Genomic DNA, 131494 nt, shown 5'->3' on the forward strand with positions numbered 1-131494 from the left:
TGGATGGAGAAAGTGAATCCACATAGATTCCTAGGTCTTTCTCATGCATTACTTCATCTAGATCTGTACCTCCCATAGTGTAATTATAGTGGACATTTTTGTTTTACTGCATGTATTACCTTGCACTTGTCCACATTGAATTTCATTTGCCAGGTGTCAGCCCACAACTGAATTTATCTAAGTTCCTCTGAATAGCATGTGCTGCCAAGATTGTATGTGCTAAGCCACCTATTTTAGTATCATCTGCAAATTTGACAAGGTTGCTAAGTATCCCAGAGTCCAGATCATTAATATAGATTAGAAAAAGCAAAGGCCCTAGTACTGATCCCTGTGGAACTCCACTAACAACCTCACTCCAGTTAGAAGTGACTCCTCTAATCTGTTTCCTATACATCAACCAGTTCATAATCCATCTACTTACATGACCCTGAATGCCTACAGCTTCCAATTTGAGGATCAGTCTTTGGTGTGGAACCTTATCAAAAGCTTTTTGGAAATCTAAGTATATCATATCATATGCTTTCACGTGATCTACAGCTGCAGTTGCATGTTCAAAAAAATGTATTAAGTTAGTAAGACATGATCTGCCTCGTCTAAACCCATGTTGACTATCTCCAAGAATATGGTTTTCATTGAGATGCTCCTCTATTTTCTGTCTAATCATTTTTTCCAACATTTTACAGGTGATGCAGGTGAGACTGATTGGTCTGTAATTTCCTGGCTCAGTTTTGTCCCCTTTCTTGTGGATTGGTATGAAATTTGCTGTCTTCCAGTCAGTGGGAACATCCCCTGTTCTAAGTGTCATTTGAAATAATCGAGTTAACGGCCTATACATAATTTCCCTCATTTCTTTAAGTACTGTTGGAAATATCCCATCTGGCCCAGGTGATTTGTTTGATTTTAATTCTGCTAGTCCCTTTAGTACCTCCTCCTCATTTATCCTGATCTCTCTTAGGGTTTGACTGGATTGATTGTCAACCTGTGGCATGTCATCTGTTTTTTCTTTTGTAAAAACCTCTGTGAAATACTCATTTAGAATATTTGCCACATCTTGTTCGTTTTCCAAGATACCTCCATTTTTGCCCTTTATCTGTTTCACCTCCTCCTTAATTGACCGCTTGCTGTTGTAATTTTGAAAAAAGCTCATTGCATTGGTTGTAGCTCCAAGAGCTATGTTTCTTTCTATTTCCCTCTTTGCTTTCCTGATCCCTTTCTTAAGATCTCTTTGCAGCTCAACATATTCTATGTATTTTGTTTCATCACCATCCCTTTTGTATGTGCTATACAACATTTTCTTCCTCTTTATATTTTTTTGCATGCCTCTGGTTTGTATGTATGTATGTATGTATGTATGTATGTATGTGTGGAAGGAAAGTTAGAAATTCTTTTCTCACAACTGTTTTTCTCTCTTGTATACTTAAGAAAGATAAGGTCAAGCTAGAAGGTCAGGAGGCCATAAGGTAGTTTGATTTCTCTTTGTTATTTACAATGAGAACCTTGGAGACAATGTCAAACAGAATGACCTACGTGCCTGTTCACTAATACCATGTATAGACCTATGAACTCTGTTCGATAATGATATATGTTCTGCTTAGTTAGCCTTTAAGATAACATAGTAATGACTTTCTAGCATGTATGTATGCATGTATATATATATATATATATATATATATATATATGTATGAATGTATGTATGTCCAATTGCTTTTGACAATACAAATGAATTGAGAGGGAGAGAGAGAGAGAGAGAGACAGACAGACAGACTGACAAACAGAAAAACAGACACACACACAAACACACACACACACAGAGCCAGCCAGCCCGCCAGCCAGCCAGCCAGCCAGCCAGCTCAGCGATGACATCACGAGCCTCTCTCAGCTGACTGCTATGACATCACAGAGCACGTACATTCCGTTGCTTGCCGTCTGTCAACCACTCAGTCACTGCCAGCCAGACTGGCTGGCTGGCTGGATGTGGGGGCTGCTTGCTGCTGCTGCGTACCTTAGCAAGCTTATTTGCTTGACCGGCCTTCCTACTCCTCTGCCCACATGCCCACCTATGCCTCTACTCCAAGATACTTATACAATAGAAAAACTATGGTAATAATAATATAGCCCAAGACAAAAAATATTAATCTTTCTAGACTGTATTAAAGTTCAGCACTTCGGAAAAATAGAATTATTTTGTATTTCAATAAAACAAAAATTATTACTGGTATCCACACACCCAACCAATGTAAATGTCACGGACGGTGTTAATTAGCTCCTTAATCACCATTACTTATTATATTTATATTTCACTTCACTTTATGCAATATGGCTTGTGTATTTTGTTTGGTTCTATATTGCCATTATTTTGTGTGTTGATTATCTTTCACTTTATTGTTTAATTTGTTATTCACTTAGTATTATTTTGATTGTTTGCACGCGTGCCTTATTATTTTTGTTTCTTCTTTCTTTCACAACTCACCTGGGTCCACCTGCACTCTTCACACGCGTCCCCACTTAATCACCCTGCCCTGGGAGAGGAGAGGATTATCTGCTGTAGTCCACTTTCCAATGTGGGAGGTCTCTGCGGCTCATATCTCATTCAATTATTTATTCATTTATCCTACATCAAGTTTATTTATTTTCCCACGTTTCATTCAATCACCATCAGAAGCTCTCTGTGCTAAAAGTGGCAGCACATTTGTCTCACACACATCAAACTCACCTTTTCCTGCTTCCCAAGCCTTATCAACTTACTCAGACCCTCGTCAACTTACTCAAACCCTCTTCAACTTTGGTTAACATTGCTCTGCATTCTAACAGCTATTCTTTCTCCTATTCTTAATTTCTTACAAGAAATGTATTCAGGTTTTTTTATCAATATGTTTTATTTATATTTATACAGATGTCACTCCATTATTCGTTTATTGAAGTCATATATGTACCTAACAAAATATTAGCCAATAGGCCATTGATCTCAATAATGATTCCCATAATCCTAGGACACCTTCTCTTTTACTCTTCCTTTCCATTCTTACTTTTCTCCTGTAAAGCATTTTATATTACTTGAGCTTACTTATTCTATAGTTGTAATCTTATACTTCTGCGGTATCTTACCCTTTTCCTACATCACTCATCTTAAAACCATGGTCTACTTTGACTTTCATTTCAGGTATTATATGCTAGGCACCAATAACCAAACATTTTCTGAAAGACTGTAACATGTCACCAGACTGTTTACATTCTCCTGCTTTCACAGGCTGTCAGGGCTGCACCAGGCTCTCTTCTAGCCTTTCGTTTCCTTGAATTTGACTTTTGACAGAGCTTGTCCATAACATGATGTTTAACAAACAAATTCTGGTTCTTCTTGTGGAGACACCATGACTATTTATGTATTACTATTATTATCCATCTGTTTATTCAATGTATATTTTGGATTACTTTTCTTATAATAGTCTTTCTTTCTGATTTCTGATGCTTGAGGCACTCTGTATAGAGCCAAAGATCCTCATGAATATGATAAATCTGTTGTTACATTTTTAAATATAATTCTAAAATGATTGCCAAAACATAGACATTTACCTTATATCACCTTCAAACTATACATATTCATAAACACACAAAGCACATACACATTGATATCTAAAGATAATTCAGATATCCGATCTGTGGCATGTTTTATTGACCCTGCAGTGTCTCAAACAGCCCTTATAACTTATTATTTAAGCTTATGATTATTTAGAATAAAATGTCAAATAATCCCACTCGATTATTTCATTATTTCACTATCTCAGTTTTCTTGATCCATTGTGAAAAAGTTCTGTTATTTCCTCCTCATCTGTAGAGGCTACATTAGCCCACTCCCCGGTCTGATATTCTCGTAGTAACTGTATCCAAATGTTGGGCGGACATTTAGCCTTCACGATGATGTGTACATCGTGCGGGTGAAGGAGGTGAATAACCATCTTTTCATCTAGAATATCCCAAAAAGTTGTGTTACCCTGGTTTGGTTTTAATTTTGGGAGGGACACCCATATCATTTCTTTTTCTCCTGGGGAGAAGGGGACATGGGTTTTAGTCGTATAGACTATTGATTGACCTTCCTCTTTACTCTGTCTAGTTTTGACTTGCATGGGTGCAGCTGGGACCGTTTTCAGAGCGGTCAGATCTGGATACAATGTATTATTATAACCAAAATCAGTGATTGATTTATATTCCGGATTATATGGGGGAGGAGCGCTAGCAAAACCTCCTTTTTCATATTCCCATGCTTTGCGATCTAAATCATCCCAATCGGGCCTGTCGTCCTCGGAGTGATCTGTGTCACGACGCGCTGCTAACACGGCAGCACATCGCGCACCTACACCTTCACCTTTTCTGACCACTTTTCTTGCCCTTCTAATTTGCCTTGTAGTTCTATTAATTCTATCGTATTTTTCACAACTTCTGCTCTCAATTCACATTACTGTTTATGATGATCTTCCATTTCTGTTATTTTCTTTTCTTGATTCTCACCAACCTGACACAATATCACAATTCCTTTCTCTGTCTTATCTGGTTGTTGTTGCTTCCACCAGTCCCGGTGCTCCTTCGGAGACCAGTCTTTCTCCCAACTTCCTTCCAACATTTTCTTCTCTACATTCTGTTTTTTTATTTCTCAAAAAACCAATAATGCTGGTGTCACTCACTGTGACGATTTATCTGAAATATTACATTATTATATATTATTTTATGTATATATATTATAATAAAAACAAACACTCCAGTAAGGTACGGACACCCGTACATGACACTGGCTAAGGTAAGGGAACCCATAAACAACCATAAGCACCCCCGGACCTAGGACAGACTGTAACTTGCTAACTTGCTAACTTGCTAACTGTTTTGTTTGCTTCACATCGTTTGCTGCTAGTTGCATGCCAAACGAGTTCGTTCTGTCCAAAATATAAGCTTTTTTCTTCTAATAAACTCAATAAAAATACAGTGCACTAGCAACTATTTCCCTTTCAAAAGTTGTAGTCCCGTTTCAGTTAAAACAAAATGTGTTCTTCAAACAAAGAAAATACTTGTGTTTCTTTTCCCTCTTTACCTGCTCTTATCACAAAGCTTCTCAACACAATCTCAGGTGCAGGTGCACTCTGCACTATCCTTTGCCCGAGCTTTGTCCAGGAAAACTCACTGTAGCCATCTTAGTTCAACACGGGCTCTCCTTACCTGCGAGTCACACGGGTCCAGTTCACTTTGCAAGTGAACAGTCTCTTCTCAGAAACAATAAGGAAACTTGGAAAGAAACACAATCCCAGGTCGGTGTTAAAAAAAAGTTCTTTGTTTTCATATTAAAAGAAAACATTTGTATTTTCTCTGCACACTTCACAGCTCCAATTAGCACACTCAACTAATCCCTGCCCCCCTCAGAACCGTCACTAAAGAAAGGTACTCACAGTCATTTTAAATATGACATCCTGTAGTGTTTCATTTCAAAATATGATCTTATTATCACTTGAACCAAATAAATCCTTTGACCCACTAATACCAAATTACAGTTATGGGGGCCACAGATGTGATTTGAAAATACGATCTTCCATGTCTTTCTGTTGTGTTTTGACCTGGGGATCTGTAATTGTCCAAGTGGCTACTGCACATGTACTTATTTAATATTAAATGTGTTATTTAATTAGGCTTGGTTCTGGTGAGCATGTACAAGACGTCAGCTTTTTAAATAACTGTGTGTATTGGATCATACACATTTTAGAAATACTCTCTCAAACTTCCCGCATTGGTACCTCACCAGGGAGGTAGAAAACAGCAATAGCATTGAAAAAGTGTGATTGTAGTTCTGCTCTTCTGCAATATATTTCTACAATATCTTTAACATCTTCTTTAACATTGTTTTAAAGGCTGGGACCAATATGGTGGAATATCTCCAACACACGGACATTGAGAGACTCGACCCCTTTGTGCTGCTGCTCAGAGACCAACTCTCAGTTGTCTCTGAGTAGGCTATGGATCAACTTCCTTTCCTAATATGAAGGAGACCATGGATACAAAACCTATGAAAAACAGGTGATTATTGTTATTCTTCTCATTATAAACTACTTAATACATCTCTCCCATAAAGTACAACAGGATAGTGGTGACGTCATTCAGGATTGGATTGCCATTGGTCAAAAGCCCTCTGAGAGAAATTGTGTGGCGACACTCCACACTCTTAGAAGAAATTGTTCTGCACAGAACCATAAAGGGTTCCTCGAGTAATCGCTCTGGTGGATCCCTTTATGGTTCTATGTAGAACCCCTTCAAAGGGGTTACATGAAGAACCCCCAAACATAGCGTTCTACACAGAACCATTCGTTTTAAAATGTTATATATAGAACCCATTCAAAAGGGGGACACGTGCTATACCTGAATTTGTTTTCCAAATACAATCTTTAAAAAATGTATGAGTTCATATATACAAACACACATACACAACGTAGAAATCGCACTACTAGTGAAGTAACTTCATTTACATTATATGCCACAACTCCTCAATTTGGAACGCAAAAACAAGACATCTGATGTAAAAGTGTAAACTAATTACGAACAGCACTTTTGATTTTTATCTTCAATTCAGGGGCTACTTATTCGAACAGTAAACTGTATTCTCTCTTCAGAGTGACTGGAATGTTTTTGCCTACATTCAACTTAAATATGAAAGTTTCCAAAAACGGCATAGTTTTCTTTAAGGCTATTCAATGCCAAACACAAAATTCTCTCTGCTTTCAGTGCTTGTCCTTCAGCACAATTACACAGGTTCATGATGTTCTCATTTCAATACATTGTTTTCTTATTTAAACTATTTGACTTTGAGCTTACATTGAGAATAAAATCACTTTTGCAAGTAAAACCTGGCCAAGAAAGGAAGCAGCACTACAATAAAACAATACACAGAATACAAAGCAGTTCCTTCAAAAGTGAAAGTGATAAAGAGTGATGTCTGTCAGTAAATTACGTTGAGATACATATTGGTTATTTTGAATTAGGAGTCCAACTTCAATAACTTCTATTAACAAGCCAAAATACAGATCAGAATTACGGGTAATTGAAAATAATATGTAGCGCCTAGGTAAGCTTGGATGTGTTCAGAGAAACACTAAAAACGGACCTTCCTCACACCCGTCTTGTTGAGGTGGACGTGGTCATACAGGTGATGTGGCTGGATGTCTCAGTGGTGTGCCAGGTGGACGTTGGGGAGGAGGGCACATCTTCGGGATACTTCTGCGTTGATGGCCTGGATGATGTGCAGGGGCACGTCTGTGCGGGGCAGCAGTGTGGAGATGGTGATTTTGGCAGTTTGGAATTCCTCTGTGGCTTTCTTTGCCACCTGTCTCAGGGCTGAGGCCACATCGCCCCTGCGGGCACTCAGGTCGTTAGTGCCAGTGTGGATGAGGATGTATTTGACCTGGCACAGCCTCCTCTTGGAGAGCAGCTCCAGGGCTCTCTGTGCTGTCGGGCACCAAAGCTTTTTCACTTTTCGCCCAGGGAAGAGGCGCCTCTCATCCAGGAACTTCCCATTGGAGTCGCTCAGAATGACCACCTCTGTGTTGACCTGCCACTCCGGGTTTTGCGTCGGGAGTGGTGGGGGCAGCGGGTGTGTTTTAGGGGAGTGGCGTTTCAGGGGTTTGTGTATTAGTGGCAGGTCTGGTGATAGTGGGGGTGTCAGGAGTGGTGGGGAGTGTGGGTGGATCAGTGGGTGCGTCAGTGGGTGCGTCAGGGGTTGTAGGTGTTGTGGGGTCAGTGCAGTGCAGTCTCTGTGCTCCTCTCTTAGCTTCTCCAGCTGGCTCTGCAGGCTCCTCAGCTGGCTGTGCTGGGGTGTCCTGGTCAGCTCCTCCCTCGCTCTGTGCAGCTCCGTCCTCAGGGTTTGGCTCTGCTCCTCCTGGTCTCTTACTGCTGCTCTCAGCTTATGGATCTCAGCCTTGTGGTGCATCGTTAGTCCCTGAACTCCGCAAACTTCAGCTCCAGCACTGATAGGCATTCCTTTAGTGTTTTAATGTTGCTGGAGAGTTTTGGGGAGACAGGGGGGCAGTCTGTGGGAGATGGGGCACTGTCTGGCTCCGTGTGGCTGGGGGCAGACTGCAGGGTGGCCGGCTCTGGCTCGTGTTTCTCTACCTCAGTCTGCTGCTTTGAGGTGTGGAAGCCGAGAGATAATTGGTCCAGGCTGCTCTCGCTGTCCTGCACCATGATGGTCCCGTTGTGGTATACATTAAAAGTGAGCATCACACTGTCTGTGTCTTTCTCTACCAGCACTGAGATCTGCCTGCCTCTGCTAATGCCCCTCTTGTTGTTATTGGGGTATGTCTGGCACAGGGTTTTGTGAAAGGCGGTGTAGAACAGTAGATTGTTCTTGACCCTGTTTTCTCCTTTACCGGTGTAGTCTAGGATGAGGGTCTCAGGAGATGCTCTCATCACAGCTTGTTTGTAGTCCTTCTTAGCCTGTGCAGAGCGAATGTCTTCAGGGTATCGGATTTCAAAAGGCAGCTCTGCAGTCAGACTGCTGTTCGATAGATTTCTGTCAGTCTCAGTGGCAGTTGGGCTCTCTCCTACTGTCACTCTATTCAAATTGGAGCTCTGCATTTTCATTGGCTGAGTCAACTACTGAGAATGCTTATTTATTTTATTAATACATATTTTTTTGTTTAATTATTTGTCTCTATAGGTGAAAGGTCTTACCTCCAATTCTTGTCTTCAGCTTTTCTTTTCTGACTTTTCTTCCTGAACTGTCTCTCTGCTTTCTTCTTTTTGTGTTTCTCTTAAAATTATTATTTTTTGAATACTTTTTCTTCTGAATTTCTATTCCATGTCTTCTGTGTATGTTTATAGTGCTATATATTCATTTGTAAATGACAAATTAAATCCGCTTATGTATAAAAACAAATGTTTTTTAGGAGCTCATATTCCTCTCTCTCTCTCTCTCTCTCTCTCTTTCTCTCTCTCCCTCTCAATTCAATTCATTTGTATTGTCAAAGCAATTGGACATACATACATATACATACATACATACATACATACATACATCTACACGGAAAATAAATAATAGAATTATGAATCACAATAAGATGTAATGAAGTACAGAAAATGAAAATGTAAAAAAATGTGATCTTTAATACATACAAATAAAGAAAATAGGTTTACTATTTCCAGATTCCTTTTTTGAAATACAATGACATGCATAACAAACAAGTATTTACATTATATTTACAGCCGGTGCTCGTGTGTCACTGTGTTCCTCAGGCTGTGGTAGGCGCTGACATATTGGGCAGCCAGGGTGGCTGTGTGTCCCTCCCCCAGGAGGACTGGCGTTTTTCTTTTTTCTCAGTTTTGTCACAGGTTGGGTGGGCATCCATTATGTTGTTACAGAATTTGTCCCTTATTTTGGGCTAAAGCTTTCCGTGGAGGGGAACGTGGATCAGTTTGTACCATTTTTGGGAGAATCTGCCTTGTTGGGGCGGAGCTGTGACCAGGTGAACAGCAGATCGGGCATAGGTGGGCATGTGGGCAGAGGAGTTGGAAGGCCGGTCAAGCAAATAAGCTTGCTAAGGTACGCAGCAGCAGCAAGCATCCCCCACATCCAGCCAGCCAGCCAGTCTGGCTGGCGGTGACTGAGTGGTTGTCAGACGGCAAGCAACGGAATGTACGTGCTCTGTGATGTCATAGCAGTCAGCTGAGAGAGGCTCGTGATGTCATCGCTGAGCTGGCTGGCTGGCTGGCTCTGTGTGTGTGTGTGTGTATGTCTGTGTGTGTGTGTGTGTGTCTGTTTGTCTGTTTTTCAGTCTGTCTGTCTCTCTCTCTCTCTCTCTCTCTCTCTCTCTCTCCCTCTCAATTCAATTCATTTGTATTGTCAAAGCAATTGGACATACATACATTCATACATACATATATATATATATATATATATACATACATACATGCATACATGCTAGAAAGTCATTACTATGTTATCTTAAAGGCTAACTAAGCAGAACATATATCATTATAGAACAGAGTCCATAGGTCTACACATGGTTTTAGGGAACAGGCACGTAGGTCATACCGTTTGACATTGTTTCCAAGGTTCTCATCGTAAATAACAAACAGAAATCAAACTAGCTTCTGGCCTGACCTTCTAGCTTGACTCTATCTTTCCGCCTTATATACTTGGTGAATAATTGAGGAAGTAGCACCAAGTGACCACATTAGGCTGCCTGAGGGTTTCTGGGGAGTGTAGTTGTCTAGGGTCGGTTTTCTTCCCTAGAGTGCAGACCTTGCAGCAGACCTGGCCTGACATGTCTGCCATGTATGACCCTGCCCCTTGGTTTGTCCCACATCCTCCCCCCCAGCTGCGACCCCATAGGTCGAGCGACAGCCGCAAAAAAGCATGCACCCGGGACAGCCCATCAACATTCCCCATGGCCTTCCCTGGCCTGTGCTGCAGGGTGAAATGAAAATGTTGGAGACTCAAAAACCACCTCATCACACGGGCATTCCTGTCTTTCGAACGATGCATCCAAGTGAGGGGGGCATGGTCAGTGATCAGGGTGAAGTGCCTGCCCAACAAATAGTATCGAAGACTGTCCAAAGCCCACTTCACTGCCAAACATTCTTCTTCAACTACCAAATAATTTATTTCATTGGATTCCAACTTTCTGCTAAGGAACAACACCGGGTGTTCGTGATCACCCATTCTTTGGGACAAAACCACTCCGATCCCCACCTCAGAGGCGTCCGTCTGGACTATAAATTCTTTCTGAAAGTCAGGTACCATTAAAACGGGGTTGCGGCAGAGCGCCTCCTGTAGGCTCCGGAAAGCCCGGTTTGCTGTATCACCCCATCTAACCATATTGGGTTCTGTAGCCTTAGTCATATCAGTCAGAGGGGCCGCTAAGGTAGCATAGTTGGGAATAAACCTCCGGTAATACCCAGTTAACCCTAAAAATGCCCTAACCTGCTTTTTATTGACAGGCCTAGGCCAAGAGTTTATGGCTTCAACCTTGGATATTTGGGGTTTCACCATACCCCTCCCTACTGTATAGCCCAAGTATTTGGCCTCTTCCAACCCCAAATTGCATTTGGTTGGATTAGCCATCAGGCCTGCTGCATGTATTGAATCCAATACCGCTTGGAGCTGAGACAAATGTGATTCCCAATCTGGACTGTGAATGACCACATCATCTAAATATGCTGCCGCATACGTCCTGTGTGGTCTAAGTATGTGGTCCATCAACCTTTGAAAGGTGGCAGGAGCACCATGCAGGCCAAAGGGCATCACTGTGTAGTGAAACAGACCATCTGGGGTTGCAAAGGCTGTTTTTTCTTTGGCACCCGGGGTCAAGGGAATCTGCCAGTAGCCCTTGGCTAAGTCAATAGTTGAAATATAGCGAGCATTCCCAATATTCTCTAACAATTCATCTACTCGGGGCATTGGGTATGCATCAAACTTTGAAATTTCATTAACCTTTCTAAAATCATTACAGAATCTCCAGGAGCCATCAGGTTTGGAAACCATGACTATAGGGCTGGACCACTCACTGTGGGATTCTTCAATAACCCCTGCCTCCAGCATTTCCTTAACCTCATTTCTAATAGTGTTCCTGCGAGCTTCTGGTACCGTGTAAGGCCTCATATTTACCTTCTTTCCTGGGAGAGACACAATGTTGTGAGAGACTAAATGGGTACGCCCCGGTATGCCTGAGAAAACTTCCCTATTACGTATTATCAAGTCGTTCACCTCCTTCAACTGGTCAGGTGACAAGGCAGCTGCAATATTCACCTTCGGTGTCCCTAGTGGCTGAGGGGGGTAAGTCAACATCAACACTTCCCTGTCCTTCCAGGCTTTTATTAAGTTGACATGATATATTTGTTCTGGGGGTCGGCGGCCGGGTTGCTGAACCTTATAGTTCACTTCCCGTATTCGCTCTATAATCTCATAAGGTCCCATCCACGTAGCCAGAAATTTACATTCTACAGTGGGAACCAACACCAACACCCTATCACCAGGCTGGAACACCCTCAGTGTAGCCTGACGATTATAGGCGAATTGTTGGTGTTCCTGTGCCTGCCTTAGGTGCTCTCTCACAATGGGAGTGACTGTGGCTATTCTCTCTTGCATAGCATTGATGTGCTCGACTACACTCCGGAAAGGAGTGGACTCGTGTTCCCACGTTTCACGGGCTATGTCTAATATCCCCCTGGGGTGCCTCCCATATAACAGTTCAAAAGGCGAAAAGCCCAGGGAAGCCTGTGGGACTTCCCTAATGGCAGACATCAAGTAGGGCAGCATGAATTCCCAATTTTTCCCATCCTTATCGATTACCTTTCTTAGCATGGACTTCAGGGTCCTATTAAATCTCTCAACCAACCCATCTGTTTGTGGGTGGTAGACTGATGTTCTCAACTGCTTAACCTGCAACAATTTACACAGATCGGTCATAACCTTAGACATAAAGGGTGTGCCCTGATCTGTTAATATCTCCCTCGGTATCCCCACCCTACTACACATCAACATTAGCTCTTTTGCAATACCTTTTGAAGCCATGGTCCGCAGTGGAATGGCTTCTGGGTACCTGGTGGCATAATCCAAAATAACCAGTATATACTGATGCCCTCTGGCTGATTTCGGGAGAGGTCCCACCACATCCATAGCTATCCTAGCAAAGGGGGTCTCTATGATGGGCAAAGGGACCAGTGGGCTTCTGAAGGCTGGTTTAGGAGCATGTAGTTGACATTCAGGACATGAGCTACAATGTTCTGTCACGTCTGCATGTACGCCTGGCCAGTAAAACCTCAGGAGTCTATCCTTGGTTTTGTCCATCCCCAGATGTCCCCCCAGGATATGCCCATGTGCCAGATTGAGAACTGTTCGTCTGAATGGGGTGGGAACTAGCAATTGCTCCACAATGTCCACCCCTATCTTATTTACACGGTACAATAGGTCATTTTTTACCATAAAATAAGGATAAGCTGTTGGCGGGTCTGCAGTAGTCATAGGGGTCCCATTTACTACCTTCACATTTTCTTTAGCATAGTGTAGAGTGAGATCTCGCACCTGTGCGCTGCCAAAATCAGTGGGGAGTCCCTCTAACACTGACACTTCTACATTGTCAGCTTCAGGGGTCTCTATGAATGGATTCTCACCCACCCTGCTAGTGCTGGGTTCCTCACCCTCCATAGGGTCATCTACGTCACTACATTCCACCCCTATGTTTTCAGTTTAATTTTCCCCAACCAAAACCTTCACTGTCGACTCAACTGGAACCAGGTCTACTTTTAGCTCTAGTTGTGGGATCGAGGCAACTTCTGGCTTACAGTTTTCAGTGTGCATTTCCAATTTACTATGTTTTCTATCTAGTTTTCCAAAATTAGGAAAATATCGTCCCAGTATCACATCATATGGCATGTTGGGTACCACACCGACTTCGTAATCTAGTTTCCCGGCCTCTGTCTGTATGTTTACAAGGGCTGTGGGATAGGGGCGTGTGTCACCATGTGTGCATGTGATACTGAGCTCCTGATGTCTATCCAGCTTGTTGGTCGCTACTAATTTTTCTGTGACCAGTGTAACCATACTGCCAGAGTCGAGTAGAGCAGCCACTTCTTTCTCATCGACTATCACTGTACACATGTGTTTTGGATTAGGTACTCCGCCTATGAAAACATCCGTCCCAACAGGGCAGGCATAAAATACCGGTTTCTCTTTCCCCATATCACACACATTACATTGCATTGGTTCCTCTCTACCTGGGCAGTGGGCCGCAATATGTCCTACTTTGTCACAATTGTAGCAGACAATTGGTTGTGATGGTGACCCCCTATAACCCTTAGTCTCGGCTTTAGGCCCCACCTTTGCCCCCCCCAGTCTTGCTCTTTTCTTCCAACCCAGCGCGTCATGTTTCCCAGAGAACTTTGGAACCATCTTACCCGGTCCGCTGGTTCGTCATGGCCTGGGGAACGAGTTTTTAACCTCCGGTACATGCTCTGCTGCTCCGGCTGTATAGAACCGCTCTACAATGGCCACCAAGGTGTCAGCGGACAGCACCTCATTCTGGCCAACCCAGCGTCGAACGTCCTTGGGCAAACAGCGTTGGTAGTTGTCAAGGACTATGGCCTCCACCACCTCGGCTGATGAATGGACCTCTGGCTGTAGCCATTTCCTGGCCAGATGGATCAGATCAAACATCTGCGTTCAGATTGGTTGTCCTGGTTGGTAGGCCCACTGCTGAAACCGATGTGCCCTCACTGCGGTGGTCACGCCCAATCGGGTCATTATCTCCGCTTTCAATTTATCATAGTCCTGGGCGTCCTTCAGCTCCAGATCAAAGTACGCTTTCTGTGCATCCCCTGCCAGATAAGGTGCCACAAGCCCTGCCCAGGAATCTTTTGGCCATCCCTCTCTCCGCTGTCCTCTCAAAGGTCATAAGGAAGGCCTCAACATCGTCCTGTTTTGTCATTTTCTGCAGAAAGTGATTGGTGCGGGGAGTGGAATGGGTTGCAGCCCCCTGTGGCCCAATCCTGGTTGCAAGTGCTTCATCACTCTCTTTCAGCTCTTTAGTCACCTTTTCCTGCTCTTCTCTAAACATTTTATTTGTATCATGCTGGACCTGCAGTGCTTCCTGATGCATCCGCATAGCATCCTGGTGAGCCACCTGCTGCACCCTGGTCGCTTCCTGTTGGGCTATTACAGCCTGTAGTTTTTTTTTTTTGGATAAAAAAATTCACTCAGCCAGTCTGGGTTTCATGAGGTGCTGCCCGCATTCTACACCAAATGTGACAAAACGCCTTGGCTGTACACATGTGCGGGTCTTCTCTGTGATCTTCTTAGGAGTAAAAACCAGTCATGACCCAGGGAGGAGGTTGCAAATACAGGGCTGTGCCTGTATGTTTACTTCAAACAAAACAAATCTGAAAACAAAACCTAACTCACACTGGAGTTGTAACTAATCTTACATAATCATTCTATTTTAAACAAAGTCTGGAATAAATAAGTCTTGGCTTTCTCCTTATGAGCTACCTCTGTTTTCCAGATAACTCACCCTATTGTCTCTCACTTCTCTCTCTCTCAGGCCCGCCTTATATACCTGGTGAATAATTGAGGAAGTAACACCAAGTGACCACATTAGGTGCTAGAATGGCTGCCTGAGGGTTTCTGGGGAGTGTAGTTGCCTAGGGTCGGTATTCTACCCTAGAGTACACACCTTGCAGCAGACCTGGCCTGACATATCTGCCATGTATGACCCTGCCCCTTGGTTTGTCACAATACATACATACATACATATACACGGAAAATAAATAATAGAATTATGAATCACAATAAGATGTAATGAAGTACAGAAAAAGAAAATGTAATAAAATGTGATCTTTAATACATACAAATAAAGAAAATAGGTATACCATTTCCAGATTCCTTTTTTGAAATACAATGACATGCATTACAAACGAGTATTTACATTATATTTACAGCCGGTGCTCGTGTGTCACTGTGTCCCTCAGGCTGTGGTTGGCGCTGACATATTGGGCAGAATGTGTCCCTTATTTTGGGCTAAAGCTTTCTGTGGAGGGGAACGTGGATCAGTTTGTACCATTTTTGGGAGGATCTGCCTTGTTGGGGCGGAGCTGTGATCCAGGTGAACAGCAGATCGGGCATAGGTGGGCATGTGGGCAGAGGAGTAGGAAGGCCGGTCAAGCAAATAAGCTTGCTAAGGTACACAGCAGCAGCAAGCAGCCCCCCCATCCAGCCAGCCAGCCAGTCTGGCTGGCAGTGACTGAGTGGTTGACAGACGGCAAGCAACGGAATGTTCATGCTCTGTGATGTCATAGCAGTCAGCTGAGAGAGGCTTGTGATGTCATCGCTGAGCTGGCTGGCTGGCTGTGTGTGTGTCTGTGTGTGTGTGTGTGTGTGTGTGTGTGTGTGTGTCTGTTTGTGTTTGTCAGTCTGTCTGTCTCTCTCTCTCTCTCTCTCTCTCTCTCTCCCTCTCAATTCAATTCATTGTCAAAGCAATTGGACATACATACATACATACATACATGCTAGAAAATCATTACTATGTTATCTTAAAGGCTAACTAAGCAGAACATATTTCATTATAGAACAGAGTTCATAGATCTACACATGGTTTTAAGGAACAGGCACGTAGGTCATACCGTTTGACATTGTCTCCAAGGTTCTCATCGTAAATAACAAACAGAAATCAAACTACCTTATGGCCTCCTGACCTTCTAGCTTGACCTTATCTTTCTTAAGTATACAAGAGAGAAAAACAGGTTTGAGAAAATCATTTCTAACTTTCCTTCCATACAATAATACATACATACATACATACGGAAAATAAATAATAGAATTATGAATCTCAATATAATGTAATGAAGTACAGAAAAAGAAAATGTAATAAAATGTGATCTTTAATACATTCAAATAAAGAAAATAGGTTTACTATTTCCAGATTCCTTTTTGAAATACAATGACATGCATTACAAACGAGGCTTAGGTGGGCATTTGGGCATAGGAGTAGGAAGGCCGGTCAGGCAAATTAGCTTGCTAAGATACGCAGCAGCAGCAAGCAGCCCCCCCATCCAGCCAGCCAGCCAGTCTGGCTGGCAGTGACTGAGTGGTTGACAGACGGCAAGCAATGGAATGTACGTGCTCTGTGATGTCATAGCAGTCAGCTGAGAGAGGCTCGTGATGTCATGGCTGAGCTGGCTGGCTGTCTGGCTGGCTGGCTCTGTGTGTGTGTGTGTGTGTGTGTGTGTGTGTGTGTGTGTGTGTGTGTGTGTGTGTGTGTGCGTGTGTCTGTCTGTCTGTCAATTCATTTCAATTCAATTCAAAGGTGCTTTATTGGCATGATCTATCACAATATTGCCAAAGCAGATACAAATGTTCTATCAATCAAGACAAAACATTGCAATACAAGATTCAGTGGAACAAATATAGTACACATTGAAATAAAATTAAGTAGGATATAAACCATATTTGTTGTTTGTATCAAAATTTGTGTCATGACATCAGAAAAATCACTGTTTTTATTTTGTTTTGCAAATGGAGTGCCACAGGCTGGTGTCTACACACTGTCTCGCAGGCTGTGGCAGGTGGATACATATTGCGCTGCTAAGAAGGCAGTGCGCTCCTCCTCTCCCAGCAGGACGGGGAGTTTGCAGCAATCGGGGATCATGCTGAACTCAGGGATATGCATTTTTAATATTTTAAAGTATGTCTCCCTGATTTTTGTGTATTTAGGGCAGGACAGCAGGAAATGCGCCTGTGTTTCGACCTCCCCTAGGTCACACTGGCTGCACAGCCGCTCTTCTCTGGCAACCCAGAATTTTCTGTAGCGGCCTTTTTCAATGGCGAGGCTGTGGTCACTGAGCCTGTATTTAGTTAGATTTTGTCTCTCTTTTATATTTTGGATTTTTAAGTATTCAGCCAATGTAATGTTTCTATTCAGGGCCCGGTAGCATTCCAATTTGTTTTGTAATTCTAATTCGTGTCTCTAATCTTTTGTGTATTTGCTTTTCAGGTACATGTCAATTTTCCCAATTGTTGTTGTTTTGGTCATTGTGTGTTCGGGCTCTGTGAGCCTCAGAGCCGTGGGGGCGTTTCTGTGTACGTGTAAGATGTTTTTATTAAATTCTAGGTGGAATATTTCCATGGGGCTTTTGTCCCAATTGTTGTTATTGAGGTTCATGAGGGGACCCCACACTTCGCTCCCATATAGCAGGATTGGTTGGATGATGGAGTTTAATATTTTAATCCAAATAGTTATTGGTATTGTTGTTTTCCCAAATTGTGTCTTTATGGCATAAAATGCCCGGCGTGCCTTGTCTTTTAATGCGTTTATAGCCAGGCTGAAGCTCCCTGACGCACTGATGGTCAGGCCAAGGTAGTTGTATCTGGTGCAGTGCTCTAATCCAGTGCTGCCCAGAGTGAAGCGGTACCTGTTTCCCTGAGATGGGGCTTTTTTCTGGAAAACCATAACTCTGGTCTTGTCCAGATTGACTGCCAGGGCCCATTTCTGACAGTACTGCTCTAGCAGCGCCAGGTTCTGCTGAAGCCCCTGCTCTGTGGGCGACAGCAGCACCAGGTCGTCTGCATAGAGCAGGAACTTGATCTCTGTGTCATGGAGAGTTAGGCTGCGGGCGTCAGACTGCTCCAACACTGTGGCCAACTCGATGATGTAGATGTTGAACAGTGTTGGACTCAGACTGCAGCCCTGTCTCACTCCCCGCCCCTGAGTGAAGAACTCTGTTCTTGAGTTGCCAATTTGAACTCCGCATTTGTTTTCAGAATACATTGATTTAATGATGTCATAAACTTTACCCCCTACACCACTCTGTAGAAGTTTATAAAATAATCCCTTGTGCCAGATTGAGTCAAATGCCTTTCTAAAGTCTACAAAACAGGCAAATATTTTTCCTTTATTGTTTTGGGTATATTTATTTATGAGGGTGTGTAGAGTGTAAATATGATCGGTTGTGCGGTGTTTTGGTAGGAAGCCAATCTGACTCTTATTCAGGACACTGTGCTTGGTAAGGAAGGCCAGTATCTGGGCGTTGATGATACTGCAGAACACCTTCCCCAGGTTACTGCTCACACAGCTGCCCCAGTAGTTATTGGGGTCTAATTTGTCTCCACTTTTAAAAATCGGGGTGATCAATCCTTGATTCCCGACCTCAGGGAAACACCCGGCTCTCAGCACCAGGTTAAAGAGTTTGAGCAGAGCCTCCTGCAGCTGCGGGCTGCTGTGCTTCAGCATCTCAGGGCTGATGCTGTCGGGGCCGCTGGCTTTCCTGGGTTTGAGGATTTTGAGTTGATGTTTTAGTTCCTATATTGTAAATGGGTTATCTAAGGGATTTTGGTTATTCTTAATGATTTCTTCCAATTTATTTAGGTTTTTTAATATTTTAACCTGTTCTGGCTTTGGATTGTTTTCAACATTTTGGTAAAGTTTTTCAAAGTGTGTTTTCCAGATTTCTCCATTTTGAATTGGTATTTCATTTTTTGTTTTTGGGGTATTTATTCTGCCCATATAGTGGTCTTTTTTCTTACTGAGGAGTTGCTTGTAGTGCCGCAGGGCCTGGCAGTAGCTGAGGCGAGCCTCCTGGTTGTCGGGCTCTCTGTGTTTAGTGTTGGAGAGATGTCTCAGGTGTTTCCTAGAAGTTTCACACTCCTGGTCACACCACTGTTCTTTTTTTCTTTTAGACGATTTCATATTTTGGTTTTTAATTGTTTTAATGTTTGATTTTAAAGCCAGTCTCTCAAATATTTCATTCAGTGTTTTGGTGGCTGAGTTTATTCCGTTTTGGTTTATTTGATAGTGTGAGGATTGATATCTGTCTAACATGTTTTCAATCTCATCACTATTCAGGGCTCTTGTGTAGTTCTCTGTGCTGGGCTCTGACCATCTCTAACTGGGTGGCAGGGAGACCAGTTTTGTGGGAAGTTTGGCTCTGACTTGTGGCTGCGCTGATCTTTTTAGGTAAAGTGTTATTTGGCTGTGGTCTGATAGTGGAGATTGTTGTCTGACTATAAACGCATTGTTGGCTTGTGGGTCCAGGTCAGTTATGGCGTAGTCCACCACACTGCTGCCCAGAGCCGAGCAGTATGTGAATCTCCCCAGAGAGTACCCCCTGGTCCTGCCATTGATGATATATAGACCCAGGCTTTTACATAGGCGCACTACCTGCTTCCTGCTCTTGTTTACCACGCTGTCGTGGCTGTGTCAGTGTGGAGGTGTGTGTGTCAGCGGGGAGTCTCCGAACAGGTGTGTGTTCCCCTCTGTATTGATGTAGTCCATCTCTCTGCCAGTCCTGGCATTGAGATCGCCACACAGCAGTACAGAGCCCAGGGTCTGGAAGTGGCAGATTTCGTTTTGAAGCTCATGAAAGCCTTCCTCATTATAGTAGGGGGAGTCTGCGGGTGGCATATAAATTGCACATAGGTATATATCTGTGTTATTTTGTAGGGTGTCTTTTCTGATTTTCATCCACAGGTGTGTGTCTCCTCTCTGTACTGGGCATAGGGCTGCTCGGAGCTCCTCCCTGTACCACACGATAATCCCCCACGAGGCCCTGCCACACCTGACTTTGGGTTTTATATAGGAGGGCACAATCAGCTCCCTATATCCATTGTATCCATCCAGTGTATAGACATATCTGCACAGCACCAAGTCTCTACAAGAATGAAAACATCTGAACTATTTACAGTGTTGATCAGTTCAGGGCCTGTGCTCTTCATTCCAAAAGTTGAGGAGCGTAAACCCTGCATATTCCAACTGCTTATTTTAAAGGACATGTTAATATATTTTATTATACTTGTCTCTTCTACATAAGAAAGTTTAATTTGTGGTCTACAACTGATATTATATTACTATTAATAATTATATATGGATATACATAATAATCACTCAAAGATTTTATGTTTGCATCAAAATATCAGAATAATTAAATCACATTTTTTCTTACTCTCCATCTCCACAACCATATATATGTGTGTTGAGGCTCAGTTAACTCAGCAGTGTGGAACAGATGACACTGAGGAGTTGCCTTATCTGGGCCAGCTGGGCAGCATCGGGCCTCCAGGCTCTGGAAGCCGCTGCTGCGTGGCTGTGTGGCTGTGCTGGTCCCCGGCTGTCCGCTCTGCTGTGCTGGACGGGCCCTCTGGGGATGGGGGGGTGGGGAATGGGGCCGCGGGGTCTCAGGGGCTGGGGCTGGGGTGGAGCCGGTGGCTGGGGATGTGGCCGGGGGCTGGGGGGTTTGCTCCTGGTCTCGAGGTGGGGGTGTGTGGGGTTTCGGCCCAGGGTTGTGTCCTTGAGGACCTTTGAGATGATCCTCACACCCGTCTTGTTGAGGTGGACGTGGTCATACAGGTGATGTGGCTGGATGTCTCAGTGGTGTGCCAGGTGGACGTTGGGGAGGAGGGCACATCTTCGGGACACTTCTGCGTTGATGGCCTGGATGATGTGCAGGGGCACGTCTGTGCGGGGCAGCAGTGTGGAGATGGAAATTTTGGCAGTTGGGAATTCCTCTGTGGCTTTCGTTGCTACCTGTCTCAGGGCTGAGGCCACATCACCCCTGCGGGCACTCAGGTCGTTAGTGCCGGTGTGGATGAGGATGTGTTTGACTTGGCAAAGCCTCCTCTTGGAGAGCAGCTCCAGGGCTCTCTGTGCTGTGGAGCACCAAAGCTTTTTCACTTTTCGCCCAGGGAAGAGGCGCCTCTCAACCAGGAACTTCCCATTGGATTCGCTCAGAATGACCACCTCTGCATTGACCTGCCACTCCGGGTTTGCGTCGGGAGTGGTGGGGGCAGCGGGTGTGTTTTGGGGGAGTGGCGTTTCAGGGGGTTGTGTATTAGTGGCAGGTCTGGTGATAGTGGGTGTGTCAGGAGTGGTGGGGAGTGTGGGTGGATCAGTGGGTGCGTCAGGGGTTGGAGGTGTTGTGGGGTCAGTGCAGTGCAGTCTCTGTGCTCCAGTGATGTGTAGCTCCTCTCTTAGCTCCTCCAGCTGGCTCTGCAGGCTCCTCAGCTAGCTGTGCTGGGGTGTCCAGGTCAGCTCCTCCCTCGCTCTGCGCAGCTCCGTCCTCAGGGTTTGGCTCTGCTCCTCCAGGTCTCTCACTGCTGCTCTCAGCTCATGGATCTCAGCCTTGTGCTGCATCTTTAGTCTGTGCATCTCATCCCGGAGCTGATCACACAAGGAGGTCTGGGCCAGGGTGCTCAAGGTCTGCTCCCTGAACTCCGCAAACTCCAGCTCCAGCACTGATAGGCATTCCTTTAGTGTTTTAATGTTGCTGGAGAGTTTTGGGGAGACAGGGGGGCAGTCTGTGGGAGATGGGGCACTGTCTGGCTCCGTGTGGCTGGGGGCAGACTGCAGGGTGGCCGGCTCTGGCTCTTGTTTCTCTACCTCAGTCTGCTGCTTTGAGGTGTGGAAGCCGAGAGCTAATTGGTCCAGGCTGCTCTCGCTGCCCTGCACCATGATGGTCCCGTTGTGGTATACATTAAAAGTGAGCATCACACTGTCTGTGTCTTTCTCTACCAGCACTGAGATCTGCCTGCCTCTGCTAATGCCCCTCTTGTTGTTATTGGGGGGTATGTCTGGCACAGGGTTTTGTGAAAGGCGGTGTAGAACAGTAGATTGTTCTTGACCCTGTTTTCTCCTTTACCGGTGTAGTCTAGGATGAGGGTCTCAGGAGATGCTCTCATCACAGCTTGTTTGTAGTCCTTCTTAGCCTGTGCAGAGCGAATGTCTTCAGGGTATCGGATTTCAAAAGGCAGCTCTGCAGTCAGACTGCTGTTCGATAGATTTCTATCAGTCTCAGTGGCAGTTGGGCTCTCTCCTACTGTCACTCTATTCAAATCGGAGCTCTGCATTTTCATTGGCTGAGTCAACTACTGAGAATGCTTATTTATTTTATTAATACATATTTTTTTGTTTAATTATTTGTCTCTTACCTCCAATTCTTGTCTTCAGCTTTTCTTTTCTGACTTTTCTTCCTGAACTGTCTCTCTGCTTTCTTCTTTTTGTGTTTCTCTTAAAATTATTATTTTTTGAATACTTTTTCTTCTGAATTTCTATTCCATGTCTTCTGTGTATGTTTATAGTGCTATATATTCATTTGTAAATCACAAATTAAATCCGCTTATGTATAAAAACAAATGTTTTTTAGGAGCTCATATTCCTCTCTCTCTCTCTCTCTCTCTCTCTCTCTCTCTCTCTCTCTCTCTCTCTCTCTCTCTCTCTCAATTCATTTCATTTGTATTGTCAAAGCAATTGGACATACATACACATACATACATATACACTCACCTAAAGGATTATTAGGAACACCTGTTCAATTTCTCATTAATGCAATTATCTAATCAACCAATCACATGGCAGTTGCTTCAATGCATTTAGGGGTGTGGTCCTGGTCAAGACAATCTCCTGAACTCCAAACTGAATGTCTGAATGGGAATGAAAGGTGATTTAAGCAATTTTGAGCGTGGCATGGTTGTTGGTGCCAGACGGGCCGGTCTGAGTATTTCACAATCTGCTCAGTTACTGGGATTTTCACGCACAACCATTTCTAGGGTTTACAAAGAATGGTGTGAAAAGGGAAAAACATCCAGTATGCGGCAGTCCTGTGGGCGAAAATGCCTTGTTGATGCAAGAGGTCAGAGGAGAATGGGCCGACTGATTCAAGCTGATAGAAGAGCAACTTTGACTGAAATAACCACTAGTTACAAACGAGGTATGCAGCAAAGCATTTGTGAAGCCACAACACGTACAACCTTGAGGCGGATGGGCTACAACAGCAGAAGACCCCACCGGGTACCACTCATCTCCACTACAAATAGGAAAAAGAGGTGAGACATTCAGATGGTAGAGTCAGAATTTGGCGTAAACAGAATGAGAACATGGATCCATCATGTCTTGTTACCACTGTGCAGGCTGGTGGTGGTGGTGTAATGGTGTGGGGGATGTCTTCTTGGCACACTTTAGGCCCCTTAGTACCAATTGGGCATTGTTTAAATGCTACGGCCTACCTGAGCATTGTTTCTGACCATGTCCATCCCTTTTTGACCACCATGTACCCATCCTCTGATGGCTACTTCCAGCAGGATAATGCACCATGTCACAAAGGTCGAATCATTTCAAATTGGTTTCTTGAACATGACAATGAGTTCACTGTACTAAACTGGCCCCCACAGTCACCAGATCTCAACCCAATGGAGCATCTTTGGGATGTGGTGGAACGGGAGCTTCGTGCCCTGGATGTGCATCCCACAAATCTCCATCAACTGCAAGATGCTATCCTATCAATATGGGCCAACATTTCTAAAGAATGCTTTCAGCACCTTGTTGAAGCAATGCCACGTAGAATTAAAGCAGTTCTGAAGGCGAAAGGGGGTCAAACACAGTATTAGTATGGTGTTCCTAATAATCCTTTAGGTGAGTTCATCGTAGCTCTTAATACTCTCTTTCTGTCTGGAGGAGATATAATTGAAGTATTGTACACGTACCCGGCTACTTTCAACACCCATTGCTGCACTGATATTTTTCCCTCCATTTTTCTTTATCCATTTTTTTTTTGCTGGAAGTTCCGTCAATACCCGTCAGCCTTTAAGAGACATCATGCAGCCAGGCCTCTTGGCTTGCGGCCACACCGTCCTGAACGCGCCCAATCTCATCAGATCTCGGAAGCTAAACGGGGCAGGTCCTGGTCAGTACTTGGATGGGTGACCTCCTGGAAATACCAGGTGCTGCTAGCTTTTTCGTCTCCTGGGTAACTTTATCGTAGCTCTTAATACTCTCTTTCAGTCTGCAGGAGATATAATTGAAGAATTGTACACGTACCCGGCTACTGTCAACACCCTTTGCTGCACTGATATTTTTCCATCCATTTTTCTTTTTTCTTTTTTTGTTTTTTTTTTTTGCTGGAAGTTCCGTCAATACCCGCCAACCTTTAAGAGACATCATGCAGCCAGGCCTTTCGGCTTGTGGCCACACCGTCCTGAACGCACCCGATCTCGTCAGATCTCGGAAGCTAAACGGGGCAGGGCCTGGTCAGTACTTGGATGGGAGACCTCCTAGAAATACCAGGTGCTGCAAGCTTTTTACGTCTCCTGGGTAACTTCATCGTAGCTCTTAATACTCTCTTTCTGTCTCCAGGAGATATAATTGAAGAATTGTACACGTACCCGGCTACTTTCAACACCATTTCCTGCACTGATATTTTTACCTCCATTTTTCTATTTTTTTTTTTTTTTTTTGCTGGAAATTCCGTCAATACCTGCCAGCCTTTAAGAGACATCATGCAGCCAGGCATCTCGGCTTGCGGCCACACCATCCTGAACGCGCCCGATCTCGTCAGATCTCGGAAGCTAAACGGGGCAGGACCTGGTCAGTACATGAAAGTGATACCTCCTGGAAATACCTAGTGCTGCAAGCTTTTACGTCTCCTGGGTAACTTTATCGTAGCTCTTAATACTCTCTCTCTGTCTGGAGGAGATATAATTGAAGTATTGTACACGTATCCAGCTACTGTCAACACCCTTTGCTGCACTGATATTTTTCCATCCATTTTTCTTTTTTCTTTTTTTCTTTTTTTTTTTTTGCTGGAAGTTCCGTCAATACCCGCCAACCTTTAAGAGACATCATGCAGCCAGGCCTTTCGGCTTGTGGCCACACCGTCCTGAATGCGCCCGATCTCGTCAGATCTCGGAAGCTAAACGGGGCAGGGCCTGGTCAGTACTTGGATGGGAGACCTCCTAGAAATACCAGGTGCTGCAAGCTTTTTACGTCTCCTGGGTAACTTCATCGTAGCTCTTAATACTCTCTTTCTGTCTCCAGGAGATATAATTGAAGAATTGTACACGTACCCGGCTACTTTCAACACCCTTTGCTGCACTGGTATATTTCCCTCTATTTTTCTTTTTTTTTTTGCTGGCAGTTCCGTCAATACCCGCCAGCCTTTAAGAGACATCATGCAGCCAGGCATCTCGGCTTGCGGCCACACCATCCTGAACGCGCCCGATCTTCTCAGATCTCGGAAGCTAAATGGGGCAGGGCCTGGTCAGTACTTGGATGGGAGACCTCCTAGAAATACCAGGTGCTGCAAGCTTTTTACGTCTCCTGGGTAACTTCATCGTAGCTCTTAATACTCTCTTTCTGTCTCCAGGAGATATAATTGAAGAATTGTACACGTACCCGGCTACTTTCAACACCCTTTGCTGCACTGGTATATTTCCCTCCATTTTTCTTTATCCATTTTTTTTTTGCTGGCAGTTCCATCAATACCCGTCAGCCTTTAAGAGACATCATGCAGCCAGGCCTCTTGGCTTGCGGCCACACCGTCCTGAACGCGCCCAATCTCATCAGATCTCGGAAGCTAAACGGGGCAGGTCCTGGTCAGTACTTGGATGGGTGACCTCCTGGAAATACCAGGTGCTGCTAGCTTTTTCGTCTCCTGGGTAACTTTATCGTAGCTCTTAATACTCTCTTTCAGTCTGCAGGAGATATAATTGAAGTATTGTACACGTACCCGGCTACTGTCAACACCCTTTGCTGCACTGATATTTTTCCATCCATTTTTCTTTTTTCTTTTTTTGTTTTTTTTTTTTGCTGGAAGTTCCGTCAATACCCGCCAACCTTTAAGAGACATCATGCAGCCAGGCCTTTCGGCTTGTGGCCACACCGTCCTGAACGCGCCCGATCTCGTCAGATCTCGGAAGCTAAACGGGGCAGGGCCTGGTCAGTACTTGGATGGGAGACCTCCTAGAAATACCGGGTGCTGCAAGCTTTTTACGTCTCCTGGGTAACTTCATCGTAGCTCTTAATACTCTCTTTCTGTCTCCAGGAGATATAATTGAAGAATTGTACACGTACCCGGCTACTTTCAACACCCTTTCCTGCACTGATATTTTTACCTCCATTTTTCTATTTTTTTTTTTTTTTTTTGCTGGAAATTCCGTCAATACCCGCCAGCCTTTAAGAGACATCATGCAGCCAGGCATCTCGGCTTGCGGCCACACCATCCTGAACGCGCCCGATCTCGTCAGATCTCGGAAGCTAAACGGAGCAGGACCTGGTCAGTACATGAAAGTGATACCTCCTGGAAATACCTAGTGCTGCAAGCTTTTACGTCTCCTGGGTAACTTTATCGTAGCTCTTAAAACTCTCTCTCTGTCTGGAGGAGATATAATTGAAGTATTGTACACGTATCCAGCTACTGTCAACACCCTTTGCTGCACTGATATTTTTCCATCCATTTTTCTTTTTTCTTTTTTTCTTTTTTTTTTTTGCTGGAAGTTCCGTCAATACCCGCCAACCTTTAAGAGACATCATGCAGCCAGGCCTTTCGGCTTGTGGCCACACCGTCCTGAATGCGCCCGATCTCGTCAGATCTCGGAAGCTAAACGGGGCAGAGCCTGGTCAGTACTTGGATGGGAGACCTCCTAGAAATACCAGGTGCTGCAAGCTTTTTACGTCTCCTGGGTAACTTCATCGTAGCTCTTAATACTCTCTTTCTGTCTCCAGGAGATATAATTGAAGAATTGTACACGTACCCGGCTACTTTCAACACCCTTTGCTGCACTGGTATATTTCCCTCTATTTTTCTTTTTTTTTTTGCTGGAAGTTCCGTCAATACCCGCCAGCCTTTAAGAGACATCATGCAGCCAGGCATCTCGGCTTGCGGCCACACCATCCTGAACGCGCCCGATCTTCTCAGATCTCGGAAGCTAAACGGGGCAGGGCCTGGTCAGTACTTGGATGGGAGACCTCCTAGAAATACCAGGTGCTGCAAGCTTTTTACGTCTCCTGGGTAACTTCATCGTAGCTCTTAATACTCTCTTTCTGTCTCCAGGAGATATAATTGAAGAATTGTACACGTACCCGGCTACTTTCAACACCCTTTGCTGCACTGGTATATTTCCCTCTATTTTTCTTTTTTTTTTTTGCTGGCAGTTCCGTCAATACCCGCCAGCCTTTAAGAGACATCATGCAGCCAGGCATCTCGGCTTGCGGCCACACCATCCTGAACGCGCCCGATCTCGTCAGATCTCGGAAGCTAAACGGGGCAGGACCTGGTCAGTACATGAAAGTGAGACCTCCTGGAAGTACCTAGTGCTGCAAGCTTTTACGTCTCCTGGGTAACTTTATCGTAGCTCTTAATACTCTCTCTCTGTCTGGAGGAGATATAATTGAAGTATTGTACACGTATCCAGCTACTGTCAACACCCTTTGCTGCACTGATATTTTTCCATCCATTTTTCTTTTTTTTTTTTTTTTTTTTTTTTTTGCTGGAAGTTCCGTCAATACCCGCCAACCTTTAAGAGACATCATGCAGCCAGGCCTCTTGGCTTGCGGCCACACCGTCCTGAACGTGCCCGATCTCGTAAGATCTCGGAAGCTGAAAGGGGCAGGACCTGGTCAGTACTTGGATGGGAGACCTCCTGGAAATACCTGGTGCTGCAAGCTTTTACGTCTCCTGGGTAACTTTATCGTAGCTTTTAATTCTCTCTCTCTGTCTGGAGGAGATATAATTGAAGTATTGTACACGTATCCAGCTACTGTCAACACCCTTTGCTGCACTGATATTTTTCCATCCATTTTTCTTTTTTCTTTTTTTCTTTTTTTTTTTTGCTGGAAGTTCCGTCAATACCCGCCAACCTTTAAGAGACATCATGCAGCCAGGCCTTTCGGCTTGTGGCCACACCGTCCTGAATGCGCCCGATCTCGTCAGATCTCGGAAGCTAAACGGGGCAGGGCCTGGTCAGTACTTGGATGGGAGACCTCCTAGAAATACCAGGTGCTGCAAGCTTTTTACGTCTCCTGGGTAACTTCATCGTAGCTCTTAATACTCTCTTTCTGTCTCCAGGAGATATAATTGAAGAATTGTACACGTACCCGGCTACTTTCAACACCCTTTGCTGCACTGGTATATTTCCCTCTATTTTTCTTTTTTTTTTTTTGCTGGCAGTTCCGTCAATACCCGCCAGCCTTTAAGAGACATCATGCAGCCAGGCATCTCGGCTTGCGGCCACACCATCCTGAACGCGCCCGATCTCGTCAGATCTCGGAAGCTAAACGGGGCAGGACCTGGTCAGTACATGAAAGTGAGACCTCCTGGAAGTACCTAGTGCTGCAAGCTTTTACGTCTCCTGGGTAACTTTATCGTAGCTCTTAATACTCTCTCTCTGTCTGGAGGAGATATAATTGAAGTATTGTACACGTATCCAGCTACTGTCAACACCCTTTGCTGCACTGATATTTTTCCATCCATTTTTCTTTTTTTTTTTTTTTTTTTTTTTTTTGCTGGAAGTTCCGTCAATACCCGCCAACCTTTAAGAGACATCATGCAGCCAGGCCTCTTGGCTTGCGGCCACACCGTCCTGAACGTGCCCGATCTCGTAAGATCTCGGAAGCTAAACGGGGCAGGACCTGGTCAGTACTTGGATGGGAGACCTCCTGGAAATACCTGGTGCTGCAAGCTTTTACGTCTCCTGGGTAACTTTATCGTAGCTTTTAATTCTCTCTTTCTGTCTGGAGGAGATATAATTGAAGAATTGTACACGTACCCAGCTACTGTCAATACCCTTTGCTGCACTGATATTTTTCCATCCATTTTTCTTTTTTTTTTTTTTTTTTTTTTTTTTTTTGCTGGAAGTTCCGTCAATACCCGTCAACCTTTAAGAGACATCATGCAGCCAGGCCTTTCGGCTTGTGGCCACACCGTCCTGAATGCGCCCGATCTCGTCAGATCTCGGAAGCTAAACGGGGCAGGGCCTGGTCAGTACTTGGATGGGAGACCTCCTAGAAATACCAGGTGCTGCAAGCTTTTTACGTCTCCTGGGTAACTTCATCGTAGCTCTTAATACTCTCTTTCTGTCTCCAGGAGATATAATTGAAGAATTGTACACGTACCCGGCTACTTTCAACACCCTTTGCTGCACTGGTATATTTCCCTCTATTTTTCTTTTTTTTTTTGCTGGCAGTTCCGTCAATACCCGCCAGCCTTTAAGAGACATCATGCAGCCAGGCATCTCGGCTTGCGGCGACACCATCCTGAACGCGCCCGATCTTGTCAGATCTCGGGAAGCTAAACGGGGCAGGGCCTGGTCAGTACTTGGATGGGAGACCTCCTAGAAATACCAGGTGCTGCAAGCTTTTTACGTCTCCTGGGTAACTTCATCGTACCTCTTAATACTCTCTTTCTGTCTCCAGGAGATATAATTGAAGAATTGTACACGTACCCGGCTACTTTCAACACCCTTTGCTGCACTGGTATATTTCCCTCTATTTTTCTTTTTTTTTTTTGCTGGCAGTTCCGTCAATACCCGCCAGCCTTTAAGAGACATCATGCAGCCAGGCATCTCGGCTTGCGGCCACACCATCCTGAACGCGCCCGATCTCGTCAGATCTCGGAAGCTAAACGGGGCAGGACCTGGTCAGTACATGAAAGTGAGACCTCCTGGAAATACCTAGTGCTGCAAGCTTTTACGTCTCCTGGGTAACTTTATCGTAGCTCTTAATAATCTCTCTCTGTCTGGAGGAGATATAATTGAAGTATTGTACACGTATCCAGCTACTGTCAACACCCTTTGCTGCACTGATATTTTTCCATCCATTTTTCTTTTTTCTTTTTTTTTTTTTTTTTTTTGCTGGAAGTTCCGTCAATACCCGCCAACCTTTAAGAGACATCATGCAGCCAGGCCTCTTGGCTTGCGGCCACACTGTCCTGAACGTGCCCGATCTCGTAAGATCTCGGAAGCTAAACGGGGCAGGACCTGGTCAGTACTTGGATGGGAGACCTCCTGGAAATACCTGGTGCTGCAAGCTTTTACGTCTCCTGGGTAACTTTATCATAGCTCTTAATTCTCTCTTTCTGTCTGGAGGAGATATAATTGAAGAATTGTACACGTACCCAGCTACTGTCAATACCCTTTGCTGCACTGATATTTTTCCATCCATTTTTCTTTTTTTTTTTTTTTTTGCTGGAAGTTCCGTCAATACCCGCCAACCTTTAAGAGACATCATGCAGCCAGACATCTCGGCTTGCGGCCACGCCGTCCTGAACGCGCCCGATCTTGTCAGATCTCGGAAGCTAAACGGGGCAGGACCTGGTCAGTACTTAAATGTGAGACCTCCTGGAAATACCAGGTGCTGCCAGCTTTTTACGTCTCCTGGGGAACTTCATCGTAGCTCTTAATACTCTCTTTCTGTCTGGAGAAGATATAATTGAAGAATTGTACACGTACCCGGCTACTTTCAACACCCTTTCCTGCACTGATATTTTTCCCTCCATTTTTCTTTTTTCTTTTATTTCTTGCTGGAAGTTCCATCAATACCCTCCAGCCTTTAAGAGACATCATGCAGCCAGGCCTCTTGGCTTGAGGCCACACCGTCCTGAAGATGCAAAATCTCGTCAGATCTCGGAAGAAAAACTGGGCAGGGTCTGGTCAGTAATTGGATGGGTGACCTCCTGGAAATACCAGGTGCTGAAAGCTTTTTACATCTCCTGGGTAACTTCAGCATAGCTCTTAATACTCTCATTCAGTCTGGAGGAGATATAATTGAAGAATTGTACATGTACCCGGCTACTTTCAACAGCCTTTGCTGTACTGATATTTTTCCCTCCATTTTCCATTTTTTTTTTTTTTTTTTTGCTGGAAGTTCCGTCAATACCCGCCAGCCTTTAAGAGACATCATGCAGCCAGGCCTCTCGGCTTGCGGCCACACCGTCCTGAACGCGCCCCATCTCATCAGATTTCGGAAGCTAACGGGGCAGGGCCTGGTCAGTACTTGGATGGGTGACCTCCTGGAAATACCAGGTGCTGCAAGCTTTTTACGTCTCCTGGGTAACTTCATCATAGCTCTTAATACTCTCTTTCAGTCTGTAGGAGATATTATTGAAGAATTGTACACGTACCCGGCTACTTTCAAAACCCTTTGCTGCACTGATATTTTTCCCTCCATTTTTCTTTTTTCTTTTTTTTTTTGCTGTAAGTTCCGTCAATACCCGCCAGCCTTAAAGAGACATCATGCAGCCGTGCCTCTCGGCTTTCGGCCACACCGTCCTGAATGCGCATGATATCGTCAGATCTCGGAAGCTAAACGGGGCAGGACCTGGTCAGTACTTGAATGTGAGACCTCCTGGAAATACCAGGTGCTGCAAACTTTTACGTCTCCTGGGTAACTTTATCGTAGCTCTTAATACTCTCTTTCAGTCTGCAGGAGATATAATTGAAGAATTGTACACGTACCCGGCTACTTTCAACACCCTTTCCTGCACTGATATTTTTCCCTCCATTTTTCTATTTTTTTTTTTTTTTTTTTTTGCTGGAAGTTCCGTCAATACCCGCCAACCTTTAAGAGACATCATGCAGCCAGGCCTTTCGGCTTGTGGCCACACCGTCCTGAATGCGCCCGATCTCGTCAGATCTCGGAAGCTAAACGGGGCAGGGCCTGGTCAGTACTTGGATGGGAGACCTCCTAGAAATACCAGGTGCTGCAAGCTTTTTACGTCTCCTGGGAAACTTCATCGTAGCTCTTAATACTCTCTATCTGTCTGGAGGAGATATAATTGAACAATTGTACACGTACCCGGCTACTTTCAACACCCTTTGCTGCACTGGTATATTTCCCTCTATTTTTCTTTTTTTTTTTTGCTGGCAGTTCTGTCAATACCCGCCAGCCTTTAAGAGACATCATGCAGCCAGGCATCTCGGCTTGCGGCCACACCATCCTGAACGCGCCCGATCTCGTCAGATCTCGGAAGCTAAACGGGGCAGGACCTGGTCAGTACATGAATGTGAGACCTCCTGGAAATACCTAGTGCTGCAAGCTTTTACGTCTCCTGGGTAACTTTATCGTAGCTCTTAATACTCTCTCTCTGTCTGGAGGAGATATAATTGAAGTATTGTACACGTACCCGGCTACTGTCAACACCCTTTGCTGCACTGATATTTTTCCATCCATTTTTCTTTTTTCTTTTTTTCTTTTATTTTTTTGCTGGAAGTTCCGTCAATACCCGCCAACCTTTAAGAGACATCATGCAGCCAGGGCTTTCGGCTTGTGGACACACCGTCCTGAATGCGCCCGATCTCGTCAGATCTCGGAAGCTAAACGGTGCAGGGCCTGGTCAGTACTTGGATGGGAGACCTCCTAGAAATACCAGGTGCTGCAAGCTTTTTACGTCTCCTGGGTAACTTCATCGTAGCTCTTAATACTCTCTTTCTGTCTCCAGGAGATATAATTGAAGAATTGTACACGTACCCGGCTACTTTCAACACCCTTTGCTGCGCTGGTATATTTCCCTCTATTTTTCTTTTTTTTTTTTGCTGGCAGTTCCGTCAATACCCGCCAGCCTTTAAGAGACATCATGCAGCCAGACATCTCGGCTTGCGGCCACACCGTCCTGAACGCGCCCGATCTTGTCAGATCTCGGAAGCTAAACGGGGCAGGACCTGGTCAGTACTTAAATGTGAGACCTCCTGGAAATACCAGGTGCTGCCAGCTTTTTACGTCTCCTGGGGAACTTCATCGTAGCTCTTAATACTCTCTTTCTGTCTGGAGAAGATATAATTGAAGAATTGTACACGTACCCGGCTACTTTCAACACCCTTTGCTTCACTGGTATTTTTCCCTCTATTTTTCTTTTTTTTTTTTGCTGGCAGTTCCGTCAATACCCGCCAGCCTTTAAGAGACATCATGCAGCCAGGCATCTTGGCTTGCGGCCACACCATCCTGAACGCGCCCGATCTCGTCAGATCTCGGAAGCTAAACGGGGCAGGGCCTGGTCAGTACTTGGATGGGAGACCTCCTAGAAATACCAGGTGCTGCAAGCTTTTTACGTCTCCTGGGTAACTTCATCGTAGCTCTTAATACTCTCTATCTGTCCGGAGGAGATATAATTTAAGTATTGTACACGTACCCAGCTACTGTCAACACCCTTTGCTGCACTGATATTTTTCCATCCATTTTTTTTTTTTTTTTTTTTTTTTTTTTTTTGCTTGAAGTTCTGTCAATACCCGCCAGCCTTTAAGAGACATCATGCAGCCAGGCCTCTTGGCTTGTAGTCACACCGTCCTGAACGCGCCCGATCATATCAGATTTCGGAAGCTAAACGGGGCAGGGCCTGGTCAGTACTTGGATGTGTGACCTCCTGGAAATACCAGGTGCTGCAAGCTTTTTACTTCTCCTGGGTAACTTCATCGTAGCTCTTAATACTCTCTTTCTTTCTCCAGGAGATATAATTGAAGAATTGTACACGTACCCGGCTACTTTCAACACCCTGTGCTGCACTGGTATATTTCCCTCTATTTTTCTTTTTTTTTTTTGCTGGCAGTTCCGTCAATACCCGCCAGCCTTTAAGAGACATCATGCAGCCAGGCATCTCGGCTTGCGGCCACACCATCCTGAACGCGCCCGATCTCGTCAGATCTCGGAAGCTAAACGGGGCAGGACCTGGTCAGTACATGAATGTGAGACCTCCTGGAAATACCTGGTGCTGCAAGCTTTTACGTCTCCTGGGTAACTTTATCGTAGCTCTTAATACTCTCTATCTGTCTGGAGGAGATATAATTGAAGTATTGTACACGTACCCGGCTACTTTCAAAACCCATTACTGGACTGATATTTTTCCCTCCATTTTTCTTTTTCTTTTTTTTTTTTTTTTTTTTTTGCTGGAAGTTCCGTCAATACCCGCCAGCCATTAAGAGACATCATGTAGCCAGGCTTCTCGGCTTGCGGCCACACCGTCCTGAATGCGCCCGATCTCGTCAGATCTCGGAAGCTAAACGGGTCAGGGCCTGGTCAGTACTTGGATGGGAGACCTCCTAGAAATACCAGGTGCTGCAAGCTTTTTACGTCTCCTGGGTAACTTCATCGTAGCTCTTAATACTCTCTTTCTGTCTGGAGGAGATATAATTGAAGAATTGTACACGTACTAGGCTACTTTCAACAGCCTTTGCTGCACTGATATTTTTCCCTCCATTTTTCTTTTTATTTTATTTTTTTGCTGGAAGTTCCGTCAATATCCGCCAGCCTTTAAGAGACATCATGCAGCCAAGCCTCTTGGCTTGTAGTCACACCGTCCTGAACGCGCCCGATCATATCAGATTTCGGAAGCTAAACGGGGCAGGGCCTGGTCAGTACTTGGATGTGTGACCTCCTGGAAATACCAGGTGCTGCAAGCTTTTTACGTCTCCTGGGTAACTTCATCGTAGCTCTTAATACTCTCTTTCTTTCTCCAGGAGATATAATTGAAGAATTGTACACGTACCCGGCTACTTTCAACACCCTGTGCTGCACTGGTATATTTCCCTCTATTTTTCTTTTTTTTTTTTGCTGGCAGTTCCGTCAATACCCGCCAGCCTTTAAGAGACATCATGCAGCCAGGCATCTCGGCTTGCGGCCACACCATCCTGAACGCGCCCGATCTCGTCAGATCTCGGAAGCTAAACGGGGCAGGACCTGGTCAGTACATGAATGTGAGACCTCCTGGAAATACCTGGTGCTGCAAGCTTTTACTTCTCCTGGGTAACTTTATCGTAGCTCTTAATACTCTCTATCTGTCTGGAGGAGATATAATTGAAGTATTGTACACGTACCCGGCTACTTTCAAAACCCATTACTGCACTGATATTTTTCCCTCCATTTTTCTTTTTCTTTTTTTTTTTTTTTTTTTTTTGCTGGAAGTTCCGTCAATACCCGCCAGCCATTAAGAGACATCACGTAGCCAGGCCTCTCGGCTTGCGGCCACACCGTCCTGAATGCGCCCGATCTCGTCAGATCTCGGAAGCTAAACGGGGCAGGGCCTGGTCAGTACTTGGATGGGAGACCTCCTAGAAATACCAGGTGCTGCAAACTTTTTACGTCTCCTGGGTAACTTCATCGTAGCTCTTAATACTCTCTTTCTGTCTCCAGGAGATATAATTGAAGAATTGTACACGTACCCGGCTACTTTCAACACCCTTTGCTCTACTGGTATATTTCCCTCTATTTTTCTTTTTTTTTTTTGCTGGAAATTCCGACAATACCCGCTAGCCTTTAAGAGACATCATGCAGCCAGACATCTCGGCTTGCGGCCACACCGTCCTGAACGCGCCCGATCTTGTCAGATCTCGGAAGCTAAACGGGGCAGGACCTGGTCAGTACTTAAATGTGAGACCTCCTGGAAATACCAGGTGCTGCCAGCTTTTTACGTCTCCTGGGGAACTTCATCGTAGCTCTTAATACTCTCTTTCTGTCTGGAGAAGATATAATTGAAGAATTGTACACGTACCCGGCTACTTTCAACACCCTGTGCTGCACTGGTATATTTCCCTCTATTTTTCTTTTTTTTTTTTGCTGGCAGTTCCGTCAATACCCGCCAGCCTTTAAGAGACATCATGCAGCCAGGCATCTCGGCTTGCGGCCACACCATCCTGAACGCGCCCGATCTCGTCAGATCTCGGAAGCTAAACGGGGCAGGACCTGGTCGGTACATGAATGTGAGACCTCCTGGAAATACCTGGTGCTGCAAGCTTTTACGTCTCCTGGGTAACTTTATCGTAGCTCTTAATACTCTCTATCTGTCTGGGGGAGATATAATTGAAGTATTGTACACGTACCCGGCTACTTTCAAAACCCATTACTGGACTGATATTTTTCCCTCCATTTTTCTTTTTCTTTTTTTTTTTTTTTTTTTTTTTGCTGGAAGTTCCGTCAATACCCGCCAGCCATTAAGAGACATCATGTAGCCAGGCTTCTCGGCTTGCGGCCACACCGTCCTGAATGCGCCCGATCTCGTCAGATCTCGGAAGCTAAACGGGGCAGGGCCTGGTCAGTACTTGGATGGGAGACCTCCTAGAAATACCAGGTGCTGCAAGCTTTTTACGTCTCCTGGGTAACTTCATCGTAGCTCTTAATACTCTCTTTCTGTCTGGAGGAGATATAATTGAAGAATTGTACACGTACTAGGCTACTTTCAACAGCCTTTGCTGCACTGATATTTTTCCCTCCATTTTTCTTTTTATTTTATTTTTTTGCTGGAAGTTCCGTCAATATCCGCCAGCCTTTAAGAGACATCATGCAGCCAGGCCTCTTGGCTTGTAGTCACACCGTCCTGAACGCGCCCGATCATATCAGATTTCGGAAACTAAACGGGGCAGGGCCTGGTCAGTACTTGGATGTGTGACCTCCTGGAAATACCAGGTGCTGCAAGCTTTTTACGTCTCCTGGGTAACTTCATCGTAGCTCTTAATACTCTCTTTCTTTCTCCAGGAGATATAATTGAAGAATTGTACATGTACCCGACTACTTTCAACACCCTGTGCTGCACTGGTATATTTCCCTCTATTTTTCTTTTTTTTTTTTGCTGGCAGTTCCGTCAATACCCGCCAGCCTTTAAGAGACATCATGCAGCCAGGCATCTCGGCTTGCGGCCACACCATCCTGAACGCGCCCGATCTCGTCAGATCTCGGAAGCTAAACGGGGCAGGACCTGGTCAGTACATGAATGTGAGACCTCCTGGAAATACCTGGTGCTGCAAGCTTTTACTTCTCCTGGGTAACTTTATCGTAGCTCTTAATACTCTCTATCTGTCTGGAGGAGATATAATTGAAGTATTGTACACGTACCCGGCTACTTTCAAAACCCATTACTGCACTGATATTTTTCCCTCCATTTTTCTTTTTCTTTTTTTTTTTTTTTTTTTTTTTGCTGGAAGTTCCGTCAATACCCGCCAGCCATTAAGAGACATCATGTAGCCAGGCCTCTCGGCTTGCGGCCACACCGTCCTGAATGCGCCCGATCTCGTCAGATCTCGGAAGCTAAACGGGGCAGGGCCTGGTCAGTACTTGCATGGGAGACTTCCTAGAAATACCAGGTGCTGCAAGCTTTTTACGTCTCCTGGGTAACTTCATCGTAGCTCTTAATACTCTCTTTCTGTCTCCAGGAGATATAATTGAAGAATTGTACACGTACCCGGCTACTTTCAACACCCTTTGCTGCACTGGTATATTTCCCTCTATTTTTCTTTTTTTTTTTTGCTGGCAGTTCTGTCAATACCCGCCAGCCTTTAAGAGACATCATGCAGCCAGGCATCTCGGCTTGCGGCCACACCATCCTGAACGCGCCCGATCTCGTCAGATCTCGGAAGCTAAACGGTGCAGGACCTGGTCAGTACATGAATGTGAGACCTCCTGGAAATACCTAGTGCTGCAAGCTTTTACGTCTCCTGGGTAACTTTATTGTAGCTCTTAATACTCTCTCTCTGTCTGGAGGAGATATAATTGAAGTATTGTACACGTACCCGGCTACTGTCAACACCCTTTGCTGCACTGATATTTTTCCATCCATTTTTCTTTTTTCTTTTTTTCTTTTATTTTTTTGCTGGAAGTTCCGTCAATACCCGCCAACCTTTAAGAGACATCATGCAGCCAGGGCTTTCGGCTTGTGGACACACCGTCCTGAATGCGCCCGATCTCGTCAGATCTCGGAAGCTAAACGGTGCAGGGCCTGGTCAGTACTTGGATGGGAGACCTCCTAGAAATACCAGGTGCTGCAAGCTTTTTACGTCTCCTGGGTAACTTCATCGTAGCTCTTAATACTCTCTTTCTGTCTCCAGGAGATATAATTGAAGAATTGTACACGTACCCGGCTACTTTCAACACCCTTTGCTGCACTGGTATATTTCCCTCTATTTTTCTTTTTTTTTTTTGCTGGCAGTTCCGTCAATACCCGCCAGCCTTTAAGAGACATCATGCAGCCAGACATCTCGGCTTGCGGCCACACCGTCCTGAACGCGCCCGATCTTGTCAGATCTCGGAAGCTAAACGGGGCAGGACCTGGTCAGTACTTAAATGTGAGACCTCCTGGAAATACCAGGTGCTGCCAGCTTTTTACGTCTCCTGGGGAACTTCATCGTAGCTCTTAATACTCTCTTTCTGTCTGGAGAAGATATAATTGAAGAATTGTACACGTACCCGGCTACTTTCAACACCCTTTGCTGCACTGGTATTTTTCCCTCTATTTTTCTTTTTTTTTTTTGCTGGCAGTTCCGGCAATACCCGCCAGCCTTTAAGAGACATCATGCAGCCAGGCATCTTGGCTTGCGGCCACACCATCCTGAACGCGCCCGATCTCGTCAGATCTCGGAAGCTAAACGGGGCAGGACCTGGTCAGTACATGAATGTGAGACCTCCTGGAAATACCTAGTGCTGCAAGCTTTTACGTCTCCTGGGTAACTTTATTGTAGCTCTTAATACTCTCTCTCTGTCTGGAGGAGATATAATTGAAGTATTGTACACGTACCCGGCTACTGTCAACACCCTTTGCTGCACTGATATTTTTCCATCCATTTTTCTTTTTTCTTTTTTTCTTTTATTTTTTTGCTGGAAGTTCCGTCAATACCCGCCAACCTTTAAGAGACATCATGCAGCCAGGGCTTTCGGCTTGTGGACACACCGTCCTGAATGCGCCCGATCTCGTCAGATCTCGGAAGCTAAACGGTGCAGGGCCTGGTCAGTACTTGGATGGGAGACCTCCTAGAAATACCAGGTGCTGCAAGCTTTTTACGTCTCCTGGGTAACTTCATCGTAGCTCTTAATACTCTCTTTCTGTCTCCAGGAGATATAATTGAAGAATTGTACACGTACCCGGCTACTTTCAACACCCTTTGCTGCACTGGTATATTTCCCTCTATTTTTCTTTTTTTTTTTTGCTGGCAGTTCCGTCAATACCCGCCAGCCTTTAAGAGACATCATGCAGCCAGACATCTCGGCTTGCGGCCACACCGTCCTGAACGCGCCCGATCTTGTCAGATCTCGGAAGCTAAACGGGGCAGGACCTGGTCAGTACTTAAATGTGAGACCTCCTGGAAATACCAGGTGCTGCCAGCTTTTTACGTCTCCTGGGGAACTTCATCGTAGCTCTTAATACTCTCTTTCTGTCTGGAGAAGATATAATTGAAGAATTGTACACGTACCCGGCTACTTTCAACACCCTGTGCTGCACTGGTATATTTCCCTCTATTTTTCTTTTTTTTTTTTGCTGGCAGTTCCGTCAATACCCGCCAGCCTTTAAGAGACATCATGCAGCCAGGCATCTCGGCTTGCGGCCACACCATCCTGAACGCGCCCGATCTCGTCAGATCTCGGAAGCTAAACGGGGCAGGACCTGGTCAGTACATGAATGTGAGACCTCCTGGAAATACCTGGTGCTGCAAGCTTTTACTTCTCCTGGGTAACTTTATCGTAGCTCTTAATACTCTCTATCTGTCTGGAGGAGATATAATTGAAGTATTGTACACGTACCCGGCTACTTTCAAAACCCATTACTGCACTGATATTTTTCCCTCCATTTTTCTTTTTCTTTTTTTTTTTTTTTTTTTTTTTGCTGGAAGTTCCGTCAATACCCGCCAGCCATTAAGAGACATCATGTAGCCAGGCCTCTCAGCTTGCGGCCACACCGTCCTGAATGCGCCCGATCTCGTCAGATCTCGGAAGCTAAACGGGGCAGGGCCTGGTCAGTACTTGGATGGGAGACCTCCTAGAAATACCAGGTGCTGCAAGCTTTTTACGTCTCCTGGGTAACTTCATCGTAGCTCTTAATACTCTCTTTCTGTCTCCAGGAGATATAATTGAAGAATTGTACACGTACCCGGCTACTTTCAACACCCTTTGCTGCACTGGTATATTTCCCTCTATTATTCTTTTTTTTTTTTGCTGGCAGTTCTGTCAATACCCGCCAGCCTTTAAGAGACATCATGCAGCCAGGCATCTCGGCTTGCGGCCACACCATCCTGAACGCGCCCGATCTCGTCAGATCTCGGAAGCTAAACGGGGCAGGACCTGGTCAGTACATGAATGTGAGACCTCCTGGAAATACCTAGTGCTGCAAGCTTTTACGTCTCCTGGGTAACTTTATTGTAGCTCTTAATACTCTCTCTCTGTCTGGAGGAGATATAATTGAAGTATTGTACACGTACCCGGCTACTGTCAACACCCTTTGCTGCACTGATATTTTTCCATCCATTTTTCTTTTTTCTTTTTTTCTTTTATTTTTTTGCTGGAAGTTCCGTCAATACCCGCCAACCTTTAAGAGACATCATGCAGCCAGGGCTTTCGGCTTGTGGACACACCGTCCTGAATGCGCCCGATCTCGTCAGATCTCGGAAGCTAAACGGTGCAGGGCCTGGTCAGTACTTGGATGGGAGACCTCCTAGAAATACCAGGTGCTGCAAGCTTTTTACGTCTCCTGGGTAACTTCATCGTAGCTCTTAATACTCTCTTTCTGTCTCCAGGAGATATAATTGAAGAATTGTACACGTACCCGGCTACTTTCAACACCCTTTGCTGCACTGGTATATTTCCCTCTATTTTTCTTTTTTTTTTTTGCTGGCAGTTCCGTCAATACCCGCCAGCCTTTAAGAGACATCATGCAGCCAGACATCTCGGCTTGCGGCCACACCGTCCTGAACGCGCCCGATCTTGTCAGATCTCGGAAGCTAAACGGGGCAGGACCTGGTCAGTACTTAAATGTGAGACCTCCTGGAAATACCAGGTGCTGCCAGCTTTTTACGTCTCCTGGGGAACTTCATCGTAGCTCTTAATACTCTCTTTCTGTCTGGAGAAGATATAATTGAAGAATTGTACACGTACCCGGCTACTTTCAACACCCTTTGCTGCACTGGTATTTTTCCCTCTATTTTTCTTTTTTTTTTTTGCTGGCAGTTCCGGCAATACCCGCCAGCCTTTAAGAGACATCATGCAGCCAGGCATCTTGGCTTGCGGCCACACCATCCTGAACGCGCCGGATCTCGTCAGATCTCGGAAGCTAAACGGGGCAGGACCTGGTCAGTACATGAATGTGAGACCTCCTGGAAATACCTAGTGCTGCAAGCTTTTACGTCTCCTGGGTAACTTTATTGTAGCTCTTAATACTCTCTCTCTGTCTGGAGGAGATATAATTGAAGTATTGTACACGTACCCGGCTACTGTCAACACCCTTTGCTGCACTGATATTTTTCCATCCATTTTTCTTTTTTCTTTTTTTCTTTTATTTTTTTGCTGGAAGTTCCGTCAATACCCGCCAACCTTTAAGAGACATCATGCAGCCAGGGCTTTCGGCTTGTGGACACACCGTCCTGAATGCGCCCGATCTCGTCAGATCTCGGAAGCTAAACGGTGCAGGGCCTGGTCAGTACTTGGATGGGAGACCTCCTAGAAATACCAGGTGCTGCAAGCTTTTTACGTCTCCTGGGTAACTTCATCGTAGCTCTTAATACTCTCTTTCTGTCTCCAGGAGATATAATTGAAGAATTGTACACGTACCCGGCTACTTTCAACACCCTTTGCTGCACTGGTATATTTCCCTCTATTTTTCTTTTTTTTTTTTGCTGGCAGTTCCGTCAATACCCGCCAGCCTTTAAGAGACATCATGCAGCCAGACATCTCGGCTTGCGGCCACACCGTCCTGAACGCGCCCGATCTTGTCAGATCTCGGAAGCTAAACGGGGCAGGACCTGGTCAGTACTTAAATGTGAGACCTCCTGGAAATACCAGGTGCTGCCAGCTTTTTACGTCTCCTGGGGAACTTCATCGTAGCTCTTAATACTCTCTTTCTGTCTGGAGAAGATATAATTGAAGAATTGTACACGTACCCGGCTACTTTCAACACCCTTTGCTGCACTGGTATTTTTCCCTCTATTTTTCTTTTTTTTTTTTGCTGGCAGTTCCGGCAATACCCGCCAGCCTTTAAGAGACATCATGCAGCCAGGCATCTTGGCTTGCGGCCACACCATCCTGAACGCGCCCGATCTCGTCAGATCTCGGAAGCTAAACGGGGCAGGGCCTGGTCAGTACTTGGATGGGAGACCTCCTAGAAATACCAGGTGCTGCAAGCTTTTTACGTCTCCTGGGTAACTTCATCGTAGCTCTTAATACTCTCTATCTGTCCGGAGGAGATATAATTTAAGTATTGTACACGTACCCAGCTACTGTCAACACCCTTTGCTGCACTGATATTTTTCCCTCCATTTTTCTTTTTATTTTATTTTTTTGCTGGAAGTTCCGTCAATATCCGCCAGCCTTTAAGAGACATCATGCAGCCAAGCCTCTTGGCTTGTAGTCACACCGTCCTGAACGCGCCCGATCATATCAGATTTCGGAAGCTAAACGGGGCAGGGCCTGGTCAGTACTTGGATGTGTGACCTCCTGGAAATACCAGGTGCTGCAAGCTTCTTACGTCTCCTGGGTAACTTCATCGTAGCTCTTAATACTCTCTTTCTTTCTCCAGGAGATATAATTGAAGAATTGTACACGTACCCGGCTACTTTCAACACCCTGTGCTGCACTGGTATATTTCCCTCTATTTTTCTTTTTTTTTTTTGCTGGCAGTTCCGTCAATACCCGCCAGCCTTTAAGAGACATCATGCAGCCAGGCATCTCGGCTTGCGGCCACACCATCCTGAACGCGCCCGATCTCGTCAGATCTCGGAAGCTAAACGGGGCAGGACCTGGTCAGTACATGAATGTGAGACCTCCTGGAAATACCTGGTGCTGCAAGCTTTTACTTCTCCTGGGTAACTTTATCGTAGCTCTTAATACTCTGTATCTGTCTGGAGGAGATATAATTGAAGTATTGTACACGTACCCGGCTACTTTCAAAACCCATTACTGCACTGATATTTTTCCCTCCATTTTTCTTTTTCTTTTTCTTTTTTTTTTTTTTTTGCTGGAAGTTCCGTCAATACCCGCCAGCCATTAAGAGACATCATGTAGCCAGGCCTCTCGGCTTGCGGCCACACCGTCCTGAATGCGCCCGATCTCGTCAGATCTCGGAAGCTAAACGGGGCAGGGCCTGGTCAGTACTTGGATGGGAGACCTACTAGAAATACCAGGTGCTGCAAACTTTTTACGTCTCCTGGGTAACTTCATCGTAGCTCTTAATACTCTCTTTCTGTCTCCAGGAGATATAATTGAAGAATTGTACACGTACCCGGCTACTTTCAACACCCTTTGCTGCACTGGTATATTTCCCTCTATTTTTCTTTTTTTTTTTTGCTGGAAATTCCGACAATACCCGCTAGCCTTTAAGAGACATCATGCAGCCAGACATCTCGGCTTGCGGCCACACCGTCCTGAACGCGCCCGATCTTGTCAGATCTCGGAAGCTAAACGGGGCAGGACCTGGTCAGTACTTAAATGTGAGACCTCCTGGAAATACCAGGTGCTGCCAGCTTTTTACGTCTCCTGGGGAACTTCATCGTAGCTCTTAATACTCTCTTTCTGTCTGGAGAAGATATAATTGAAGAATTGTACACGTACCCGGCAACTTTCAACACCCTGTGCTGCACTGGTATATTTCCCTCTATTTTTCTTTTTTTTTTTTGCTGGCAGTTCCGTCAATACCCGCCAGCCTTTAAGAGACATCATGCAGCCAGGCATCTCGGCTTGCGGCCACACCATCCTGAACGCGCCCGATCTCGTCAGATCTCGGAAGCTAAACGGGGCAGGGCCTGCTCAGTACATGAATGTGAGACCTCCTGGAAATACCTGGTGCTGCAAGCTTTTACGTCTCCTGGGTAACTTTATCGTAGCTCTTAATACTCTCTATCTGTCTGGAGGAGATATAATTGAAGTATTGTACACGTACCCGGCTACTTTCAAAACCCATTACTGGACTGATATTTTTCCCTCCATTTTTCTTTTTCTTTTTTTTTTTTTTTTTTTTTTTGCTGGAAGTTCCGTCAATACCCGCCAGCCATTAAGAGACATCATGTAGCCAGGCTTCTCGGCTTGCGGCCACACCGTCCTGAATGCGCCCGATCTCGTCAGATCTCGGAAGCTAAACGGGGCAGGGCCTGGTCAGTACTTGGATGGGAGACCTCCTAGAAATACCAGGTGCTGCAAGCTTTTTACGTCTCCTGGGTAACTTCATCGTAGCTCTTAATACTCTCTTTCTGTCTGGAGGAGATATAATTGAAGAATTGTACACGTACTAGGCTACTTTCAACAGCCTTTGCTGCACTGATATTTTTCCCTCCATTTTTCTTTTTATTTTATTTTTTTGCTGGAAGTTCCGTCAATATCCGCCAGCCTTTAAGAGACATCATGCAGCCAGGCCTCTTGGCTTGTAGTCACACCGTCCTGAACGCGCCCGATCATATCAGATTTCGGAAGCTAAACGGGGCAGGGCCTGGTCAGTACTTGGATGTGTGACCTCCTGGAAATACCAGGTGCTGCAAGCTTTTTACGTCTCCTGGGTAACTTCATCGTAGCTCTTAATACTCTCTTTCTTTCTCCAGGAGATATAATTGAAGAATTGTACACGTACCCGACTACTTTCAACACCCTGTGCTGCACTGGTATATTTCCCTCTATATTTCTTTTTTTTTTTTGCTGGCAGTTCCGTCAATACCCGCCAGCCTTTAAGAGACATCATGCAGCCAGGCATCTCGGCTTGCGGCCACACCATCCTGAACGCGCCCGATCTCGTCAGATCTCGGAAGCTAAACGGGGCAGGACCTGGTCAGTACATGAATGTGAGACCTCCTGGAAATACCTGGTGCTGCAAGCTTTTACTTCTCCTGGGTAACTTTATCGTAGCTCTTAATACTCTCTATCTGTCTGGAGGAGATATAATTGAAGTATTGTACACGTACCCGGCTACTTTCAAAACCCATTACTGCACTGATATTTTTCCCTCCATTTTTCTTTTTCTTTTTTTTTTTTTTTTTTTTTTTGCTGGAAGTTCCGTCAATACCCGCCAGCCATTAAGAGACATCATGTAGCCAGGCCTCTCGGCTTGCGGCCACACCGTCCTGAACGCGCCCGATCTCGTCAGATCTCGGAAGCTAAACGGGGCAGGGCCTGGTCAGTACTTGGATGGGAGACCTCCTAGAAATACCAGGTGCTGCCAGCTTTTTACGTCTCCTGGGGAACTTCATCGTAGCTCTTAATACTCTCTTTCTGTCTGGAGAAGATATAATTGAAGAATTGTACACGTACCCGGCTACTTTCAACACCCTTTGCTGCACTGGTATTTTTCCCTCTATTTTTCTTTTTTTTTTTTTCCGGCAGTTCCGTCAATACCCGCCAGCCTTTAAGAGACATCATGCAGCCAGGCATCTCGGCTTGCGGCCACACCATCCTGAACGCGCCCGATCTCGTCAGATCTCGGAAGCTAAACGGGGCAGGACCTGGTCAGTACATGAATGTGAGACCTCCTAGAAATACCAGGTGCTGCAAGCTTTTTACGTCTCCTGGGTAACTTCATCGTAGCTCTTAATACTCTCTTTCTGTCTCCAGGAGATATAATTGAAGAATTGTACACGTACCCGGCTACTTTCAACACCCTTTCCTGCACTGATATTTTTCCCTCCATTTTTCTATTTTTTTTTTTTTTTTTTTGCTGGAAATTCCGTCAATACCCGCCAGCCTTTAAGAGACGTCATGCAGCCAGACATCTCGGCTTGCGGCCACACCGTCCTGAACGCGCCCGATCTCGTCAGATCTCGGAAGCTAAACGGGGCAGGACCTGTTCAGTACTTGAATGTGAGACCTCCTGGAAATACCTGGTGCTGCAAGCTTTTACGTCTCCTGGGTAACTTTATCGTAGCTCTTAATACTCTCTATCTGTCTGGAGGAGATATAATTGAAGAATTGTACACGTACCTGGCTACCTTCAACACGCTTTGCTGCACTGATATTTTTCCCTCCATTTTTCTTTTTTCTTTTGTTTCTTGCTGGAAGTTCCATCAATACCCTCCAGCCTTTAAGAGACATCATGCAGCCAGGCCTCTTGGCTTGAGGCCACACCGTCCTGAAGATGCAAAATCTCGTCAGATCTCGGAAGAAAAACTGGGCAGGGTCTGGTCAGTAATTGGATGGGTGACCTCCTGGAAATACCAGGTGCTGAAAGCTTTTTACGTCTCCTGGAAAACTTCATCGTAGCTCTTAATACTCTCTATCTGTCTGGAGGAGATTTAATTGAAGTATTGTACACGTACCCAGCTACTGTCAACACCCTTTGCTGCACTGATATTTTTCCATCCATTTTTTTTTTTTTTTTTTGCTGGAAGTTCCGTCAATACCCGCCAACCTTTAAGAGACATCATGCAGCCAGGCCTTTCGGCTTGTGGCCACACCGTCCTGAATGCGCCCGATCTCGTCAGATCTCGGAAGCTAAACGGGTCAGGGCCTGGTCAGTACTTGGATGGGAGACCTCCTAGAAATACCAGGTGCTGCAAGCTTTTTACGTCTCCTGGGTAACTTTATCGTAGCTCTTAATACTCTCTTTCAGTCTGCAGGAGATATAATTGAAGAATTGTACACGTACCCGGCTACTTTCAACACCCTTTCCTGCACTGATATTTTTCCCTCCATTTTTCTATTTTTTTTTTTTTTTTTTTTTGCTGGAAGTTCCGTCAATACCCGCCAACCTTTAAGAGACATCATGCAGCCAGGCCTTTCGGCTTGTGGCCACACCGTCCTGAATGCGCCCGATCTCGTCAGATCTCGGAAGCTAAACGGGGCAGGGCCTGGTCAGTACTTGGATGGGAGACCTCCTAGAAATACCAGGTGCTGCAAGCTTTTTACGTCTCCTGGGTAACTTCATCGTAACTCTTAATACTCTCTATCTGTCTGGAGGAGATATAATTGAAGTATTGTACACGTACCCAGCTACTGTCAACACCATTTGCTGCACTGATATTTTTCCATCCATTTTTCTTTTTTTTTTTTTTTTTTGCTGGAAGTTCCGTCAATACCCGCCAACCTTTAAGAGACATCATGTAGCCAGGCCTCTTGGCTTGCGGCCACACCGTCCTGAATGCGCCCGATCTCGTCAGATCTCGGAAGCTAAACGGGGCAGGGCCTGGTCAGTACTTGGATGGGAGACCTCCTAGAAATACCAGGTGCTGCAAGCTTTTTACGTCTCCTGGCTAACTTCATCGTAGCTCTTAATACTCTCTTTCTGTCTCCAGGAGATATAATTGAAGAATTGTACACGTACCCGGCTACTTTCAACACCCTTTGCTGCACTGGTATATTTCCCTCTATTTTTCTTTTTTTTTTTTTTGCTGGCAGTTCTGTCAATACCCGCCAGCCTTTAAGAGACATCATGCAGCCAGGCATCTCGGCTTGCGGCCACACCATCCTGAACGCGCCCGATCTCGTCAGATCTCGGAAGCTAAACGGGGCAGGACCTGGTCAGTACATGATAGTGAGACCTCCTGGAAATACCTAGTGCTGCAAGCTTTTACGTCTCCTGGGTAACTTTATCGTAGCTCTTAATACTCTCTCTCTGTCTGGAGGAGATATAATTGAAGTATTGTACACGTACCCGGCTACTGTCAACACCCTTTGCTGCACTGATATTTTTCCATCCATTTTTCTTTTTTCTTTTTTTCTTTTATTTTTTTGCTGGAAGTTCCGTCAATACCCGCCAACCTTTAAGAGACATCATGCAGCCAGGGCTTTCGGCTTGTGGACACACCGTCCTGAATGCGCCCGATCTCGTCAGATCTCGGAAGCTAAACGGTGCAGGGCCTGGTCAGTACTTGGATGGGAGACCTCCTAGAAATACCAGGTGCTGCAAGCTTTTTACGTCTCCTGGGTAACTTCATCGTAGCTCTTAATACTCTCTTTCTGTCTCCAGGAGATATAATTGAAGAATTGTACACGTACCCGGCTACTTTCAACACCCTTTGCTGCACTGGTATATTTCCCTCTATTTTCCTTTTTTTTTTTTGCTGGCAGTTCCGTCAATACCCGCCAGCCTTTAAGAGACATCATGCAGCCAGACATCTCGGCTTGCGGCCACACCGTCCTGAACGCGCCCGATCTTGTCAGATCTCGGAAGCTAAACGGGGCAGGACCTGGTCAGTACTTAAATGTGAGACCTCCTGGAAATACCAGGTGCTGCCAGCTTTTTACGTCTCCTGGGGAACTTCATCGTAGCTCTTAATACTCTCTTTCTGTCTGGAGAAGATATAATTGAAGAATTGTACACGTACCCGGCTACTTTCAACACCCTTTGCTGCACTGGTATTTTTCCCTCTATTTTTCTTTTTTTTTTTTGCTGGCAGTTCCGTCAATACCCGCCAGCCTTTAAGAGACATCATGCAGCCAGGCATCTTGGCTTGCGGCCACACCATCCTGAACGCGCCCGATCTCGTCAGATCTCGGAAGCTAAACGGGGCAGGGCCTGGTCAGTACTTGGATGGGAGACCTCCTAGAAATACCAGGTGCTGCAAGCTTTTTACGTCTCCTGGGTAACTTCATCGTAGCTCTTAATACTCTCTATCTGTCCGGAGGAGATATAATTTAAGTATTGTACACGTACCCAGCTACTGTCAACACCCTTTGCTGCACTGATATTTTTCCATCCATTTTTTTTTTTTTTTTTTTTTTTTTTTTTGCTTGAAGTTCTGTCAATACCCGCCAACCTTTAAGAGACATCATGCAGCCAGGCGTCTCGGCTTGCGGCCACACCATCCTGAACTCGCCCGATCTCGTCAGATCTTGGAAGCTAAACGGGGCAGGACCTGGTCGGTACATGAATGTGAGACCTCCTGGAAATACCTGGTGCTGCAAGCTTTTACGTCTCCTGGGTAACTTTATCGTAGCTCTTAATACTCTCTATCTGTCTGGATGGAGATATAATTGAAGTATTGTACACGTACCCAGCTACTGTCAACACCCTTTGCTGCACTGATATTTTTCCATCCATTTTTCTTTTTTTTTTTTTTTTTCTGCTGGAAGTTCCGTCAATACCCGCCAACCTTTAAGAGACATCATGCAGCCAGGCATCTTGGCTTGCGGCCACACCATCCTGAACGTGCCCGATCTCGTCAGATCTCGGAAGCTAAACGGGGCAGGACCTGGTCAGTACATGAATGTGAGACCTCCTGGAAATACCAGGTGCTGCAAGCCTTTTACGTCTCCTGGGTAACTTTATCGTAGCTCTTAATACTCTCTATCTGTCTGGAGGAGATATAATTGAAGTATTGTACACGTACCCAGCTACTGTCAACATCCTTTGCTGCACTGATATTTTTCCATCCATTTTTCTTTTTTTTTTTTTTTTCTGCTGGAAGTTCCGTCAATACCCGCCAACCTTTAAGAGACATAATGCAGCCAGGCCTCTCGGCTTGCGGCCACACCGTCCTGAATGCGCCCGATCTCGTCAGATCTCGGAAGCTAAACGGGGCAGGGCCTGGTCAGTACTTGGATGGGAGACCTCCTAGAAATACCAGGTGCTGCAAGCCTTTTACGTCTCCTGGGTAACTTCATCGTAGCTCTTAATACTCTCTTTCTGTCTCCAGGAGATATAATTGAAGAATTGTACACGTACTAGGCTACTTTCAACACCCTTTGCTGCACTGGTATATTTCCCTCTATTTTTCTTTTTTTTTTTTCCTGGCAGTTCCGTCAATACCCGCCAGCCTTTAAGAGACATCATGCAGCCAGGCGTCTCGGCTTGCGACCACACCATCCTTAACTCGCCCGATCTCGTCAGATCTCGGAAGCTAAACGGGGCAGGACCTGGTCGGTACATGAATGTGAGACCTCCTGGAAATACCTGGTGCTGCAAGCTTTTACGTCTCCTGGGTAACTTTATCGTAGCTCTTAATACTCTCTATTTGTCTGGAGGAGATATAATTGAAGTATTGTACACGTACCCAGCTACTGTCAACATCCTTTGCTGCACTGATATTTTTCCATCCATTTTTCTTTTTTTTTTTTTTTTTTTTTTTTTTTTTTGCTGGCAGTTCCGTCAATACCCGCCAGCCTTTAAGAGACATCATGCAGCCAGGGCTTTCGGCTTGCGGCCACACCGTCCTGAACGCGCCCGATCTCGTCAGATCTCGGAAGCTAAACGGTGCAGGGCCTGGTCAGTACTTGGATGGGAGACCTCCTAGAAATACCAGGTGCTGCAAGCTTTTTACGTCTCCTGGGTAACTTCATCGTAACTCTTAATACTCTCTATCTGTCTGGAGGAGATATAATTGAAGTGTTGTACACGTACCCAGCTACTGTCAACACCATTTGCTGCACTGATATTTTTCCATCCATTTTTCTTTTTTCTTTTTTTCTTTTATTTTTTTGCTGGAAGTTCCGTCAATACCCGCCAACCTTTAAGAGACATCATGCAGCCAGGGCTTTCGGCTTGTGGACACACCGTCCTGAATGCGCCCGATCTCGTCAGATCTCGGAAGCTAAACGGTGCAGGGCCTGGTCAGTACTTGGATGGGAGACCTCCTAGAAATACCAGGTGCTGCAAGCTTTTTACGTCTCCTGGGTAACTTTATCGTAGCTCTTAATACTCTCTATCTGTCTGGAGGAGATATAATTGAAGTATTGTACACGTACCCAGCTACTGTCAACATCCTTTGCTGCACTGATATTTTTCCATCCATTTTTCTTTTTTTTTTTTTTTTCTGCTGGAAGTTCCGTCAATACCCGCCAACCTTTAAGAGACATAATGCAGCCAGGCCTCTCGGCTTGCGGCCACACCGTCCTGAATGCGCCCGATCTCGTCAGATCTCGGAAGCTAAACGGGGCAGGGCCTGGTCAGTACTTGGATGGGAGACCTCCTAGAAATACCAGGTGCTGCAAGCCTTTTACGTCTCCTGGGTAACTTCATCGTAGCTCTTAATACTCTCTTTCTGTCTCCAGGAGATATAATTGAAGAATTGTACACGTACTAGGCTACTTTCAACACCCTTTGCTGCACTGGTATATTTCCCTCTATTTTTCTTTTTTTTTTTTCCTGGCAGTTCCGTCAATACCCGCCAGCCTTTAAGAGACATCATGCAGCCAGGCGTCTCGGCTTGCGGCCACACCATCCTGAACTCGCCCGATCTCGTCAGATCTCGGAAGCTAAACGGGGCAGGACCTGGTCGGTACATGAATGTGAGACCTCCTGGAAATACCTGGTGCTGCAAGCTTTTACGTCTCCTGGGTAACTTTATCGTAGCTCTTAATACTCTCTATTTGTCTGGAGGAGATATAATTGAAGTATTGTACACGTACCCAGCTACTGTCAACATCCTTTGCTGCACTGATATTTTTCCATCCATTTTTCTTTTTTTTTTTTTTTTTTTTTTTTTTTTTGCTGGCAGTTCCGTCAATACCCGCCAGCCTTTAAGAGACATCATGCAGCCAGGGCTTTCGGCTTGCGGCCACACCGTCCTGAACGCGCCCGATCTCGTCAGATCTCGGAAGCTAAACGGTGCAGGGCCTGGTCAGTACTTGGATGGGAGACCTCCTAGAAATACCAGGTGCTGCAAGCTTTTTACGTCTCCTGGGTAACTTCATCGTAACTCTTAATACTCTCTATCTGTCTGGAGGAGATATAATTGAAGTATTGTACACGTACCCAGCTACTGTCAACACCATTTGCTGCACTGATATTTTTCCATCCATTTTTCTTTTTTCTTTTTTTCTTTTATTTTTTTGCTGGAAGTTCCGTCAATACCCGCCAACCTTTAAGAGACATCATGCAGCCAGGGCTTTCGGCTTGTGGACACACCGTCCTGAATGCGCCCGATCTCGTCAGATCTCGGAAGCTAAACGGTGCAGGGCCTGGTCAGTACTTGGATGGGAGACCTCCTAGAAATACCAGGTGCTGCAAGCTTTTTACGTCTCCTGGGTAACTTCATCGTAGCTCTTAATACTCTCTTTCTGTCTCCAGGAGATATAATTGAAGAATTGTACACGTACCCGGCTACTTTCAACACCCTTTGCTGCACTGGTATATTTCCCTCTATTTTTCTTTTTTTTTTTTGCTGGCAGTTCCGTCAATACCCGCCAGCCTTTAAGAGACATCATGCAGCCAGACATCTCGGCTTGCGGCCACACCGTCCTGAACGCGCCCGATCTTGTCAGATCTCGGAAGCTAAACGGGGCAGGACCTGGTCAGTACTTAAATGTGAGACCTCCTGGAAATACCAGGTGCTGCCAGCTTTTTACGTCTCCTGGGGAACTTCATCGTAGCTCTTAATACTCTCTATCTGTCCGGAGGAGATATAATTTAAGTATTGTACACGTACCCAGCTACTGTCAACACCCTTTGCTGCACTGATATTTTTCCATCCATTTTTTTTTTTTTTTTTTTTTTTTTTTTTGCTTGAAGTTCTGTCAATACCCGCCAACCTTTAAGAGACATCATGCAGCCAGGCGTCTCGGCTTGCGGCCACACCATCCTGAACTCGCCCGATCTCGTCAGATCTTGGAAGCTAAACGGGGCAGGACCTGGTCGGTACATGAATGTGAGACCTCCTGGAAATACCTGGTGCTGCAAGCTTTTACGTCTCCTGGGTAACTTTATCGTAGCTCTTAATACTCTCTATCTGTCTGGATGGAGATATAATTGAAGTATTGTACACGTACCCAGCTACTGTCAACACCCTTTGCTGCACTGATATTTTTCCATCCATTTTTCTTTTTTTTTTTTTTTTTCTGCTGGAAGTTCCGTCAATACCCGCCAACCTTTAAGAGACATAATGCAGCCAGGCCTCTGGGCTTGCGGCCACACCGTCCTGAATGCGCCCGATCTCGTCAGATCTCGGAAGCTAAACGGGGCAGGGCCTGGTCAGTACTTGGATGGGAGACCTCCTAGAAATACCAGGTGCTGCAAGCCTTTTACGTCTCCTGGGTAACTTCATCGTAGCTCTTAATACTCTCTTTCTGTCTCCAGGAGATATAATTGAAGAATTGTACACGTACTAGGCTACTTTCAACACCCTTTGCTGCACTGGTATATTTCCCTCTATTTTTCTTTTTTTTTTTTACTGGCAGTTCCGTCAATACCCGCCAGCCTTTAAGAGACATCATGCAGCCAGGCATCTCGGCTTGCGGCCACACCATCCTGAACGTGCCCGATCTCGTCAGATCTCGGAAGCTAAACGGGGCAGGACCTGGTCAGTACATGAATGTGAGACCTCCTGGAAATACCTGGTGCTGCAAGCTTTTACGTCTCCTGGGTAACTTTATCGTAGCTCTTAATACTCTCTATCTGTCTGGAGGAGATATAATTGAAGTATTGTACACGTACCCAGCTACTGTCAACACCCTTTGCTGCACTGATATTTTTCCATCCATTTTTTTTTTTTTTTTTTTTTTTTTTTTGCTTGAAGTTCTGTCAATACCCGCCAACCTTTAAGAGACATCATGCAGCCAGGCATCTCGGCTTGCGGCCACACCATCCTGAACGTGCCCGATCTCGTCAGATCTCGGAAGCTAAACGGGGCAGGACCTGGTCAGTACATGAATGTGAGACCTCCTGGAAATACCTGGTGCTGCAAGCTTTTACGTCTCCTGGGTAACTTCATCGTAGCTCTTAATACTCTCTTTCTGTCTCCAGGAGATATAATTGAAGAATTGTACACGTACTAGGCTACTTTCAACACCCTTTGCTGCACTGGTATATTTCCCTCTATTTTTCTTTTTTTTTTTTGCTGGCAGTTCCGTCAATACCCGCCAGCCTTTAAGAGACATCATGCAGCCAGGCATCTCGGCTTGCGGCCACACCATCCTGAACGTGCCCGATCTCGTCAGATCTCGGAAGCTAAACGGGGCAGGACCTGGTCAGTACATGAATGTGAGACCTCCTGGAAATACCTGGTGCTGCAAGCTTTTACGTCTCCTGGGTAACTTTATCGTAGCTCTTAATACTCTCTATCTGTCTGGAGGAGATATAATTGAAGTATTGTACACGTACCCAGCTACTGTCAACATCCTTTGCTGCACTGATATTTTTCCATCCATTTTTCTTTTTTTTTTTTTTTTTTTTTTTTTTTTTTGCTGGCAGTTCCGTCAATACCCGCCAGCCTTTAAGAGACATCATGCAGCCAGGGCTTTCGGCTTGCGGCCACACCGTCCTGAACGCGCCCGATCTCGTCAGATCTCGGAAGCTAAACGGTGCAGGGCCTGGTCAGTACTTAAATGTGAGACCTCCTGGAAATACCAGGTGCTGCCAGCTTTTTACGTCTCCTGGGTAACTTCATCGTAGCTCTTAATACTCTCTTTCTGTCTGGAGAAGATATAATTGAAGAATTGTACACGTACCCGGCTACTTTCAACACCCTTTGCTGCACTGGTATTTTTCCCTCTATTTTTCTTTTTTTTTTTGCTGGCAGTTCCGTCAATACCCGCCAACCTTTAAGAGACATCATGCAGCCAGGCATCTTGGCTTGCGGCCACACCATCCTCAACGCTCCCGATCTCGTCAGATCTCGGAAGCTAAACGGGGCAGGGCCTGGTCAGTACTTGGATGGGAGACCTCCTAGAAATTCCAGGTGCTGCAAGCTTTTTACGTCTCCTGGGTAACTTTATCGTAGCTCTTAATACTCTCTATCTGTCTGGAGGAGATATAATTGAAGTATTGTACACGTACCCAGCTACTGTCAACACCCTTTGCTGCACTGATATTTTTCCATCCATTTTTCTTTTTTTTTTTTTTTTTTGCTGGAAGTTCCGTCAATACCCGCCAACCTTTAAGAGACATAATGCAGCCAGGCCTCTCGGCTTGCGGCCACACCGTCCTGAATGCGCCCGATCTCGTCAGATCTCGGAAGCTAAACGGGGCAGGGCCTGGTCAGTACTTGGATGGGAGACCTCCTAGAAATACCAGGTGCTGCAAGCCTTTTACGTCTCCTGGGTAACTTCATCGTAGCTCTTAATACTCTCTTTCTGTCTCCAGGAGATATAATTGAAGAATTGTACACGTACTAGGCTACTTTCAACACCCTTTGCTGCACTGGTATATTTCCCTGTATTTTTCTTTTTTTTTTTTTTGCTGGCAGTTCCGACAATACCCGCCAGCCTTTAAGAGACATCATGCAGCCAGGCATCTCGGCTTGCGGCAAAACCATCCTGAACGCGCCCGATCTCGTCAGATCTCGGAAGCTAAACGGGGCAGGACCTGGTCAGTACATGAATGTGAGACCTCCTGGAAATACCTGGTGCTGCAAGCTTTTACTTCTCCTGGGTAACTTTATCGTAGCTCTTAATACTCTCTATCTGTCTGGAGGAGATATAATTGAAGTATTGTACACGTACCCAGCTACTGTCAACATCCTTTGCTGCACTGATATTTTTCCATCCATTTTTCTTTTTTTTTTTTTTTTCTGCTGGAAGTTCCGTCAATACCCGCCAACCTTTAAGAGACATAATGCAGCCAGGCCTCTCGGCTTGCGGCCACACCGTCCTGAATGCGCCCGATCTCGTCAGATCTCGGAAGCTAAACGGGGCAGGGCCTGGTCAGTACTTGGATGGGAGACCTCCTAGAAATACCAGGTGCTGCAAGCCTTTTACGTCTCCTGGGTAACTTCATCGTAGCTCTTAATACTCTCTTTCTGTCTCCAGGAGATATAATTGAAGAATTGTACACGTACTAGGCTACTTTCAACACCCTTTGCTGCACTGGTATATTTCCCTCAATTTTTCTTTTTTTTTTTTGCTGGCAGTTCCGTCAATACCCGCCAGCCTTTAAGAGACATCATGCAGCCAGGCATCTCGGCTTGCGGCCACACCATCCTGAACGTGCCCGATCTCGTCAGATCTCGGAAGCTAAACGGGGCAGGACCTGGTCAGTACATGAATGTGAGACCTCCTGGAAATACCTGGTGCTGCAAGCTTTTACGTCTCCTGGGTAACTTTATCGTAGCTCTTAATACTCTCTATCTGTCTGGAGGAGATATAATTGAAGTATTGTACACGTACCCAGCTACTGTCAACATCCTTTGCTGCACTGATATTTTTCCGTCCATTTTTTTTTTTTTTTTTTTTTTTTTTTTTTTTTGCTGGACGTTCCGTCAATACCCGCCAGCCTTTAAGAGACATCATGCAACCAGGCCTCTCGGTTTGCGGACACACAGTCCTGAACCCGCCCGATCTCGGAAAATCTCGGAAACTAAATGGGGCAGGGCCTGGTCAGTACTTGGATGGGAGACCTTCTGGAAATACCAGGTGCTGCCAGCTTTTTACGTCTCCTGGGGAACTTCATCGTAGCTCTTAATACTCTCTTTCTGTCTGGAGAATATATAATTGAAGAATTGTACACGTACCCGGCTACTTTCAACACCCTTTGCTGCACTGGTATTTTTCCGTCTATTTTTCTTTTTTTTTTTGGCTGGCAGTTCCGTCAATACCCGCCAGCCTTTAAGAGACATCATGCAGCCAGGCATCTCGGCTTGCAGCCACACCATCCTGAACGCGCCCGATCTCGTCAGATCTCGGAAGCTAAACGGGGCAGGACCTGGTCAGTACATGAATGTGAGACCTCCTGGAAATACCTCGTGCTGCAAGCTTTTACGTCTCCTGGGTAACTTTATCGTAGCTCTTAATACTCTCTATCTGTCTGGAGGAGATTTAATTGAAGTATTGTACACGTACCCAGCTACTGTCAACACCCTTTGCTGCACTGATATTTTTCCATCCATTTTTTTTTTTTTTTTTTGCTGGAAGTTCCGTCAATACCCGCCAACCTTTAAGAGACATCATGCAGCCAGGACTTTCGGCTTGCGGCCACACCATCCTGAACTCGCCCGATCTCGTCAGATCTTGGAAGCTAAACGGGGCAGGACCTGGTCAGTACATGAATGTGAGACCTCCTGGAAATACCTGGTGCTGCAAGCTTTCACGTCTCCTGGGTAACTTTATCGTAGCTCTTAATACTCTCTATCTGTCTGGAGGAGATATAATTGAAGAATTGTACACGTACCCAGCTACTGTCAACACCATTTGCTGCACTGATATTTTTCCCTCCATTTTTCTTTTTTCTTTTGTTTTTTGCTGGAAGTTCCATCAATACCCTCCAGCCTTTAAGACACATCATGCAGCCAGGCCTCTTGGCTTGAGGCCACACCGTCCTGAAGACGCAAGATCTCGTCAGATCTCGGAAGAGAAACTAGGCAGGGCCTGGTCAGTAATTGGATGGGTGACCTCCTGGAAATACCAGGTGCTGAAAGCTTTTTACATCTCCTGGGTAACTTCAGAGTAGCTCTTAATACTCTCATTCAGTCTGGAGGAGATATAATTGAAGAATTGTACATGTACCCGGCTACTTTCAACACCCTGTCCTGCACTGATATTTTTCCCTCCATTTTTCTATTTATTTATTTTTTATTTTTTGCTGGAAGTTCCGTCAATACCCGCTAGCCTTTAAGAGACATCATGCAGCCCGGCCTCTTGGCTTGCGGCCACACCGTCCTGAACACGCCCGATCTCGTCAGATCTCGGAAGCCAATCGGGGCAGGGCCTGGTCAGTACTTGGATGGGAGACCTCCTGGAAATACCAGGTGCTGCATGCTTTTTACGTCTCCTGGGGAACTTCATCGTAGCTCTTAATACTCTCTATCTGTCTGGAGGAGATATAATTGAAGTATTGTACACGTACCCGGCTACTTTCAACAGCCTTTGCTGCACTGATATTTTTCCCTCCATTTTTCTTTTTTCTTTTTTTTTTTGCTGGAAGTTCCGTCAATACCCGCCAGCCTTAAAAAGACATCATGCAGCCGGGCCTCTCGGCTTTTGGCCACACCGTCCTGAATGCGCATGATATCGTCAGATCTCGGAAGCTAAACGGGGCAGGACCTGGTCAGTACTTGAATGTGAGACCTCCTGGAAATACCAGGTGCTGCAAGCTTTTACGTCTCCTGGGTAACTTTATCGTAGCTCTTAATACTCTCTTTCAGTCTGCAGGAGATATAATTGAAGAATTGTACACGTACCCGGCTACTTTCAACACCCTTTCCTGCACTGATATTTTTCCCTCCATTTTTCTATTTTTTTTTTATTTTTTTTTGCTGGAAGTTCCGTCAATACCCGCCAACCTTTAAGAGACATCATGCAGCCAGGCCTTTCGGCTTGCGGCCACACCATCCTGAACTCGCCCGATCTCGTCAGATCTTGGAAGCTAAACGGGGAAGGACCTGGTCGGTACATGAATGTGAGACCTCCTGGAAATACCTGGTGCTGCAAGCTTTTACGTCTCCTGGGTAACTTTATCGTAGCTCTTAATACTCTCTATCTGTCTGGAGGAGATATATTTGAAGTATTGTACACGTACCCAGCTACTGTCAACACCCTTTGCTGCACTGATATTTTTCCATCCATTTTTCTTTTTTTTTTTTTTTTTTTCCGGAAGTTCCGTCAATACCCGCCAACCTTTAAGAGACATCATGCAGCCAGGCCTCTCGGCTTGCGGCCACACCGTCCTGATTGCGCCCGATCTCGTCAGATCTCGGAAGCTAAACGGGGCAGGGCCTGGTCAGTAATTGGATGGGAGACCTCCTAGAAATACCAGGTGCTGCAAGCCTTTTACGTCTCCTGGGTAACTTCATCGTAGCTCTTAATACTCTCTTTCTGTCTCCAGGAGATATAATTGAAGAATTGTACACGTACTAGGCTACTTTCAACACCCTTTGCTGCACTGATATTTTTCCCTCCATTTTTCTTTTTATTTTATTTTTTTGCTGGAAGTTCCGTCAATATCCGCCAGCCTTTAAGAGACATCATGCAGCCAGGCCTCTTGGCTTGTAGTCACACCGTCCTGAACGCGCCCGATCATATCAGATTTCGGAAGCTAAACGGGGCAGGGCCTGGTCAGTACTTGGATGTGTGACCTCCTGGAAATACCAGGTGCTGCAAGCTTTTTACTTCTCCTGGGTAACTTCATCGTAGCTCTTAATACTCTCTTTCTTTCTCCAGGAGATATAATTGAAGAATTGTACACGTACCCGGCTACTTTCAACACCCTGTGCTGCACTGGTATATTTCCCTCTATTTTTCTTTTTTTTTTTTGCTGGCAGTTCCGTCAATACCCGCCAGCCTTTAAGAGACATCATGCAGCCAGGCATCTCGGCTTGCGGCCACACCATCCTGAACGCGCCTGATCTCGTCAGATCTCGGAAGCTAAACGGGGCAGGACCTGGTCAGTACATGAATGTGAGACCTCCTGGAAATACCTGGTGCTGCAAGCTTTTACGTCTCCTGGGTAACTTTATCGTAGCTCTTAATACTCTCTATCTGTCTGGAGGAGATATAATTGAAGTATTGTACACGTACCCGGCTACTTTCAAAACCCATTACTGGACTGATATTTTTCCCTCCATTTTTCTTTTTCTTTTTTTTTTTTTTTTTTTTTTGCTGGAAGTTCCGTCAATACCCGCCAGCCATTAAGAGACATCATGTAGCCAGGCTTCTCGGCTTGCGGCCACACCGTCCTGAATGCGCCCGATCTCGTCAGATCTCGGAAGCTAAACGGGGCAGGGCCTGGTCAGTACTTGGATGGGAGACCTCCTAGAAATACCAGGTGCTGCAAGCTTTTTACGTCTCCTGGGTAACTTCATCGTAGCTCTTAATACTCTCTTTCTGTCTGGAGGAGATATAATTGAAGAATTGTACACGTACTAGGCTACTTTCAACAGCCTTTGCTGCACTGATATTTTTCCCTCCATTTTTCTTTTTATTTTATTTTTTTGCTGGAAGTTCCGTCAATATCCGCCAGCCTTTAAGAGACATCATGCAGCCAGGCCTCTTGGCTTGTAGTCACACCGTCCTGAACGCGCCCGATCATATCAGATTTCGGAAGCTAAACGGGGCAGGGCCTGGTCAGTACTTGGATGTGTGACCTCCTGGAAATACCAGGTGCTGCAAGCTTTTTACGTCTCCTGGGTAACTTCATCGTAGCTCTTAATACTCTCTTTCTTTCTCCAGGAGATATAATTGAAGAATTGTACACGTACCCGGCTACTTTCAACACCCTGTGCTGCACTGGTATATTTCCCTCTATTTTTCTTTTTTTTTTTTGCTGGCAGTTCCGTCAATACCCGCCAGCCTTTAAGAGACATCATGCAGCCAGGCATCTCGGCTTGCGGCCACACCATCCTGAACGCGCCCGATCTCGTCAGATCTCGGAAGCTAAACGGGGCAGGACCTGGTCAGTACATGAATGTGAGACCTCCTGGAAATACCTGGTGCTGCAAGCTTTTACTTCTCCTGGGTAACTTTATCGTAGCTCTTAATACTCTCTATCTGTCTGGAGGAGATATAATTGAAGTATTGTACACGTACCCGGCTACTTTCAAAACCCATTACTGCACTGATATTTTTCCCTCCATTTTTCTTTTTCTTTTTTTTTTTTTTTTTTTTTTGCTGGAAGTTCCGTCAATACCCGCCAGCCATTAAGAGACATCATGTAGCCAGGCCTCTCGGCTTGCGGCCACACCGTCCTGAATGCGCCCGATCTCGTCAGATCTCGGAAGCTAAACGGGGCAGGGCCTGGTCAGTACTTGGATGGGAGACCTCCTAGAAATACCAGGTGCTGCAAGCTTTTTACGTCTCCTGGGTAACTTCATCGTAGCTCTTAATACTCTCTTTCTGTCTGGAGGAGATATAATTGAAGAATTGTACACGTACTAGGCTACTTTCAACAGCCTTTGCTGCACTGATATTTTTCCCTCCATTTTTCTTTTTATTTTATTTTTTTGCTGGAAGTTCCGTCAATATCCGCCAGCCTTTAAGAGACATCATGCAGCCAGGCCTCTTGGCTTGTAGTCACACCGTCCTGAACGCGCCCGATCATATCAGATTTCGGAAGCTAAACGGGGCAGGGCCTGGTCAGTACTTGGATGTGTGACCTCCTGGAAATACCAGGTGCTGCAAGCTTTTTACGTCTCCTGGGTAACTTCATCGTAGCTCTTAATACTCTCTTTCTTTCTCCAGGAGATATAATTGAAGAATTGTACACGTACCCGGCTACTTTCAACACCCTGTGCTGCACTGGTATATTTCCCTCTATTTTTCTTTTTTTTTTTTGCTGGCAGTTCCGTCAATACCCGCCAGCCTTTAAGAGACATCATGCAGCCAGGCATCTCGGCTTGCGGCCACACCATCCTGAACGCGCCCGATCTCGTCAGATCTCGGAAGCTAAACGGGGCAGGACCTGGTCAGTACATGAATGTGAGACCTCCTGGAAATACCTGGTGCTGCAAGCTTTTACTTCTCCTGGGTAACTTTATCGTAGCTCTTAATACTCTCTATCTGTCTGGAGGAGATATAATTGAAGTATTGTACACGTACCCGGCTACTTTCAAAACCCATTACTGCACTGATATTTTTCCCTCCATTTTTCTTTTTCTTTTTTTTTTTTTTTTTTTTTTGCTGGAAGTTCCGTCAATACCCGCCAGCCATTAAGAGACATCATGTAGCCAGGCCTCTCGGCTTGCGGCCACACCGTCCTGAATGCGACCGATCTCGTCAGATCTCGGAAGCTAAACGGGGCAGGGCCTGGTCAGTACTTGGATGGGAGACCTCCTAGAAATACCAGGTGCTGCAAGCTTTTTACGTCTCCTGGGTAACTTCATCGTAGCTCTTAATACTCTCTTTCTGTCTGGAGGAGATATAATTGAAGAATTGTACACGTACTAGGCTACTTTCAACAGCCTTTGCTGCACTGATATTTTTCCCTCCATTTTTCTTTTTATTTTATTTTTTTGCTGGAAGTTCCGTCAATATCCGCCAGCCTTTAAGAGACATCATGCAGCCAGGCCTCTTGGCTTGTAGTCACACCGTCCTGAACGCGCCCGATCATATCAGATTTCGGAAGCTAAACGGGGCAGGGCCTGGTCAGTACTTGGATGTGTGACCTCCTGGAAATACCAGGTGCTGCAAGCTTTTTACGTCTCCTGGGTAACTTCATCGTAGCTCTTAATACTCTCTTTCTTTCTCCAGGAGATATAATTGAAGAATTGTACACGTACCCGGCTACTTTCAACACCCTGTGCTGCACTGGTATATTTCCCTCTATTTTTCTTTTTTTTTTTTGCTGGCAGTTCCGTCAATACCCGCCAGCCTTTAAGAGACATCATGCAGCCAGGCATCTCGGCTTGCGGCCACACCATCCTGAACGCGCCCGATCTCGTCAGATCTCGGAAGCTAAACGGGGCAGGACCTGGTCAGTACATGAATGTGAGACCTCCTGGAAATACCTGGTGCTGCAAGCTTTTACTTCTCCTGGGTAACTTTATCGTAGCTCTTAATACTCTCTATCTGTCTGGAGGAGATATAATTGAAGTATTGTACACGTACCCGGCTACTTTCAAAACCCATTACTGCACTGATATTTTTCCCTCCATTTTTCTTTTTCTTTTTTTTTTTTTTTTTTTTTTGCTGGAAGTTCCGTCAATACCCGCCAGCCATTAAGAGACATCATGTAGCCAGGCCTCTCGGCTTGCGGCCACACCGTCCTGAATGCGCCCGAACTCGTCAGATCTCGGAAGCTAAACGGGGCAGGGCCTGGTCAGTACTTGGATGGGAGACCTCCTAGAAATACCAGGTGCTGCAAACTTTTTACGTCTCCTGGGTAACTTCATCGTAGCTCTTAATACTCTCTTTCTGTCTCCAGGAGATATAATTGAAGAATTGTACACGTACCCGGCTACTTTCAACACCCTTTGCTGCACTGGTATATTTCCCTCTATTTTTCTTTTTTTTTTTTGCTGGCAGTTCCGTCAATACCCGCCAGCCTTTAAGAGACATCATGCAGCCAGGCCTCTTGGTTTGCGGCCACACCATCCTGAACGCGCCCAATCTCATCAGATCTCGGAAGCTAAACGGGGCAGTGTCTATTCTGTACTTGGATGGGAGACCTCCTGGAAATACCAGGTGCTGCAAGCTTCTTACGTCTCCTGGGTAACTTCATCATAGCTCTTAATACTCTCTTTCTGTCTGGAGGAGATATAATTGAAGAATTGTACACGTACCCGGCTACTTTCAACTCCCTTTGCTGCACTGATATTTTTCCCTCCATTTTTCTTTTTTCTTCTTTATTTTGCTGGAAGTTCTGTCAATATCCTCCAGCCTTTAAGAGACATCATGCAGCCAGGCATCTCGGCTTGTGGCCACACCATCCTGAATGCGCACGATCTCGTCAGATCTCGGAAGCTAAACGGGGCAGGGCCTGGTCAGTACTTAGATGGGAGACCTCCTGGAGATACCAGGTGCTGCAAGCTTTTTACATCACTTGGGTAACTTCATCGTAGCTCTTCATACTCGCTTTCTGTCTGGAGGAGATATAATTGAAGTATTGTACACGTACCCAGCTACATTTAACACCCTTTGCTGCACTGATATTTTTCCCTCCATTTTTCTTATTTCTTTTTTTTTTGCTGGAACTTCCGTCAATACCCGCCAGCCTTTAAGAGACTTCATACATCCAGGCCTCTAGGTTTGCGGCCACACCGTCCTGAACGCGCCCGATCTCATCAGATCTCGGAAGCTAAACGGGGCAAGACCTGGTCAGTACTTGGATGGGAGACCTTCTGGAAATACCTGGTGCTGCAAGCTTTTTAGTCTCCTGAGTAACTTCATTGTAGCTCTTAATACTCTCTTTCTGTCAGGAGAAGATACAATTGAAGAAATGTACACGTACCCGGCAACTTTCAACACCCTTTGCTGCACTGATATTTTTCCCTCCATTTTTCATTTTTCTTTTTTTTTTTGCTGGAAGGTCCGTCAAAACCCGCCCGCCTTTAAGAGACATCATGCTGCCAGGCGTCTCGGCTTGCGGCCACGCCGTCCTGAACGCGACCGATCTCATCAGATCTCGGAAGCTATACAGGGCAGGGCCTGGTCAGTACTTGGATGGGTGACCTCCTGGAAATACCAGGTGCTGCAAGCTTTATACGTCTCCTGGGTAACATCATCGTAGATCTTAATACTCTCTTTCTGTCTGGAGGAGATATAATTGAAGAAATGTACACGTACCCGGCTACTTTCAACACCCTTTGCTGAACTGATATTTTTCCCTCCATTTTTCTTTTTTTATTTGCTGGAAGTTCCGTCAACACCCGTCAGCCTTTAAGAGACATCATGCAGCCAGGCCTCTCGGCTTGCGGCTACACCGTCCTGGACGCACCCCGTCTCGTCAGATCTCGGAAGCTAAACGGGGCATGGCCTGGTCAGTACTTGGATGGGAGATCTCCTAGAAATACCAGGTGCTGCAAGCTTTTTACGTCTCCTGGGTAACTTCATCGTAGCTCTTAATACTCTCTTTCTGTCTGGAGGAGATATAATTGAAGAATTGTACACGTTCCCGGCTACTTTCAACACCCTTTCCTGCACTGTTATTTTTCCCTCCATTTTTTTATTTTTTTATTTTTTATTTTTTGCTGGAAATTCCGTCAATACCCGCCAGCCTTTAAGAGACATCATGCAGCCAGGCATCTCGGCTTGCGGCCACACCGTCCTGAACGTGCCCGGTCTCGTCAGACCTTGGAAACTAAACGGGCCAGGGCCTGGTTAGTACTTGGATGGGTGACCTCCAGGAAATACCAGGTGATGCAAGCTTTTTACGTCTCCTGGGTATCTTCATCGTAGCTCTTAATACTCTTTATCTGTCTGGAGGAGATATAATTGAAGTATTGTACACTTTGTCTTAGGGACAGTCTGGCTAGCAGTGACTGAGTGGTTGACAGACGACAAGCAACGGAATGTACGTGCTCTGTGATGTCATAGCAGTCAGCTGAGAGAGGCTCGTGATGTCATCGCTGAGCTGTCTGTCTGTCTGTCTGTCTCTCTCTCTCTCTTTCTCTCTCTCTCTCTCTCTCTCTCTTCCTCTCAATTCAATTCATTTGTATTGTCAAAGCAATTGGACATACATACATATATATATATATATATATATATATATATATATATATACATACATACATACATCCATACATGCTAGAAAGTCATTACTATGTTATCTTAAAGGCTAACTAAGCAGAACATATATCATTATAGAACAGAGTTCATAGGTCAACACATGGTTTTAGGGAACAGGCACGTAGGTCATACCGTTTGACAATGTCTCCAAGGTTCTCATCGTAAATAACAAACAGAAATCAAACTATCTTCTGGGCTGACCTTCTAGCTTGACCGTATCTTTCTTAAGTATACAAGAGAGAAAAACAGGTGTAAGAAAATAATTTCTAATTTTCCTTCTACACATATATACATACATACATACATATGTAGCGTTATGTTGGGTGTATTTGGATAAGAGCATTTGGGCTCTGAGCTGAAGCACTGATCTAAAGAAGACCTCTCCCCCCCCAAAGTTATCAGATTTCCTTAGCTCATCAGCTTGGAACTGGTTTGCATCAAAGTGACAGTTTTGGGGAGGATGGCACCGAGAAGAGGCCAAATAGTTTGGAATTCTGCTATGAGATGTCTGGAGAAAGGGGCCTGTAGGTGATAAAAACTCTTTGAAGTGGATGAGAGCCGAAATCCCGACATAGAGCTACGAACCCAGGCCAACCGGCATTTCCAAAAGATGGCATGGATTGACATCAGTCATAAATAAAGCCTCCCTCCAATAGGACACTGGGGGCTGAAACCGAAATCCAATCTCAAGAACTCAGGGACCAATCACCTACTGATCTGACAGACTATAAGGAACAGCGGACAGTCTTTCTCTCTCTCTCTCTCTCACCTGAACCAGAAACTCGCTGCCACAGCTCAACCTGTAGCTCTGTTGCCAGAACCGGAATCAGAAACCAACCAAGTCTTTGCCGGCAACAGAAGAGTTAAACTATGAGAAGGAGATTGAGCGAAGAATTATTTTAAAGGACTTTATTAAATAAATAACTTCACAGACCCACCTGATCAGTGGAGTTTTACAGCTGGACAATTGACTAAGTCGACTGAATACGAAAGTGTCAGTCACTTAAATAGCTATTTGAGTCTTAAGAAACTTGACCCTTGGAACAAACAGGGCCCTGCTTTCCTCAAAGACTTCGTCTTCAAGTAACTACGGTGGAACCATGCTTACAAAGAAGATTTTGTGCACAACCTTGGAGCCTTCAAACCAATGGAAAATCTGTTTGGAAACGACTCTACATTCCCGAAACCCCAACTTCCAGGTGCATCGACTGAGTGGAAGTTCTTGGACAAAGCCGAACCGGACTGCCTTTGTTCCAAACCACACGGACCTCGTGCCGTGTGCTGTTATCTGAGCCCGAAGCCAGAGAGGCCTCTCTGCGACGAAGTTCACATAAGTTTAACAGTTTGGAGTTTGTGATTCATGACATTTGAGAAATCAATTAGAAATGTTAATCTGTGATTCATAACTCTAGAATGTGTAATATCATTTAGTTTTCTTAAATATAAATGTGAGTTGCATTAAACTGTTTTGTTGATAATTTTAGAAATAAAATCTGTCAACGCCGAGAAATATCTTCTCATTCCTGTTTAACTGTTTAGTCTGAAATTGACACAAGTTAATAGACATTAGATTATTGGTGGCCCTGCCTATCCTTAATCATTGAATAATAATCAGTTAAGGGAAATTGTGGTAACAAATAGGATCTTTCTCGGCACCTAAACGTAAATGAGACTGATATATATATAACGAGAAGTTACCTGACATAAATACTAACCTGCGTAGTTATTTAATGTCTGACTAATAATACTAACGAGAGACTCACCTTCGTCTTACTAACCGGTGTTGTAGTCAATGTGTTTATAACCTTTTTTGTTTAACGATTTGTTAAACGGAATGTACGTGCTCTGTGATGTCATAGCAGTAAGCTGAGAGAGGCTCGTCATGTCATCGCTGAGCTGGCTGGCTGGCTTTCTGTGTGTGTGTGTGTGTGTGTGTGTGTCTCTCTGTCTGTCTGTCTGTCTGTCTCTCTCTCTCTCTCTCTTACTCTCTCTCTCTCCCTCTCAATTCAATTCATTTGTATTGTCAAAGCAATTGGACATGCATACATACATACATACATATATATGGAAAATAAACAATATGTGTACATCTCTTTCTGCATTAGTGGTGCCCTCACAGATGTGCAAGTTACATGACAGACAGACAGACAGACACACACACACTTTCACACACAGACAGACAGACACAGACACACACAGAAACACACACACATACTTTGACAGACAGACAGACAGACACACGCATATTATGGGTCTTTGTTGGGTAGTGAAATGGGTAGCATCAGTCGCAGTGTGGGTAATGTCAGGGAGCCAATCATAGTCCCCGTTATTTGCATATCGTGGCGCAAAGCATTCTGGGAAAAGCAACTAAACACGTTTAGTCATGTATTTGTCCATAGTTTACACATGAGATGAAAGAGACAGTATGACGTATTGAGCACCTGGTATTCCTCATGTGTATGTGAGGGGCAGAGGAACCGGATCCCAAGTGTGCGTCCCAGGTGCTATAGGTTTCAAAGCATGCAGGGGAATAGGCACCCCACCCTGACACCTATAGAAGACTGGATAGGGAGATATAAATAGCAATGGGGAGACTCTTGTACTTGGTGTGGCTCTATCCATATAGTGGGGCCAGCAGCCACTTAGCAGGTGCAGCAATAGAAGCTCAGCCTGGGGAGACTGGATTTAGCATTTCCTCTCCATTTTGATAACTATCCATAATCATTTCTGCAAAATACTTCTATGATACCTATGTATGTTTTTTACTTGTACTATATTATACTATCAAGTATCAGTGTACACATACAATGTGACCTGTTACATTAATACAGAGGCCACGGAAGGCCAGATCACTAATAGCCACTGTCCCCTGATATTACACTTTTTTACAATCACTTTGGCACTCATTTCAGAACCTTGATGTCATTTTTCAAAACTCTAGACACTAAACTCACACCCGATGATCAAAATGCACATTTTTCAAAACTCTAACACTTTTTTACAATTGCTTGGATACAATACACATCAACCTCAGATCATTTGTTCATTGAACTAAAATGACACAACTTAACATCAAAGTATTACCATTTCAAAATGCAATTCACACATTACATCTGAGATCACTGTCTATTCATTTCATTACAAAGATCTAACTATCAATTGATACAGCTGCTCAAAATGATAAGTGACTGTTGCATTACTCTTAATGCATAATTTTATGGAAACTGACAAACAATATTCCATGTTTCGATCATGAAAGTTTCAGGATAATGAGATCCATTGACATCAATAAACGAGGAGCATGAACCAGTTGGACTACATTATCTATGGATGTAATATTTCATCATCATTCATCATCATGTAGCACTTTTCCACACCATGTTTGCAGTGTGGAAGGAAAGTTAGAAATTCTTTCTCTAATACCTGTTTTTCTCTCTTGTATACTTAAGAAAGATAAGGTCAAGCTAGAAGGTCAGGCCAGAAGGTAGTTTGATTTCTGTTTGTTATTTACGATGAGAATCTTGGAGACAATGTCAAACAGTATGATTGAAGTGCCTGCTCCCTAATCCATGTGTTGATCTATGAACTCTGTCCTATAATGATATAAATTCTGCTTAGCTAACTTTTAAGATAACATAGTAATGACTTTCTGATTATAACCAGCTCTTTGATTTTTGTGTATAAAAGCTCTGACTGTTAAAATGAAGGCAGAGCGACTTTGGGATCTACTTGAGTCACTGTTCCTCTCCACGCTGCGTGTATTAAAGGCATTGCAACTAACGCTCCAACCTGGTTGAAGATGATTGTTCTTCCACATCAGATTTGACATTACTGTATGTATGCAGGCCCTTGTAATTGCTTTTCCAATACTGCCAACTGGTTATTGATGATTGATTTCACATTGTGGTACGAGTATCGAGTGAAATGAGTGCTATCCACCCCAGCAACACAGTGATAACATGGAGCCGGCAGGTCATCCAGGTCACAATAGAGGTCAAGCAGTGGGAGGAGGAAGACGTGGTGGTCAAAGGAATGGAAGGGGACATGCACCCCTTCTGAGAGGTGGTCGTGGGCCTCGTCATAGAGGAGGGCTTAGGCCTCACCAGAGAGGCAGCCATGGGCCTCATTTGAGAGGTGTTGGGGGAACGTGGTAGAGGACAAGGCCACGGACCAGACAGCGGCAGCAACAGCAAATAGTGTCCAGTGAAATCCGAGAAATAGTTGTAGAGCATGTTGTAAATCATGGCATGACCATGACTGAGGCAGCTACAATGATTCAATCAAACCTCAGAATCAACTCAGGATCAACTGTGGCCTCAATCATCAGAAATTTCCGTACTGAGAAGCGGCAAGTCTTCAGCATGCACTAAACATTAGGCTACTCTCAATTGTCAAATGACTGTATACTGCATACCAATGTGTAGCACAGAGTATAGTGTGCCTTTTGAAAGAAATGCAGACAGAGTGAAGCAGCTGATGACTGAGTATGTTCAGGTATGTTCAGTTTCAAGATGCCTCTTGTGAAAAATGGTTGTGAGAACCTGAACCTGAACACAGGGCTGATGGAAATTCAGAAGTACAGTAATCAATCCTTTGTTTTACACTAAGCCAGGTGAGGAACACTGCAGTTGACATTTTACTGTAGTTTTGTTCTTTTTTGTAGCTAATTATTGTTGCATGGATTCAAAGAAACCTATGGTGTGATTTGATTGTATTGCATCAATACATTTCAGATTTTGTTCAATGATTCCACTGTGTCTGTAGTATTCTCTCTACTAGTCCTTTTACAGTGATGTATTTATGTGTAGTACCATAATGAAACATGTATCACATATTTTGTACTACAATATTTAATGATTGTACGAACAACTACACAGTGAAACTATCGGTATCTTCTGTGTGGGTGATCTAAATAAATGTTACTATGGTATTTCATGATAAATGAATTATTTGAACCAACAAGTCTGCAAGTGCAAGGTTTCTTTAAAGATATGAATGCACAATGCAATGTTTTGAACATTGGACAGCCTGTGTTACAAGTGATGACCGTTTTGAGTTTTGTGTCTAGAGTTTTGAAAAATGACATCAAGGTTCTGAAATTAGTGACAAAGTGATTGTAAAAAACTGTATATTCATCCTATTTAATGTGCTCTTTTAAAATGTACTTTTCTTTTTTATGTTGCCATTTCTGTTCTACCAATGTTTCAGTTGTTAGCCAAAGATTGACAGAGTACATCTCATACACACAGGCCAGACAGCAAGGATTTCTTTTTGAAATTCAATTACAAATGCTGCATGAACTCATCAATACGATTAGAGCTCCTGAAAGCAATATAACTAACTCACTCTACAGCATCTCATTAGCAGTGAAAAGAAACCAAGAAAGTTGGGACAGTCGACTGTTTACCACTATGTAACATCACCTTTTCTTTTAATAACACTTATTAAGCACTTGGGCACTGAAGACACCACTTGGTTAAGTTTAGCAAGTGGGATTTCCCCCCATTCATCCATTATGCATTTCCTCAGCTGCGCAACTGCACAGGGCCTTCGTTGTCTTAATTTGCACTTCATAGTGCGCCACACATTCTCAATTCGGAGACAGGTCAGGACTGCAGGCAGGCCATGCTAGCACCCGCACTCTCTGCCTACGCAACCATGCGCTTGTAATCTGGGCAGAATGTGGTTTGGCGTTATCCTGCTGAAAAATGCAGGGATGTCCCTGGAAAAGACGATGTCTGGATGGCAGCATATGTTGCTCCAAAATGTGTACATCTCTTTCTGCAAAAATGGTGCCCTCACAGATGTGCGAGTTACATGACAGACAGACACTCATACACACTGTCACACCCACACACACACACACACTTTCACAGACAGACACACGCACACACACTCACTTTCACACAGAGACAGACACACAAACACAGAGACAGACACACACACACTCACTTTCACACAGAGACACACAAACACATACACTTTCACACAGACACACACACACATACATACATACATACATACATATATAAGGAAAAGAAACAATACATTTAAAAATCACAAAAAGATGTAATAAAGTACAGAAAATCTAAATGTAATAAAATGTGATCTTTAATACACACAAATATGTATGGCTGGTCGGATGCGTCTTGGACTCGGGTTCCTCTTCATTACGTATAATGCTTTTGCCTTTTGCTATAGCGTTCCGTGGAGGGGATCGTGGGTGAGTTTGTACCATTCTTGGGGGGCTCTGCCTTGTTGGGGCGGAGCTGTGATCCAGGTGAACAGCAGATCGGACATAGGTGGGCATGTGGGCGGAGGAGGAAGGCCGGTCAAGCAAATAAGCTTGCTAAGGTACGCAGCAGCAGCAAGCAGCCCCACCATCCAGTCAGCCAGCCAGTCTGGCTGGCAGTGACTGAGTGGTTGACAGACGGCAAGCAACGGAATGTACGTGCTCTGTGATGTCATAGGAGTCACCTGAGAGAGATGTTTGTGATGTCATCGCTGAGCTGGCTGGCTCTGTGTGTCTTGCTGGCTGTGTGTGTGTGTGTGAGAGAGAGAGAGACTTTTTGACTTTTATCAGACTTCATTGCCTGTTTGCAACACGCAATAATTCATACAAAAGAAAATAAATAAATAAAAAATAGTGTTCCCCTTTGTTTGTCTCCCCCCAACAAGCATTAACTCCGCCACTGATCTGTACACTTTTAAAGAAAGCAACCCAATACACACAACAAAACAACCATCAAATACTAAACCCTATAAATGAATTACATAATAAAAACCAACTCCCCGTCATACAATTCACAAAGGGCATCATTAATACACCAGACCTGTTCAAAAATCAGCCTGTAATAGTTAAACTCTAGTCTGACTCTGCACTTGACCAGCATGGCAAACACTCTCACTGCATCCTCACTGCCCTCCCCACACACTCTGTTCTTCCTAGTCTTATAGACGGCCATTTTAGCCTGGCCCAGCAAGAAGTTTACCAGCTGGTCCACATGTTTGGTCTTTCTGGTGTATCGCGCCCCTAAAATAAAAACCTTTGTGTTAAAAATCAGGTTAAGATCAGTAAAAAGACGAGTTAAAAGACTAAAAATGGGTGACAACCGAGAGCAAGTGCTGAAACAGTGAAACACGGTCTCTCTCTGAGCACAGAATGGGCAGGCGTCGGACACAGCAGGGTTAAGAACAGTAATAAAAGAATTGACAGCAATAATGGTGTGTAACACCCTCCACTGCAGATTGCCAGCTCTCTTATTGAGGGGGGCTTGTACAGGCTTCTCCAGGCGGGCGCAGTGTCTTCCCCCAGCCCCAGCCTGTAAAGTAATTTTAGGAATCACAAAGAAACAGTTGAAAGTGCTAAATAAGTATTTTGATGCACCATATTAATTTAGGAAATTTACATGTTGTTTTTCATCAGCTTCTGTATCTGATGGCTCCACATCACTGGCTGGATTGACAGCAACGACACTCTAAAAAAAGAAGTGTTAAGTTTGAGCATTCAGGACTTGTTTTGAAGATCCTGAATATCACTGGTCCACAATTTATCTGTGAAACTATGGGTTAATCTCCATATACAAAATACTTTTCACACACACTTTAAATTTACAACTAAATTTACATGTTGATGTCTTTCGTCAGCTTCTGTATTTGATGGCTCAATATAACTGGTTGCATTAACAGCAACGGCACACTACAAGAAAATAACATTATATTTAAACATTCAGGACTGGTTTAGCATCACCTCGAATATCCCTAGCCCTTGAGGTCGATTGTTATTGTGGTCTTCAAGACCAGTGCTTCTCAACCTTAGTCCTGGAGGAGGCCCACTGTCTGCTGATTTTCATTACAACAACATTGTAGGTTATATCAGTGACTGTGGTCCTAAAGTACCCCTATGCCTGCTGTTTTTTTTCCAGTTGAGCTCTTAATTACCTAATTGGCTTAACTGAAGCCATTTAACCCTTTTCCCAGGTCTTTGGTTGTTGATGAGTTACAAAGAGCTGGATTGTGGCCCGCCATGACTGGAAGTGAAGAACACTCACTCTAGGCCTTTAACTTAATGTTCATATGTAGGGGCCTATCCATCTGATTTGTTTTTGCACATTTATTAACAGAAAAATTGATGGTATGTGAAATCATCTGAGCTGAAAAACATAATGTTCCACCAATAATAAAATAAATGTATTAATTAAAATTATAGAGATAATAGAATGTTCACAGATTATTAGTTCAGAAAATAAAATATTTTTTTATATCTTAAATAGAATTAACACTCAAATCAGTTGTAGGGTAAACAAGGTCTATTTTTTGGATTGATTTTATAATTATACATGTATGGCTGCATGAAGCTTACCTGAGAATCTGATATTTTAGTAACTTTGTTGCTTCTTGTTGGGTAGTCCACGTTTGCCGCCGTTCTTTTTCTGTAAATGTAAATCAAAAGGCAATAATTACATACTGTAATTAAAATACAAAAAGTATAAACATTGTATTATTATTTTTGTATCCTGTTTCTCCATCTCGATGCTGTTCTTTTTGGAATTGCATATCTAGGTTTACTTAAATACTGTTTATAAGATTGTAAACTCATCATCCAAATTTCTTCATTTGCCAAACTTTATGTAGTGCGCTTGCAGTTTCAGAAGAAGAAAAAAAACTGTAACAGATGGGATATGTAGTACTTTATACTCGAGTGGTCTATGCGATTACACCCTGTTGGTGTTATTAAGAACGCCAAGTACCAGAATGCAGAGCGGGACTGTTTTTTGTGCCGTGACTTGTCGGGGGAAAAACGGACGAGAAGGTGAAGGTAGTATGGCGGTGATGCACGCGTTGGTGAAGTGGGAAAGCGGGGTCGACAAAGACTCTTACAGCGTGATTCCCACTGCTTGCTTTCGCAATTTTGATTTATTCAGCATTGCTGATGATGACGAAGAGACGACTCGAAACTTCAGAGCAGAGTGGAGAGACACGAACAAACCTCCAAAAGGTGGATGGCCTGTCCATGAAGCGCAGATCATTATGACTGGTAACAATGTTTATTTAAAAAAAAATAACATTAAAGTCTTTACATGCTATTTGATATATACAATCACAGTATATTTGAAATGAATGTTTAAGTTATTAATGTGTTGTACGTCTAACATACTCTTATAACATGGTAGGTGGTGGTGAGGGCGCTAAAAACTCGTCATACTTGACTGGCATTTGTAAGAACGATTTATTGTGTGTTGTGCTTTACAATAAAATCCCCCAAATCACAAAATAAATTAAACCAGATATAATTTAACTTCAGTTTTGATTCAGTGTTGGCTGTTCATCTTAATTTGTATGGTCAAAGCACAGTATTTTTATGACAAATAAATATAATCCCCAAATATCTGTGGACATAATGCAGGGTTTTATTTATTTTATTTTTATTTTAGGAAAAGAAGGCGAACTAAGAAGAAAACTTAATGACCTAACAAAAATGCCCTCTCCTAAAATGAAGAGAGTACCTAAACCAAACAAAAAACTTCAAATTTCAGATGATAGTGACCTTGATGAACCACAGTTACCGGTGAGATAATTACTGCAAATATTAAATAAATGTATTGCAGGATTGTTTTTTAATCATATTCATATATATATATATATTTTCATTTTAAACTCTTTTCCTCTCTGAATACAGCACAAAATAAGAAAGAAAACCGATGGAGCTTCAAGAATTAGATCCCGTCATATTCTACAGACATTTAAAGAGTCGAGTGAAGTTGAGCTACAGCAAAACGTTAAGCAGCTCGAAAAGGAAAACACAAGACTTAAAAATGAAAACCAATGTCTTCGAAACCGTATGGTTGATGGTAAGTTTTTTTATTTATAGCAAATAATTCCTTACCTTGATAAATGTTATTCTTCAGTAATTTAGATTCCAGAGTAATGTATTATAGTTGATCATACTGAAGTAATCTAGAACCACAATACAGACTCTTAATGTGCACTGTCTAATAGTTTAATAATACTGATTATTAAATAAAGTTTTTCAACATAACTTCATAATCCTACATTAATGACTATATGCATTACATTAGACCTGGAAATTCTTGTATTTTATCTTTTTTATTTTTTTCGTAGCTAATGTTAATGACCCACAAAAAGGTCAGTTTGCCAATAACATAGAGCAAGTCTCTCAAGTATAATTGCAGGCATTGATGGTTTTGTTTTCACTTTGCATTAAATATATTACTAGAAATGATTATCATTTAATACTAAGGTTTTTTTCTCCAGAGATTCCAGACCTTTTGGACAATCTGAAAAAAATTGTAACAAAAGCCACATTTATCAGCAATAAAGACAAAAGTGTGTCACCATCAAGTGGTTCTGACAGCCCCACAGCAAATTGTTCTGAATCTGACAAAGAATCACCAAAACAGGTATAACACTCTTGGTCTACAATATTACAAAGACAAGGTAAAAATATATATATTGAAAACAAATATTGGTTGTAAACAATCTAATGATGCTACATTATCAGTTATATTCATAGTTATAGTTGATAATAAGAATGTAATTGAATTATGGGTGTCACAGATTCACTGACTTTATTATGTCTGTAAATTAATAAACTTAGAATTGAGACATACTGTGGTCTTTAATAACACATTTCTGTAACAAAATCACAGCCTTACTGATAATGTATTCCACTTAACACAATATAAGAATAGTTTGGGGATAAACTTGTTTTTTTATTTACCATTGTCTTTTAGGTGGAAATATTCCCAGGCACTGGAGTTTACATTGACAAACTGTCCTGGATCCTTGCAGAGAGGTGCAGCACGAATACGTCATATGCAAGAACCCTGACGGTTGCTGTCTTTGACTTTCCAACATTACTAAAGAGCAATCTTCGTGGTGGTGGCAGCAAGAGAGATCCAACTTCGGAGACATTAAGATCCTCATTGATGTTATTGAGGATCATATACAGCTGCCTTCGGAAGGACACGACGTGTTTCAGTTGCGGGGCTTTGCAGCCCAGCGGGACCCTCTTAATGCCGGACATCAGCTGCCCGAGCCGGTGCGGATGAACGGAGGGACGTTAGACAGCGTTACCTTCCGGGCAGGAGCAGCGAGCGGCAACACCGGGGTGAAAGTGTCGTCTAACACTGTGCCATTAGCCACTAGCTGATTGAGCAGATCAGTGGTTTTTAAGAAGATAACAATGGCAGCAGACTTGATATTTTCACACCCTGCTACCTCCCCAACCGCTAACACACACTGCTCTAGGGGGCAGAACTGCACCGGAGCGATCTTGACTCCATGGCGTCGGGTCAGTTTTTCAAAAGACGCATTCAGGGGGTCCGACCCCCCGACCCGGGAAGAACTACCGGTACTCCCCCCTCCCCTCCCCTGTTCCCCCACAATAAGAAAAGCACTGAAAACAGAAGACAAAATAAACAAACTGAAAAAAGTAAAGCAACAAAAAAACGCAGCCAAAGGACAGAGCTCTCAGCAGCACTCCCGCTCACTGCAGACCCCTCCCACACACTCCCAGCTGAGAGAGAGAGAGAGAGAGAGAGAGAGAGAGAGAGTTAGTGTCTGTCTGTCTCTCTCTCTCTCTCTCTGTAGATGCATCATAGGGAACATATGTAACAATCTCTCTTTTTGTTTACCAAAAATGAGAGTGAACGTATTTCAAGTGGGTGTTGCCTTGGTTGGAAACGTTTTAAGATTATTTATGAAGTGTAAAGTGGATTTGTCTCAGTTCTCCGTAGTTTTCAATGTATGTGCCATTCAGTAGCGTTCATGTTACAGATGTGCCCTATGCAGTGGTAGGGTCAATAAAATGTCAGTAAAACTTTATTTTAGCAATTATGGAGGGGAAGAACTGCAAATAGCGGGTCCCCACTAATTATCTAACTTACCAACAACGTTTAAAATTAGGTCTTGCGAAGCTGCCAAATAATGCTGTATAATCGTATGTGTCTTCATACACCGGCTGCTATAGTCTGATAGCTTTGATTATATATATATATTTTCTCGTGAACCACAAATGCTATTTGCTTGATTTTTACAGAGTATGTTATAAATACCATTGTTATGAAGCCTGACAAATTGTATGCTGTAATTATGAATATTTTCAAATCATTTGTTTGTTTTTCCTAACATGTTACAAATGTTCCCTATGTGAAAGATGCATTATATCTTAATAACGTCTAAACAATTAAAGATATACAGATTATTATTTTCGGTAAAGTTATAACACATTGCTATTAACTATGTGTGTCAGTAAAAGTTTAAAAAATCCTAATAATTTTTTATTGATCCTGCAAAATAGGTGTTTAGGGAACATTTGTAACATTAGGGTTACGATTTGCCATAGACGCGGAATGAGTTTGATTGTGATGTTAAATGGGGTTTAAAGACGCAGTCGCCTCGGTGCTGATTACTATTGCTGTGTTTCTCCACTTCTACTCCATGCTTGGGAACGCCCACATCCAGTGACGTCAAAACCGGTGGAAAAGCGGGCCGGTTCAAAAAAGATCAGCTGGATCCCAGGCCGAGCAGCAGCTCCGGCTCCAGCACCGGCACCATGTCGCTGGAAAAGCGCTAAGTGAGCTCACAGTGAGCTCAGTGTAATGTCTGCTCTGGTGAGCTCACAGTGTGACCTAGTCGTTAGTTCACGTCTTCACTGGGTAGTCCATGACAACTTAATTGACTCAATTCTTGGGCTTAATTGGTCAAAATGACCATTGGTTGAAGGTACTCAGGGACTGATGTGTAGAGAGACTTATTAAACCTGCAGGATTGTGGTTTTCCCAGAACAGAATTAACCAGTGTAGCGTTATGTTGGGTGTATTCTGATAAGAGCATTTTAGCTCTGAGCTGAAGCACTGATCTAAAGAAGACCTCTCCCCCCCAAATTTATCAGATTTCCTTAACTCATCAGCATGTGAACTGGTTTACATCAAAGTGACAGTCTTGGGAGGATGGCACCAAGAATGGGCCAAATAGCTTGGAATCCCTGCTGTGAGATGTCTGGGGAAGGGGGCCTGTAGGAAATAAAAACTCTTTGAAATGGACGAGAGCCGAAATCCCGACACAGAGCTACGAACCCGTGCCAACCGGCATTTCCAAAAGATGGCATGGATTGACATCAGTCATACATCAAGCCCCCCTCCAATAGGACACTGGGGGCTGAAGCCGAAATCCAATCTCACAAACTAAAGAACCAATCACCTATTGATCTGACAGGCGTATAAAGGGTAACGCACGGCATCTCTCTCTCTCTCTCACCTAAACCAGTAACTCGCTGCCACAGCTCAACTTGTATCTCTGTTGCCAGAACCGGAACCAGAAACCAACTAAGTCTTTACCAGCAACAGAAGGGTTAAACTGGGAGAAGGAGATTGAGCCGTACGAAGAATTCTTTTAAAGGACTTTATTAAATAAAGAACTTTACAGACTGCGCTGCCCGCCTGTGCCCAGCCATCCAGCTGGACAATTGACTAAGTCGACTGAATACGAAAGTCATTTAAATAGCTATTTGAGTCTTAAGAAACTTGACCCTTGGAACGAACAGGGCCCTGCTTTCCTCAAAGACTTTGTCTTCAAGTAACTACGGTGGAACCCTGCTTACAAAGAAGATTTTGTGCACAACCTTGGAGCCTTCAAACCAGTGGAAAATCTGTTTGGAAAAGACTCTACATTCGCGAAACCCCAACTTCCAGGTGCATCGACTGAGTGGAAGTTCTTGGACAAAGCCGAACCGGACTGCCTTTGTTCCAAACCACACGGACCTCGTGCCGTGTGCTGTTATCTGAGCCCGAAGCCAGAGAGGCCTCTCTGCGACGAAGTTCACATAAGTTTAACAGTTTGGAGTTTGTGATTCATGACATTTGAGAAATCAATTAGAAATGTTAATCTGTGATTCATAACTCTAGAATGTGTAATATCATTTAGTTTTCTTAAATATAAATGTGTGTTGCATTCAACTGTTTTGTTGATAATTTTAGAAATAAAATCTGTCAACGCCGAGAAATATCTTCTCATTCCTGTTTAACTGTTTAGTCTGAAATTGACACAAGTTAATAGACACCAGATTATAGGTGGCCCTGCCTATCCTTAATCATTGAATAATAATCAGTTAAGGGAAATTGTGGTAACAAGTAATGATAGGATCTTTCTCTCCACCTAAACGTTAATGAGACTGATATATATATAACGAGAAGTTACCTGACATAAATACTAACCTGCATAGTTATTGAATGTCTGACTAACAATACTAATGAGAGACTCACCTTCGTCTTACTAACCGGTATTGTAGTCAATGTGTTTATAACCTTTTTTGTTTAATGATTTGTGTGTTATCATATGCGATCCCATGGTCTTTGATTTGGTCACGGAAGTGATTTGTCTTTGATTTGTTGATCTAGAGTTGAATTTTAATTAGTTTTTCCCTTTTGTATAATTAGTGTAGTGCTACATTTAGTCTTTGTTTTTGAATAAATTTGACAATTTATATCTTTGGAATTGGTGTCTGCGTCCAATTATTACAGAAATTGAGTTCTACAAGATTCCAGGATTCGTGATAAGGTGATACTATAAATTCACTTCTTTAATTGAATTTTATAAGTGTACCTTACGCTACACCTTTGACCACCACGTCTTCCTCCTCCCACTGCTTGACCTCTATTGTGACCTGGATCACCTGCCGGCTCCATGTTATCGCTGTGTTGTTGAGGTGGATAGCACTCATTTCACTCGATACTCGTACCACAATGTGAAATCAATCATCAATAACCAGTTGGCAGTATTGGAAAAGCAATTACAAGGGCCTGCATACATACAGTAATGTCAAATCTGATGTGGAAGAACAATTCCTTTATCCCTCTGTTCTCCACCAGGGTTGTGCTGTTCGCCTCGATTGGCAAGTTTGCAGTGTGAGGAGTGGATCCATGTCGTCGTTCCTAGGCACTTCACAGCTGTGTGGGTGGTCAGGAGCACCTGGTAGGGCCCTGTCCACCTGGGCTGTTGGGAGGACTTTCTCTTGTGTGCTTTGATATACACAGTCACCTTGCTGGAAGGGGTGGTAAACCTGCTGGGATGGTTCAGTCTGGGCGGCTTTCATCTGTGAATGGACAGCTTCGAAAGCACGTGTTAGTCCCATACAAAAAGACAACAGAGCATCATCCATCAAGTGGATGTCCATTTCCCTTACAGACAATGGAGGAGTGATGGAGAGTCTCATAAGTCATCCCATAATAATCTCACACAGAGAAAGACCTGTTTTTCTCAATTTGCTGACGATTTCATTGTCATTAGGACTATAGGAAGGGGATCTGGACGTTTGAGTCCTGTTTGTTTGCATATATTAGACAGCTTATTCTTTAATATCCCATTTTGTTTCTCCACTGCTCCAGCTGACTGAGCCTGATGGGGCAGTGAAAATGTTGTTTACCTCGCAGGGCTTTGCATAGTTCCTGCACTATTGTCCCAGTGAAGTGAGTGTTCCTATCACTGGAAATTTCCCTGGAATGCGAAATCTACATATAACATCCCTTAACTGTATTTTTGCTACTTTTACTACTTCAGCCTTCCTACGGGATAGGCTTCAACCCATTTAGAACACCTATATATTATTACAAGTATATATTCATATCCACAACATTTAAGCTTTTGAACACAATCTATTTGCATATTGCAGGATTATGAGCTTGACAAATGTGGCAAGTTCTACAATATTGCTAAGCTGTTACTATAAAACCTGGGGCAAACCAATTTAAAAGACTGATGCACACATCCCCCCTTTGCCCGTGTGGCCAACACCATGCGCCACATGGGCAAACCAGGGAAAGAGTGCCTGTGAGGCAACCAATGCATTAGCAAATGTTTGAGCTCTCTTATGGAAGGTGCAGTGGCCAGTTGCAATTTCCTGGAGCTTTTACAGTGCATCTCAAATTAAATTTCATCCAGCCCCAGGTCATAAAAGTCAAACCCTAGTTACGACATACATAACACATACATTTTGTTGCTTCAAAGAGAATACAAAAGTCAGCAAAACATTCTTATTTACAAATTCAGTTTGTAAACTGTATTGTACATATATTTGTTGCGTTTTGATTTATAAACATTATACATTGTACAAATCTTAAGTGAAGGGCAATGGACTGATTCTGACTTCATGGCTGTCATTCTATTCATTTGAATAATGTGACATCTCCACTAAAAGTACATTATAAATTAAACTATCAATAGAAGAATATGTGCTACTGCGGACGTCATCTGAGCAGTTTCACAATATATTGTAGATTCCTATAATCTGGAAAACCTTTAATTATAGTATTTTAACTTATTTCTCCACTGAGTCAAGCATCACTTCAGCGTAGTGGACCTCAGCATTGGTCTGTTCAAGTTGCTGTGAGGCTGTCTTTAAAGCCGCGCCCTCGGCCTACTGTGTCTCAACAAGAACACCAGCATCTTCTCCATATGGGTCAGACATCGGTTCCTTCAGGACACGATTCATAATATGCATATCTGCCATGTGGAATAAATCAGTCTGAAGACACAATGTGTGGTTCACACAACATCAGAGATCGTCCTTATAAAAGGCATCTCTATCACATTAGTTGACATTCGCACAATCTATAAGGTTTCTAGTAAAGGGACAATTCAAAATAATAATAATCTTGATTCCAATTTATCTCATTTATCAAATTATTTCAGTACAGCACTCAGCTGTCGTCAGCAGCATCATATCTCCTGTGTTTATTGAATCAGCTTTACTTCCTAGTGTAGATACTCTTTTTGTGTGGAGTTGTCAAAGTTTCAAAACAATGTGCTTATCTTTGTCCTTTTATCTAACTTAAATACCTGAGAACATTACAATAATTATTACAGCAGCTCCTTCAACACCATAGTTAATAGTAGTTGGGTAAATGATGGCAGTTATTAATCTTTGTTTCTCAATTCATTTTTTACCAATAAACCATAATTTGAAATTATTTCCATACTCCTATTATTCCTATTTTCATTATTATTAGTTTTATGCGGTTGTCATCTAGTATGTGATGTATTCGTCTGTATCAACATCAATATTATTATCATTATTAATACAAGCAGTGTAAATTACCATTCATTACACTCTTGCTCTGTTTGTAATAAGTTATGAACCCTTACACGTACTTACAGTCTCTGCCTTGTCTCTGACTTCTCTCTCTCTCTCTCTCTCTCTCTCTCTCTCTCTCTCTCTCTCATCTCAGGCTGCTTGTCTGCTCAGGCGAACAGGGGGAGCAGAGGAGCACATACGGCCCTTGCCCCCTGCCCCCCTCTTCCTAATTGATAGGGTATTTCTGTTTGTGAAAGGACTATTTCCAAACAGTTTTATAACTTGCCATGACTATGTTTCATTAAATTAGTTATGTTACACCTTTAGTTATACCTGTAGTAACTTCATTATTTTCCCTCATATTCCAGTCAATCACCATCAGAGTCTCTCGTGGCAGTACATTTGTCTCACACAGAACAAACTCTCCTTTCTCAACCGCTTTCAATTTTGGATAACATCGCACTGCATCCCAACAGCTGTTCTTTCTCCTATTCCTAATTTCTTACAAGAAAATGCAAGTTATATTTGATCGATTTGTATTATTACTATTTATATACATTTCACTACATTATTGTAGTTAATGAATGTATTTAATCTTTGGAAAATAAGCCTTTTCATTGATCTCAATAATGATGTCCAGGTACTTCAGGAAAGCACATTTTCAAAAAATGTGTCCAGTCAATGATTTCCCCAACTAAGAACCTGCGTGGGCACTAAGACTGTCCTCCTGCGCGGCTCATGTCTTTATTGTGTCACTTCCTCCTATTGAAGTCCAATCTACACCAGTACAGGTTCAGAAGAACTGTTCCCGAATCCAGATTGAACTGATCAATAGTTAATTTCTTACCTACACATTGTATTTAGGGATCTATTTCTAGGGATTTAAAAACTCTTCATTGTGGAACTCATAGCTTCCAAATGAGCACATCGTTAATTTCCTGGAGTATCTGGTTATCTATTTATCAATATGTAAGAAACCTTCACCGAATGTTTGTGGTTGCCTCGGATTCCTATTTCTAAATTTGGCTCTAATTCCATTTCTAACATGTTACTTTTAACTTCTGTATTCGTAAGACCTATTTAAATAACTTAATTTTGTATTATTATTTCTGTTTGCAATAGCATTCTGTGTACAGTTAAATGCTGACTTTCTTGTAGGTCTGTTATTACAACATATTTAACTGGCGTTTTTTAGCTATCATTCTGTAACTATTTGTGACTTATGACTCTCTTAGTCATATTCTGGACTATACAGTACATGAAAAAGTCAAAATATGGACATTTACCTTGCGCAAACTGAAAACGTACAAACATACAAAGAGACACATATTAATTTATATCCATAGTAAATTCAGATACCATGGTTTTGGTTGGCATGTTATATTGACCTGCAGTGTCTCAAACTACCCTTATTTATTACTTATCTAGTAATTTTCCTTCAGTATCTTGAGGACTGTCATTTATACTGAAAAACATATATATATATATATTTAATTTGTCTTCGGGGCATTCAGATTGAATTATGCCTGTTGTCTTTTCTTTCTTTTCTCTAACAAATGTTTTAAGATAGCTAGCTTTGGTTTCTCATTTCTTAATGCTTTGTATTCCTATTTTGCAAAACCGTTTTTAGGTGCTCAAGTCTATCTGAATCAAAAGTCCCATCTTCTGGAAACCTTAATTTTCTGTCACCTATTGTCCAGTCAAACGCACCGCTTCACTCCATAGTTATCATACATGTACCTTACATGTGTACCTTTAAGTGGCGGGTCGCCCGTCTTACTAGAGCTGTTCCCACACAGTAACACGTTTTCCCATTTTCTATGTATCGTTTTGTACACAACAACCAAGGCGTGCAAGCCCGCAAAATAACAATAAACGACAGGGGAGAAAACATAGCAAAAAACAAGAAAACACAAATAATACTAAATCCTATATAGGAATAACAACAAACATGCTTTTCAATGTTTGCATTTATAGAACTTGTATATAACTTAATGACTTTTCTTCATTTACCATAAACACTATAAACTTCTATAAACTATAAACATGTTATTTTATATTATCACCGGCGTATCAGATATTGAACAATTAATTAGCGCTCCTTTTTTTTTTTTTTTCTAATAGTAGGTCAAACCCACTTAAGCCTGCGGGAACCCAGACAGGAAAACACAGTCCTGTTCCTTCACAAACAAGAAGACACAGTCAAGTCTATGGTAACCCTAAGAAACCATGCTCCTCGGTTATTGGTGTCAATGGATCTCATTATCCTGAAACTTTCATGATCGAAACATGGAATACTGTTTGTCAGTTTCCATAAAACTATGCATTAAGAGTAATGCAACAGTCACTTATCATTTTGAGCAGCTGTATCAATTGATAGTTAGATCTTTGTAATGAAATGAATAGACAGTGATCTCAGATGTAATGTGTGAATTGCATTTTGAAATGGTAATACTTTGATGTTAAGTTGTGTCATTTTAGTTCAATGAACAAATGATCTGAGGTTGATGTGTATTGTATCCAAGCAATTGTAAAAAAGTGTTAGAGTTTTGAAAAATGTGCATTTTGATCATCGGGTGTGAGTTTAGTGTCTAGAGTTTTGAAAAATGACATCAAGGTTCTGAAATGAGTGCCAAAGTGATTGTAAAAAAGTGTAATATCAGGGGACAGTGGCTATTAGTGATCTGGCCTTCCGTGGCCTCTGTATTAATGTAACAGGTCACATTGTATGTGTACACTGATACTCGATAGTATAATATAGTACAAGTAAAAAACATACATAGGTATCATAGAAGTATTTTGCAGAAATGATTATGGATAGTTATCAAAATGGAGAGGAAATGCTAAATCCAGTCTCCCCAGGCTGAGCTTCTATTGCTGCACCTGCTAAGTGGCTGCTGGCCCCACTATATGGATAGAGCCACACCAAGTACAAGAGTCTCCCCATTGCTATTTATATCTCCCTATCCAGTCTTCTATAGGTGTCAGGGTGGGGTGCCTATTCCCCTGCATGCTTTGAAACCTATAGCACCTGGGACGCACACTTGGGATCCGGTTCCTCTGCCCCTCACATACACATGAGGAATACCAGGTGCTCAATACGTCATACTGTCTCTTTCATCTCATGTGTAAACTATGGACAAATACATGACTAAACGTGTTTAGTTGCTTTTCCCAGAATGCTTTGCGCCACGATATGCAAATAACGGGGACTATGATTGGCTCCCTGACATTACCCACACTGCGACTGATGCTATCCATTTCACTACCCAACAAAGACCCATAATATGCGTGTGTCTGTCTGTCTGTCTGTCAAAGTATGTGTGTGTGTTTCTGTGTGTGTCTGTCTGTCTGTGTGTGAAAGTGTGTGTGTGTCTGTCTGTCTGTCTGTCATGTAACTTGCACATCTGTGAGGGCACCACTAATGCCGAAAGAGATGTACACATATTGTTTATTTTCCATATATATGTATGTATGTATGTATGCATGTCCAATTGCTTTGACAATACAAATGAATTGAATTGAGAGGGAGAGAGAGAGAGAGAGAGAGAGACAGACAGACAGACAGAGAGACACACATACACACACACACACACACAGAGAGCCAGCCAGCCAGCCAGCTCAGTGATGACATGACGAGCCTCTCTCAGCTTACTGCTATGACAGCACAGAGCACGTACATTCCGTTTAACTAATCGTTAAACAAAAAAGGTTATAATTACATTGACTACAATACCGGTTAGTAAGACGAAGGTGAGTCTCTCGTTAGTATTATTAGTCAGACATTAAATAACTACGCAGGTTAGTATTTATGTCAGGTAACTTCTCGTTATATATATATCAGTCTCATTTACGTTTAGGTGCCGAGAAAGATCCTATTTGTTACCACAATTTCCCTTAACTGATTATTATTCAATGATTAAGGATAGGCAGGGCCACCAATAATCTAATGTCTATTAACTTGTGTCAATTTCAGACTAAACAGTTAAACAGGAATGAGAAGATATTTCTCGGCGTTGACAGATTTTATTTCTAAAATTATCAACAAAACAGTTTAATGCAACACACATTTATATTTAAGAAAACTAAATGATATTACACATTCTAGAGTTATGAATCACAGATTAACATTTCTAATTGATTTCTCAAATGTCATGAATCACAAACTCCAAACTGTTAAACTTATCTGAACTTCGTCGCAGAGAGGCCTCTCTGGCTTCGGGCTCAGATAACAGCACACGGCACGAGGTCTGTGTGGTTTGGAACAAAGGCAGTCTGGTTCGGCTTTGTCCAAGAACTTCCACTCAGTCGATGCACCTGGAAGTTGGGGTTTCGGGAATGTAGAGTCTTTTCCAAACAGATTTTCCACTGGTTTGAATGCTCCAAGACTGTGCACAAAATCTTCTTTGTAAGCAGGGTTCCACCGTAGTTACTTGAAGACGAAGTCTTTGAGGAAAGCAGGGCCCTGTTTGTTCCAAGGGTCAAGTTTCTTAAGACTCAAATAGCTATTTAAGTGACTGACACTATCGTATTCAGTCGACTTAGTCAATTGTCCAGCTGTAAAACTCCACTGATCAGGTGGGTCTGTAAAGTTATTTATTTAATAAAGTCCTTTAAAAGAATTCTTCGTACGGCTCAATCTCCTTCTCCCAGTTTAACTCTTCTGTTGCCGGCAAAGACTTGGTTGGTTTCTGATTCCGGTTCTGGCAACAGAGCTACAGGTTGAGCTGTGGCAGCGAGTTTCTGGTTCAGGTGAGAGAAAGAGAGAGAGAAAGACTGTCCGCTGTTCCTTAAAGTCTGTCAGATCAGTAGGTGATTGGTCCCTGAGTTCTTGAGATTGGATTTCGGTTTCAGCCCCCAGTGTCCTATTGGAGGGGGGCTTGATTTATGACTGATGTCAATCCATGCCATCTTTTGGAAATGCCGGTTGGCCCGGGTTCGTAGCTCTATGTCGGGATTTCGGCTCTCATCCACTTCAAAGAGTTTTTATCACCTACAGGCCCCTTTCTCCAGACATCTCATAGCAGAATTCCAAACTATTTGGCCTCTTCTCGGTGCCATCCTCCCCAAAACTGTCACTTTGATGCAAACCAGTTCCAAGCTGATGAGCTAAGGAAATCTGATAACTTTGGGGGGGGAGAGGTCTTCTTTAGATCCGTGCTTCAGCTCAGAGCCCAAATGCTCTTATCCAAATACACCCAACATAACGCTACATATGTATGTATGTATGTATATATGTGTAGAAGGAAAATTAGAAATTATTTTCTTACACCTGTTTTTCTCTCTTGTATACTTAAGAAAGATACGGTCAAACTAGAAGGTCAGCCCAGAAGATAGTTTGATTTCTGTTTGTTATTTACGATGAGAACCTTGGAGACAATGTCAAACGGTTTGACCTATGTGCCTGTTCCCTAAAACCATGTGTTGACCTATGAACTCTGTTCTATAATGATATATGTTCTGCTTAGTTAGCCTTTAAGATAACATAGTAATGACTTTCTAGCATGTATGGATGTATGTATGTATGTATATATATATATATATATACACTCACCTAAAGGATTATTAGGAACACCTGTTCAATTTCTCATTAATGCAATTATCTAACCAACCAATCACATGGCAGTTGCTTCAATGCATTTAGGGGTGTGGTCCTGGTCAAGACAATCTCCTGAACTCCAAACTGAATGTCTGAATGGGAAAGAAAGGTGATTTAAGCAATTTTGAGCGTGGCATGGTTGTTGGTGCCAGACGGGCCGGTCTGAGTATTTCACAATCTGCTCAGTAACTGGGATTTTCACGCACAACCATTTCTAGGGTTTACAAAGAATGGTGTGAAAAGGGAAAAACATCCAGTATGCAGCAGTCCTGTGGGCGAAAATGCCTTGTTGATGCTAGAGGACAGAGGAGAATGGGCCGACTGATTCAAGCTGATAGAAGAGCAACTTTGACTGAAATAACCACTCGTTACAACCGAGGTATGCAGCAAAGCATTTGTGAAGCCACAACACGTACAACCTTGAGGCGGACGGGCTACAACAGCAGAAGACCCCACCGGGTACCACTCATCTCCACTACAAATAGGAAAAAGAGGCTACAATTTGCACAAGCTCACCAAAATTGGACAGTTGAAGACTGGAAAAATGTTGCCTGGTCTGATGAGTCTCGATTTCTGTTGAGACATTCAGATGGTAGAGTCAGAATTTGGCGTAAACAGAATGAGAACATGGATCCATCATGCCTTGTTACCACTGTGCAGGCTGGTGGTGGTGGTGTAATGGTGTGGGGGATGTTTTCTTGGCACACTTTAGGCCCCTTAGTGCTAATTGTCATCGTTTAAATGCCACGGCCTACCTGAGCATTGTTTCTGACCATGTCCATCCCTTTATGACCACCATGTACCCATCCTCTGATGGCTACTTCCAGCAGGATAATGCACCATGTCACAAAGGTCGAATAATTTCAAATTGGTTTCTTGAACATGACAATGAGTTCACTGTACTAAACTGGCCCCCACAGTCACCAGATCTCAACCCAATAGAGCATCTTTGGGATGTGGTGGAACGGGAGCTTCGTGCCCTGGATGTGCATCCCACAAATCTCCATCAACTGCAAGATGCTATCCTATCAATATGGGCCAACATTTCTAAAGAATGCTTTCAGCACCTTGTTGAATCAATGCCACGTAGAATTAAGGCAGTTCTGAAGGCGAAAGGGGGTCAAACACAGTATTAGTATGGTGTTCCTAATAATCCTTTAGGTGAGTGTATATATGTATGTATGTATGTATGTATGTCCAATTGCTTTGACAATACAAATGAATTGAATTGAGAGGAAGAGAGAGAGAGAGAGAGAGAGAGAGACAGACAGACAGACAGACAGCTCAGCGATGACATCACGAGCCTCTCTCAGCTGACTGCTATGACATCACAGAGCACGTACATTCCGTTGCTTGCCGTCTGTCAACCACTCAGTCACTGCTAGCCAGACTGGCTGGCTGGCTGGATGGGGGGGCTGCTTGCTGCTGCTGCGTACCTTAGCAAGCTTATTTGCTTGACCGGCCTTCCTACTCCTCTGCCCACATGCCCACCTATGCCCGATCTGCTGTTCACCTGGATCACAGCTCCGCCCCAACAAGGCAGATCTTCCCAAAAATGGTACAAACTGATCCACGTTCCCCTCCACGGAAAGCTTTAGCCCAAAATAAGGGACACATTCTGTAACAACATAATGGATGCCCACCCAACCTGTGACAAAACTTAGAAAAAAGAAAAACGGTCAGTCCTCCTGGGGGAGGGACACACAGCCACCCTGGCTGCCCAATATGTCAGCGCCTACCACAGCCTGAGGGACACAGTGACACACGAGCACCGGCTGTAAATATAATGTAAATACTCATTTGTAATGCATGTCATTGTATTTCAAAAAAGGAATCTGGAAATAGTAAACCAATTTTCTTTATTTGTATGTATTTAAGATCACATTTTATTACATTTTCTTTTTCTGTACTTGATAACATCTTATTGTGATTCAAAATTCTATTATTTATTTTCCGTATGTATGTATGTATGTATGTATGTATGTATGTATGTATGTGTGGAAGGAAAGTTAGAAATTCTTTTCTCACACCTGTTAATCTCTCTTGTATACTTAAGAAAGATAAGGTCAAGCTAGAAGGTCAGGCCAGAAGGTAGTTTGATTTCTGTTTGTTATTTACGATGAGAACCTTGGAGACTGTCACGGTCTCCCCTGCTTCTACCTTAGTTCACCACCAGAGGTCTCCCTCTCCCAAATACTAGTTTAGTGCTTCTCTTGTCCTTTGTCCAGTCAAACCAGTCTTTCCACATTCTTCCCTACCAGGTGCACCTGTTCTGTCCTCCTCTCCTATCATTGGTCAATCCTTCATTCACCTCGTTCAATCCCTCTCTCCTTCACAGTACACAGTACCCCTCTGTTTCCTAGATTCATCGCGAAGTCTTGCATTCTCTCCTGAATCAATTCTAAGCCTTGTTTCTTGATTGCCTTCCCGTGTATTTTTGACCTCTTGCTTCCTTCTCTCGTTTACCCCTTTCGGATCTCTCTACTAGCCTGTTCGCTTGATCGTTTGACCTGGACTGTCCCTGTTTATGCTCTCTCGTTTTGCCCTTATTGGATTATCTGCTTCAACGCTAAAGCCTGCACTTGGATCCTTTCCTTTTCCTAAAAAAACCTGTGATTCTTATATGTTCAAACCGAATATTGTAAGGGACATATATGCTGCAAAAAACACATATATAAATTGCATAATATTAATGTATTTTTAATCATATATGTCCTACATACAACTAAAGGCATATAGTTTTTGATGAAGTAAAAACATAGGAAAATAGTGCAAATTTAATATGAATGTCCAGCATATGAAGACATGTATAGAACACAGTGCAGTTTAGCAGTATAAGGCTGTACTTAACTCATGCTCTTGCCTTGTCCTAAGTGGAGCCCTATGCCTATAATCAAACATGGTCATATACTGTATAATCAACCTTAGATCAACTGCTCTTTCAAATCCTGTAGGAAAATGAACAGTCCGCATAAAGGTCAGTGATATTTTGACAGCAGATCCTCGAACCAGTTTCTGCACTGTACAATTTCCAAATTTGCCAACTGCATATAAGTGATATTGGTCATCACTGACACAGAGAAAGTGTGAAACCGTGAAAATACTGCCATCTTTCAATATCACAACCGAGTTGTTCCTTTTCTTTGTCTTTGTGTATGTTTGGCTTTGAATGACCTCTCCGTTGATAACTATTCTGTTGTAGTACCTGCCAATAGAGGTCCCAGGTACATCTAGCAATGCATGCAATGCATTCATATTATTTTCAGACACTGGCCTAATCTTTGGCACTCCAAGTGCAAGTCATATCTAGTATAATTCTTTACATGACGTTTACCAGAGGTCATTTCTGTGTAGAATGATTTAATTTCAGGTGAAACATCATTGGATGAGCAGGCCTTAGCTATGCGTGGCAATGCCCGAGACCATGCTACTCTTTTGCAAAGCTGCTGAGGCACTGCATTACTGCTTTTGACTTGCTTGAGCAAGTAGCCATTATAGCTCTCAAACATGAAAGCAGACTGGGCCCAGAGAGGACCCAAATTCTCAACACTCTTAGTCAAATGCAGAAGTGAATGCATATTGTAGGTCACCTGATCTTCGCCATACAAAGACTGAACTGATTTAACATAAAGCTCAAGAGCCTCATGAGCATGGTCAATATCCTCTTGGCTAATGTCTGAACCTAGCAAAATGCTCACACCCTCCACAAGTAGAGCCCAGTGGCAAAGATACCTGTTTGGAAGTATCCCCTCCAGGACTGGCAAACTGTAATATAAAAGCCAGTTCTGTCATTCGTGAGCTTTCCAAAACCTTAGCTCAACAATAGACCGTGGGATTCTGGAAAAAATGCTTAGAGGCTTGATTGCTAAAAGATTTACATCCACTGTTACAGTGTTCAAACCAACATACCATGGTTTACTATAGCTTTTGGAATCAAACCATAAAGTGGCTATTTGCCGGCAAACCCCCAGCAACACACAATGCATGTAATCAGGGACCATGCCATTGATCAGGTCAAAATCTGGCAAGTCCACAATTGGAGATGGCCCTTTTATGCCCAAAATGCTCTGTTCATTATTTTTGGCAATCTCACCTATTTGCACAGTTGTGTCATGATCTCTAAGGAACACCTGGATGAAGACAGTGCCCACACCCATACTCTCCATTAAACTGCTTGAAATTTTGCAGTAAAGGTCGTGCAACAGCATCACATATGGCACATAATGCATAGACCTTTGTCGTTTTGATTGAGTGATCTACTGGATCCTGCCACTGAAGACCTGTTTGTCCAAGACTTTTGCATTCCTCCACAAAAGGTTTGAGGAAGCTAGTCATTTGTGGTTTTGATGACCCAAACCACAAGGCACATAGTATGACATTTGTATCTCTTTCCTCTGGGGGTAATTCATTAACAGAGCATAGTAAGGGCCATATGCTGTATTTAGATGACTGGAACACTGGCACTCCATCACAATTGAAAGACAGGGAAAAGAATGAATCACTAACTGATTTCAGATATTTGTACAACTTCCCATCTGAAAAATCTGTTATTCCATCTGTTTTGGTCATTGTAAATATTTGGAATAGGCTCATTCTCCAAAAGAGCTTGAAGTTGATTCCTCAAAGGTATACAAATAAAAAATTGACCCAGCTCTAAACTTTGTCTCACAGATGGTATTCTGATTTGTCTACATAATCTTTAAACTCCTTCTCTAGCATGTACTTGCTACTTGGGATGCTTGCAGCATCCCCACTACATAACCTTAACAGCTTCAGTAGGTCCTCCATTAAAGCCTCTGTTACATTGTGCTTCATGGAAAATGCGAGGATGTTCAGCCAACTGGCATCTGTGACATGGTCATTTGAGGGACCTGAAGACACCAGGTTTGATTGGTTGGTATTCTGTAACAAATGGGAAAGAATCCAAATTTGAGTGATCATAAGCAAAGTGTGTACCAAAAGAAACCTGTTTTACTCTAAATGTTGATATTCTTGTTCAACAATATGGCAAGCTGTTTTGACTGTTATTAATTCCCAGGATGTTCATCAAGATTAAAGCTAGTGTTCACAACCCACCCCACCGTCTACCTGTATGCTCCTTTCACTTTTACAGACACAATAATACATTACATTTTAGCATTGCTGTTGTGCTTAGATTTATATTGGTGTCTTGAGATGGAAGCCATCTCCATAGGCTACAGATGAATATATTATTATGACATAAAATGATTAGCCATGCATAATATTTTACTGACAGTACTAATGCCAGGCTGCTAATTTATAGAATGTCTGTAAACCTAAAATGGGCGACATATCCTGCTGAGGGACACTAACATTGAGACGCTATGGCGAGCAGTGAAAGCATTGCTCTCATTTCTTGGTTTCATGTCGAAAGGGTGTTTGTTGTGAATATTTAGATATGGTGACTTCGTTCATTGTTCAGTTCACGGGCAGCATTTAAAAACAACATGACCAGCTGTAGTGGGAAATCTACTCGCCTTCAGATATGTTTGTCAATGCATTTTACAACATTTTAAACACATTTTTAAAACCTTAAAACTTAACATAACTTAAACTAAACATTATTTGTACAATTATGTTCAACAATAAGTATAATGCCTATTTATGAATATATTATAGTTTATCATATTTAATACACACATTTCTAGGGCCTATAAATTATCAATATGACCAAAACTTTGCTGGAAAAACAAGTTTTGCCTTGTTTTCCACCTGGTCCGAGTACGACGAGGAATCATTCTTTCTTCTTGGCAACTGTTAAAGCAACACAATTTTCGTTTCGCCATTTTGCATAATAGAAAACACATCGCTACATGTAGGCAAGTGAATTAGGGCCATAAGCCCATACAATATGCCGATTGGTTGATGTTTGAACTGCTGCGCGGGATCCAATAGAAATCCAGATCACTGACTCATTGAAGCAGCCAGACAGCGGTAACACGGGCCGTTGCTTTAAGTTTCAACAGAGGTTTCAGATCGATTAAACATGGATTTCTAACGTCACCCCGAAGGAAAGAATAATTGTATCTTGTTGTAATTATTACTCAGGGATTTGTGTTGATTCAGGTTGGTTCATTTAGTAATTTATAAGCAAAGTAGTTGGTTTGTTCAATAAGACAACAGTTGCAAGAGTTAAGGTTACCTTGCTAGGAGCTAACTGAGCCAGCAACAACTTTGATATTGCCCTTGCTTCGTGTATTTAGGTAACGTGAACTGGATTCATGTATTTGTTGGTTTATGTTGAATGGGTATTATACCGTTAACATTAGACTACATTTACTTTTTTTACTGTCAAGCGATTCAGTTTTGAATCTATTTCATTACACAAATCTACCTACGTTGGTCAGGGGCGGGTGGGTTAATTGAGTTAAAATATTTGAATCGCGTTAGTTTCTCACAACTAACGTTAATGAATCAGATTACCGCGTTAAATCGACAGCCCTCATTATCGATTGTACTAATCTTTCACAGATCTGCAGCTAACTTGCATGCAGCTGACATTTAGCTGGCCTAGCATTATGTCTGTGTCTGGCAAACTGGTCTTACAAAGCAAAAATGATGCCCATGACGCTACAATCAGACTCACAAGACACAAAACTGTGACCTTCCCATGTGAGATCTGATGAAACAGCCGTGATCTAAATTCACTAAAAGCCAAACTCTTCTAAAGCCCAAGGTGTGATGAGAAAGTTTGCAGTGGTCCAATGGGTCAGTGGGGAGGATGCTGGGATGTATAGCGAGGTGGAAACCGAAGCCATACGTAAATATGATGACACCAAGATGGATGACGATGGATACCCGCAAACTGACTGTTCAGCTGCTGTGGGATGGCAGAAAGGGAAAAAGCCAAAACATGGCTGGCCAGTGTACGCTGCCTCTATCAAGTTCGTGAGCAGTAAGTAGACCTATCTAATGCATTTTGTTTTTACACTGTCGGGGCCAATAAATAATGTGAAGCTGTTATGATACACGGATATACGGATTCAGATGAAACTGATGTTGAGAATACACCGGTAAGACTGTTTGTATTCCACTGTCACCGAATGAATGTCATGCATATAATCACACACCATTTACTTAAGTACCAATTCACATAATAATACATTTGAACTTAAAAAACAAAGAAATCTGGTATTAAATCTAGGCTAAGTCCTACTGTTATTTAGAACAGTAAAACCAGCAGTGACAAAAAGTCTATGCAAGGGAAGTCAATCACCTTCATTTATATAGCGCTTTTAACAATATGAATTGTTTGAAAGCAGCTTTCCAGTGATAAGAAATGAAAGTGACAGAGATTGTTTTGGCTTTACAGCAGCTCTAGAATAAAGTTATTGTCCAGCTCAAGTTAGTTTTGATTGATTGACTTGCATGCGAAGATCATTAGTTATTAACGACAACGTTGTAACAGAAAACCCTTAACGCGCTCCGGCCGCCCATCCGCACAAAACAGAGCCTGGTGGCTCAACAACGCGCTCCCGGAAATAGGTTCCAAGGTGCGAGCGATTATCCGCTATCTGTGCGCAAACATACGCAACCTCTGCGCAAACACCGACAACAAAGTAACCTTCTTGTTTTTGCACCTGACTATGTCCAAAATATGCATGTCATTAAGAACTGTGGTAACACTTTATTTGAATAGTCCAGAATGATGCATTAGTTAAGCATAAGTACACTAGTAATTCTGATTAGTAAGGACATATTACCCATTATTTAACATGTATTAAACATTTGAAGGATCAACATTCTTTCATATTAACAACTTAGCAAACCATATTATTTGTGTGTAGTAATGTACCTCACCATCTATTATGTTAACTGGACTATGTTTAGTTATCTTCTACCCATTGATTAGCATATTCTGTCTTGATAATCTCTGAATTGTGTTCAGGGGACGGGGTTTATGTCAATTCTAGGGTTAGTGATGTCACTAACCCAGCCGTTTGTTGTAGTCCTTAAAAAACGATTTCTTTAACAGCAAATATCTCCCTTTGCTTTGAACTTTGAGCTTCGTAACTTTGCAGATGTTGTTTATGCTCAAACAGCAACATTACACACTAACTAAAGTTAGAAAAGTGAAATCATATTCAAGCACCCCGTTAAAGCTCTGATTTCAGAGAGAAGCGCAGAGAGCTGCTATTTGATTTGCGCTCATTTCATTCCTAAAGTTTACACACATTCATTTCACACGGACATTATTGCCTAGTGATTTCAGACATTTAAGTTTCGTGATATGATCCCCTGGCTCACCTGTTATCCATCAAACACAAGCTGTGACTGTCTCAGCCTTAGCCGCATATTATTCGGCAAAATTATTCGTTATTGGTTTTGAAGCCATTATCCGTGCCTTTCCGAATAAGGTATTGTGCTTCGGGACACCCCTAGTGTAAATCTTTACAACAGGGAGTCCAATTCTCTTTAGTACTGTGTTGTTGGCAGTTTAGCCATAATTATTGCCTTATTCTAGGCCAATAAACATAAATATCACTGAATTAGTGCAATAATTAATGTGAATATAACTTTCACTTTAGAACAGGCGGTCAAATTGTCTTTCTTACAATATTTGAGCAATTTATAACTGTAAAACCAGCACTAATTAAACATAGTTACTAGCTTCATATTGTTCAGTTAATTTAATAGATACATTATGTATAAGGTACACTTATAAATTTCAATTAAAGAAGTGAATTTATAGTATTACCTTATCACGAATCCTGGAGTCTTGTAGAACTCAATTTCTGTAATAATTGGACGCAGACAGATATAAATTGTCAAATTTATTCAAAAACAAAGACTAAATGTAGCACTACACTAATTATACAAAAGGGAAAAACTAATTAAAATTCAACTCTAGATCAACAAATCAAAGACAAATCACTTCCGTGACCAAATCAAAGACCATGGGATCGCATATGATAACACACAAATCTTTAAACAAAAAAGGTTATAAACACATTGACTACAACACCGGTTAGTAAGACGAAGGTGAGTCTCTCATTAGTATTGTTAGTCAGACATTAAATAACTACGCAGGTTAGTATTTATGTCAGGTAACTTCTCGTTATATATATATATATATATCAGTCTCATTAACGTTTAGGTACAGAGAAAGATCCTATCATTACTTGTTACCACAATTTCCCTTAACTGATTATTATTCAATGATTAAGGATAGGCAGGGCCACCAATAATCTAATGTCTATTCACTTGTGTCAATTTCAGACTAAACAGTTAAACAGGAATGAGAAGATATTTCTCGGCGTTGACAGATTTTATTTCTAAAATTATCAACAAAACAGTTGAATGCAACACACATCTATATTTAAGAAAACTAAATGATATTACACATTCTAGAGTTATGAATCACAGATTAACATTTCTAATTGATTTCTTAAATGTCATGAATCACAAACTCCAAACTGTTAAACTTATGTGAACTTCGTCGCAGAGAGGCCTCTCTGGCTTCGGGCTCAGATAACAGCACACGGCACGAGGTCCGTGTGGTTTGGAACAAAGGCAGTCCGGTTCGGCTTTGTCCAAGAACTTCCACTCAGTCGATGCACCTGGAAGTTGGGGTTTCGCGAATGTAGAGTCTTTTCCAAACAGATTTTCCATTGGTTTGAAGGCTCCAAGGTTGTGCACAAAATCTTCTTTGTAAGCAGGGTTCCACCGTAGTTACTTGAAGACAAAGTCTTTGAGGAAAGCAGGGCCCTGTTCGTTCCAAGGGTCAAGTTTCTTAAGACTCAAATAGCTATTTAAATGACTGACACTTTCGTATTCAGTCGACTTAGTCAATTGTCCAGCTGTAAAACTCCACTGATCAGGTGGGTCTGTAAAGTTATTTATTTAATAAAGTCCTTTAAAAGAATTCTTCGTACGGCTCAATCTCCTTCTCCCAGTTTAATTCTTCTGTTACCGGCAAAGACTTGGTTGGTTTCTGGTTCCGGTTCTGGCAACAGAGCTACAGGTTGCGAGTTTCTGGTTCAGGTGAGAGAGAGAGTAAGAGAGAGAGACCGTACGCTGTTCTTTATAGTCTGTCAGATCAATAGGTGATTGGTTCTTGATTTTTTTAGATTGGATTTCGGTTTCAGCCCCCAGTGTCCTATTGGAGGGGGGCTTGATTTATGACTGATGTCAATCCATGCCATCTTTTGGAAATGCCGGTTGGCCCGGGTTCGTAGCTCTATGTCGGGATTTCGGCTCTCGTCCACTTCAAAGAGTTTTTATTACCTACAGGCCCCTTTCTCCTATCTCATAGCAGGATTCCAAACTATTTGGCCTATTCTCGGTGCCATCCTCCCAAGACTGTCACTTTGATGTAAACCAGTTCACATGCTGATGAGTTAAGGAAATCTGATAAATTTGGGGGGGAGAGGTCTTCTTTAGATCAGTGCTTCAGCTCAGAGCTAAAATGCTCTTATCAGAATACACCCAACATAACGCTACACTGGTTAATTCTGTTCTGGGAAAACCACAATCCTGCAGGTTTAATAAGTCTCTCTACACATCAGTCCCTGAGTACCTTCAACCAATGGTCATTTTGACCAATTAAGCCCAAGAATTGAGTCAATTAAGTTGTCATGGACTACCCAGTGAAGACGTGAACTCACGACTAGGTCACACTGTGAGCTCACCAGAGCAGACATTACACTGAGCTCACTGTGAGCTCACTTAGCGCTTTTCCAGCGACATGGTGCCGGTGCTGGAGCCGGAGCTGCTGCTCGGCCTGGGATCCAGCTGATCTTTTTTGAACCGGCCCGCTTTTCCACCGGTTTTGACGTCACTGGATGTGGGCGTTCCCAAGCATGGAGTAGAAGTGGAGAAACACAGCAATAGTAATCAGCACCGAGGCGACTGCGTCTTTAAACCCCATTTAACATCACAATCAAACTCATTCCGCGTCTATGGCAAATCGTAACCCTAATGTTACAAATGTTCCCTAAACACCTATTTTGCAGGATCAATAAAAAATTATTAGGATTTTTTAAACTTTTACTGACACACATAGTTAATAGCAATGTGTTATAACTTTACCGAAAATAATAATCTGTATATCTTTAATTGTTTAGACGTTATTAAGATATAATGCATCTTTCACATAGGGAACATTTGTAACATGTTAGGAAAAACAAACAAATGATTTGAAAATATTCATAATTACAGCATACAATTTGTCAGGCTTCATAACAATGGTATTTATAACATACTCTGTAAAAATCAAGCAAATAGCATTTGTGGTTCACGAGAAAATATGTATATATAATCAAAGCTATCAGACTATAGCAGCCGGTGTATGAAGACACATACGATTATACAGCATTATTTGGCAGCTTCGCAAGACCTAATTTTAAACGTTGTTGGTAAGTTAGATAATTAGTGGGGACCCGCTATTTGCAGTTCTTCCCCTCCATAATTGCTAAAATAAAGTTTTACTGACATTTTATTGACCCTACCACTGCATAGGGCACATCTGTAACATGAACGCTACTGAATGGCACATACATTGAAAACTACGGAGAACTGAGACAAATCCACTTTACACTTCATAAATAATCTTAAAACGTTTCCAACCAAGGCAACACCCACTTGAAATACGTTCATTCTCATTTTTGGTAAACAAAAAGAGAGATTGTTACATATGTTCCCTATGATGCATCTACAGAGAGAGAGAGAGAGAGACAGACAGACACTAACTCTCTCTCTCTCTCTCTCTCTCTCTCTCAGCTGGGAGTGTGTGGGAGGGGTCTGCAGTGAGCGGGAGTGCTGCTGAGAGCTCTGTCCTTTGGCTGCGTTTTTTTGTTGCTTTACTTTTTTCAGTTTGTTTATTTTGTCTTCTGTTTTCAGTGCTTTTCTTATTGTGGGGGAACAGGGGAGGGGAGGGGGGAGTACCGGTAGTTCTTCCCGGGTCGGGGGGTCGGACCCCCTGAATGCGTCTTTTGAAAAACTGACCCGACGCCATGGAGTCAAGATCGCTCCGGTGCAGTTCTGCCCCCTAGAGCAGTGTGTGTTAGCGGTTGGGGAGGTAGCAGGGTGTGAAAATATCAAGTCTGCTGCCATTGTTATCTTCTTAAAAACCACTGATCTGCTCAATCAGCTAGTGGCTAATGGCACAGTGTTAGACGACACTTTCACCCCGGTGTTGCCGCTCGCTGCTCCTGCCCGGAAGGTAACGCTGTCTAACGTCCCTCCGTTCATCCGCACCGGCTCGGGCAGCTGATGTCCGGCATTAAGAGGGTCCCGCTGGGCTGCAAAGCCCCGCAACTGAAACACGTCGTGTCCTTCCGAAGGCAGCTGTATATGATCCTCAATAACATCAATGAGGATCTTAATGTCATTTTTAAATTTAAGATCGACAATACCGACTACGTCGTGTTCGCTACTTCGGAGTCCATGAAGTGTTTCAGGTGTGGGAGCGAGGGGCATGTCGTGAGGAACTGTCCCGAACAGGACAGGGAGCGGGAGGAGGAGCGGGGCGACGCGGGGAGGAATAGAGACACCGGCCCGCAGCCACAGATGCAGCGGGCAGACAGAGATCGAGCCCCGGCGGAGGAGACAGTCGCCGGTCGGACCGATGGTACCACTGATGCCGTGACGGGGGAAGAGCTGCCCGGAGGCGATGACGCACAGCTGGGGGACGGGGTCGAGGCAGCGGGGGATAGTGACGACCGAGACGCCGGGGGGAGATGGTGTTGAGGCGGTGCACGGGGCGCTGGTTAGTGACGAGGAACAACCTCAGCAGCCAGCAGACGGGCGGACAGACACACAGGGTGTAGCCGAGGAGGAGGCAGGGCCAGGCTCGGCGGTACAAGCCGAGGCACCGGGTGGAAAAAACGCACTAAGAAGGTGCTGGGAGGGAGCACGGACGGTGTTGGTAAATAGTGGCAGTAAAAGAAGTGGTGGCACAGTAGTGAAGCTGGGGTAGCGAGCGGCTTGGTGGGGAAAGGTCCGGCTACACGCTGGAGCATCGCGGCAGCCACCGGGGACGCCTCGGGCTCGGAGTGACAGTGAGGGCGGCTTCACGGATTCCTCTCTCGCCTCCTCGTCCTCGGTGAGTCAGAGCTGCAGTGAAGGATATCAGGAGGTTTTTAGAGAAAACGAAGGGAAAGAGGTCTGTTGTAGTGGAGCAGTTTTTCCCAGATCGTGCACGCCTGCTGGCCTCTATTAAGTTTTTACAGAAACCCTGACCTATCAATTTGTACAACACTCACTGAAAACCATGGTTGGGGTCAATTCCTGTTTTTCAGTTCCAATTCCTCCTACAAATCAATTCAAAATTGCAATTACTTTTTGCATTCACAGAATATTCTTTATTGGAATTGAATTGAAAAGGGAATTAAAAATTTAATTGGAATTGACCCCAACCCTGTTGAAAACAAAACAAAAAATACAGATCTGGTTCTTCAAATCTTCACTCTGGTTTCATTCTGTGTCGTAGTTCATTTATCTTGCTGTTAATTGCACCACCAATTACACTCTTTGGGTTACTGGGCAATTTTTTCAAGGTAGCCCCTAAAAAACATGTATCACATAGATTTAATGACTTGCACATAGATATATAAAAATCTTTTAATAAACATACCACATATCTTTGAGAAGGGTTCATTAGTTACATATTGCCACAGTAAATCAACATTTTTGTGTGTGGGTGTATTTAAACGTTTTGGTGTATGCTCTTAAACTTGTCTTACACTAGTTCATAGTAAAATCTGTACTTGGCGAAGCAGCTATGCAAAGGCAGTCTTTTCTCCATTAATACCTTGCTTAAGCATTACATTGATGTGGCACAACTGGACTGAAATGTGAAGTATTTGCTCAAAAGTCAAATTTAAATGAGACATGAAAGTTTATATTGTCAAGGATCCCATGGCACTATTCATTATTATTATGTATTAATATGTCTGAAGCATTAATCCAAGGTGATTTACAAGGTGTTGTTGAAAGAGTGACGTGGCTGAATTCTAAGTCAGGCTTCCCTCAATCAGGTCTAACAAATTTGTTATGACTCCACCTTTACTGCTGTGTAGTAATCTGCTGGTACAAAATGGCTGCACCCCAGAGGGTGGTGGGTGAAGTGAGTCTGTAGAGCACTTCGGGATCTTTCCAGCTGCTACATGTAAGGTATTATTATTTATTAATAAATTAACTCTAGTCTCTGAAACTAAAACAAAGGCCAAAGGAACATTTCAAATGCTAACCCTTTGTGTTCTATACAGTTAAAAAGGAGAGTTAGAAATTTTGTACAACAGCATTTACATACCATATATGGCTTCCACCTTTAAGCGATCCAGAGGTGTCTTTTTCTCCGAAGTTGGATCTCTCTTGCTGCCACCACCACGAAGATTGCTCTTTAATAATGTTGGAAAGTCAAAGACAGCAACCGTCAGGGTTCTTGCATATGACGTATTCGTGCTGCACCTCTCTGCAAGGATCCAGGACAGTTTGTCAATGTAAACTCCAGTGCCTGGGAATATTTCCACCTAAAAGACAATGGTAAATAAAAAACAAGTTTATCCCCAAACTATTCTTATATTATGTTAAGTGGAATACATTATCAGTAAGGCTGTGATTTTGTTACAGAAATGTGTTATTAAAGACCACAGTATGTCTCAATTCTAAGTTTATTAATTTACAGACATAATAAAGTCAGTGAATCTGTGACACCCATAATTCAATTACATTCTTATTATCAACTATAACTATGAATATAACTGATAATGTAGCATCATTAGATTGTTTACAACCAATATTTGTTTTCAATATATATATTTTTACCTTGTCTTTGTAATATTGTAGACCAAGAGTGTTATACCTGTTTTGGTGATTCTTTGTCAGATTCAGAACAATTTGCTGTGGGGCTGTCAGAACCACTTGATGGTGACACACTTTTGTCTTCATTGCTGATAAATGTGGCTTTTGTTACAATTTTTTTCAGATTGTCCAAAAGGTCTGGAATCTCTGGAGAAAAAAACCTTAGTATTAAATGATAATCATTTCTAATAATATATTTAATACAAAGTGAAAACAAAACCATCAATGCCTGCAATTATACTTGAGAGACTTGCTCTATGTTATTGGCAAACTGACCTTTTTGTGGGTCATTAACATTAGCTACGAAAAATATAAAAAAGATAAAATACAAGAATTACCAGGTCTAATGTAATGCATATAGTCATTAATGTAGGATTATGAAGTTATGTTGAAAAACTTTATTTAATAATCAGTATTATTAAACTATTAGACAGTGCACATTAAGAGTCTGTATTGTGGTTCTAGATTACTTCAGTATGATCAACTATAATACATTACTCTGGAATCTAAATTACTGAAGAATAACATTTATCAAGGTAAGGAATTATTTGCTATAAATAAAAAAACTTACCATCAACCATACGGTTTCGAAGACATTGGTTTTCATTTTTAAGTCTTTTTAAGTGTTTTCCTTTTCGAGCTGCTTAACTTTTTGCTGTAGCTCAACTTCACTGGACTCTTTAAATGTCTGTAGAATATGACGGGATCTAATTCTTGAAGCTCCATCGGTTTTTTCTTATTTTGTGCTGTATTCAGAGAGGAAAAGAGTTTAAAATGAATATATATATATATATATATATAATGAAAATGATTTAAAAAAAAACAATCCTGCAATACATTTATTTAATATTTGCAGTAATTATCTCACCGGTAACTGTGGTTCATCAAGGTCACTATCATCTGAAATTTGAAGTTTTTTGTTTGGTTTAGGTACTCTCTTCATTTTAGGAGAGGGCATTTTTGTTAGGTCATTAAGTTTTCTTCTTAGTTTGCCTTCTTTTCCTAAAATAAAAATAAAATAAATAAAACCCTGCATTATGTCCACAGATATTTGGGGATTATATTTATTTGTCATAAAAATACTGTGCTTTGACCATACAAATTAAGATGAACAGCCAACACTGAATCAAAACTGAAGTTAAATTATATCTGGTTTAATTTATTTTGTGATTTGGGGGATTTTATTGTAAAGCACAACACACAATAAATCGTTCTTACAAATGCCAGTCAAGTATGACGAGTTTTTAGCGCCCTCACCACCACCTACCATGTTATAAGAGTATGTTAGAAGTACAACACATTAATAACTTAAACATTCATTTCAAATATACTGTGATTGTATATATCAAATAGCATGTAAAGACTTTAATGTTTTTTTTTTAAATAAACATTGTTACCAGTCATAATGATCTGCGCTTCATGGACAGGCCATCCACCTTTTGGAGGTTTGTTCGTGTCTCTCCACTCTGCTCTGAAGTTTCGAGTCGTCTCTTCGTCATCATCAGCAATGCTGAATAAATCAAAATTGCGAAAGCAAGCAGTGGGAATCACGCTGTAAGAGTCTTTGTCGACCCCGCTTTCCCACTTCACCAACGCGTGCATCACCGCCATACTACCTTCACCTTCTCGTCCGTTTTTTCTGCGCCTTTTTCCCCCGACAAGTCACGGCACAAAAAACAGTCCCGCTCTGCATTCTGGTACTTGGCGTTCTTAATAACACCAACAGGGTGTAATCGCATAGACCACTCGAGTATAAAGTACTACATATCCCATCAGTTACAGTTTTTTTTCATCTTCTGGAACTGCAATTTAGCACTTTCAACTGTTTCTTAGTGATTCCTAGAATTACTAACCGGTATTGTAGTCAATGTGTTTATAACCTTTTTTGTTTAACGATTTGTGTGTTATCCTATGGGATCCCATGGTTTTTGATTTGGTCACGGAAGTGATTTGTCTTTGATTTGTTGATCTAGAGTTGAATTTTAATTAGTTTTTCCCTTTTGTATAATTAGTGTAGTGCTACATTTAGTCTTTGTTTTTAAATAAATTTGACAATTTATATCTTTGGAATTGGTGTCTGCGTCCAATTATTACAGAAATTGAGTTCTACAAGACTCCAGGATTCGTGATAAGGTGATACTATGAATTCACTTCTTTAATTGAAATGTATAAGTGTACCTTACGCTACATATATGTATGTATGTGTGTATGTATGTCCAATTGCTTTGACAATACAAATGAATTGAATTGAGAGAGAGAGAGAGAGAGAGAGAGAGACAGACAGACAGACTGACAAACAGAAAAACAGACAGACACAGACACACACACACACAGAGCCAGCCAGCCAGCCAGCTCAGCGATGACATCACGAGCCTCTCTCAGCTGACTGCTATGACATCACAGAGCACGTACATTCCGTTGCTTGCCGTCTGTCAACCACTCAGTCACTGCCAGCCAGACTGGCTGGCTGGCTGGATGGGGGGGCTGCTTGCTGCTGCTGCGTACCTTAGCAAGCTTATTTGCTTGACCGGCCTTCCTACTCCTCTGCCCACATGCCCACCTATGCCCGATCTGCTGTTCACCTGGATCACAGCTCCGCCCCAACAAGGCAGAGCCCCCCAAGAATGGTACAAACTCACCCACGATCCCCTCCACGGAAAGCTTTAGCAAAAGGCAAAAGCGTTATACGTAATGAAGAGGAACCCGAGTCCAAGACGCATCCGACCAGCCATACATATTTGTGTGTATTAAAGATCACATTTTCTTACATTTAGTTTTTCTGTACTTTATTACATCTTATTGTGATTTATAAAAGTATTGTTTCTTTTCCATATGTATGTATGTATGTGTGTGTGTGTGTGTGTGTGTGTCTGTCTCTGTGTGAAAGTTAGTGTGTGTGTCTGTACGTGTGTGTGCCTGTCTCTGTGTGATAGTGTGTGTGTGTGTGTGTGTGTGTGTGTGTGTGTATATGTCTCTCTGTGAAAGTGTGTGTGTGGGTGTGACAGTGTGTGTGAGTGTCTGTCTGTCTGTCTGTCTGTCATGTAACTCGCACATCTGTGAGGGCACCATTTTTGCAGAAGAGATGTACACATTTTGGAGCAACATATGCTGCCATCCAGACATCATCTTTTCCAGTGACGTCCCTGCATTTTCAAACAGATCACATTTTATTACACTTTGTTTATCTGTACTTTATTACATCTTATTGTGATTTATACTTGTAATGTTTCTTTTCCATATATATGTATGTACAGTGGGGGAAAAAAGTAATTGATCCCCTGCTGATTTTGTACGTTTGCCCACTGACAAAGAAATGATCAGTCTATAATTTTAATGGTAGGTGTATTTTAGCAGTGAGAGACAGAATAACAACAAGAAAATCCAGAAAAATGCATTTCAAAAAAGTTATAAAATTGATTTGCATGTTAATGAGGGAAATAAGTATTTGACCCATTTTCAATGCCCTGGCTTAGGGTTCTCACCCATGATTTGACGGTACATGGCCCCGTCCATCGTCCCTTTGATGCGGTGCAGTTGTCCTGTCCCCTTAGCAGAAAAACAGCCCCAAAGCATAATGTTTCCACCTCCATGTTTGATGGTGGGAATGGTGTTCTTGGGGTCATTCCTCCTCCTCCAAACACGGCGAGTTGAGTTGATGGCAAAGAGCTTGATTTTGGTCTCATCTGAGACCACTTTCACCCAGTTCTCCTCTGAATCATTCAGATGTTCATTGGCAAACTTCAGACGGGTCTGTACATGTGCTTTCTTGAGCAGGGGGACCTTGCGGGCGCTGCAGGATTTCAGTCCTTCACGGCATAGTGTGTTACCAATTGTTTTCTTGGTGACTATGGTCCCAGCTACCTTGAGATCATTAACAAGATCCTCCCATGTAGTTCTGGGCTGATTCCTCACCGTTCTCATGATCATTGAAACTCCACGAGGTGAGATCTTGCATGGAGCCCCAGACTGAGGGAGACTGACAGTTATTTTGTGTTTCTTCCATTTGCGAATAATCGCACCAACTGTTGTCACCTTCTCACCAAGCTGCTTGGTGATGGTCTTGTAGCCCATTCCAGTCTTGTGTAGGTCTACAATCTTGTCCCTGACATCCTTGGACAGCTCTTTGGCCATGGTGGAGAGTTTGGAATCTGATTGATTGATTGCTTCTGTGGACAAGTGTCTTTTATACAGGTAACGAGCTGAGATTAGGAGCACTCCCTTTAAGAGAGTGCTCCTAATCTCAGCTCGTTACCTGTATGAAAGACACCTGGGAGCCAGAAATCTTGCTGATTGATAGGGGATCAAATACTTATTTCCCTCATTAACATGCAAATCAATTTATAACTTTTTTGAAATGCGTTTTTCTGGATTTTCTTGTTGTTATTCTGTCTCTCACTGCTAAAATACACCTACCATTAAAATTATAGACTGATCATTTCTTTGTCAGTGGGCAAACGTACAAAATCAGCAGGGGATCAAATACTTTTTTCCCTCACTGTATGTATGTATGTATGTATGTATGTAAGTGTGTGTGTGTCTGTCTCTGTGTGAAAGTGTGTGTGTGTGTCTGTCTGTGAAAGTGATTGTGTGTGAAAGTGTGTGTGTCTGTCTGTCTGTCTGTGAAAGTGTGTGTGTGTGTGTGTGTGTGTGCGTGTGTCTGTCTGTGAAAGTGTGTGTTTGTGTGTGTATGGGTGTGACAGTGTGTATGAGTGTCTGTCATGTAACTCGCACATCTGTGAGGGCACCATTTTTGCAGAAAGAGATGTACACATTTTGGAGCAACATATGCTGCCATCCAGACATCATCTTTTCCAGGGACGTACCTGCATTTTTCAGCAGGATAACGCCAAACCACATTCTGCCCAGATTTCAAGCGCATGGTTGCATAGGCAGAGAGTGCGGGTGCTAGCATGGCCTGCCTGCAGTCCTGACCTGTCTCCGAATTGAGAATGTGTGGCGCACTATGAAGTGCAAATTAAGACAACGAAGGCCCTGTGCAGTTGCGCAGCTGAGGAAATGCATAATGGATGAATGGGGGAAAATCCCGCTTGCTAAACTTAACCAAGTGGTGTCTTCAGTGCCCAAGTGCTTAATAAGTGTTATTAAAAGAAAAGGTGATGTTACATAGTGGTAAACAGTCGACTGTCCCAACTTTCTTGGTTTCTTTTCACTGCTAATGAGATGCTGTAGAGTGAGTTAGTTATATTGCTTTCAGGAGCTCTAATCGTATTGATGAGTTCATGCAGCATTTGTAATTGAATTTCAAAAAGAAATCTTTGCTGTCTGGCCTGTGTGTATGAGATGTACTCTGTCAATCTTTGGCTAACAACTGAAACATTGGTAGAACAGAAATGGCAACATAAAAAAGAAAAGTACATTTTAAAAGAGCACATTAAATAGGATGAATATACAGTTTTTTACAATCACTTTGTCACTAATTTCAGAACCTTGATGTCATTTTTCAAAACTCTAGACACAAAACTCAAAACGGTCATCACTTGTAACACAGGCTGTCCAATGTTCAAAACATTGCATTGTGCATTCATATCTTTATAGAAACCTAGCACTTGCAGACTTGTTGGTTCAAATAACTCATTTATCATGAAATACCATAGTAACATAGTAACACAGAAGATACCGATAGTTTCACTGTGTAGTTGTTCGTACAATCATTAAATATTGTAGTACAAAATATGTGATACATGTTTCATTATGGTACTACACATAAATACATCACTGTAAAAGGACTAGTAGAGAGAATACTACAGACACAGTGGAATCATTGAACAAAATCTGAAATGTATTGATGCAATACAATCAAATCACACCATAGGTTTCTTTGAATCCATGCAAAAATAATTAGCTACAAAAACGAACAAAACTACAGTAAAATGTCAACTGCAGTGTTCCTCACCTGGCTTAGTGTAAAAAGCAAAACAAAGGATTGATTACTGTACTTCTAAATTTCCATCAGCCCTGTGTTCAGGTTCAGGTTCTCACAACCATTTTTCACAAGAGGCATCTTGAAACTGAACATACCTGAACATACTCAGTCATCAGCTGCTTCACTCTGTCTGCATTTCTTTCAAAAGGCACACTATACTCTGTGCTACACATTGGTATGCAGTATACAGTCATTTGACAATTGAGAGTAGCCTAATGTTTAGTGCATGCTGAAGACTTGCCGCTTCTCAGTACGGACATTTCTGATGATTGAGGCCACAGTTGATCCTGAGTTGATTCTGAGGTTTGATTGAATCATTGTAGCTGCCTCAGTCATGGTCATGCCATGATTTACAACATGTTCTACAACTATTTCTCGGATTTCACTGGACACTATTTGCTGTTGCTGCCGCTGTCTGGTCCGTGGCCTTGTCCTCTACCACGTTCCCCCAACACCTCTCAAATGAGGCCCATGGCTGCCTCTCTGGTGAGGCCTAAGCCCTCCTCTATGACGAGGCCCACGACCACCTCTCAGAAGGGGTGCATGTCCCCTTCCATTCCTTTGACCACCACGTCTTCCTCCTCCCACTGCTTGACCTCTATTGTGACCTGGATGACCTGCCGGCTCCATGTTATCACTGTGTTGCTCGGGTGGATAGCACTCATTTCACTCGATACTCGTACCACAATGTGAAATCAATCATCAATAACCAGTTGGCAGTATTGGAATAGCAATTACAAGGGCCTGCATACGTACAGTAATGTCAAATCTGATGTGGAAGAACAATCATCTTCAACCAGGTTGGAGCGTTAGTTGCAATGCCTTTAATACACGCAGCGTGGAGAGGAACAGTGACTCAAGAAGATCCCAAAGTCGCTCTGCCTTCATTTTAACAGTCAGAGCTTTTATACACAAAAATCAAAGAGCTGGTTATAATCAGAAAGTCATTACTATGTTATCTTAAAAGTTAGCTAAGCAGAATTTATATCATTATAGGACAGAGTTCATAGATCAACACATGGATTAGGGAGCAGGCACTTCAATCATACTGTTTGACATTGTCTCCAAGATTCTCATCGTAAATAACAAGCAGAAATCAAACTACCTTCTGGCCTGACCTTCTAGCTTGACCTTATCTTTCTTAAGTATACAAGAGAGAAAAACAGGTATTAGAGAAAGAATTTCTAACTTTCCTTCCACACTGAAAACATGGTGTGGAAAAGTGCTACATGATGATGAATGATGATGAAATATTACATCCATAGATAATGTAGTTCAACTGGTTCATGCTCCTCGGTTATTGGTGTCAATGGATCTCATTATCCTGAAACTTTCATGATCGAAACATGGAATACTGTTCGTCAGTTTCCATAAAATTATGCATTAAGAGTAATGCAACAGTCACTTATCATTTTGAGCAGCTGTATCAATTGATAGTTAGATCTTTGTAATGAAATGAATAGACAGTGATCTCAGATGTAATGTGTGAATTGCATTTTGAAATGGTAATACTTTGACGTTAAGTTGTATCATTTTAGTTCAATGAACAAATGATCTGAGGTTGATGTGTATTGTATCCAAGCAATTGAAAAATGTGCATTTTGATCATCGGGTGTGAGTTTAGTGTCTAGAGTTTTGAAAAATGACATCAAGGTTCTGAAATGAGTGCCAAAGTGATTGTAAAAAAGTGTAATATCAGGGGACAGTGGCTATTACTGATCTGGCCTTCCGTGGCCTCTGTATTAATGTAACAGGTCACATTGTATGTGTACACTGATACTTGATAGTATAATATAGTACAAGTAAAAAACATACATAGGTATCATAGAAGTATTTTGCAGAAATGATTAAGGATACTTATCAAAATGGAGAGGAAATGCTAAATCCTGAATTGAGACAGAGAGAGAGAGAGAGAGAGAGAGAGAGAGGTGCTAAGGCACATTTGTAACATAAATTAGGGAACATTTGAAACATGCTTAGGGAACATTCATAAGAACATAAGAATATAAGAAAGTTTACAAACGAGAGGAGGCCATTCGACCCATCATGCTCGTTTGGTGTCCATTAATATCTAAGTGATCCATGGATCCTATCCAGTCTATTTTTAAATGTTCTCAAACTTTCAGCTTCTACCACTTTCCATCTTGAATGCCTTGAAGCCCAATTTCCATTTGTTGTCCCCTGGTGCGTGTGTCCCTGCTGATCTGGAAAAGCTCCTCTGGTTTGAGGAACCTTTCATGATTTTGAAGACTTGGATCAAGTCCCCACGTAATCTCCTCTGTTCCAGGGTGAAAAGGTTCAGTTCCCTCAGTCTCTCCGAGTAGGACTTTCCCTTCAGACCTGGAATAAGTCTGGTTGCTCTCCTCTGAACTGTCTCTAAAGCAGCAATATCCTTCTTGAAGTGTGGTGCCCAGAACTGTACACAGTATTCCAGATGAGGTCTAGCGCATTGTACAGTCTTAACATTACTTAAATTCTACACTTTTGACGATATACCCTAGCATTCTGTATGCCTTTTGTATTGCTTCCCCACATTGTTTGGATGGAGAAAGTGAATCCACATAGATTCCTAGGTCTTTCTCATGCATTACTTCATCTAGATCTGTACCTCCCATAGTGTAATTATAGTGGACATTTTTGTTTTACTGCATGTATTACCTTGCACTTGTCCACATTGAATTTCATTTGCCAGGTGTCAGCCCACAACTGAATTTATCTAAGTTCCTCTGAATAGCATGTGCTGCCAAGATTGTATCTGCTAAGCCACCTATTTTAGTATCATCTGCAAATTTGACAAGGTTGCTAAGTATCCCAGAGTCCAGATCATTAATATAGATTAGAAAAAGCAAAGGCCCTAGTACTGATCCCTGTGGAACTCCACTAACAACCTCACTCCAGTTAGAAGTGACTCCTCTAATCTGTTTCCTATACATCAACCAGTTCATAATCCATCTACTTACATGACCCTGAATGCCTACAGCTTCCAATTTGAGGATCAGTCTTTGGTGTGGAACCTTATCAAAAGCTTTTTGGAAATCTAAGTATATCATATCATATGCTTTCACGTGATCTACAGCTGCAGTTGCATGTTCAAAAAAATGTATTAAGTTAGTAAGACATGATCTGCCTCGTCTAAACCCATGTTGACTATCTCCAAGAATATGGTTTTCATTGAGATGCTCCTCTATTTTCTGTCTAATCATTTTTTCCAACATTTTACAGGTGATGCAGGTGAGACTGATTGGTCTGTAATTTCCTGGCTCAGTTTTGTCCCCTTTCTTGTGGATTGGTATGAAATTTGCTGTCTTCCAGTCAGTGGGAACATCCCCTGTTCTAAGTGTCATTTGAAATAATCGAGTTAACGGCCTATACATAATTTCCCTCATTTCTTTAAGTACTGTTGGAAATATCCCATCTGGCCCAGGTGATTTGTTTGATTTTAATTCTGCTAGTCCCTTTAGTACCTCCTCCTCATTTATCCTGATCTCTCTTAGGGTTTGACTGGATTGATTGTCAACCTGTGGCATGTCATCTGTTTTTTCTTTTGTAAAAACCTCTGTGAAATACTCATTTAGAATATTTGCCACATCTTGTTCGTTTTCCAAGATACCTCCATTTTTGCCCTTTATCTGTTTCACCTCCTCCTTAATTGACCGCTTGCTGTTGTAATTTTGAAAAAAGCTCATTGCATTGGTTGTAGCTCCAAGAGCTATGTTTCTTTCTATTTCCCTCTTTGCTTTCCTGATCCCTTTCTTAAGATCTCTTTGCAGCTCAACATATTCTATGTATTTTGTTTCATCACCATCCCTTTTGTATGTGCTATACAACATTTTCTTCCTCTTTATATTTTTTTGCATGCCTCTGGTTTGTATGTATGTATGTATGTATGTATGTATGTATGTATGTATGTGTGGAAGGAAAGTTAGAAATTCTTTTCTCACAACTGTTTTTCTCTCTTGTATACTTAAGAAAGATAAGGTCAAGCTAGAAGGTCAGGAGGCCATAAGGTAGTTTGATTTCTCTTTGTTATTTACAATGAGAACCTTGGAGACAATGTCAAACAGAATGACCTACGTGCCTGTTCACTAATACCATGTATAGACCTATGAACTCTGTTCGATAATGATATATGTTCTGCTTAGTTAGCCTTTAAGATAACATAGTAATGACTTTCTAGCATGTATGTATGCATGTATATATATATATATATATATATATATATATATATGTATGAATGTATGTATGTCCAATTGCTTTTGACAATACAAATGAATTGAGAGGGAGAGAGAGAGAGAGAGAGACAGACAGACAGACTGACAAACAGAAAAACAGACACACACACAAACACACACACACACAGAGCCAGCCAGCCCGCCAGCCAGCCAGCCAGCCAGCCAGCTCAGCGATGACATCACGAGCCTCTCTCAGCTGACTGCTATGACATCACAGAGCACGTACATTCCGTTGCTTGCCGTCTGTCAACCACTCAGTCACTGCCAGCCAGACTGGCTGGCTGGCTGGATGTGGGGGCTGCTTGCTGCTGCTGCGTACCTTAGCAAGCTTATTTGCTTGACCGGCCTTCCTACTCCTCTGCCCACATGCCCACCTATGCCTCTACTCCAAGATACTTATACAATAGAAAAACTATGGTAATAATAATATAGCCCAAGACAAAAAATATTAATCTTTCTAGACTGTATTAAAGTTCAGCACTTCGGAAAAATAGAATTATTTTGTATTTCAATAAAACAAAAATTATTACTGGTATCCACACACCCAACCAATGTAAATGTCACGGACGGTGTTAATTAGCTCCTTAATCACCATTACTTATTATATTTATATTTCACTTCACTTTATGCAATATGGCTTGTGTATTTTGTTTGGTTCTATATTGCCATTATTTTGTGTGTTGATTATCTTTCACTTTATTGTTTAATTTGTTATTCACTTAGTATTATTTTGATTGTTTGCACGCGTGCCTTATTATTTTTGTTTCTTCTTTCTTTCACAACTCACCTGGGTCCACCTGCACTCTTCACACGCGTCCCCACTTAATCACCCTGCCCTGGGAGAGGAGAGGATTATCTGCTGTAGTCCACTTTCCAATGTGGGAGGTCTCTGCGGCTCATATCTCATTCAATTATTTATTCATTTATCCTACATCAAGTTTATTTATTTTCCCACGTTTCATTCAATCACCATCAGAAGCTCTCTGTGCTAAAAGTGGCAGCACATTTGTCTCACACACATCAAACTCACCTTTTCCTGCTTCCCAAGCCTTATCAACTTACTCAGACCCTCGTCAACTTACTCAAACCCTCTTCAACTTTGGTTAACATTGCTCTGCATTCTAACAGCTATTCTTTCTCCTATTCTTAATTTCTTACAAGAAATGTATTCAGGTTTTTTTATCAATATGTTTTATTTATATTTATACAGATGTCACTCCATTATTCGTTTATTGAAGTCATATATGTACCTAACAAAATATTAGCCAATAGGCCATTGATCTCAATAATGATTCCCATAATCCTAGGACACCTTCTCTTTTACTCTTCCTTTCCATTCTTACTTTTCTCCTGTAAAGCATTTTATATTACTTGAGCTTACTTATTCTATAGTTGTAATCTTATACTTCTGCGGTATCTTACCCTTTTCCTACATCACTCATCTTAAAACCATGGTCTACTTTGACTTTCATTTCAGGTATTATATGCTAGGCACCAATAACCAAACATTTTCTGAAAGACTGTAACATGTCACCAGACTGTTTACATTCTCCTGCTTTCACAGGCTGTCAGGGCTGCACCAGGCTCTCTTCTAGCCTTTCGTTTCCTTGAATTTGACTTTTGACAGAGCTTGTCCATAACATGATGTTTAACAAACAAATTCTGGTTCTTCTTGTGGAGACACCATGACTATTTATGTATTACTATTATTATCCATCTGTTTATTCAATGTATATTTTGGATTACTTTTCTTATAATAGTCTTTCTTTCTGATTTCTGATGCTTGAGGCACTCTGTATAGAGCCAAAGATCCTCATGAATATGATAAATCTGTTGTTACATTTTTAAATATAATTCTAAAATGATTGCCAAAACATAGACATTTACCTTATATCACCTTCAAACTATACATATTCATAAACACACAAAGCACATACACATTGATATCTAAAGATAATTCAGATATCCGATCTGTGGCATGTTTTATTGTCCCTGCAGTGTCTCAAACAGCCCTTATAACTTATTATTTAAGCTTATGATTATTTAGAATAAAATGTCAAATAATCCCACTCGATTATTTCATTATTTCACTATCTCAGTTTTCTTGATCCATTGTGAAAAAGTTCTGTTATTTCCTCCTCATCTGTAGAGGCTACATTAGCCCACTCCCCGGTCTGATATTCTCGTAGTAACTGTATCCAAATGTTGGGCGGACATTTAGCCTTCACGATGATGTGTACATCGTGCGGGTGAAGGAGGTGAATAACCATCTTTTCATCTAGAATATCCCAAAAAGTTGTGTTACCCTGGTTTGGTTTTAATTTTGGGAGGGACACCCATATCATTTCTTTTTCTCCTGGGGAGAAGGGGACATGGGTTTAGTCGTATAGACTATTGATTGACCTTCCTCTTTACTCTGTCTAGTTTTGACTTGCATGGGTGCAGCTGGGACCGTTTTCAGAGCGGTCAGATCTGGATACAATGTATTATTATAACCAAAATCAGTGATTGATTTATATTCCGGATTATATGGGGGAGGAGCGCTAGCAAAACCTCCTTTTTCATATTCCCATGCTTTGCGATCTAAATCATCCCAATCGGGCCTGTCGTCCTCGGAGTGATCTGTGTCGCGACGCGCTGCTAACATGGCAGCACATCGCGCACCTACACCTTCACCTTTTCTGACCACTTTTCTTGCCCTTCTAATTTGCCTTGTAGTTCTATTAATTCTATCGTATTTTTCACAACTTCTTCTCTCAATTCACATTACTGTTTATGATGATCTTCCATTTCTGTTATTTTCTTTTCTTGATTCTCACCAACCTGACACAATATCACAATTCCTTTCTCTGTCTTATCTGGTTGTTGTTGCTTCCACCAGTCCCGGTGCTCCTTCGGAGACCAGTCTTTCTCCCAACTTCCTTCCAACATTTTCTTCTCTACATTCTGTTTTTTTATTTCTCAAAAAACCAATAATGCTGGTGTCACTCACTGTGACGATTTATCTGAAATATTACATTATTATATATTATTTTATGTATATATATTATAATAAAAACAAACACTCCAGTAAGGTACGGACACCCGTACATGACACTGGCTAAGGTAAGGGAACCCATAAACAACCATAAGCACCCCCGGACCTAGGACAGACTGTAACTTGCTAACTTGCTAACTTGCTAACTGTTTTGTTTGCTTCACATCGTTTGCTGCTAGTTGCATGCCAAACGAGTTCGTTCTGTCCAAAATATAAGCTTTTTTCTTCTAATAAACTCAATAAAAATACAGTGCACTAGCAACTATTTCCCTTTCAAAAGTTGTAGTCCCGTTTCAGTTAAAACAAAATGTGTTCTTCAAACAAAGAAAATACTTGTGTTTCTTTTCCCTCTTTACCTGCTCTTATCACAAAGCTTCTCAACACAATCTCAGGTGCAGGTGCACTCTGCGCTATCCTTTGCCCGAGCTTTGTCCAGGAAAACTCACTGTAGCCATCTTAGTTCAACACGGGCTCTCCTTACCTGCGAGTCACACGGGTCCAGTTCACTTTGCAAGTGAACAGTCTCTTCTCAGAAACAATAAGGAAACTTGGAAAGAAACACAATCCCAGGTCGGTGTTAAAAAAAAGTTCTTTGTTTTCATATTAAAAGAAAACATTTGTATTTTCTCTGCACACTTCACAGCTCCAATTAGCACACTCAACTAATCCCTGCCCCCCTCAGAACCGTCACTAATGAAAGGTACTCACAGTCATTTTAAATATGACATCCTGTAGTGTTTCATTTCAAAATATGATCTTATTATCACTTGAACCAAATAAATCCTTTGACCCACTAATACCAAATTACAGTTATGGGGGCCACAGATGTGATTTGAAAATACGATCTTCCATGTCTTTCTGTTGTGTTTTGACCTGGGGATCTGTAATTGTCCAAGTGGCTACTGCACATGTACTTATTTAATATTAAATGTGTTATTTAATTAGGCTTGGTTCTGGTGAGCATGTACAAGACGTCAGCTTTTTAAATAACTGTGTGTATTGGATCATACACATTTTAGAAATACTCTCTCAAACTTCCCGCATTGGTACCTCACCAGGGAGGTAGAAAACAGCAATAGCATTGAAAAAGTGTGATTGTAGTTCTGCTCTTCTGCAATATATTTCTACAATATCTTTAACATCTTCTTTAACATTGTTTTAAAGGCTGGGACCAATATGGTGGAATATCTCCAACACACGGACATTGAGAGACTCGACCCCTTTGTGCTGCTGCTCAGAGACCAACTCTCAGTTGTCTCTGAGTAGGCTATGGATCAACTTCCTTTCCTAATATGAAGGAGACCATGGATACAAAACCTATGAAAAACAGGTGATTATTGTTATTCTTCTCATTATAAACTACTTAATACATCTCTCCCATAAAGTACAACAGGATAGTGGTGACGTCATTCAGGATTGGATTGCCATTGGTCAAAAGCCCTCTGAGAGAAATTGTGTGGCGACACTCCACACTCTTAGAAGAAATTGTTCTGCACAGAACCATAAAGGGTTCCTCGAGTAATCGCTCTGGTGGATCCCTTTATGGTTCTATGTAGAACCCCTTCAAAGGGGTTACATGAAGAACCCCCAAACATAGCGTTCTACACAGAACCATTCGTTTTAAAATGTTATATATAGAACCCATTCAAAAGGGGGACACGTGCTATACCTGAATTTGTTTTCCAAATACAATCTTTAAAAAATGTATGAGTTCATATATACAAACACACATACACAACGTAGAAATCGCACTACTAGTGAAGTAACTTCATTTACATTATATGCCACAACTCCTCAATTTGGAACGCAAAAACAAGACATCTGATGTAAAAGTGTAAACTAATTACGAACAGCACTTTTGATTTTTATCTTCAATTCAGGGGCTACTTATTCGAACAGTAAACTGTATTCTCTCTTCAGAGTGACTGGAATGTTTTTGCCTACATTCAACTTAAATATGAAAGTTTCCAAAAACGGCATAGTTTTCTTTAAGGCTATTCAATGCCAAACACAAAATTCTCTCTGCTTTCAGTGCTTGTCCTTCAGCACAATTACACAGGTTCATGATGTTCTCATTTCAATACATTGTTTTCTTATTTAAACTATTTGACTTTGAGCTTACATTGAGAATAAAATCACTTTTGCAAGTAAAACCTGGCCAAGAAAGGAAGCAGCACTACAATAAAACAATACACAGAATACAAAGCAGTTCCTTCAAAAGTGAAAGTGATAAAGAGTGATGTCTGTCAGTAAATTACGTTGAGATACATATTGGTTATTTTGAATTAGGAGTCCAACTTCAATAACTTCTATTAACAAGCCAAAATACAGATCAGAATTACGGGTAATTGAAAATAATATGTAGCGCCTAGGTAAGCTTGGATGTGTTCAGAGAAACACTAAAAACGGACCTTCCTCACACCCGTCTTGTTGAGGTGGACGTGGTCATACAGGTGATGTGGCTGGATGTCTCAGTGGTGTGCCAGGTGGACGTTGGGGAGGAGGGCACATCTTCGGGATACTTCTGCGTTGATGGCCTGGATGATGTGCAGGGGCACGTCTGTGCGGGGCAGCAGTGTGGAGATGGTGATTTTGGCAGTTTGGAATTCCTCTGTGGCTTTCTTTGCCACCTGTCTCAGGGCTGAGGCCACATCGCCCCTGCGGGCACTCAGGTCGTTAGTGCCAGTGTGGATGAGGATGTATTTGACCTGGCACAGCCTCCTCTTGGAGAGCAGCTCCAGGGCTCTCTGTGCTGTCGGGCACCAAAGCTTTTTCACTTTTCGCCCAGGGAAGAGGCGCCTCTCATCCAGGAACTTCCCATTGGAGTCGCTCAGAATGACCACCTCTGTGTTGACCTGCCACTCCGGGTTTTGCGTCGGGAGTGGTGGGGGCAGCGGGTGTGTTTTAGGGGAGTGGCGTTTCAGGGGTTTGTGTATTAGTGGCAGGTCTGGTGATAGTGGGGGTGTCAGGAGTGGTGGGGAGTGTGGGTGGATCAGTGGGTGCGTCAGTGGGTGCGTCAGGGGTTGTAGGTGTTGTGGGGTCAGTGCAGTGCAGTCTCTGTGCTCCTCTCTTAGCTTCTCCAGCTGGCTCTGCAGGCTCCTCAGCTGGCTGTGCTGGGGTGTCCTGGTCAGCTCCTCCCTCGCTCTGTGCAGCTCCGTCCTCAGGGTTTGGCTCTGCTCCTCCTGGTCTCTTACTGCTGCTCTCAGCTTATGGATCTCAGCCTTGTGGTGCATCTTTAGTCCCTGAACTCCGCAAACTTCAGCTCCAGCACTGATAGGCATTCCTTTAGTGTTTTAATGTTGCTGGAGAGTTTTGGGGAGACAGGGGGGCAGTCTGTGGGAGATGGGGCACTGTCTGGCTCCGTGTGGCTGGGGGCAGACTGCAGGGTGGCCGGCTCTGGCTCGTGTTTCTCTACCTCAGTCTGCTGCTTTGAGGTGTGGAAGCCGAGAGATAATTGGTCCAGGCTGCTCTCGCTGTCCTGCACCATGATGGTCCCGTTGTGGTATACATTAAAAGTGAGCATCACACTGTCTGTGTCTTTCTCTACCAGCACTGAGATCTGCCTGCCTCTGCTAATGCCCCTCTTGTTGTTATTGGGGTATGTCTGGCACAGGGTTTTGTGAAAGGCGGTGTAGAACAGTAGATTGTTCTTGACCCTGTTTTCTCCTTTACCGGTGTAGTCTAGGATGAGGGTCTCAGGAGATGCTCTCATCACAGCTTGTTTGTAGTCCTTCTTAGCCTGTGCAGAGCGAATGTCTTCAGGGTATCGGATTTCAAAAGGCAGCTCTGCAGTCAGACTGCTGTTCGATAGATTTGTATCAGTCTCAGTGGCAGTTGGGCTCTCTCCTACTGTCACTCTATTCAAATTGGAGCTCTGCATTTTCATTGGCTGAGTCAACTACTGAGAATGCTTATTTATTTTATTAATACATATTTTTTTGTTTAATTATTTGTCTCTATAGGTGAAAGGTCTTACCTCCAATTCTTGTCTTCAGCTTTTCTTTTCTGACTTTTCTTCCTGAACTGTCTCTCTGCTTTCTTCTTTTTGTGTTTTTCTTAAAATTATTATTTTTTGAATACTTTTTCTTCTGAATTTCTATTCCATGTCTTCTGTGTATGTTTATAGTGCTATATATTCATTTGTAAATGACAAATTAAATCCGCTTATGTATAAAAACAAATGTTTTTGAGGAGCTCATATTCCTCTCTCTCTCTCTCTCTCTCTCTCTTTCTCTCTCTCCCTCTCAATTCAATTCATTTGTATTGTCAAAGCAATTGGACATACATACATATACATACATACATACATACATACATACATCTACACGGAAAATAAATAATAGAATTATGAATCACAATAAGATGTAATGAAGTACAGAAAATGAAAATGTAAAAAAATGTGATCTTTAATACATACAGATAAAGAAAATAGGTTTACTATTTCCAGATTCCTTTTTTGAAATACAATGACATGCATAACAAACAAGTATTTACATTATATTTACAGCCGGTGCTCGTGTGTCACTGTGTTCCTCAGGCTGTGGTAGGCGCTGACATATTGGGCAGCCAGGGTGGCTGTGTGTCCCTCCCCCAGGAGGACTGGCGTTTTTCTTTTTTCTCAGTTTTGTCACAGGTTGGGTGGGCATCCATTATGTTGTTACAGAATTTGTCCCTTATTTTGGGCTAAAGCTTTCCGTGGAGGGGAACGTGGATCAGTTTGTACCATTTTTGGGAGAATCTGCCTTGTTGGGGCGGAGCTGTGACCAGGTGAACAGCAGATCGGGCATAGGTGGGCATGTGGGCAGAGGAGTTGGAAGGCCGGTCAAGCAAATAAGCTTGCTAAGGTACGCAGCAGCAGCAAGCATCCCCCACATCCAGCCAGCCAGCCAGTCTGGCTGGCGGTGACTGAGTGGTTGTCAGACGGCAAGCAACGGAATGTACGTGCTCTGTGATGTCATAGCAGTCAGCTGAGAGAGGCTCGTGATGTCATCGCTGAGCTGGCTGGCTGGCTGGCTCTGTGTGTGTGTGTGTATGTCTGTGTGTGTGTGTGTGTGTCTGTTTGTCTGTTTTTCAGTCTGTCTGTCTCTCTCTCTCTCTCTCTCTCTCTCTCTCTCCCTCTCAATTCAATTCATTTGTATTGTCAAAGCAATTGGACATACATACATTCATACATACATATATATATATATATATATACATACATACATGCATACATGCTAGAAAGTCATTACTATGTTATCTTAAAGGCTAACTAAGCAGAACATATATCATTATAGAACAGAGTCCATAGGTCTACACATGGTTTTAGGGAACAGGCACGTAGGTCATACCGTTTGACATTGTTTCCAAGGTTCTCATCGTAAATAACAAACAGAAATCAAACTAGCTTCTGGCCTGACCTTCTAGCTTGACTCTATCTTTCCGCCTTATATACTTGGTGAATAATTGAGGAAGTAGCACCAAGTGACCACATTAGGCTGCCTGAGGGTTTCTGGGGAGTGTAGTTGTCTAGGGTCGGTTTTCTTCCCTAGAGTGCAGACCTTGCAGCAGACCTGGCCTGACATGTCTGCCATGTATGACCCTGCCCCTTGGTTTGTCCCACATCCTCCCCCCCAGCTGCGACCCCATAGGTCGAGCGACAGCCGCAAAAAAGCATGCACCCGGGACAGCCCATCAACATTCCCCATGGCCTTCCCTGGCCTGTGCTGCAGGGTGAAATGAAAATGTTGGAGACTCAAAAACCACCTCATCACACGGGCATTCCTGTCTTTCGAACGATGCATCCAAGTGAGGGGGGCATGGTCAGTGATCAGGGTGAAGTGCCTGCCCAACAAATAGTATCGAAGACTGTCCAAAGCCCACTTCACTGCCAAACATTCTTCTTCAACTACCAAATAATTTATTTCATTGGATTCCAACTTTCTGCTAAGGAACAACACCGGGTGTTCGTGATCACCCATTCTTTGGGACAAAACCACTCCGATCCCCACCTCAGAGGCGTCCATCTGGACTATAAATTCTTTCTGAAAGTCTGGTACCATTAAAACAGGGTTGCGGCAGAGCGCCTCCTGTAGGCTCCGGAAAGCCCGGTTTGCTGTATCACCCCATCTAACCATATTGGGTTCTGTAGCCTTAGTCATATCAGTCAGAGGGGCCGCTAAGGTAGCATAGTTGGGAATAAACCTCCGGTAATACCCAGTTAACCCTAAAAATGCCCTAACCTGCTTTTTATTGACAGGCCTAGGCCAAGAGTTTATGGCTTCAACCTTGGATATTTGGCGTTTCACCATACCCCTCCCTACTGTATAGCCCAAGTATTTGGCCTCTTCCAACCCCAAATTGCATTTGGTTGGATTAGCCATCAGGCCTGCTGCATGTATTGAATCCAATACCGCTTGGAGCTGAGACAAATGTGATTCCCAATCTGGACTGTGAATGACCACATCATCTAAATATGCTGCCGCATACGTCCTGTGTGGTCTAAGTATGTGGTCCATCAACCTTTGAAAGGTGGCAGGAGCACCATGCAGGCCAAAGGGCATCACTGTGTAGTGAAACAGACCATCTGGGGTTGCAAAGGCTGTTTTTTCTTTGGCACCCGGGGTCAAGGGAATCTGCCAGTAGCCCTTGGCTAAGTCAATAGTTGAAATATAGTGAGCATTCCCAATATTCTCTAACAATTCATCTACTCGGGGCATTGGGTATGCATCAAACTTTGAAATTTCATTAACCTTTCTAAAATCATTACAGAATCTCCAGGAGCCATCAGGTTTGGAAACCATGACTATAGGGCTGGACCACTCACTGTGGGATTCTTCAATAACCCCTGCCTCCAGCATTTCCTTAACCTCATTTCTAATAGTGTTCCTGCGAGCTTCTGGTACCCTGTAAGGCCTCATATTTACCTTCTTTCCTGGGAGAGACACAATGTTGTGAGAGACTAAATGGGTACGCCCCGGTATGCCTGAGAAAACTTCCCTATTACGTATTATCAAGTCGTTCACCTCCTTCAACTGGTCAGGTGACAAGGCAGCTGCAATATTCACCTTCGGTGTCCCTAGTGGCTGAGGGGGGTAAGTCAACATCAACACTTCCCTGTCCTTCCAGGCTTTTATTAAGTTGACATGATATATTTGTTCTGGGGGTCGGCGGCCGGGTTGCTGAACCTTATAGTTCACTTCCCGTATTCGCTCTATAATCTCATAAGGTCCCATCCACGTAGCCAGAAATTTACATTCTACAGTGGGAACCAACACCAACACCCTATCACCAGGCTGGAACACCCTCAGTGTAGCCTGACGATTATAGGCGAATTGTTGGTGTTCCTGTGCCTGCCTTAGGTGCTCTCTCACAATGGGAGTGACTGTGGCTATTCTCTCTTGCATAGCATTGATGTGCTCGACTACACTCCGGAAAGGAGTGGACTCGTGTTCCCACGTTTCACGGGCTATGTCTAATATCCCCCTGGGGTGCCTCCCATATAACAGTTCAAAAGGCGAAAAGCCCAGGGAAGCCTGTGGGACTTCCCTAATGGCAGACATCAAGTAGGGCAGCATGAATTCCCAATTTTTCCCATCCTTATCGATTACCTTTCTTAGCATGGACTTCAGGGTCCTATTAAATCTCTCAACCAACCCATCTGTTTGTGGGTGGTAGACTGATGTTCTCAACTGCTTAACCTGCAACAATTTACACAGATCGGTCATAACCTTAGACATAAAGGGTGTGCCCTGATCTGTTAATATCTCCCTCGGTATCCCCACCCTACTACACATCAACATTAGCTCTTTTGCAATACCTTTTGAAGCCATGGTCCGCAGTGGAATGGCTTCTGGGTACCTGGTGGCATAATCCAAAATAACCAGTATATACTGATGCCCTCTGGCTGATTTCGGGAGAGGTCCCACCACATCCATAGCTATCCTAGCAAAGGGGGTCTCTATGATGGGCAAAGGGACCAGTGGGCTTCTGAAGGCTGGTTTAGGAGCATGTAGTTGACATTCAGGACATGAGCTACAATGTTCTGTCACGTCTGCATGTACGCCTGGCCAGTAAAACCTCCTCAGGAGTCTATCCTTGGTTTTGTCCATCCCCAGATGTCCCCCCAGGATATGCCCATGTGCCAGATTGAGAACTGTTCGTCTGAATGGGGTGGGAACTAGCAATTGCTCCACAATGTCCACCCCTATCTTATTTACACGGTACAATAGGTCATTTTTTACCATAAAATAAGGATAAGCTGTTGGCGGGTCTGCAGTAGTCATAGGGGTCCCATTTACTACCTTCACATTTTCTTTAGCATAGTGTAGAGTGAGATCTCGCACCTGTGCGCTGCCAAAATCAGTGGGGAGTCCCTCTAACACTGACACTTCTACATTGTCAGCTTCAGGGGTCTCTATGAATGGATTCTCACCCACCCTGCTAGTGCTGGGTTCCTCACCCTCCATAGGGTCATCTACGTCACTACATTCCACCCCTATGTTTTCAGTTTAATTTTCCCCAACCAAAACCTTCACTGTCGACTCAACTGGAACCAGGTCTACTTTTAGCTCTAGTTGTGGGATCGAGGCAACTTCTGGCTTACAGTTTTCAGTGTGCATTTCCAATTTACTATGTTTTCTATCTAGTTTTCCAAAATTAGGAAAATATCGTCCCAGTATCACATCATATGGCATGTTGGGTACCACACCGACTTCGTAATCTAGTTTCCCGGCCTCTGTCTGTATGTTTACAAGGGCTGTGGGATAGGGGCGTGTGTCACCATGTGTGCATGTGATACTGAGCTCCTGATGTCTATCCAGCTTGTTGGTCGCTACTAATTTTTCTGTGACCAGTGTAACCATACTGCCAGAGTCGAGTAGAGCAGCCACTTCTTTCTCATCGACTATCACTGTACACATGTGTTTTGGATTAGGTACTCCGCCTATGAAAACATCCGTCCCAACAGGGCAGGCATAAAATACCGGTTTCTCTTTCCCCATATCACACACATTACATTGCATTGGTTCCTCTCTACCTGGGCAGTGGGCCGCAATATGTCCTACTTTGTCACAATTGTAGCAGACAATTGGTTGTGATGGTGACCCCCTATAACCCTTAGTCTCGGCTTTAGGCCCCACCTTTGCCCCCCCCAGTCTTGCTCTTTTCTTCCAACCCAGCGCGTCATGTTTCCCAGAGAACTTTGGAACCATCTTACCCGGTCCGCTGGTTCGTCATGGCCTGGGGAACGAGTTTTTAACCTCCGGTACATGCTCTGCTGCTCCGGCTGTATAGAACCGCTCTACAATGGCCACCAAGGTGTCAGCGGACAGCACCTCATTCTGGCCAACCCAGCGTCGAACGTCCTTGGGCAAACAGCGTTGGTAGTTGTCAAGGACTATGGCCTCCACCACCTCGGCTGATGAATGGACCTCTGGCTGTAGCCATTTCCTGGCCAGATGGATCAGATCAAACATCTGCGTTCAGATTGGTTGTCCTGGTTGGTAGGCCCACTGCTGAAACCGATGTGCCCTCACTGCGGTGGTCACGCCCAATCGGGTCATTATCTCCGCTTTCAATTTATCATAGTCCTGGGCGTCCTTCAGCTCCAGATCAAAGTACGCTTTCTGTGCATCCCCTGCCAGATAAGGTGCCACAAGCCCTGCCCAGGAATCTTTTGGCCATCCCTCTCTCCGCTGTCCTCTCAAAGGTCATAAGGAAGGCCTCAACATCGTCCTGTTTTGTCATTTTCTGCAGAAAGTGATTGGTGCGGGGAGTGGAATGGGTTGCAGCCCCCTGTGGCCCAATCCTGGTTGCAAGTGCTTCAACACTCTCTTTCAGCTCTTTAGTCACCTTTTCCTGCTCTTCTCTAAACATTTTATTTGTATCATGCTGGACCTGCAGTGCTTCCTGATGCATCCGCATAGCATCCTGGTGAGCCACCTGCTGCACCCTGGTCGCTTCCTGTTGGGCTATTACAGCCTGTAGTTTTTTTTTTTTTGGATAAAAAAATTCACTCAGCCAGTCTGGGTTTCATGAGGTGCTGCCCGCATTCTACACCAAATGTGACAAAACGCCTTGGCTGTACACATGTGCGGGTCTTCTCTGTGATCTTCTTAGGAGTAAAAACCAGTCATGACCCAGGGAGGAGGTTGCAAATACAGGGCTGTGCCTGTATGTTTACTTCAAACAAAACAAATCTGAAAACAAAACCTAACTCACACTGGAGTTGTAACTAATCTTACATAATCATTCTATTTTAAACAAAGTCTGGAATAAATAAGTCTTGGCTTTCTCCTTATGAGCTACCTCTGTTTTCCAGATAACTCACCCTATTGTCTCTCACTTCTCTCTCTCTCAGGCCCGCCTTATATACCTGGTGAATAATTGAGGAAGTAACACCAAGTGACCACATTAGGTGCTAGAATGGCTGCCTGAGGGTTTCTGGGGAGTGTAGTTGCCTAGGGTCGGTATTCTACCCTAGAGTACACACCTTGCAGCAGACCTGGCCTGACATATCTGCCATGTATGACCCTGCCCCTTGGTTTGTCACAATACATACATACATACATATACACGGAAAATAAATAATAGAATTATGAATCACAATAAGATGTAATGAAGTACAGAAAAAGAAAATGTAATAAAATGTGATCTTTAATACATACAAATAAAGAAAATAGGTATACCATTTCCAGATTCCTTTTTTGAAATACAATGACATGCATTACAAACGAGTATTTACATTATATTTACAGCCGGTGCTCGTGTGTCACTGTGTCCCTCAGGCTGTGGTTGGCGCTGACATATTGGGCAGAATGTGTCCCTTATTTTGGGCTAAAGCTTTCTGTGGAGGGGAACGTGGATCAGTTTGTACCATTTTTGGGAGGATCTGCCTTGTTGGGGCGGAGCTGTGATCCAGGTGAACAGCAGATCGGGCATAGGTGGGCATGTGGGCAGAGGAGTAGGAAGGCCGGTCAAGCAAATAAGCTTGCTAAGGTACACAGCAGCAGCAAGCAGCCCCCCCATCCAGCCAGCCAGCCAGTCTGGCTGGCAGTGACTGAGTGGTTGACAGACGGCAAGCAATGGAATGTTTATGCTCTGTGATGTCATAGCAGTCAGCTGAGAGAGGCTTGTGATGTCATCGCTGAGCTGGCTGGCTGGCTGTGTGTGTGTCTGTGTGTGTGTGTGTGTGTGTGTGTGTGTGTGTGTGTGTCTGTTTGTGTTTGTCAGTCTGTCTGTCTCTCTCTCTCTCTCTCTCTCTCTCTCCCTCTCAATTCAATTCATTGTCAAAGCAATTGGACATACATACATACATACATACATGCTAGAAAATCATTACTATGTTATCTTAAAGGCTAACTAAGCAGAACATATTTCATTATAGAACAGAGTTCATAGATCTACACATGGTTTTAAGGAACAGGCACGTAGGTCATACCGTTTGACATTGTCTCCATGGTTCTCATCGTAAATAACAAACAGAAATCAAACTACCTTATGGCCTCCTGACCTTCTAGCTTGACCTTATCTTTCTTAAGTATACAAGAGAGAAAAACAGGTTTGAGAAAATCATTTCTAACTTTCCTTCCATACAATAATACATACATACATACATACGGAAAATAAATAATAGAATTATGAATCTCAATATAATGTAATGAAGTACAGAAAAAGAAAATGTAATAAAATGTGATCTTTAATACATTCAAATAAAGAAAATAGGTTTACTATTTCCAGATTCCTTTTTGAAATACAATGACATGCATTACAAACGAGGCTTAGGTGGGCATTTGGGCATAGGAGTAGGAAGGCCGGTCAGGCAAATTAGCTTGCTAAGATACGCAGCAGCAGCAAGCAGCCCCCCCATCCAGCCAGCCAGCCAGTCTGGCTGGCAGTGACTGAGTGGTTGACAGACGGCAAGCAATGGAATGTACGTGCTCTGTGATGTCATAGCAGTCAGCTGAGAGAGGCTCGTGATGTCATGGCTGAGCTGGCTGGCTGTCTGGCTGGCTGGCTCTGTGTGTGTGTGTGTGTGTGTGTGTGTGTGTGTGTGCGTGTGTCTGTCTGTCTGTCAATTCATTTCAATTCAATTCAAAGGTTCTTTATTGGCATGATCTATCACAATATTGCCAAAGCAGATACAAATGTTCTATCAATCAAGACAAAACATTGCAATACAAGATTCAGTGGAACAAATATAGTACACATTGAAATAAAATTAAGTAGGATATAAACCATATTTGTTGTTTGTATCAAAATTTGTGTCATGACATCAGAAAAATCACTGTTTTTATTTTGTTTTGCAAATGGAGTGCCACAGGCTGGTGTCTACACACTGTCTCGCAGGCTGTGGCAGGTGGATACATATTGCGCTGCTAAGAAGGCAGTGCGCTCCTCCTCTCCCAGCAGGACGGGGAGTTTGCAGCAATCGGGGATCATGCTGAACTCAGGGATATGCATTTTTAATATTTTAAAGTATGTCTCCCTGATTTTTGTGTATTTAGGGCAGGACAGCAGGAAATGCGCCTGTGTTTCGACCTCCCCTAGGTCACACTGGCTGCACAGCCGCTCTTCTCTGGCAACCCAGAATTTTCTGTAGCGGCCTTTTTCAATGGCGAGGCTGTGGTCACTGAGCCTGTATTTAGTTAGATTTTGTCTCTCTTTTATATTTTGGATTTTTAAGTATTCAGCCAATGTAATGTTTCTATTCAGGGCCCGGTAGCATTCCAATTTGTTTTGTAATTCTAATTCGTGTCTCTAATCTTTTGTGTATTTGCTTTTCAGGTACATGTCAATTTTCCCAATTGTTGTTGTTTTGGTCATTGTGTGTTCGGGCTCTGTGAGCCTCAGAGCCGTGGGGGCGTTTCTGTGTACGTGTAAGATGTTTTTATTAAATTCTAGGTGGAATATTTCCATGGGGCTTTTGTCCCAATTGTTGTTATTGAGGTTCATGAGGGGACCCCACACTTCGCTCCCATATAGCAGGATTGGTTGGATGATGGAGTTTAATATTTTAATCCAAATAGTTATTGGTATTGTTGTTTTCCCAAATTGTGTCTTTATGGCATAAAATGCCCGGCGTGCCTTGTCTTTTAATGCGTTTATAGCCAGGCTGAAGCTCCCTAACGCACTGATGGTCAGGCCAAGGTAGTTGTATCTGGTGCAGTGCTCTAATCCAGTGCTGCCCAGAGTGAAGCGGTACCTGTTTCCCTGAGATGGGGCTTTTTTCTGGAAAACCATAACTCTGGTCTTGTCCAGATTGACTGCCAGGGCCCATTTCTGACAGTACTGCTCTAGCAGCGCCAGGTTCTGCTGAAGCCCCTGCTCTGTGGGCGACAGCAGCACCAGGTCGTCTGCATAGAGCAGGAACTTGATCTCTGTGTCATGGAGAGTTAGGCTGCGGGCGTCAGACTGCTCCAACACTGTGGCCAACTCGATGATGTAGATGTTGAACAGTGTTGGACTCAGACTGCAGCCCTGTCTCACTCCCCGCCCCTGAGTGAAGAACTCTGTTCTTGAGTTGCCAATTTGAACTCCGCATTTGTTTTCAGAATACATTGATTTAATGATGTCATAAACTTTACCCCCTACACCACTCTGTAGAAGTTTATAAAATAATCCCTTGTGCCAGATTGAGTCAAATGCCTTTCTAAAGTCTACAAAACAGGCAAATATTTTTCCTTTATTGTTTTGGGTATATTTATTTATGAGGGTGTGTAGAGTGTAAATATGATCGGTTGTGCGGTGTTTTGGTAGGAAGCCAATCTGACTCTTATTCAGGACACTGTGCTTGGTAAGGAAGGCCAGTATCTGGGCGTTGATGATACTGCAGAACACCTTCCCCAGGTTACTGCTCACACAGCTGCCCCAGTAGTTATTGGGGTCTAATTTGTCTCCACTTTTAAAAATCGGGGTGATCAATCCTTGATTCCCGACCTCAGGGAAACACCCGGCTCTCAGCACCAGGTTAAAGAGTTTGAGCAGAGCCTCCTGCAGCTGCGGGCTGCTGTGCTTCAGCATCTCAGGGCTGATGCTGTCGGGGCCGCTGGCTTTCCTGGGTTTGAGGATTTTGAGTTGATGTTTTAGTTCCTATATTGTAAATGGGTTATCTAAGGGATTTTGGTTATTCTTAATGATTTCTTCCAATTTATTTAGGTTTTTTAATATTTTAACCTGTTCTGGCTTTGGATTGTTTTCAACATTTTGGTAAAGTTTTTCAAAGTGTGTTTTCCAGATTTCTCCATTTTGAATTGGTATTTCATTTTTTGTTTTTGGGGTATTTATTCTGCCCATATAGTGGTCTTTTTTCTTACTGAGGAGTTGCTTGTAGTGCCGCAGGGCCTGGCAGTAGCTGAGGCGAGCCTCCTGGTTGTCGGGCTCTCTGTGTTTAGTGTTGGAGAGATGTCTCAGGTGTTTCCTAGAAGTTTCACACTCCTGGTCACACCACTGTTCTTTTTTTCTTTTAGACGATTTCATATTTTGGTTTTTAATTGTTTTAATGTTTGATTTTAAAGCCAGTCTCTCAAATATTTCATTCAGTGTTTTGGTGGCTGAGTTTATTCCGTTTTGGTTTATTTGATAGTGTGAGGATTGATATCTGTCTAACATGTTTTCAATCTCATCACTATTCAGGGCTCTTGTGTAGTTCTCTGTGCTGGGCTCTGACCATCTCTAACTGGGTGGCAGGGAGACCAGTTTTGTGGGAAGTTTGGCTCTGACTTGTGGCTGCGCTGATCTTTTTAGGTAAAGTGTTATTTGGCTGTGGTCTGATAGTGGAGATTGTTGTCTGACTATAAACGCATTGTTGGCTTGTGGGTCCAGGTCAGTTATGGCGTAGTCCACCACACTGCTGCCCAGAGCCGAGCAGTATGTGAATCTCCCCAGAGAGTACCCCCTGGTCCTGCCATTGATGATATATAGACCCAGGCTTTTACATAGGCGCACTACCTGCTTCCTGCTCTTGTTTACCACGCTGTCGTGGCTGTGTCAGTGTGGAGATGTGTGTGTGGCACAGCGGGGAGTCTCCGAACAGGTGTGTGTTCCCCTCTGTATTGATGTAGTCCATCTCTCTGCCAGTCCTGGCATTGAGATCGCCACACAGCAGTACAGAGCCCAGGGTCTGGAAGTGGCAGATTTCGTTTTGAAGCTCATGAAAGCCTTCCTCATTATAGTAGGGGGAGTCTGCGGGTGGCATATAAATTGCACATAGGTATATATCTGTGTTATTTTGTAGGGTGTCTTTTCTGATTTTCATCCACAGGTGTGTGTCTCCTCTCTGTACTGGGCATAGGGCTGCTCGGAGCTCCTCCCTGTACCACACGATAATCCCCCACGAGGCCCTGCCACACCTGACTTTGGGTTTTTTATAGGAGGGCACAATCAGCTCCCTGTATCCATTGTATCCATCCAGTGTATAGACATATCTGCACAGCACCAAGTCTCTACAAGAATGAAAACATCTGAACTATTTACAGTGTTGATCAGTTCAGGGCCTGTGCTCTTCATTCCAAAAGTTGAGGAGCGTAAACCCTGCATATTCCAACTGCTTATTTTAAAGGACATGTTAATATATTTTATTATACTTGTCTCTTCTACATAAGAAAGTTTAATTT

At 43.1% G+C, this 131494-nt stretch overlaps 41 non-coding genes and 79 pseudogenes across 41 annotated transcripts; 119 read left to right on the forward strand and 1 right to left on the reverse strand.

Moving 5' to 3' along the window:
• The first annotated feature begins 24116 nt into the window (after window positions 1–24116).
• LOC136727077 (uncharacterized) lies at window positions 24117–24235 on the forward strand (annotated as a pseudogene).
• A 224-nt stretch (window positions 24236–24459) lies between these two features.
• Window positions 24460–24578, forward strand: LOC136726475 (5S ribosomal RNA). Its single transcript, XR_010808205.1, has one exon. It is a non-coding gene; the product is annotated as a 5S ribosomal RNA (ribosomal RNA).
• Window positions 24579–24796: 218 nt separating this feature from the next.
• On the forward strand, window positions 24797–24915 carry LOC136726695 (uncharacterized; annotated as a pseudogene).
• Window positions 24916–25140: 225 nt separating this feature from the next.
• Window positions 25141–25259, forward strand: LOC136726807 (5S ribosomal RNA). Its single transcript, XR_010808235.1, has one exon. It is a non-coding gene; the product is annotated as a 5S ribosomal RNA (ribosomal RNA).
• A 209-nt stretch (window positions 25260–25468) lies between these two features.
• LOC136727120 (uncharacterized) lies at window positions 25469–25587 on the forward strand (annotated as a pseudogene).
• Window positions 25588–25803: 216 nt separating this feature from the next.
• Window positions 25804–25922, forward strand: LOC136727078 (uncharacterized; annotated as a pseudogene).
• A 224-nt stretch (window positions 25923–26146) lies between these two features.
• On the forward strand, window positions 26147–26265 carry LOC136726920 (5S ribosomal RNA). The gene has a single exon (XR_010808296.1). It is a non-coding gene; the product is annotated as a 5S ribosomal RNA (ribosomal RNA).
• A 218-nt stretch (window positions 26266–26483) lies between these two features.
• Window positions 26484–26602, forward strand: LOC136726773 (uncharacterized; annotated as a pseudogene).
• Window positions 26603–26826: 224 nt separating this feature from the next.
• LOC136727030 (5S ribosomal RNA) lies at window positions 26827–26945 on the forward strand. Its single transcript, XR_010808396.1, has one exon. It is a non-coding gene; the product is annotated as a 5S ribosomal RNA (ribosomal RNA).
• A 209-nt stretch (window positions 26946–27154) lies between these two features.
• On the forward strand, window positions 27155–27273 carry LOC136727023 (5S ribosomal RNA). Its single transcript, XR_010808390.1, has one exon. It is a non-coding gene; the product is annotated as a 5S ribosomal RNA (ribosomal RNA).
• Window positions 27274–27483: 210 nt separating this feature from the next.
• Window positions 27484–27602, forward strand: LOC136726659 (uncharacterized; annotated as a pseudogene).
• Window positions 27603–27825: 223 nt separating this feature from the next.
• Window positions 27826–27944, forward strand: LOC136727342 (uncharacterized; annotated as a pseudogene).
• A 224-nt stretch (window positions 27945–28168) lies between these two features.
• On the forward strand, window positions 28169–28287 carry LOC136726819 (5S ribosomal RNA). Its single transcript, XR_010808236.1, has one exon. It is a non-coding gene; the product is annotated as a 5S ribosomal RNA (ribosomal RNA).
• Window positions 28288–28498: 211 nt separating this feature from the next.
• On the forward strand, window positions 28499–28617 carry LOC136726661 (uncharacterized; annotated as a pseudogene).
• Window positions 28618–28840: 223 nt separating this feature from the next.
• On the forward strand, window positions 28841–28959 carry LOC136726956 (5S ribosomal RNA). Its single transcript, XR_010808329.1, has one exon. It is a non-coding gene; the product is annotated as a 5S ribosomal RNA (ribosomal RNA).
• Window positions 28960–29185: 226 nt separating this feature from the next.
• On the forward strand, window positions 29186–29304 carry LOC136726832 (5S ribosomal RNA). The gene has a single exon (XR_010808237.1). It is a non-coding gene; the product is annotated as a 5S ribosomal RNA (ribosomal RNA).
• Window positions 29305–29513: 209 nt separating this feature from the next.
• On the forward strand, window positions 29514–29633 carry LOC136727254 (uncharacterized; annotated as a pseudogene).
• A 210-nt stretch (window positions 29634–29843) lies between these two features.
• On the forward strand, window positions 29844–29962 carry LOC136726604 (uncharacterized; annotated as a pseudogene).
• Window positions 29963–30186: 224 nt separating this feature from the next.
• Window positions 30187–30305, forward strand: LOC136727055 (uncharacterized; annotated as a pseudogene).
• Window positions 30306–30519: 214 nt separating this feature from the next.
• LOC136726586 (uncharacterized) lies at window positions 30520–30638 on the forward strand (annotated as a pseudogene).
• A 553-nt stretch (window positions 30639–31191) lies between these two features.
• On the forward strand, window positions 31192–31309 carry LOC136727288 (uncharacterized; annotated as a pseudogene).
• A 555-nt stretch (window positions 31310–31864) lies between these two features.
• LOC136726844 (5S ribosomal RNA) lies at window positions 31865–31983 on the forward strand. The gene has a single exon (XR_010808238.1). It is a non-coding gene; the product is annotated as a 5S ribosomal RNA (ribosomal RNA).
• A 210-nt stretch (window positions 31984–32193) lies between these two features.
• Window positions 32194–32312, forward strand: LOC136726489 (uncharacterized; annotated as a pseudogene).
• Window positions 32313–32536: 224 nt separating this feature from the next.
• LOC136727164 (uncharacterized) lies at window positions 32537–32655 on the forward strand (annotated as a pseudogene).
• Window positions 32656–32865: 210 nt separating this feature from the next.
• LOC136726503 (uncharacterized) lies at window positions 32866–32984 on the forward strand (annotated as a pseudogene).
• Window positions 32985–33194: 210 nt separating this feature from the next.
• On the forward strand, window positions 33195–33313 carry LOC136727344 (5S ribosomal RNA). Its single transcript, XR_010808426.1, has one exon. It is a non-coding gene; the product is annotated as a 5S ribosomal RNA (ribosomal RNA).
• Window positions 33314–33536: 223 nt separating this feature from the next.
• LOC136727309 (uncharacterized) lies at window positions 33537–33655 on the forward strand (annotated as a pseudogene).
• A 210-nt stretch (window positions 33656–33865) lies between these two features.
• On the forward strand, window positions 33866–33984 carry LOC136727211 (uncharacterized; annotated as a pseudogene).
• Window positions 33985–34209: 225 nt separating this feature from the next.
• On the forward strand, window positions 34210–34328 carry LOC136726597 (5S ribosomal RNA). The gene has a single exon (XR_010808216.1). It is a non-coding gene; the product is annotated as a 5S ribosomal RNA (ribosomal RNA).
• A 216-nt stretch (window positions 34329–34544) lies between these two features.
• On the forward strand, window positions 34545–34663 carry LOC136727310 (uncharacterized; annotated as a pseudogene).
• A 210-nt stretch (window positions 34664–34873) lies between these two features.
• LOC136727212 (uncharacterized) lies at window positions 34874–34992 on the forward strand (annotated as a pseudogene).
• A 225-nt stretch (window positions 34993–35217) lies between these two features.
• LOC136726923 (5S ribosomal RNA) lies at window positions 35218–35336 on the forward strand. Its single transcript, XR_010808299.1, has one exon. It is a non-coding gene; the product is annotated as a 5S ribosomal RNA (ribosomal RNA).
• A 210-nt stretch (window positions 35337–35546) lies between these two features.
• Window positions 35547–35665, forward strand: LOC136726504 (uncharacterized; annotated as a pseudogene).
• A 210-nt stretch (window positions 35666–35875) lies between these two features.
• Window positions 35876–35994, forward strand: LOC136727381 (uncharacterized; annotated as a pseudogene).
• A 226-nt stretch (window positions 35995–36220) lies between these two features.
• Window positions 36221–36339, forward strand: LOC136727146 (5S ribosomal RNA). The gene has a single exon (XR_010808407.1). It is a non-coding gene; the product is annotated as a 5S ribosomal RNA (ribosomal RNA).
• A 216-nt stretch (window positions 36340–36555) lies between these two features.
• Window positions 36556–36674, forward strand: LOC136726570 (uncharacterized; annotated as a pseudogene).
• Window positions 36675–36884: 210 nt separating this feature from the next.
• On the forward strand, window positions 36885–37003 carry LOC136727213 (uncharacterized; annotated as a pseudogene).
• A 226-nt stretch (window positions 37004–37229) lies between these two features.
• Window positions 37230–37348, forward strand: LOC136727004 (5S ribosomal RNA). Its single transcript, XR_010808373.1, has one exon. It is a non-coding gene; the product is annotated as a 5S ribosomal RNA (ribosomal RNA).
• A 210-nt stretch (window positions 37349–37558) lies between these two features.
• On the forward strand, window positions 37559–37677 carry LOC136726645 (uncharacterized; annotated as a pseudogene).
• Window positions 37678–37901: 224 nt separating this feature from the next.
• Window positions 37902–38020, forward strand: LOC136727165 (uncharacterized; annotated as a pseudogene).
• A 210-nt stretch (window positions 38021–38230) lies between these two features.
• LOC136726505 (uncharacterized) lies at window positions 38231–38349 on the forward strand (annotated as a pseudogene).
• Window positions 38350–38559: 210 nt separating this feature from the next.
• On the forward strand, window positions 38560–38678 carry LOC136726490 (uncharacterized; annotated as a pseudogene).
• A 224-nt stretch (window positions 38679–38902) lies between these two features.
• LOC136727166 (uncharacterized) lies at window positions 38903–39021 on the forward strand (annotated as a pseudogene).
• A 210-nt stretch (window positions 39022–39231) lies between these two features.
• On the forward strand, window positions 39232–39350 carry LOC136726506 (uncharacterized; annotated as a pseudogene).
• A 210-nt stretch (window positions 39351–39560) lies between these two features.
• LOC136727215 (uncharacterized) lies at window positions 39561–39679 on the forward strand (annotated as a pseudogene).
• A 226-nt stretch (window positions 39680–39905) lies between these two features.
• On the forward strand, window positions 39906–40024 carry LOC136727158 (5S ribosomal RNA). The gene has a single exon (XR_010808408.1). It is a non-coding gene; the product is annotated as a 5S ribosomal RNA (ribosomal RNA).
• Window positions 40025–40234: 210 nt separating this feature from the next.
• LOC136726491 (uncharacterized) lies at window positions 40235–40353 on the forward strand (annotated as a pseudogene).
• Window positions 40354–40577: 224 nt separating this feature from the next.
• On the forward strand, window positions 40578–40696 carry LOC136727167 (uncharacterized; annotated as a pseudogene).
• Window positions 40697–40906: 210 nt separating this feature from the next.
• On the forward strand, window positions 40907–41025 carry LOC136726507 (uncharacterized; annotated as a pseudogene).
• A 210-nt stretch (window positions 41026–41235) lies between these two features.
• On the forward strand, window positions 41236–41354 carry LOC136726686 (uncharacterized; annotated as a pseudogene).
• A 224-nt stretch (window positions 41355–41578) lies between these two features.
• On the forward strand, window positions 41579–41697 carry LOC136727168 (uncharacterized; annotated as a pseudogene).
• Window positions 41698–41907: 210 nt separating this feature from the next.
• Window positions 41908–42026, forward strand: LOC136726508 (uncharacterized; annotated as a pseudogene).
• Window positions 42027–42236: 210 nt separating this feature from the next.
• On the forward strand, window positions 42237–42355 carry LOC136727356 (5S ribosomal RNA). Its single transcript, XR_010808427.1, has one exon. It is a non-coding gene; the product is annotated as a 5S ribosomal RNA (ribosomal RNA).
• A 216-nt stretch (window positions 42356–42571) lies between these two features.
• Window positions 42572–42690, forward strand: LOC136727311 (uncharacterized; annotated as a pseudogene).
• A 210-nt stretch (window positions 42691–42900) lies between these two features.
• On the forward strand, window positions 42901–43019 carry LOC136727216 (uncharacterized; annotated as a pseudogene).
• A 225-nt stretch (window positions 43020–43244) lies between these two features.
• On the forward strand, window positions 43245–43363 carry LOC136726998 (5S ribosomal RNA). Its single transcript, XR_010808367.1, has one exon. It is a non-coding gene; the product is annotated as a 5S ribosomal RNA (ribosomal RNA).
• A 210-nt stretch (window positions 43364–43573) lies between these two features.
• On the forward strand, window positions 43574–43692 carry LOC136726509 (uncharacterized; annotated as a pseudogene).
• A 210-nt stretch (window positions 43693–43902) lies between these two features.
• LOC136727291 (uncharacterized) lies at window positions 43903–44021 on the forward strand (annotated as a pseudogene).
• Window positions 44022–44247: 226 nt separating this feature from the next.
• On the forward strand, window positions 44248–44366 carry LOC136727170 (5S ribosomal RNA). The gene has a single exon (XR_010808409.1). It is a non-coding gene; the product is annotated as a 5S ribosomal RNA (ribosomal RNA).
• Window positions 44367–44582: 216 nt separating this feature from the next.
• On the forward strand, window positions 44583–44701 carry LOC136727312 (uncharacterized; annotated as a pseudogene).
• A 210-nt stretch (window positions 44702–44911) lies between these two features.
• On the forward strand, window positions 44912–45030 carry LOC136727218 (uncharacterized; annotated as a pseudogene).
• Window positions 45031–45256: 226 nt separating this feature from the next.
• LOC136726935 (5S ribosomal RNA) lies at window positions 45257–45375 on the forward strand. The gene has a single exon (XR_010808310.1). It is a non-coding gene; the product is annotated as a 5S ribosomal RNA (ribosomal RNA).
• Window positions 45376–45585: 210 nt separating this feature from the next.
• Window positions 45586–45704, forward strand: LOC136727347 (uncharacterized; annotated as a pseudogene).
• A 219-nt stretch (window positions 45705–45923) lies between these two features.
• Window positions 45924–46042, forward strand: LOC136727159 (uncharacterized; annotated as a pseudogene).
• Window positions 46043–46586: 544 nt separating this feature from the next.
• LOC136726913 (5S ribosomal RNA) lies at window positions 46587–46705 on the forward strand. The gene has a single exon (XR_010808290.1). It is a non-coding gene; the product is annotated as a 5S ribosomal RNA (ribosomal RNA).
• Window positions 46706–46926: 221 nt separating this feature from the next.
• Window positions 46927–47045, forward strand: LOC136726856 (5S ribosomal RNA). The gene has a single exon (XR_010808239.1). It is a non-coding gene; the product is annotated as a 5S ribosomal RNA (ribosomal RNA).
• A 216-nt stretch (window positions 47046–47261) lies between these two features.
• On the forward strand, window positions 47262–47380 carry LOC136727183 (5S ribosomal RNA). The gene has a single exon (XR_010808410.1). It is a non-coding gene; the product is annotated as a 5S ribosomal RNA (ribosomal RNA).
• A 212-nt stretch (window positions 47381–47592) lies between these two features.
• LOC136726669 (uncharacterized) lies at window positions 47593–47711 on the forward strand (annotated as a pseudogene).
• Window positions 47712–47935: 224 nt separating this feature from the next.
• On the forward strand, window positions 47936–48054 carry LOC136727169 (uncharacterized; annotated as a pseudogene).
• A 210-nt stretch (window positions 48055–48264) lies between these two features.
• On the forward strand, window positions 48265–48383 carry LOC136726511 (uncharacterized; annotated as a pseudogene).
• A 210-nt stretch (window positions 48384–48593) lies between these two features.
• Window positions 48594–48712, forward strand: LOC136727368 (5S ribosomal RNA). The gene has a single exon (XR_010808428.1). It is a non-coding gene; the product is annotated as a 5S ribosomal RNA (ribosomal RNA).
• Window positions 48713–48933: 221 nt separating this feature from the next.
• LOC136726651 (uncharacterized) lies at window positions 48934–49052 on the forward strand (annotated as a pseudogene).
• A 217-nt stretch (window positions 49053–49269) lies between these two features.
• On the forward strand, window positions 49270–49388 carry LOC136727286 (uncharacterized; annotated as a pseudogene).
• Window positions 49389–49604: 216 nt separating this feature from the next.
• On the forward strand, window positions 49605–49723 carry LOC136726926 (5S ribosomal RNA). The gene has a single exon (XR_010808302.1). It is a non-coding gene; the product is annotated as a 5S ribosomal RNA (ribosomal RNA).
• Window positions 49724–49933: 210 nt separating this feature from the next.
• LOC136726728 (uncharacterized) lies at window positions 49934–50052 on the forward strand (annotated as a pseudogene).
• A 227-nt stretch (window positions 50053–50279) lies between these two features.
• LOC136726961 (5S ribosomal RNA) lies at window positions 50280–50398 on the forward strand. The gene has a single exon (XR_010808334.1). It is a non-coding gene; the product is annotated as a 5S ribosomal RNA (ribosomal RNA).
• Window positions 50399–50623: 225 nt separating this feature from the next.
• On the forward strand, window positions 50624–50742 carry LOC136727171 (uncharacterized; annotated as a pseudogene).
• A 216-nt stretch (window positions 50743–50958) lies between these two features.
• Window positions 50959–51077, forward strand: LOC136726938 (5S ribosomal RNA). The gene has a single exon (XR_010808313.1). It is a non-coding gene; the product is annotated as a 5S ribosomal RNA (ribosomal RNA).
• Window positions 51078–51287: 210 nt separating this feature from the next.
• On the forward strand, window positions 51288–51406 carry LOC136726542 (uncharacterized; annotated as a pseudogene).
• Window positions 51407–51632: 226 nt separating this feature from the next.
• Window positions 51633–51751, forward strand: LOC136726964 (5S ribosomal RNA). The gene has a single exon (XR_010808336.1). It is a non-coding gene; the product is annotated as a 5S ribosomal RNA (ribosomal RNA).
• Window positions 51752–51976: 225 nt separating this feature from the next.
• LOC136727174 (uncharacterized) lies at window positions 51977–52095 on the forward strand (annotated as a pseudogene).
• A 210-nt stretch (window positions 52096–52305) lies between these two features.
• Window positions 52306–52424, forward strand: LOC136726513 (uncharacterized; annotated as a pseudogene).
• Window positions 52425–52645: 221 nt separating this feature from the next.
• Window positions 52646–52764, forward strand: LOC136726652 (uncharacterized; annotated as a pseudogene).
• A 217-nt stretch (window positions 52765–52981) lies between these two features.
• LOC136726950 (5S ribosomal RNA) lies at window positions 52982–53100 on the forward strand. Its single transcript, XR_010808324.1, has one exon. It is a non-coding gene; the product is annotated as a 5S ribosomal RNA (ribosomal RNA).
• A 210-nt stretch (window positions 53101–53310) lies between these two features.
• LOC136727330 (uncharacterized) lies at window positions 53311–53429 on the forward strand (annotated as a pseudogene).
• A 219-nt stretch (window positions 53430–53648) lies between these two features.
• On the forward strand, window positions 53649–53767 carry LOC136727332 (uncharacterized; annotated as a pseudogene).
• A 209-nt stretch (window positions 53768–53976) lies between these two features.
• On the forward strand, window positions 53977–54095 carry LOC136727333 (uncharacterized; annotated as a pseudogene).
• Window positions 54096–54322: 227 nt separating this feature from the next.
• LOC136727373 (uncharacterized) lies at window positions 54323–54441 on the forward strand (annotated as a pseudogene).
• A 209-nt stretch (window positions 54442–54650) lies between these two features.
• LOC136726957 (5S ribosomal RNA) lies at window positions 54651–54769 on the forward strand. The gene has a single exon (XR_010808330.1). It is a non-coding gene; the product is annotated as a 5S ribosomal RNA (ribosomal RNA).
• A 216-nt stretch (window positions 54770–54985) lies between these two features.
• Window positions 54986–55104, forward strand: LOC136726962 (5S ribosomal RNA). The gene has a single exon (XR_010808335.1). It is a non-coding gene; the product is annotated as a 5S ribosomal RNA (ribosomal RNA).
• A 212-nt stretch (window positions 55105–55316) lies between these two features.
• Window positions 55317–55435, forward strand: LOC136727349 (uncharacterized; annotated as a pseudogene).
• Window positions 55436–55650: 215 nt separating this feature from the next.
• LOC136726976 (5S ribosomal RNA) lies at window positions 55651–55769 on the forward strand. The gene has a single exon (XR_010808347.1). It is a non-coding gene; the product is annotated as a 5S ribosomal RNA (ribosomal RNA).
• A 210-nt stretch (window positions 55770–55979) lies between these two features.
• On the forward strand, window positions 55980–56098 carry LOC136727334 (uncharacterized; annotated as a pseudogene).
• A 553-nt stretch (window positions 56099–56651) lies between these two features.
• On the forward strand, window positions 56652–56770 carry LOC136726558 (uncharacterized; annotated as a pseudogene).
• Window positions 56771–56979: 209 nt separating this feature from the next.
• Window positions 56980–57098, forward strand: LOC136726567 (uncharacterized; annotated as a pseudogene).
• A 215-nt stretch (window positions 57099–57313) lies between these two features.
• LOC136726849 (uncharacterized) lies at window positions 57314–57432 on the forward strand (annotated as a pseudogene).
• A 221-nt stretch (window positions 57433–57653) lies between these two features.
• On the forward strand, window positions 57654–57772 carry LOC136726987 (5S ribosomal RNA). The gene has a single exon (XR_010808357.1). It is a non-coding gene; the product is annotated as a 5S ribosomal RNA (ribosomal RNA).
• A 216-nt stretch (window positions 57773–57988) lies between these two features.
• LOC136726843 (uncharacterized) lies at window positions 57989–58107 on the forward strand (annotated as a pseudogene).
• A 219-nt stretch (window positions 58108–58326) lies between these two features.
• On the forward strand, window positions 58327–58445 carry LOC136726700 (uncharacterized; annotated as a pseudogene).
• A 215-nt stretch (window positions 58446–58660) lies between these two features.
• LOC136726909 (5S ribosomal RNA) lies at window positions 58661–58779 on the forward strand. Its single transcript, XR_010808286.1, has one exon. It is a non-coding gene; the product is annotated as a 5S ribosomal RNA (ribosomal RNA).
• Window positions 58780–58995: 216 nt separating this feature from the next.
• On the forward strand, window positions 58996–59114 carry LOC136727313 (uncharacterized; annotated as a pseudogene).
• A 210-nt stretch (window positions 59115–59324) lies between these two features.
• LOC136727358 (uncharacterized) lies at window positions 59325–59443 on the forward strand (annotated as a pseudogene).
• A 225-nt stretch (window positions 59444–59668) lies between these two features.
• Window positions 59669–59787, forward strand: LOC136727196 (5S ribosomal RNA). Its single transcript, XR_010808411.1, has one exon. It is a non-coding gene; the product is annotated as a 5S ribosomal RNA (ribosomal RNA).
• A 216-nt stretch (window positions 59788–60003) lies between these two features.
• Window positions 60004–60122, forward strand: LOC136727314 (uncharacterized; annotated as a pseudogene).
• A 210-nt stretch (window positions 60123–60332) lies between these two features.
• LOC136727219 (uncharacterized) lies at window positions 60333–60451 on the forward strand (annotated as a pseudogene).
• A 225-nt stretch (window positions 60452–60676) lies between these two features.
• LOC136727208 (5S ribosomal RNA) lies at window positions 60677–60795 on the forward strand. Its single transcript, XR_010808412.1, has one exon. It is a non-coding gene; the product is annotated as a 5S ribosomal RNA (ribosomal RNA).
• Window positions 60796–61011: 216 nt separating this feature from the next.
• On the forward strand, window positions 61012–61130 carry LOC136727315 (uncharacterized; annotated as a pseudogene).
• A 210-nt stretch (window positions 61131–61340) lies between these two features.
• On the forward strand, window positions 61341–61459 carry LOC136727220 (uncharacterized; annotated as a pseudogene).
• Window positions 61460–61684: 225 nt separating this feature from the next.
• Window positions 61685–61803, forward strand: LOC136726949 (5S ribosomal RNA). The gene has a single exon (XR_010808323.1). It is a non-coding gene; the product is annotated as a 5S ribosomal RNA (ribosomal RNA).
• Window positions 61804–62019: 216 nt separating this feature from the next.
• LOC136727316 (uncharacterized) lies at window positions 62020–62138 on the forward strand (annotated as a pseudogene).
• Window positions 62139–62348: 210 nt separating this feature from the next.
• LOC136727222 (uncharacterized) lies at window positions 62349–62467 on the forward strand (annotated as a pseudogene).
• A 225-nt stretch (window positions 62468–62692) lies between these two features.
• LOC136727017 (5S ribosomal RNA) lies at window positions 62693–62811 on the forward strand. Its single transcript, XR_010808385.1, has one exon. It is a non-coding gene; the product is annotated as a 5S ribosomal RNA (ribosomal RNA).
• A 210-nt stretch (window positions 62812–63021) lies between these two features.
• On the forward strand, window positions 63022–63140 carry LOC136726682 (uncharacterized; annotated as a pseudogene).
• Window positions 63141–63356: 216 nt separating this feature from the next.
• Window positions 63357–63475, forward strand: LOC136727112 (uncharacterized; annotated as a pseudogene).
• A 215-nt stretch (window positions 63476–63690) lies between these two features.
• On the forward strand, window positions 63691–63809 carry LOC136727015 (5S ribosomal RNA). The gene has a single exon (XR_010808383.1). It is a non-coding gene; the product is annotated as a 5S ribosomal RNA (ribosomal RNA).
• A 215-nt stretch (window positions 63810–64024) lies between these two features.
• LOC136727021 (5S ribosomal RNA) lies at window positions 64025–64143 on the forward strand. Its single transcript, XR_010808388.1, has one exon. It is a non-coding gene; the product is annotated as a 5S ribosomal RNA (ribosomal RNA).
• A 209-nt stretch (window positions 64144–64352) lies between these two features.
• LOC136726595 (uncharacterized) lies at window positions 64353–64471 on the forward strand (annotated as a pseudogene).
• A 221-nt stretch (window positions 64472–64692) lies between these two features.
• On the forward strand, window positions 64693–64811 carry LOC136727293 (uncharacterized; annotated as a pseudogene).
• A 6511-nt stretch (window positions 64812–71322) lies between these two features.
• LOC136726891 (U5 spliceosomal RNA) lies at window positions 71323–71437 on the forward strand. Its single transcript, XR_010808270.1, has one exon. It is a non-coding gene; the product is annotated as a U5 spliceosomal RNA (small nuclear RNA).
• Window positions 71438–105284: 33847 nt separating this feature from the next.
• On the reverse strand, window positions 105285–105399 carry LOC136726877 (U5 spliceosomal RNA). The gene has a single exon (XR_010808257.1). It is a non-coding gene; the product is annotated as a U5 spliceosomal RNA (small nuclear RNA).
• Between the last annotated feature and the right edge of the window lie 26095 nt (window positions 105400–131494).

The sequence above is a fragment of the Amia ocellicauda genome, unplaced genomic scaffold, assembly GCF_036373705.1.
Source record: "Amia ocellicauda isolate fAmiCal2 unplaced genomic scaffold, fAmiCal2.hap1 HAP1_SCAFFOLD_26, whole genome shotgun sequence".
NCBI classification, from domain to species: Eukaryota; Metazoa; Chordata; class Actinopteri; order Amiiformes; family Amiidae; genus Amia; species Amia ocellicauda.